Source organism: Panthera pardus, unplaced genomic scaffold (assembly GCF_024362965.1).
Source record: "Panthera pardus isolate Hobbes unplaced genomic scaffold, ASM2436296v1 HiC_scaffold_8, whole genome shotgun sequence".
Taxonomy (NCBI): domain Eukaryota; kingdom Metazoa; phylum Chordata; class Mammalia; order Carnivora; family Felidae; genus Panthera; species Panthera pardus.
In genome coordinates, this window is record NW_026527013.1 from 154,304,746 (window position 1) to 154,408,329 (window position 103,584).

Here is a 103,584-nt window from a genome sequence, read left to right on the forward strand (position 1 = left end):
AGCTGGGATTACAATTCTGCTTTGTTTATCTTGCCTCTGACCCTCCCCAGCCTAATTTCCCACTTTGCAAATTGTAGACAACTTTTCAGTTGATTTAGTTTGAACATAAGCAGAGTTGGACCGGAGGAACGCTGGGAAGGCGGGTAGGAGGGTTCTCCAGGGTCTGATGATGTTCTCTTCTTGACCTGAGTGATGGTTACACGGATGTGGTCATTTGCAAAGGTCTGTTATGCCGTATACTCACGATCGGAGAACTTTTCTGTTATGTATATTTTACTTCAAGCAAAAATGAAAATGAAAATAAGGCAAAGTACTGAGATACTTATACAATGATGCTTTTCTCAATGCTCTTTAGGATATTAAAAACTGGAAATATCCTGCATGCAGAAAGGTAGAGGATTGGTAAAATAACTTTTAGTACATCTATAAAATAGAGTGTTACACAATCATAAGAAATGTTGACAAAGATGTGTATTTATTCACCTGGAGGTGTTAAGTAAACAATATAATATGAAATAAGTTAGAAAAGAAGGTATATTCCAAAATATTAAAAGAGATCATCTCTGGGTAGAATATTGGTATTAATAAAATAAACTAATCTGAGGAGCTTGTTAGGTACAAATTCCTGAGCCCCCAAGACTCAAGAGACGCCTATTCAGTCTCCCCCGCCCCCCAACCCCAACACACATACCTACCCAGGTTAACTGTGATGTATAGACTGGTTCCTACCATTTTGGGGGGTCTTGGACCCCTTTGAGAATCCGATATAAACCATGGATCCTCTCTCCTAAAAAACAAATGGACATACCAAAGCTTGGATACAACCTGCAGGTGGGAGGGGGTCATTCATGACTCCAGTTAAGAACCTTTAATGGAGAATGACAGGTCAACCTCTTCTTCATTTTCCTTCTTGTTCTTTTTTTTTTTTCCCTTAGAAGACTCCTTGCTCCCAACTCCCTAAAGGTGAGAACCTCTGCCAAGTGGCACAGGTCCTTGGGCCATTACAGAGTTCAGACTGCTGGTGCCGTCCGGAGGGGATCCACCAGCGGGATATGCTGTGGTGGCGGGCCTGAGGCCTGCTTGAGAACTTGCCTGTGCTGCCCACCATTCTTTTCCTGCGTCCCCCCTGAAGCCCTTGCAGGATGGCACTTGGGGTGCAGCCTCTTCCACACCTCCCTGCTTCTGGTCCAGAGGAGTAAGCCTCCTCGCTGGAGCACAGGTCTGAGGAAGCTAACCCCAAAGTCTGGATGCCCCTCTTGTTAACATCAACACCACAAGCCCCTCCATTTTTCCTGCACATGTACTATTTCACTTATGCCGATTTGGGTCCCTACAACGAGATGGGAACGTTTCCTGCGATATAAATGGGAATAGGGTCAAAGCTGTGGCTTCCATGTTTTAAGGACCCCAAGAACATTTCCTTAACAGACCTTAGCAGGAGATTTCCTTCTTGTGCATGCCTCTAAAAGTCATGGACTGCTTGGGCAGTGAGTGATGCTACGGCTTTTTAGAGAGAAGAAGGCCATCCAGAGGAGTCAGGTCCTTTTGGGACGAGACGACTGGGTTGTACAACAAATGACCTTGGCCACCAGGTGGCATCACTGGCTGGCCTCAAGTGCAGCTCATCCCAGGAGGCAACTGTTCCTACAGCCCCGATATGACCTCATTCCACACACAGGCCAATCCTTTCGGGGAGAGGAAAGGTGTCCCCCACCCCCCTCCCCACTTGTGAGCAGGAGCGTGGTAGGCATCGCCACAGCCCTCCTCCCCTGACACCTGCATCTGTCCCCGCCTCTGCCAGAGGAGCACCTTGTTTCTAAGTCCCTGGTCACTTCTCCTGCCCTCCTCCTCCTCCCTCCTCTTGGCTTCAGAGCCCAGCTGCCAGGCAGGATGAACCAGGGCAAGATGGCACAGGGCAGAAGAGACTCTTCCTAGCCCTGGCATAATAAAAAGAAAACCCAAACACTTTTCTTTCTTTTAATACCTAAGGTTAAAAATATAAAAAGTCCCAAACCCAACAATCCAAACAATACATCTGAATGTCGGTGACATGCCTGGTCTCAGGTCCCCTTCACAGCGCTGTTCTGGAGAAGCAGCACCTGCTGCACGGCTCTTGGGCCCTGGGTCCTGGGGAGGCTGTGCGGCAGCCGGAAACCATCCTGGCCTTCACCCCGCATGTGGGACAACCAGGACCCAGCGTTTCAGAAAGGCCACTAGGACTGTTTTTTTTTTAAATGTGCTTGCACTAGGAGGAAGTTTCCCCTTGAGGACGAGCCGAAGGTTATTTCTTGTGGAGAAACTTCATTTTATTGCCTAAAAAAAAAAAAAAGAAAACGAGAACATTTCACCAGGCGGACAAAAGTGAAATCCTGCTCTTTTCATCCCAGACGCGGTGTGGACAAGTGTGGCCTCCGGTGTCACCCCTGAAGCCTCTCTGTGTGCCCTTCCGTGACGAAAAGGGATCTTCCCCAGAGATGGGAGTTTGGAAAGGAAGAGCTTCAGAGCCGGAAAGGAGGCTTTGCTCCTGCACTGGTGACACAGGAAGCACTGAATGTGCCGTGTCCTTGAGGAGCCAAGGATGGAGAAGACTCCCGGCGGCGGCCCGGTGGGTCGGGGCAGGCACAGTATGGCCACGTGTAGCTCCTCCTGTGCCTTGTCAGTGCAATTCAACCAAAGTCCTTACGATTCTTTTATTTTCCTTTTAATTTTTATTTATTTTTTTAAGTAATCTCTACACCCAACATAGGGCTCAAACTCATAACCCTGAGCTCAAGAGTTGCACGCTCCACTGACTGAGTCAGCCAGGCGCCCCAAGGTCCTTATAATTCTTATGTTTCCACTTTTCAGGGCCACCTGGAGGCTAGTCCAGGCCTTTCCTGCCACACACCCTTCTCTGGTTCCCTTCGCACTTCCTAAACTCAATTCCCCAGAAGATTTGAGAGTGTGGGAGTAAAAAAGGGGGAACAAAAAGGGGGCACCTGGGTGGCTCAGTTGGTTAAGCTTCCAACTCTTGATTTCAGCACAGGTCATGATCTCTTAGTTTGTGGGTTCGAGCCCCGCATTGGGCTCTGTACTAAGGGTGTGGAGCCTGCTTGGGATTCTCTCTCCCTCCCCCTGTGCTCCTCCCTTACACACAAGCCTGCTCTCTCTCTCTCTCTGTCTCTAACTATATAAGTTAAAAAAAAAAAAAAAAAAAAAAAAAAAAAGACCATGGGAGATAACAGCGAAGGAAGATAGCAAGACAGCCCAGGGGGCTGTAAAGCAGGAGGGGTCCTTAGCTTCCTCTGTTTATATTCTGGGGCCAGATTAGAACAGGAGGTTACAGTGCTGGTGCAGAAGCACAGCTCAGCATTATTTAGGACCCACCCCAGGGGAGGCAACTGGCTGAGACTCCAAGGACCAGAGGCTGGTGCTGGGGACTGACAGCTGGGCCTTACCAAGTCCCTTCAGGAACCTATTGACGCCACTGTGTTCTCCACTGGGGAGTGTTTCCAGGTACTCCTGGGCTCGGACCTCAAACAGACCTGTTGGCAAAAGAAATCCCAGCATTTTAGTCCCTTCTCTTTCCCTCTCTTCTAAACATACCCATTTCCTTACTGCCATAAAAAAACCTTGCTTCTGAGACGAGCGGCTCCTATAAACATGCTCTGAATCGTAAGGTTTCTAAGGGTTTTTACTGCCCTTATAATTGCCCAACCTTGTGCAGTAAGTGTCTTTGGGAGGCTAGAAAGCTAGCCCGTATGTGAAATCCTATTTTTATTCAGCAAACACCTTCCAAGTGTCTATACCGTGCCAGGCATGCGGTTTGGAGGATGAACCAGACGGCCCTGGCTTTCAGGACTCCTGCAGCCTCCCATACAAGGAACGCTGGCCAAGTGGTTGGCTTCCTGGGAATCCATCAGCCATCTATCAGCTCAGCAGGGCCAGACACAGCACCTCGTAGGTGTGAGGCCAGGGCGGGAGCCTCAGCCATTCTGTCTTCTTTTCTCATCGGTCTTCCCTGGATAGAGGCTGCCTTCCATGCTACTTTTAAGCTTTTGTGTCTCTCGACCTTTCTATCAAATAGTGATCTGTAGACAGATATGCTGGTAAAGCAGAGCTTCTCTTTAAAGGAATCCTATCATGGGCAGTGTGACTCATACTTTAATCAATTTCCTTTTGTCTCTTCAGTTACCACTCATCAGAATACCTGAAGTGTGGCCAGCCTCCATCACTACTTTGCAAAGAGCTCCAGGAACGTGGGGCTTTGGTTCCTTAGCCTAGTCTCTGCCATCACAGCACCAGAGGACAGCAAGGCCCAGGCCGAGGCTCTCCCAGGACCCCCCTGCCCTCCCTACTCACTGCACCTGGGTGGTAAGCGTCTCTCCACCGACCCCAGTCTAATCCCATCGGTGACCGTCTTTACCCACATTTCTAGCTTTTCGATTCCCGAAAGGGCTTAAGATGATATAAGAAAGAGAGGGGAGTGATCTGATCCTCCTTCACATACTTTGCCTCCTCCAGCCCTGGAAATACGATGGAACCCAGCCAAAGGGGACAGGAAGAGGGAGGAGAGAGAGTGCAGGAGGGGAATGGGTGGCCTCTGTGGCGAGATGACCCCCATGCTGGGAGAGCCACTGCTGTCCTCCCTCCTGTGTGGTCAATCTGGCTAAGCATCAGGAGGCCCTCACACAAAGTGGAGGCCTCGGCCTTCCTGTCTTCCCCCGTCCCGTCCCAGCTGGCTCCTGCCATGCCCAGTGGAGATGGAGGAAAGAAGGGCAGAAGGGAGGAGGAGAGGCCTGAGGAAAAGGAGACGAGGGGCCACAGAGAGACAGGAGAGAGTGTTCTCAAGGGTTTCGTCAAGTTGGAAAGATAGAACAGAAGGAGAACTTGCCACCAGAACCTGGACTGTGGTTCTGGGAGAGGCTGTGAGAGGGGACAGAGATGGCCCGAGAAGACAGGCAGGACACTGGGGCAGCTGGCTCAGCTCCGAGGTGGCAAGAAGGGGTGTTCTCCAGAGCAGGCAGCCGCACTGGTCCCACCAGGGCGCTGGCTCCATGACCTTCCTTTTTACTCATCTGCCCCCGGGGCCAGGGCGTCCCTAGCTGCCTGGGCCCCCACGTGGAAGGTGCCTCCTCACCTCTGGCATCCTGCCGGCGCAGTTCCCGCTCTTGGATGAAGCCCCGAAAGGTCTGGGTCTCCATGAAAACCTCCAGGAAACGGCGGAGGCTCTTGGAGGAGACGGCTTTGCGAAAGGCCTCTCGCTGCAGGGTCCTCTCCTCGCGCTCGCCCGCCGTCAGGAACAAGGAGTAGTGACCCACGATCTCCACGAAGAAGCGGACAAAGGCTTCTGACACCACCTCGTTCAAGGGGCTGGACTCCGGGCCTGAGCACAGTGCGGAGGGGCCGGTGAGGGCAGGGTTGACACAGAGCCCCCGAGACACAGGTTACCCAAGGTGATGAAGTCATTTCGTGTCCCCTTGTCATCAGGGATTTTAGGGCCCAAACGGAGGAGGCGGGAAAAATCGTCTCACGATTCAGTGTTAGAATGAGATCCAGATAAAGGGGTTACACACCCACTTTCTCTCCGGGCATGCCTCTCCGGCCGGCCACGTGGAAGGGACAGTCACTTGCCCATTTGCTCCCGGACTGTAATGACGGAAGAGCAAGGTGCAGTCTGGGAGGTGGCTGGGCACTTACCACGCTTGCAGTCCGGGGGCCCTTCGTCCTGGTCACTAGCCAGGTCATTCCTCTGCTCCAGAATGTGCTCCAGGGCTACCTGCAGCTTCCTGGGGAGAATGGAGTCCTCGTCATCCATCTGTAAAGCAGAAAAAGCAGGTGGGCCATTGCCCCAGGGCTTCTGGGGTGGATAGCTGCATCCTGGCCAGCAGGTCATGCTGGATACACCGCAGGGCCATCCTGGCACGGTTTTTGGTTTAGCGGAAGGAATATGACTTAGAGACAGAGATCTGAGGTTTGAATCTCTATTCCACTTTTTACAAGCGGTATGAGCCTCGGTTTCCCCACTTGTAAAATGGGCTAGCAATCCATATCTTCCCCACTGTGAAGATTAAATGCATATAGAAGACATTGATGAAAGAATTTGACAAAGATGTAAGTAAATGAAAAGATATTCTGTGTTTATGGATTAGGAAAATCAATGTTGGGGCGCCTGGGTGGCTCAGTCGGTTAAGTGTCCGACTTCAGCTCAGGTCACGATCTCACGGTCTGTGAGTTTGAGCCCGTGTCGGGCTCTGTGCTGACGGCTCAGAGCCTGGAGCCTGTTTCAGATTCTGTGTCTCCCTCTCTCTCCGCCCCTCCTCCCCCGTTCATGCTCTGTCTCTCTCTGTCTCAAAAATAAATAAACGTTAAAAAAAAAATTAAAAAAATTAAAAAAAAAAAGAAAAATCGATGTTGTTAAAATGTCCATATTACCCAAAGCCATCTATAGACTCAGTGCAATCCCTATCAAAATTGCAATGGCATTTTTTATAGAAATAAAAACAGCCATCCTAAATTTCACATGGAACCACAAAAGACAATGAATAGCCAAAGCAATCCTAAGAAAGAAGAATGAAGCTGGAGGCATCACAATTCCTGATTTCAAATTTTCTTACAAAGCTATAGTTATCAAAACAGTATGGTACTGGCATGAAAAGAGACACATAAACCAATGGATCAGATACGAGAGCCTAGAAATAAACCCACGCATTTATGCTCAACTAATATTTGGCAAGGGAGCTAAGAATTCAATGAGGAGGGGGATCTGGGTGGCTCAGTCAGTTAAGTATCTGACTGGCTCAGGTCATGATCTCGTGGTTTGTGGGTTTGAGACCCACATTGGGCTATGGCACTGACAGTGTGGAGCCTGCTTTGGGATTCTCTCTCTTTGCCTCTCTCTCTGCCCCTCCTCCACTCACGCTTCCTCTCAAAAATCAATTTAAAAAAAACTTAAAAAAACAAAAGAATTCAATTCAAAGAATGACGGTCTCTTCAACAAATGGTGCCGGGAAATTCACATGCAAAGGCAAAAAATTGGACCCTTATCTTACACCACTCACAAAAATCAACATGAGATGGATTAAAGATTTAAAGATAAGACCTGAAACTGTAAAACTATTGGAAATAAATGGAAAAAGCTCCTTGACATTGGTCTTGGCAATGATTTTTTCGGTTATGACACCTAAAAGCACAGTGACAAAAGCAAAAATAAAAAAGGGCCGCATTGCACTAAAGAGCTTCTGCACAGTGAAAGAAATGATGAACGACAGTCGTATACTTGCGCACCGTTGGTGCGAGCGTCAATTAGTGCAGCGGCTACAGGGAAACAGAACGGAGGTTCCTCAAAAAGTTAACGATAGGACTACCCTCTGATTCAGTAACCCCAGTAATTACTGAATTACTGATTCAGTAATCTGGGTATAGAGCTAAAGGAAATGCAATCACTATCTTGAAGAGGTATCTGCACCTCCATGCTCACTGCGGCATTATTCACAAAGGCCAAGACATGGGAACAACCTAAGTGTTCACTCATGGATGAGTGAATAAAGAAAATAATAGATAGGGGCGCGTGGGCGGCTCAGTCGGTTAAGCGTCTGACCTCGGCTCGGGCGGTGATATCACTGTCCGTGAGTTCGAGCCCCGCGTCGGGCTCTGTGCTGGTAGCTCAGAGCCTGGAGCCTGCTTCGGATTCTGTGCCTCCCTCTCTCTCTGCCCCTAACCCACTCGCATTCTGTCTCTGTCTGTCTCAAAAAATAAACATTAAAAAAAATTAAAAAAAAAATAGATAACAAAAAATATACACACACATATACACACACATACAACATGCATATACATACATACACACAATGGAACGTACACACACACACATACACATATAATGGAATATTAGTCAGTTATAAAAAAGCAGGAAATCTTGCCTTTGTGAAAACATGGATTGACCCTGAGGGCATTATGCTTAGTGAAAGGAGTCAGACAAAGACAAATCCTGTATGTTCTCCCTTCTATGTGAAATCTAAAAAAGCCGAACTCACAGATTTCGAGTAGAATGGTGGTTGCCAGCAGCCAGGGTATGGGGGAAATGGGTATAATCTTCAGGTTGTAAGATAAGTTCCGGGGAAATCCAATGCATGGCATGGTAACTACAGTTAACAACAGCACTCCACTGTATACTTGAGAGTTGTTACTAGGTCTTAAATGTCATCACACACACACAAAGGATAATTATGTGAGAGGATAGAAGTGTTAACTAATCTTATTGTGATAATCATTTCACAGTATGTACATGCATCAAATCATCATTGTAAACTGGTATATGTCAGTAATATCTCAATAAAGCTGGGGGGAAATTAAGTACAATACAAAGTCCTTGGCACCTAGTAGATACTCAACAAATGTTCCCCGCTGCCCCCACCCTGCAGGATGGCCAGTGCTAATAAGGGAGCTGTGGTCAGGACAGATGACCAGCGTGATCCGAAGTTGGCTTTATGATCTGACCTCAGAGCAGGAGGGCCTTGGGAAGGGCAAGCAGACAAAAGTAATGATTGAAAAAACCCAACAAACCACATTAACATGACAGAACTTGTCAGCAGTATGGCCACGTCCAAGTTTAAAAGCAATCCAACAGAATGCCTGGAAAACCTTACTACCGTGATTCTTTGCAAGATCTGATAGGAGTTAGCTCTCTTAGGCGAGTGGTAACAAGAAAATAAATGTGTATTATTTTCTCTGATAATGAGAGCAGTTTATGATCATTATAGAAAACAAATGAAAGTATTAAAACAATTTAAGATCTCTCACACTCTGCCTCCTTTTCAGTCTCCTACCCCAAACAGTTAGTATCCATGTTTTGGTGAGTTTTCCTTTCCATCTCTTTTAGAGGTGCGCGTGCACACACACACACACACACACACACACACGTATACACACACACAGTTGACCTTTGAACAACTCAGGTTTGAACTCTGTAGGTCCACTTACAGGCAACTTCTTTTTCAATAAATCCAGTACAGTCCTGTAAAGGTATTTTCTCTTCCTTATGATTTTCTTGGTAATACTTTCTCTTTTTTTCTCTAGCTTACTTTTTTTTTTACTTTTTTTTTTTTTAACGTTTATTTATTTTTGAGACAGAGAGAGACAGAGCATGAACAGGGGAGGGGCGGAGAGAGAGGGAGACACAGAATCTGAAACAGGCTCCAGGCTCTGAGCTGTCAGCACAGAGCCCGACGCGGGGCTCGAACTCTCGGACCGTGAGATCATGACCTGAGCCGAAGTCGGACGCTTAACCGACTGAGCCACCCAGGCGCCCCTCTCTAGCTTACTTTATTCCAAGTATCTGATGTATAAGACATATAACAAAGAAAATATGTATTAATCAACTGTTTATCCTATCAGTAAGGCTTTTGGCCATCAGTAGGCTATTGGTAATGAAGTCTTTGGTTAAGTCAAAAGTTATTATACACAGATTGTCAACTATGCAGGGACACTTCTAACCCTTGTGTTGTTTAAGGGTCAACTGTGTTTTTTTCTTTCTCTTTCCTTTTGTTTTTTAAGATATTCTTTTTTTTTTTTTTTTTTTTTTTAACGTTTATTTATTTTTGAGACAGAGAGAGACAGAGCATGAATGGGGGAGGGTCAGAGAGAGGGAGACACAGAATCTGAAACAGGCTCCAGGCTCTGAGCTGTCAGCACAGAGCCCGACGCGGGGCTCGAACTCGCAGACCGCGATATCATGACCTGAGCCAAAGTCGGCTGCTTAACCGACTGAGCCACCCAGGCGCCCCTCTTTTTTTTTTTTTAAGTTTATTTTATTTTGAGAGAGACAGAGATAGCATGAGCAGGGGAGAGGCAGAGACAGAAGGGGTGAGAGAGAATCCCAAGCAGCCTCTCTGTTGTCAGCGCAGAGCCTGATGTGGGGCTTGAACTCACGAACTTTGAGATCGTGGCCTGAGCCAAAATCAAGTGTCTGATGTTTGACCGACTGAGTCACCCAGGCGCCCCGTCTATAGTTATAACCTATACAAAGCTTCTAACTGTTAGAAAATAATTTTCTAACACAACAAATGGGACTCAATCCATTCCCAAACCCTTCCCCTTTGACCCCTGCCTTCTGTCCTGTTCTCAGTACAGCCCGGCTAGGGATCACTCAAGCCTGCCGGCCTATTGTGCAATCCCAGGCCCACCAAGGAGCCTTTCCAGACCTGGAAAATTGTGTCCCAAACAACAGAGAGGTGAAAACAGAGCAGCACGCTGAAGCCAGCCTTTTTACTCACCTGTCTGAGGAACCGATTGTTGACCAGGTCAACCACAAGGACCTGCAAGATGAAGAAAAGGGACGATTACTGTCACCAGGGCTTCTGGGATGTAGTGACAGACTCTTAGCCTTCTTCCTTCTTGGCATCCCGACAGGCAGCTGGGGTGGGGGATAGAGTGGCCCATTTGTGGTTTCCCGACGTTGCCACTGTAGCCACAAGTGATGAAGAGGGGAGGTAGGGGGTGGGGAAAGGCTTTCCAAAATCGCATGCTTTCAACACTGAAACCACAGCTGGGACATGTGTATGCCACAGATTGGACTCCCTGTCCCGTTCCCACGCTGGCTAAGGCAGAGACTTTGGGACAGATTTTTAGTGTGCAGGTTACTGGGGTGGGCAAAAGATGCTACAGGCCCCCCAGGCCCCACCCCCCCTTGCTTCCATTCCATTCGACGCTGCCACCCCCCACTCCCAGCTCGCTCTCTCCTCTCAGCTACCCAGGTGGCCTTTTCCTTTCTCTGAACGGGACAAGAAGAGAGAAATCCAGAGGAGTGGATCCAGCTGGAGAATAAATCAAGCTGCAGGTGCTGGGCTTTCATCAGTCAAAGCTTTTAGGGTAGGCACCTTCCCCTTGTCTCCGTAAACAGGGACTAGGGACTGGGACCCGGGCCAGGTGGGCCAGGTGTTGCGTGAGGCAAGTGAGGCGCCTAGAGCACAGGTCAGGAAAATGCTGGCCTCTGCTTACGTGACCCGGGGAGTGAGGCCCTCACTTGGGCCTCGGCATGGGCCACACTGGCTATGATGAAGAGCATGGGCCTGCATGGCCACCATGTTCTCACCAACAGCTGGAAACACAGGCTCTAATACATCCCAGAGACTGTGCCTAGGAGCTGAGGGAGCCCTTCCATTCCTCCTTCTGGGGTTGAACTGAGCCATTTCAGGGATCACACAGTACCCAGACAAGCTCCTTGCAGTTCAGAAACTTACACGCGAAGAGCTGCGTGTGCTGGTGAATACTTAATGGGGCTTCAGGCTACCTGGGCAATTAGAAGAGCCATGTCTGGGGCCCCGGGGTGAATGTCAGGGACAGGCGTTCCCCCGGGGGTTTGGAAGTGAGTAGTATCAGTTAGGCCCCTCTGGTTCCCTGAGTGCTGGGAGCTCAGGACACAGGACAGTGATTGATTATTTAGAGGAAGGAACTGGGGCTAAATACCCACAGAAATGCCAGGTAGGACGTTCCCTGCTTGGGTGCAAGCCTGAAAACCCAGAACTAGATGATTAAAAACATTTTGGTTGTCTCTTTAACTGATATGAAAAAGGACCTGTTCGCACAATCTGTCAACTTTGTTATTAGTCCAAATATAAATTCCAGTTAGCTCTTGTGTGCTCCCTGCCCACCTCCCAGTTTTGGGGAGTGCAAGGGAGGGGAGGTTAGGGTAGATGGCTACTTCTGGATGAAACGTTTTAACATCTGGTTAAGTTGTAGATGTCTGCCCTTCTCAGACCAGTAGGTTCATTTAGAGGAGAGAACTGAACTTGCGGCTACTGAGGGTCCACTGAGGCGGACTGGAGTGGGGGGCGTGGATCTAACAGACAAAGCCATGGGGTCCCCCATTCCCTGCGTGCCTACAGTGCCTTAGCCGACACCTCCCCTCTACCTCGGGCACCCTCGGGAGGGAACAGCGATGCCCCCAGAGCTCACCTCTTCCAGCGGCAGCTCCCTGAGCAGTGGCAGCGAGCTGGTGAGCAGCCCGATGAGGAAGGGGGTTGGCGAGCACACGATGTCGATCATGGTGGGGGGCAGCACGGGGATGTAGGTGTGCTGCCAGGTGAACGGGTAGATGGCGGCCACCATTGCGTGGCCGCACTTGGACAGCGTGCTGCAGTGGAGGGGAGAGAAGGGGAGAAGGTGCAGATTCAGGGAAAGCTCCAGACACGGCCTGCTCAGGCTCAGAGGGTGGGCGGCCGCCATGGAGGAGGCTGGAGACAAATGTGGGCACTCCTCCCCGAAGGCGTGTTGGTCAGAAAGGGTCACGTGCGTAAGCAGGTACATCACGTAACACAGTCCTAACGCAGAGTATATCAGGCACATGGAGCCTGTGTGAGGCTTGGACACACAGCCAGAAGGACAGATTGAATGCCTCAGCTAACTTTTGCTAGTGTCCCTTCACATGCAAGCTACATTCTTTTATATTTTATTATTTTTTAAATGTTTATTTTTGAGAGACAGAGCATGAGCAGGGAGGGACAGAGAGAGAGAGGGAGACAAAGAATCCGAAGCAGGCTCCAGGCTCTGAGCTGTCAGCACAGAGCCCAACGCGGAGCTCGAATCCATGAGCCCTGAGATCATGACCTGAGCTGAAGTTGGACGCTGAACCTACTGAGCCACCCAGGCACCCCATGAGCTACATTCTTGTAAGATCTTGACCACATCATTCACTTTCACCCCTCTTCCCCATATCCTTCCAAAACAACGAAAGCCTCTTTTCTCATGGATGCTCATTGATTTCTCTTACTGAAGACACTTTTATATTCTAACACTAGCTGCTTCTTCGTTCCCTTCCGCACATTCGCTCAGCCAAGCACGGATACCTAGGTGCCATCAGGGCAAACAGGGTGGCTCCTCTGGCATTTACATGGCAACCGTCAACTGTGAGGCTCTCCTTGTAAGCAAGAAACTCATATGCAGTCAGTTACCCCTTACCCAGAATTTAAAACTTAACAACAAAACACAACATTCTCTCTTAAAGAATAATGATCATGGTGTAGCCTTTATCGGCAAGCCCTGAGCTCCACTGATCACCGTCCCCAGTGCTCTGTGTGGAGCTTGAGTTCATGCCTGGTCTGCTGGATGAATGGGTGGATTACCCCGGGCTCTCATCTGGAATATCAGCCCCACTGTGCCACAGATGGTGATGCCTGGCAGCCTCCCAGGGTGGGCAAGAGCTGACTTTCCCTTCTTCTGGGCAGTTTCTTGTTGCTGGTGAGCCTGCTGGGGTCAGACCCTCTCTGTTCACATCCTAGTATGCCATGGGATTCAAAACATCAGAAGCTTGTTAGAAATATGTGTAATGTAAGAATAGAATAATAGCGAGGGCCCATGGGTTCTCCCTGGAGTATACAGCATCCTTCTCAGGCCACAAGCCCTATAACCAGCATTTGATTTGTTAGGCCACCTTTTTAATGTTTGCCCCAGTTTTCAGCTGAGTTCTGTTTAGGAAGCAGAGTCCTGGATAGATGAATGCCTCCTTACTGGGTTCCCAGGGATGTCAGGCACCTATAAAGGCATGCATACCTTGGAGATACTGTGGGTTCTGTTCCACACCCCCACAATCGAGCAAATATGTTTGGGACAGGGAGTCAAATGATTTTGTTTTCCGGTGCATATAAAAATTATGTTCATAGTATACAGTATGCAAATGTGCAATAGTATTATGTCTATAAAGTGTATAGATTTCAATTAAAAAACAGTTTGTTGCTAAAAAATGCTAACCATCATCTGAGCTTCCAGTGAGTCATAAATCACCAATCACAGATGACCATAACAAATATAATGATAATGAAAAATATTGTGAGATATTACCAAAGTGTCACACAGAGACACAAAGCAAGCAAATGCTGGTAGAAAAGTGGTGTTGATAAACTTGCTTGAAGCAGGTTGCCACAAACCTTCAACTTGTAAAAAAACACAGTATCTGCAAAGTGCAACAGAATGAGGTATGTAATGTCATGGTCATAAGACTTTCCCAAGCCCATTTGAGTGGAATCACTTAACTTTGGCTTCCTTAAGGAGAAAAGATAGTGGCTAGCAAGTGAAATACCCAGACAGAAAAAGACAAATACGGGATGATTCCACTTACATGAGGGACTCAGAATAGGCAAATTCACAGGGACAGAATAGAACAGAGGTTACCAGGGGCTGGGGGAGGGAGAACAGGCAGTTGCTGCCTCTGGAAATGGGCAGTGTTGATGGTTGCAAACACTGTGAATATACTTACTGCCACTGATCTGTGTACTTGAAAAGTAAACCTTCTGTTATCTATGGTTTACCACAATAAAAAAATAGCGAAAAAAAAATCACTTACTTTCTAAGGGAGTTCCTATGAATGTGGCACTCCCTGAACATCCTTAAAATACATACCAGCCCTCTTTTCCATCCCATCTGCACTCGGGGCCCCTTGAACCAGAGTAATGCTGAATCTTGTTCATTTATCAGCATGAGCCCTCTGACCTTCCTGTTCCCTGTCTTCGCAAACCATCACTCTCTGAACACTCCCTGGGGTCATGAAATGCTTCTTAGTAGCACCCCATGTTGCCCTGATATGTGGTCCTAGTCTCTTCTTCCAAATTATCACCCCCAAAATGAGAAAGATGCCACCCCAAGATTTCCTTATCACTATAATACCTTCTTTGTAAGAGTGAGGTACATACAAAGTATGTAATACCCTCTTGAGTAACAGTGACCCAGAATAATTAAGTCAGGACTTATACGAAGGAGAATAACAGCAATCAGTCAGCCAGTGGCTTGGGGTGACTTCTGTCTTCCAAAGAATCTTCTCTCAAAGCAGAGAAGCATTTTCCTAAGGCATCACTTTCTCTGAGATACCAGGAATGTTTATACTTTCAGTGAGTTGCACACAATTTGTGTTTAATTTTCTTGATCACAAATGTGTTGAATTTATTCTGTTCTAAATTTCTTTAGTTTTAGGACTACTCTGTGTGTGACCAGTCTACAAAGGTGATCTGCTCACGTACTATAGTTGTGAGAACACAGCCAAGAAAACGAGAAGAACGTTAAAAAATAAAGGAGGATAGTTAGGTGTAGAGTGGATTTTTTCAGACTATACTTTGCAGCCCATCATTGGGTCCTGAAATAATTTTAGTGGGTTGTGATCAGCATTAAAAACAACAAAAAAGGGGCACCTGGGTGGCTCAGTTGGTTGGGCGTCGGACTTCGGCTCAGGTCGTGATGTCATGGCTGGTGAGTTTGAGCCCCACATCGGGCTCTGTGCTCACAGCTGGGAGCCTGGAACCTGCTTCGGATTCTGTGTCTCCCTCTCTCTGCCCCTCCCCTGCTCACGCTCTGTCTCTCTCAAAAATGATAAACATTAAAAAAAAAAACAAACCACACAACAGAAAGAAGAGACAAGAGACAGTGTGTTGCAATGCGTTTCAGGTGTAATTATCTGTGTGTATGTATGTGGTATTGGCATTGGGTCTGGACGTGAAATGCATTTCTCATCATGGTCTGTAATAAAAAGGGTCTGAAGCCAATGACTTAGACTGAAGAACTGGAGGTTGGAGGCAGGTGGACAGAGATGGTTCAACTGGAATTCTGGTATGTTCCATTTTTTACCGGGAGGTTGGCTTTCACTCCCAAGGGACTAGAGGGACCTTAAAGGAGACTGTAGGAAAGAATTCCCTGAATGAAGCCTCATGTATGAAACCTGTCTCTTTTTACAGCACATTTGTTGTGAGTTCCTAAACAGAACTTGGAGGGAGAGTGGCGGGTCCCCACGGAGGGCGCTGTCTGGCGGGGTCCACCTCAGCCATCTCTGAGGCTCTCACTTTCCACTTGCTACCGGAAAATAAAAATGCAATGCTCACGCTGAAGAGTTCATTCACATTTTAGAGTTGTGGTTTAAGCACTTTTGACCCCAGGGAAGTTGTAAAATCACATAAGTTTAAACCTGGAGCCACCTTAGAGATAGAATTCATCTTTTGATTTTTTTTTTTTTAAGTAAGCTTTATGTCCAACGTGAGGCTTGAACTCACAACCCTGAGGTCAAGAGTCCCTTGCTCCACCGACAGAGCCAGCCAGGCGTCCCTCCTTTGGAATTCTATAGCTAAAGAAATCTAGGCTGAGGTTGACCTCTGAATTCAGGGTGGGGAGCAAGGCGGCGCCCGGGGCCCGGAGGAAGTGAAGAGATCCCGAGAGAGGAATGGAGGCCTGAAGAGGCACAGAGAGAAGCCTTTTGTGGTTTTCTCAATCACTGCAATAGAAAAACAAATCAGGGGGCGCCTGAGTGGCGTAGTTGGTTAAGCGTCCGACTTCAGCCAGGTCACGATCTCGCGGTCCGTGAGTTCGAGCCCCGCGTCAGGCTCTGGGCTGATGGCTCGGAGACTGGAGCCTGTTTCCGATTCTGTGTCTCCCTCTCTCTCTGCCCCTCCCCCGTTCATGCTCTGTCTCTCTCTGTCCCAAAAATAAATAAAAAACGTTGAAAAAAAAAAATTTAAAAAAGAAAAACAAATCAGTTTAACTTTTTTTTCCCAAGTCAAAGAAAAGGCCTTCTGCCCTTTTGCTTTCTTGTGGCCTCATGGTTGGAAGGAGAAAGCGCGATCGGTGGCTCGCTTCTCTCTGCTGCTAGAGCTCCCTGTGGCTCCTAGGGGAACCCTAAGTGGGCGAGGCCCCCGGAGGTCAGGCAGGCCCCCGTTCAGCTGCAGGGAGTGTGCACCGGCTGCACAAGGAAGGCAGTTGGAACCGGTTAGGAAACACGATAAGCAGTGCCAGTGCTAGCCTCACACATACAGTGGGGGGATACGTGTTACTGAGGAAGATCAAATTCACTCTTGCGGCTGGAATGCACTGACCTAAAGGTCACCAGAATTCAATTCTGAAGGGGACCCACGATGACAACTCAGCCGGGGACCCCGTTGGCCATGTAGGTAGGCGCTGCCACTGCCGTTTCTCCGAACAAGTGGTTTCTGTTTGTTTTCAAATCATCTGATGTGCTGTTGCAGCTGGAGCCCAATGTTTCTGCACCTGGTTATCATTAGCACCTCCGGGCAGGCGCAAAGGGGGCCCGGTGTGCTCAGGACAACAGGTGGGCAGGGCTGAGGAGTGTCTCATTCCTCTTGCTCGCTAGCCCACACCAACACGCTAAAAACAAAACAAAACAGAACAAAAAAAAAAAGCCCCAAAGGACAAAAATACACCTCCCCCTCTTGAAATACTGGAAGGAAAGGTCAAATTCTGCCAAGAGTACAGTGACAACTCTTCCCCCAAAATAAGTGGTAGAGGAGGAAAGAAGGGATTATTCTGAGTGTCGCTTGTGCTTTCCTCGGTCTCTGCTGCAAGCCATAATGACATTTTATTCTCAGACTCGTGAAGGTGAGTCTCCATGGGGGTGGGGGGTGGTCTCTTAGGAATATGGAAAGAACAGGTTTTGGTTTGGGGGACACAGAGGATGACTTTTCAAGCAAGCTCGTCACATGCCCTCCCTGAGCGGCCTGCTGGTTGGAGGAGAGGCAGGGTTTTTGGAGGAAGTCCTAGGAAGAGAGCCCTCCCAGCTGGCTTGTGTTACGTGGGGGTGGAGGAAAGGAACACCAGCCTGCATCTGGGATCAATTTGTACAAAAGCAGGGGAGGGAGATGATGCCCACGTGCGAGGCTGGCTGGGCCACAGGGTTTGAAGATGGGCACAGGGGAGAAGGGCCAGGTCCCAGAATGCTTTGCTACTTGGCAGTGCTTCACGAGGGTTGAAGCATTAGCCCAGAGCCACTGGGATGCGCCTGTGCGCGCTCAAGTTCTCCTGGACGGGGGTGCGACCAAGCCCCTGTGCCACAATGTGGGCTTACTATGTTCAGCAACCTTTCAGCTCATCTGCGAACCAGAAAGAACAGAGCACAGAGCCTCCTGTAAAATGGTGCCAGAAAAGTCAACAATGAGTTTCCTGAGTTAGACAGACTCCCCAGGAATTTCAGGAATGACCCATCAGCATCTGTTAGTATCCCAAGCAAGGCATCTCTCCTGGTGCATCATTCCCAGGAACTGGAGTGAAAGGCGAACTTCGGTCTGCTCTGGTGCCTGGGGAGACCTAGTGGGAGATGGATGGCACTGGCTGCTATATTTCCATTGCCGTACTTGTAAACCTGGAAGTGACGTGTAGCTGAATTAAACAACAACAACAACAACAACAACATAGGCTGGGCCTCAAGAAAACTGGGCCAACTGGGTCTGCTACTCCCCGTATGCTCTCAGGTAAAAGCCCTGAACTTCCTCATCTATCAAATAAGTAAATGGACTAGATAATTTCTAAACTCCTTCCAGCAAAATGTTTACAAACTACAAATCTACGAGAGAAAGCCAGGAACTGGGAAGAGCTGGAAATTGAAAAGAACTACACCTGGTCATCGGAACACAATTCTAGGGCTCGTTAACGGAGATAGGACAGAACAGCAACAGTGAACTAACAGACAAAAGCAGTGGAGAGGTTTTGAGTCCTGGCAGTAAGTTCCAAAAAAGGCGGTAACACAAAGCAAGCACGCCTGAGAGCATGTGACCCTGAGATGGGTTTGGAGTAGAAGACAATTTGTGGTTATGCTAGTCTCTTAATCCGGCTCCGCATGTCATCTTTGGTGTTCATATGCAAACATAGGTAGTTGACCCTTCATATTTAATCAGACTGATGTCATTATGTTACTAGCACTGTATTTTTCATAGAATTTTGCTGATTTAAATGTATGCACCTCTGTCAGCCACGCTGAGGACCTCTGAAATAGTATCTTGTTTTTGTTTTGTTCTACTTTTTTTTTTTTTTTAGTGTTTACTTTTGAGAGGGAGAGAGTGCAAGTAGGGCAGGGGCAGAGAGAGGGAGACAGAGGATCCAAAGGGGGCTCTGTGCTGACAGCAACGAGCCCGATGTGGGGCCTGAACCCACGAACTGCGAGATCATGACTCGAGCTTCAGCCATCCAAGGTGCCCCCTGAAGCAGTAGTTTGAATTTTTTTAAGCTTATTTATTTTTGAGAGAGACAGAGAGAGAGAACAGGAGACACAGAATCCGAAGCAGGCTCCAGGCTCCGAGCTGTCAGCACAGAGCCCGACACGGGGCCCAAACCCACAAACTGTGAGATCATGACCTGAGCCGAAGTCGATGCTCAACTGGCTGAGCCACCCAGGTGCCCCATGAAGTACTATTTTGGATGCCAGGCCACCAAGGGGGCAGCTACCAAAACTGCAGGTCGGCCTCAGGCAAGCTCATTGCCTAGAGAGGGCAGGCTCACAAAGCCAACCTTGTCCCAGACAGATGGTAAGCATTGCTGAGCACAACTGGTTCTAGGCAGGACAGAGGACTTAGGCTTACAGAAACCGATGAAACAATGAACCGACAGGAGCACACAAAAGGATGAAAATGCACAGCCACCTACGAACTTATCTGTGTAGTTACCCAGGTGTGGAAGGCAAGGCGCAAACTCCGGTATGTGTCAAGATTTGACCACCTGATCCTACTTATCATCAGCCAACAGTCCCTTGGCTTCTAGCCTTCATGGACTCCAGAAAGATAAAAGTGAATTTCTTAAATGTTAAAAATCTGTCCCATCTAAAACTTTTGTACAGATTTGTTTATGTGCAGCTCTGACTTCACTATTCAGCCTGGTCTGTAGATGTAGTCAAAACTTTGGGAATTGAAATTAATAAACTAAAAAACAAAATGTTTACCATCGGGGCAATGAAGAAAGGGGTATGAGCAAATATTTAGCTGGGTCGCTATGACAACAGAACAAGCCATCACAACAGCATTCTTTCCTTTCCATCTGTCAAAACTTCGGTTTGACAGGGCCTTAAGAAACACTCAGGGTCCACCCTGAAGATGAAACGGAGCAAAAATGTTATTCTAAGTTTGATAGATTTTTGGCTCGACTTAAAACTCTTCCATAACTCATTCAGCATTTGCCACAAGTCCCTGCTATTTCCGCCTGCAGTGCGCAGACTCCCCGGCAATGAAGACTGAGAACGCTGTGTGGCAGGGGAGGGAATGGCGGAATGACTACGGGCCTAATGCAGGCCCCCGTCCACCCTGGGAAGCCACGCGGCCACTCCCGGAGCTTGTGGCATGTCCTGCTCTCATGCGCTGTTCTGCGGTGTCACAAGGTTTGGGAGGAATCAGGAGAACGGGAGGCTTGCTTCAACGTCTGGCGGGACAGGGCTGGAAATGGGAGCATGTGCGGCGGTGGGGGGAGTACTTTGCCCAGTGAGGAGGAGGAAAGCCCCCCCACCCCACCTCCCGCCACAGGAGCTTATGCGGGAGGCTCTCTTCCTGCACCTTCCCAGGTCACACAACTTGCAGCCAGCCACTGTCCCCCAAGCTCTAGTTTGTCATGGCCTGGCCAGAGAACCCTTCAGTTCCTTATGGCTCTTTGCCCGTAAATCAGGCAGCTTTAGGTGCACACAGATTGGTCCTGGAGGGACAGCTGGGAAGCAGAGCAGGACGGAGAGGACAACATGGCTTCTGGCTTTTTCACGCAGCAGCGTCACACGTGTGATGTTCTTCGGTGGAGTTTCTGTGCTTTGATCACTAGCTATGTCACTTTTTTCTTTTTTAAAAAGAATTTATTATTTATTAAAACAAACTTTTGAGACAGAGCAGGAGCATGAGAGGGGCGGAGAGACAGGGAGACAGAGCAGGAGCATGAGAGGGGCGGGGAGAGAGGGAGACACAGAATCCGAAGCAGGGTCCAGGCTCTGAGCTGTCAGCAGAGCCCGATGCAGGGCTCAAACTCAGGATCCGTGAGATCATGACCTGAGCTGACGCTGGACGCTTAAATGCTGAGCCACTGGGGTGTCCCTATTTTATTTCTCATTTGAGAGAGAGAGAGAGAGAGAGAGAGGAAGAGAGGGAGAGGGAAAGAGACAGAGCTCAGCACAGAGCCTACCCGATGTGGGGCATGATCCCACAACCCTGGAATCAAGACCTGAGACAAATCAAGTCAGGATGCTCAATGGACTGAGCCACTGAAACGCCCCACGATTCTATTTTTAAGTTATTTCTACACCCAATGTGGGGGTCGAACTTACAACCCTAATGATCAAGAGTCACATGCTCCACTGACTGAGTCAGCCAGGCATCCCAGCGATGTCACTTTCTTACAGGTGAGCCAGGCTTCCCTGTACTGGCTTAGCTGGCCTGTTAGGGAAGGGGTCACAACCGAGAAACCCAAAACTGAGGCCTCCAGAAGTAGACTGTTTAAGCTGTAAAAGGAGGTGCAGAGGGCCCCAGCTTTGGGCACAGTCTAGGTCAGAGGCCTGGGAATCCTGGAGAGGACCCACAACATGGTGTGTATTTGTCTTTAACCGAAGTGATGTTAAGAGGGGCATTCAATGAGCACACGGTTATTTCGGCATCACACCAGCTCTGAAGTGTCTAGGATTAGAATCGCAGACGCCAAGTAGCTGGGACAGGCTTCCCAGGTGATTTCTACTGAACAGATCAACCTGGGAGAGGAGAGAGCCTACCGAGGGCAGGGAGATGTGGGCTGGCAGTGCTGACCTTCCCTCATCAGCGTGTTCACAGAGTCAGGCAGCACTTGAGCTGGAGAGGTCCTGCAGAAATTAGATGATCCCTCCCCCACGGCACAGCTGGACACACGAGGTGGTCATCCCCGGGGACACTTTGGAAAGCACAGGATGCCTGAGGAGGGGAGTCCTAGGTCAGGAATGGGGCCCTTAGCAGGTTCTGGGCCAGGGTCACTGGGAGGGCAAGGCACAAAGGAGCACAGTCCCAGGAGGCCCAGAGCACTCTGACCGTGCAGCCGGGAGTTTCAGAGCTAGGAGAGAGTGTGGGGGTCATCTGGACCCACCTGCCTTTCCAGGCCCCAGATGAAGGCCATAAGAGAGGGAGGGCCTGGGGAGAAAACCACAGAAGTCTCAGCTTCTTCCGTAGACAATTCTAGCCTAACTGCCAAGCACAAAGGGGGTCTTAATGGCATGTTTTTAAAGACTTTCCTTATGGGGGCGTCTGGGTGGCTCAGTCGGTTAAGTGTCTGACTTAGGCTCAGGTCATGATCTCACGGTTTGTGAGTTCGAGCCCCGCATCGGGCTCTGTGCTGACAGCTCGGAGCCTGGAGCCTGCTCCGGATTCTGTGTCTCCTTCTCTCTCTGCCGCTCCCCCACTTGTGCTCTCTCTCAAAAATAAATAAATGTAAAAAAATTAAAAAAAAAAAAAAGACTTTCCTTATAGATTTCTGTAGGTGGGGTCACAGGCATGGCCGCCCTGCACCCTACCCCCCCACCCCCCCGACCAAATGAGGCCAGCTCCTCCTCCTTCCTTCTCATTTTCTCTGGAGCCAGGCTGCCTGTGTCCCAGCTCTTCCACTAACCTCTGGGTTGCTTGAGCAAAGTGTCTTAACCTCTGTGTGCTTCTTAGTTTCCTAATAATAGAAGCTATGTGATTGAGTTGTCAGGAGTCTGAAAGAATACAGGTCAAACCCTTCCAAGAGCCTGGCCCAGAGGCAACATTCCAGGGCTCCTAACGGTTGCCTGTTGTTACTGTCCTCTGGCTCCCGCCTGCTGTGTTTCCTTCTTTTCCAGCCTCAGCTCTGTGGGCCTTTATTTATTTATTTTTCCACCTCTTCAGGTCTGCATGGAACTCGTGTTGGATAGAAACATAAGTTATTGGGTAAGAGAGAGAACACTGTGAGCCATTTGTAACAGGAAAAGTACGGGCTGCCTTTGGGGCCAACATGACATGGGAGCCCAAGCAGGTCAGAATGACAAGGGACCTGGGTGCAGACAAGCCCTTGTTTCATAAATGAGGAGACCCAAGGCCAACAGTGGAGGATGTTCAGGCTTCCTCTCTCCTGGGGGCGGGGGGTGGGGGGGACACCCCTAGGCCCCACGTCCTGTGTGATGAGAGATGGGCTGCGAGTCTGAAGGCCATGAAGGGTTTAAAAATGTAATTAAGATACTTTCCATACACACACACAGCAGTTAGCTGCACTGTGGCCCAGCCCTGGACCCAAGGACAGCACCAACGTTCTCCATGTCCCTGCAGCATCCACAGTTGCCATCTTACCCCTCTCCCCTCTCACGGGTGTTTGCTTGTCCAAGGGACTAAGTCTCTACCGGCAGAATACCAGGCATCATGGAAGCTGGGGACACTCCAAATGCCTCCAGTCTGACCACACTGGTGACCTGTCTTCCCCACAAAGCTGCCCAGAGCAGGAGGGGAGGGGATGGTAGAACTAACAAGATGCAGCCACTGGGCAGGGTCCATTTACAGCCATGGGGCTCCTTCTCTTTCCTTTGTCTCCTTAGAGCAGTTCTGTGGGAGGGGCTTTAACCCATCAACCCAGAAATGTGTCCAGGGAGGGGGTGGGAGGGCGAGGTGGTGGTCTCCTCCCAGAGATCTCTGTCCTGAGCCCTTCCAGCTGTCTTGGTCCCCTAAGCCTGACACATCCACTCTGTTGCCCTTCAGGGATGCATTTGTCTTTGACCCTCTCTGTTCTCACCTCTCTTGCATCGTACTTTGAGAAGAAACACAGATGATATTTTGTGTTCTCTGCCCGGGAGGAAGCCTGGGGAGGGCACACTCCTCTCCAGCCATGCCCATCTTCCTGGACATTTTCTCAGGCTGGACCTTCCTGAGCCTAACATCTTCAGCCCAGAAGCAAGCTCCTCAGGGGACTGTCTGGCTCCATCTCCAATCCTGGTGGGCAGCACGTTTACTTGGCTGGCAATCGCTTCTAGCCTAGGCCTTTCTGAGATTCCCCACTCTCCCCTCCCCCACGGCCGAGCCTGAGAATTCTACTTCTGGGGGACAGAGTGGGGCTTCCAGAGAATACAGACAGCTACTAGAATGTCCATGAAATCCGACCCTGGCCACTGAAGGGTTATTACTCCTCCTCAGCTCCCAGAGCCCCAACCTTGAGAACTCTCCCGTCTGAACTCCCCAGTGCCCAGCGAGCTTGGAGAGCTGCCCGCGCCCAGCGGAGTGCCGGCCCGCTTCCTGAGCGGACCCCAGTGCACAGGGAGTGCAATAACCACGACAGTAAAAGTGAATAGCTCGCTAAAGGCCAGGGTGGGATCGGGCTGGGAATAGCCAAGTGGCTGCTATCCAGAGAGGAGCATCACCAAGATGACCAGATGGGCTGGCGCGGGAGGAGAGGACTGGATTCCATTTCCTACCACATTCCTGATGAACTCCACGTTCATACCTTCTGTCCTTGCCATTCCTCTTTCCCTGTTCCTCTTCCTCCCTTTTGTTTTCCAGACTTGGGAGTCAGATTTCCTCTGCAAACCACGGTTCTTTAATTTTTGTGTTTTTGGCATCTCTTCTCTCCAGATGGACTCCTCGGTTGGCCTCATCTGCTTTCACTGGTTGGCTGGCCCATCTCTGACTGGGTCCCACATCTCAGCCCCTCGTGGAGTTTCACTCACTGCCCGTGCCGCTGTGCCCTCAGCTCCAAAGCAAAGAAGGCTCTGATTCGGTATTTTGAAAGGAGGAAAATGCCAGGAATTCTTTTTTTTTTCTTCCTAGTTTAGAATTAACTCGAATCCCTACCTGTATCTCCTTCTGGCTCTTCCTTGCTTTGTGACGTGGGCTTTGCAAATCACTGAGTGTGACCCATAGGACGTGGGGGGCATCCTACCAAGCAGCGAGCAGGTGTGTGTGACTCTGTGTAATTTATTTTAGCACTGAGAGGAGGGGGCGTCTTTGGGATACATCTGTGCTCTAGCACAACCCTGCAGCCGTCTGTGAACCTTGGCTCCCTGCCTCCTCCTGGGCCTTCCTCTCTGGGCTCAGCTGCAGCCAACGGCTTTGCAGTTCCTAAAGGTGTCACGCTCGGCCTCCGGCCTCCTTGCCTTGCTCCTTTCGCCTGGAATGTGCTTTCTACTTGCTGTTAGTCTTAGGACTCAGCCAGAACTGGCTTCCTCTGAGGAGGAGGGCCCTCCTCCTGTCTAGAACACACTGCTCTGGGAAGCCTTTACAACACAGTACTGGGTGGTCTGCTCAGTTCTAGAACCGTCGGTCCCCCAGCACACGGCAGAGCGCCCAGCACACAGTGGAACGGGTGGAAGGCAGGCTGCAAACCAGGTAAGTGTGTAGGGAGGCGTGGGCTTACCCGGTGTTTCAGAACCGCTGTGCCTTACAGATCTCCACTCCTCGCTGCCCACTGACCCGCACTCTTCCCTCAGGGTGCTTCCTTGGCAGTCCCCGACAATCACCTGCCCTACACGTGCCAGCCAGCCCGAGACCGACCGTCATTCAGACACTTTAGTAGGAGAGGCCACGGTTGGTACCTGAGCTTGTCTGCGATGAAGATGACCCTCCTTTCCAGAAGCAGGGAGGCAAAAACACAGAGCAGGTGGCGGACGCTGAGAGAGGAGAAGAGAGACTCAAAGTCTACGTGTTCGAGCCGGGAGTCCAGCGGGCGGCACAGTTCAATCACCTGCCGGGGAACAGGAGCAGCCGTGAGGAGGGGCCGCACCACAGGCCGGGGGCTCTGAGGTCCTCAGCAGGGGGCACCCACTGGCAGGGGAAAAGGCAAAGGAAACAAGGAAGACAAGGCGACTGGGGAAAAGAAAGATCCTAGGAGACTGGGGAGCAGGTACACTTGGAAGTGACTCTGTCACAGTTGAGTGTGAGGACAGTTCGGATGGAGGTGGGGACATAGGGTGGCAGAATCAATGGCCCTTGACCCAAAATGGCTGGTGGCTCTGGCTGGCGATGACATATTGGACCACGCCCCTCCCTGGAAGTGCCATGACTGTTGCTATCCCATCACTTAGAGTCCCACAGGGAAGTGTCTGCCTCACAAGGGAATTTTACCTGCTGGAATGGGTCATGGGCTCACGGAGAAGGACCAAAAGATCCAAGCAACACTTTCAAGACTCACTTCCTCTAGAAGGCATTTCTCAGTGAGCCCAACCCCATACCAGTCCCTTCCCTATGATGTGTCTTACAGCTTGTATGTTCAGTGGGCATAGTTTCTCATTCTGTACTTGTTGAAATGTTCCCAAATTCATCTCAAGTCACTACTCCTGTGTGTGCTTTTCTTCTTCTTTTTATTTCTTTTTTTAAAATGTTTATTTATTTTTTTTTTTCAACGTTTTTTTTTTTTTATTTTTGGGACAGAGAGAGACAGAGCATGAACGGGGGAGGGGCAGAGAGAGAGGGAGACACAGAATCGGAAACAGGCTCCAGGCTCCGAGCCATCAGCCCAGAGCCTGACGCGGGGCTCGAACTCACGGACCGCGAGATCGTGACCTGGCTGAAGTCGGACGCTTAACCGACTGCGCCACCCAGGCGCCCCTAAAATGTTTATTTATTTTTGAGAGAGAGAGAGAGAGACAGAAGGAGCGCACACGAGTGGGGTTCGGCAGAGAGAGAGGGAGATACAGATTCTGAAGCAGGCTCCAGGCTCCGAGCGGTCAGTGCAGAGCCCTACGCGAGGCTCAAACTCACAAACCATGAGATCGTGACCTGAGCCAAAGTCGGACGTGTAACTGACTGAGCCACCCAGGCGTTCCTGTTTTTCTCTTTTAATAGCTGACTCCTTCACAGTGAGCAGAGACCAGTGTTTTACTCTGAGCACCATGCCTGCCCGGTGTTGCCCACACAGTGGGGCACGTTAATGTTAATATCCCTATGGCCAAGTCGCCTATATCTGGTATAGGACAGTGCAAGACTCTCCAGCAACAGGGAGAATGCTTCTCTCTGCTCTGGGAAAATGAGTTGTGGCAGAATATCCCCTTCCCATCCTCCCCTCCCCATCCTCCCCTCCCCTGTCTCCAGAGGTGACTTCGCTTTTTCAAGGGCTTTTGGAAATAAATAGATACTCAGGCTGGATGGGATGTACCTTCTGATGTCCACAGAGCCATATAAAAGGAATGGGAAGGAGAAAAACAAAATCCTGCATTCAATCCCAACCCAGCCAAGGAGGGGAACATGCCTCAAAGTCCTAGACAGGTGAAAAAAAAGTAGTACCTGAACTTGTCTTCCCTGAAAATAATCTATCTTACAATATGAAGTTATAGAGGTGACGGAGACCAAAAACATAAATGGGTTCAAATGCTATCTATGAGTGTAATGGGCTATTAAGAGTAGCTAAGGATGTTCAATGCAGGTCCCTAATCTGTGGGGCCAAGGTCATGCAAAGAAACATCATATACTGCCATGACATAGTTCTGGGGATGCTGTCTGGGAATGAATCCTCGAATGGATAGACAGGACTTGGGGTGGATTTTACATGCACCTGAATGTGACATCAGGCAATGAGACAGACCACTGAAAGCCAGCCCCTTGCTTGGTTTACTGGGACTTGGCTGTCTGGGCCATTGTCTCCTCTAGGAGACAATAGGAATCTGATGGCTTACCTCAGTTCCTGATCCTGGCAAGAAGTTCTTGACGACGATGGTCTTGCCCAGTGCTGGGAAAGGGGCCTCCATGACACTCCTCATGAGGGGCTGTACCAGGGCAGGAGAGATGCCTCGTCGCTTTTCCACCTCATCCAAGATCTGCAAGGGTCACCAAAGCAGCTTAGCTATCCTGATGTCAGGGTGCCAAGGTATTGCTCTGTTCTCGATGAAGTGGGCCCACCACAGCGACTGAAGAATTATGGGGAAGCCCTGCTGTCCTCATCAGGCCAAACTTTAAGCGTCTTTCACCCCATACGGTTTTGTCCCAAATCTCCTTTCTGTGTACCCCTCCTCTGCCTTGTGCCTTTGCAGTTCTTTCCACCAAGGGGTGAAGTTCCTTGACCCGCTTGACTTTGGGTTTGGACATGTAACTTACTGGGCTAACATATGCATTTTTAATGGGAGTGATATTGTCCCTAAGGGGATAAAAATTGGTTCTTGGGGATGGTGATGAAAAAAACTTAGATACTATAATGGTTTGTAAGCCTTTTAAGGGGCGACAGTACATAAAAAGATATACAGCATATCTGGGGATTTAAAGTTTCTCTGGGGGTAGCCATTAGGGAAACGCAAACACAAGCCACAATAAGATTCCACTTAACACCCATTAGGAGGGCTATAACCAAAAGACGGACAATAGTAAGTGTTGGCAAGGAAGTGGAGACATTGGAACCCTCATGCACTGATGGTGGGAATGTAAAATAGCTAAACAGTCTGGCAGTACCTTAAAAGGTTAAACACAGTGTTACCATATGACTTAGCAATTACATTTCTAGACATTTACCCAACAGACATGAAAACATACGTCCACACAAAAACTGGCACATTAATGTTCACAGCAGGGGCACCTGGGTGGCTCAGTCAGTTGAGCCTCCGACTTCGGCTCAGGTCATGATCTCATGGTTCGTGAGTTCGAGCCCCACGTCGGGCTCTGTGCTGACAGCTCAGAGCCCGGAGACTGCTTCGGATTCTGTGTCTCCCTCTCTCTGCCCCTTCCCCACTCATGCTCTGTCTCTCTCTGTCTCTCAAAGATGAATAAACATTAAAAAAAACCCAAAAAAACCTATTATTCATTGTAGCCAAAAAGCGGAAATAACCTAAATGTCCATCAGCTGAAGAGTGGATAAACACAATGTGATGTTCCATTATATGCCATAATCAGCCACTACAGGGAATGAGATACTGATTCATACTCTAGCAGGGATGAACCTTGAAAATACTAGGCTAAGTCAAAGACCCGAGTCACAAAAGGCTACTTCTTGTATGATTCCATTTGGATAAAAACTCCAGAAGAGACAAATCCATAGAGACAGAAAACAGACTGCTTTCTGGAAGTAGAAAGTGACTGCTAATGGGTATAGGGGTTTCTATAAAAATGTTGATAAAAATGTCCTATAATTGTGGTGATAATTACACAACTGTGTGGATGTGCTAAAGGGTGAATTTTATGGTTTACAAACTTCATCTCAATAAAACTGTTATTCTAAAAGGTCTAAATGTAAGACCCTCCATAATCTAGTTGTGGATCAAAGAGTTTTAATAAAAATGCCATTTATAGGGGTACCTGGGTGGCTCAGTCAGTTGAGCATTTTTTTTGTTTATTTAGAGAGAGAGAGAGAGAGAGAGAGAGAGAACACAAATGGGGGAGGGGCAGAGAGAGGGAGACACAGAATCCAAAGCAGGCTTCAGGCTCTGAGCTATCAGCACAGAGCCCGACGCAAGTATTGAAGACAGGAGCTGTGAGATCATGACCTGATGCTTAACCGGCTGAGATACCCAGGTGCCCCATCTCTCTCTCTTTTTTTTCATGTTTATTTATTTTTGAGGAGGGGGACAGAGAGAGAGGGAGACAGAAAATCCGACGTGGGCTCTGTGCTGACAGCAGAGAGAGCAGAGAACTCGATGCAGGGCTCGAACTTACTAACCGTGAGATCATGACCCGAGCCTGATGCTTAACCGAATGAGCCACCCAGGTGCCCCAAGCATGGAACTCGTGATTTTGGCTCAGATCTTGATCTCACAGTTTGTGAGACTGAGCCCTGCATCGGGCTCTGTGCTGACAACACGGAGCCTGCTTGGGATTCTCTCTCCCCCTCTCTGTTCCTCCCCTACTCACGCTCTCCTTTTCTTTCTCTCAAAATAAACAAATTAACTTAAAAAACCCATTTATAATAATATCACGTGTAGGTATTGAACTCTTGAAATATGGCTAGTCTGAACTGAGATGTGTGTTATAAATGTAAAAACACTCAGTAGATTTCAAAATACAGAATTAAGAATGTAAAATATCAATGACTATATTGATGAAGTGCTGAAATACTAGTATTTTAGATATATGGGTTAAATAAAATTTCTTATTAAAATTAAAAAGATTGTACGTGTGGCAGTTCCTCAAAAAATTAAATATAGAATTACCCTACCATCCAGGAATTTCACACTTAAAAGGGTATGTATTCCCAAAATTTGAAAGCAGGGACTCAGACATCTGAATAGCCATTTTCAGGGTAGCATAATTCACAATATCTAAAAGGTGGGAACAACACAAATGTCCATCTATGGATAAACAGATAAAGAAAATGTGATATATACAAGCAATAGACTGTTATTCAGCCTTAAAAAGGAAGGAAATTCTGACATATGCTCCAATATGGATAAAGCTTGAGGACATATGCTAACGTGATAGAAGTCAGTCACAACAGGATAAATATATGACTTCATTTACATGAGATCCTGGAGTAGTCAGACTCACACAGACAGAAAGTGGAATGGTGGGTGCCAGGGGCTGGGGAGAGAAGGGAACGGGGAGGTTAGTGTTGAATGGGTGCAGAATTTTAATTCAGGATTGTAAAAAAATTCTGGAGACGGATGATGGTGATAGTTGCACACAATGTGAATGAACATAATGCTAATCAACTGCACACTTAAAATGGCTAAAATAGGGGCGCCTGGCTGGCTCAGTCGGTAGAGCAAGAGAGTCTTGATCTTGGGGTTGTAAGTTCAAACCCCACATTGGGTATAGAGATTACTTAAACACAAAATCTTAAGGGGCGTCTGGGTGGCTCAGTCAGTTAAGCATCCGACTTTGGCTCAGGTCATGATCTCCGGGTTTGTGAGTTCGAGCCTCACGTTGAGCTCTGTGCTGACAGCTCAGAGCCTGGAGCCTGCTTTGGATTCTGTGTGTGTGTCTCTCTCTCTGCCCTTCCCCTGCTCATGCTTGGTCTCTCTCTGTCTCTCTCAAAAATAAACATTAAAAAAAAAAAAAATTAAAAAAAATAAAATCTTAAAAAATGGCTAAAATAGTAACTTCTATGTTATGTATATTTTAGCACAATAAAAAAAATAATATGACAAAAAATTAAAAAGAATTTTATGAGGGGAGGCAATGAAGGAGGAAAAAATCTTTAATTTTTTTAATTTTTTAATGTTTATTTATTTTTGAGACAGAGAGAGTGCAAGAGAGGGAGGGGCAGAGAGAGGGAGACACAGGATGTGAAGCAGGCTCCAGGCTCTGAGCTGTCAGCACAGAGCCTGACACGGGGCTCAGACTCACAAACCACAAGATCACGACCTGAGCCCAAGTCGGACATTCAATCGAGTGAGTTGCCCGGGTGCCCCAAAGGAAAAAAAAAAATCTTAGAACTCTGGCTAGGCGGTAATAACAAAAGGATGAAGAATTCTGAGGCAGAAGTGACAGCGTGCCAGGTCTAAGCCTAGGCCTCAGGAAGGCTGCCTTACGTGTCTCCGCGGCCTTCTGGGGCTTCTGCCACAGCCACGGGAACTGCTGGAGAACTGCACAAGCCAGCTCGCTGTCCAAGGAGGATGACAGACATGTGAGCCAGCCCCAACCCCAGCCTTGCAGCCTACAGCAGAGACCATGCAGCCCAGGTCAGCCAACCCCCGGCCTACCCACAACACAAGAGTGAGCCCAGGGGTGGGGGGAAGGGGGAGATGAGCTGAGCTGAGCCCCGGCCGACCTGCAGGTCTGGAAGAATAAATGATTGCTGCTTTAAGCTACTCTGGTTTGTTACAAAGTGTGACTGTAGTCATATTTAATGATATATCTTTCTTCAGAGATTCTGAGAGGTGTTCCTTTTTTTTTAATGTTTATTTTTGAGATGGCGGGGGCGGGGGGGAGAGTGTGTGCAGGACAGCGGCAGAGAGAGAGGGAGACAGAAGATCTGAAGCTGACTCCAAGCTGACAGCAGACAGCCCGATGTGGGGCTCGAACCCATGAACCATGAGACCATGACCTGAGCTGAAGTTATACACTTAACCGAATGAACCACCCAGGCGCCCCTGAGAGCTGTTCTTCTTTTTCTTTTTATATTTTATTTATTTTTTGAGAGAGAGAGAGAGAGAGAGAGACAGAGCACAAGTGGGGGAAGGGCAGAGAGAGAGGGAGACACAGAATCCAAAGCAGGCTCCAGGCTCTGAGCCGTCAGCACAGAGCCGGATGCGGGGCTCGAACCCACAAACCGTGAGATCATGACCTGAGCCGAAGTCAGTTGCTTAACCGACTGAGCCACCCAGGCACCCCTGAGAGCTGTTCTTCTTAAAGACGATTCCTCTTTCTTTGTTTTTTTTGTTTTTGTTTCTTAAGTAGTCTCCAGGCCCAATGTAGGGCTTGACCTCACAACCCTGAGATCAAGAGCTGCATGCTCTACCAACTGGGCCAGCCAGGCGCCCCTGATTCCTTTTTCTGTACAAAAGGACAATTTGTCATTTTAGTCATCCTTGTCCCTCACCTGGAAATAGGCCGAGTTTATAGAGATCAGTTCGCTAAAGCTCTGTTTCTGGTTCTATCCAGCATATTTGCTGTGTGGTCTTTGGCAAGTTATCATACACACCCTTCAATATCCCCAGTAACAAAACTACCATGAAAACACAGAACTGCACACATACAGTATGTTAATACGTTTACTTGCTTGTCAGCCCCTGTCTACGACAAAACAATGGGGCTCATGTGAATTCCAAAGCTGCCACTGGACGCTAGACTAACTCATGGGAGCGGTTCCACTTCTCCCTTTCATAAGCATTCTCTGAACAGCAAAGGCTGTGACCTACAGCCTTATTTCCATGTTTAAACCCCCCCTGGGTGGGGGGGGGGGGCGCCTGGGTGGTTCAGTCTGACTTTGGCTCAAGTCATGATCTTGTGGTTTACAGGTTTGAGCCTCATGTCAGGCTCTGTGCTGACAGCTCAGAGCCTGGAGCCTGCTTTGTGGATTCTATGTCTCCCTCTCTCTCTGCCCCTCTCCTGCTCATACTCTCTCTCTCTCTCTCTCTCAAAAATAAATAAAACATTAAAAAACAAATTTAAACAACCCCTTCAGAAAGACCCGCATGAGCAGCAATGCATAGCTTTCCTAGAGTCTGCAAATGACCAACTTCAATGTGAAAGGCTTACCACCTCACTGAAGTGGAGGGAGGAACACAGACAAGTTGATATCATCCTTTATTTCTAACAGACTTGAATAGAAGTATAAGTTCTACCAAGGCAAGAGGTTACACCAGATCAGTAGAAGTCAGGCTTCCTCTGAGTATAAGTGTATGGTGGGCAGGAAGTAGACTTATTTCGGAATGATTTTAGGAAATGCTGCTTTCCATCCATGCACAGTAGACATAGGACTTAAGTTCTCAAAAGAAAGCTCAGACTAAAATATATGCTCAAGAGGAACTTAAAATCAATTTATGGATTAGATGGTCATGTCTGGTTAATGTAGGAAATGAATGTTGGATTATACCTAATATTTAAGATGATCATATATGATAGTAATTAGCTTCTCTCTACCCACTGAATAGTAGAATGGATGAGCCAATTCAATACAGCAGTTCCTAGGTCTTGCTACATTGGCTTACCTTCCCAAAAAGAGGACCAAATTACATTAAGGATTTTGATAGATTTAGAGCACAATTACAATAATAAATCTCTCACACACACAACACGCATATTATATACACAGATACTTAGACATCCATCCATTATAGTGGCCTTTCTGTCATGCAAAAGCTAATATGACAAAAGGCAGGGCTGAGAAGTACGAAGGTAAACCATAAGGAATATTCTGGGAAGATCCTCCACCCCCTTCCATCCTCCACCTGCAATTATTTTGACTCTCCCCCCACCCCCTTTTCCTGGGCGCCAATCCTCATCAGCTCTCATTTCCAATATCAGTGATAAGAGAAGTGGGAAGGAAAATGTCAGGATACGCTTATAAAAGTACCAGGGGGGTGTTTCCTGTGTCCTCCCTCCGCTAAGGCCCCAGTCCTCACCTTTGAAAAGAGGCTGAAGCACCCCAGGCGGCTCACGATGCAGTAAACTTCAGGGAGACGCTTCCCTTTGCCACCAGGCTTTTTGGGGTGAAACACAAGGAAATCATGAGTGTTAGCGCTTCAGAGAAGAGAACCCAAACATTTTTAAGTGCATATCATGTGCCAGATGTTTCCACACATGGAACCTTTTGAAAACGCACTGAGGTAAGTAGTTACCCATACCCCATTTTATAAGTGGGAAGCACTTCTGGCCATGTAGTATATATATCTTTCTTCTCTTGAAGGGACCAAATTGAGGGTGTTGTGCATACAGGAGGCACTCAAAATGGCCCATGGAGCAATAAAGGAAGGAGGCTAAACTTGTTCACCCAGATCCCTGTGGTTCCTCTTAAGGAGTTACCTTGAAACCACATGTTGCTTATTAGAATGATAATTCCAAGTCAGAAATCATTCCCAAAAAATCTTTTTGGAAACTGCCTTTCCAAAGCTAATTTGGAAACCAAATTCTTAAGCTAATTTCCAAACCAAAATGCAAATCAATCTCACTATGTCATAGTAATTTTATCAAGAAAACTTATCCCACTGAACTTATTTTTTTCCCACTTAACTTTTTAAATTGCTATCCATACTTTTTATTCACTATTAATTCAACAAATATTTACTGACTATACCTTCTGTATGCTGTGCATTATTCTTGACTCTAAATTATATCAGCTTATTTCAAAGACTCAAATATACTCAGAGGGAAACGATTTGCTTCTACTGAAGATTTTCAAAAGAATGAGTCTCAAAAAGACAAGCTCTGAAATGGGTTAGCATGGTCATTTCACTGGAATCCAATCCTGACTTAAAAATTTTTGTTAATGTTTTTATTTTAGAGAGAGAGACAGAGCGTGAGTGGGGGAGGTGCAGAGAGAGAGAGGGAGACACAGAATCCAAAGCAGGCTCCAGGCTCTGAGCTATCAGCACAGAGCCTGACATGGGGCTTGAACTCATGGATGGTGAGATCACGGCCTGAGCCGAAGTTGGATGCTTAACCGACTGAGCCACCCAGGAGCCCCTGAAGAACACACTCTTGAATGATCTGCATCATGAACAAGAGAACTACCTTTCTTTGGCCCTTAGCAGCCATTATGAATGTGCACTATAAGCTCTCTGGGTCTGTGTAGCATGTTTTATTAGAAAGGACATTTGGCTTAAAGAGAGAAAGGCCTTTCATTTGGCAAGGAAAATAACGGAGCAAGTATTTTCTTCTTAAAGGAGACAGAACTGTTGTTCCCTTCTACCCGTGAGACTTAGGTGATTCCCCCAAATCTTCCATGTTTTTAACTCCCCTGATTAACCTGTCACACTTCCTGCCTCTTCTCCTGCAGACTGAGAGCTGAATGTACTAACCAGCAGTCTTCGGCAGTAACCGAACCTTCTGCTCCCATCTTCTCCAGTTAAGACAAATGAGAAGGTTTCACTGTGGTTGGGGAAACAAAAGTGCATTACAAAGCAGAACACAACAAAAGACACCAGGCAGTGAGCAATCACAGGGACCTGCCTGCGTCTGTCCTGCCCGTCCATCTCTGTGCAGGGACTCTGTGCGCCTATAGTTTTGGGGTCTGTGTTAGGGAGAGGGAGACCCAAAATGCCAGTGCACCCTGAGAGGAATGAGGGATTTTTCTTCACCCTGAGCTCTCAGAGCATTCTATCACCTGAACCGTCCCATTGCCCGAAACACAGCAGTCACCGATGGAGAATCTACTGTGACTCCTGCCCCCAGTGAGGTCCAGGAGGAGATGGCCTTTGCTGTCCTAGGGATGTGACTCAGTAAAGGAGCAGCTGAAGACTGCGGCAGTTCTGTGCCCCCCTTGGAAGTGCCCCTCGGGTGACCCTCCCTGAGAACTGTCTCTTCAGAGCCAACCGGAAGCTCAGACTGCCCTTAGAGACTGCTGGGCCAACTTTCAGGAACATGGCGTCCCTCAAACACAGGGTATGCAGCCTACTGAGTTTGGTCAATTGCTGACACATCCGATAACAAAAATTTTGGTATGTGACAATGTGGGTTAAAGCAGAAATGTAAACCCAGTCCAAGTAACAGCTGGATGGGCTATTAAAGAAATGTTTCCAGGGACAAGGGACAAGGAAAGGGTGATGGGTAATGTTTCTCTAGCATCTCCTAGACCAAGAATTATGTTTGCCCTTCACAAAGGCTTATAAACCAAATGTATGCCCACGTTCAGTGGGCATGCTTAGCAAGGTGATTCGTATCTTCTAAAAGATACCCATTTTAAAACACGGTGGGGAAAACCTCTAGCCTGGGGCCCATCGGGATCGCTTAATGGTAGGATTGAATTATGACATCTGCCATCTCTGATGCCCTCCCTGGTTCTTGCCTTAGTTTTTCGGGGTAGGGAAGGGAGACACCAGCACATACCTGGTAAATTGCTGGACAGGAGTCCAATCCTTGGCATCAGGGAAACAGAATTGGGGGATGGCCTTCAGCTGGTCCTCAGCCTCTCTCATGAACTTGAAAGACCTTTCCAACTGCAGGGAAAAGGGTGAGAGAAGGTTGGGGAATAAACCCCAGCATGGTGGAGAGAGAGGCAGATGTTTGGCAAGACCACATCTTCCACCTTCCCACGGTGGAGACCACCACCTTAACCTTGGGAAGGGTTTGCAGCTCAGCCTGCTGGGGCCTTTTTTCCCCAGGGCACGGTCAACTCTAGTCTCATGGGGCAAGTCAGGAGAAAAAAACTGGTCTTTTTTAGAGAAATATCTTTGATGTTTAACATTCTGGAATATAACTATTTTAATCAACTAGGAAAAAGTGTCATAGCAATCCCCTTCAACTAGGAGACTCATGAATCTGCAGGACAGAGCCTCAAATCTGGTCTTCCAACTTCTGGGCCCAAGAAAGCCTCGATCCATGCAAAGACATTTTATGACACTTCTTAGTGAATACATCCAGTCAAATTATATTATACTGTACACTTCAATGAATTTCAATGAACTTGAATGTCAGAATCAAAAGGAAACTAGACATCATCAAGTGTGATATCCTTTTTTTTTTTAGTTTTTTTTTTTTACTGTTTATTTATTTTTGAGAGACAGAGAGAGAGAGAGCGCGCGAGCATGAGGGGGGAGGGGCAGAGAGAGAGAGGGAGACACAGAATCCAAAGCAGGCTCCAGCTCTGAGCTAACAGCACGAAGCTAACAGCTATATGGGGCTCGAACCCACGAACCATGGGATCATGATCTGAGCTGAAGTTGGACGCTTAACTGACTGAGCCACCCAGCACTCCATGACATTCTTATCTAAGAGATATGGAAATAAACCCTAACCTGTTAAGTGACTTGCCCATGATCACACAACTTGTGTGGAATCTAGCTAGGAATCTTTTTTTTTTTTTTTTTAATTTTTTTAAATGCTTATTTATTTCTGAAAGAGAGAGAAAGACAGTGTGAGGGGGCGGGGTGGGCAAAGAGAGAGAGGGAGAGACAGAATCTGAAGCAGGATCCAGGCTATGAGCTGTCAGCATAAAGCCTGACAGGAGGCTTGAACCCACGAACTGTGAGATCCATGACCTGAGCTTAAGTTGGACGCTTAACCGACTAAGCCACCCAGGTGCTCCAGGAATCTTAATCTCTAGTCTCTCAATCTCTGTCTCTCTCTGCTTTTTCTGACATCATAGACTGGATGAATATCCTCTTGTTAAAAAACAGAACAAATTAGGGGCGCCTGGGTGGCTAAGTCAGTTAAGCGTACGACTTTGGCTTCGTTGTTTGTCAGTTTGGGCCCCGTGTCAGGTTCTGTGCTGACAGCTCAGAGCCTGGGGCCTGCTTAAGATTCTGTATCTCCCTCTCTCTCTGCCTCTCCCCTGCTTGTGTTTTGTCTCTCAAAAATGAAAAAACATTAAAAAAATAAAAAAAAAAAAACAAACTAGAAAAATAAAACCTACTTCTAGTATGATTCTCCTTGGGCTAGAGCAAATATAATTAAAGTTGCTACTAATATTAATGGTTGAGACAACTATCAGTGAATGAAACACAGCCATCATTTATAGACCTAAAGCCAGTCATTAATTGTCCTTTGGTTTTTGTTCTTCAGAATCAATAGTCACTACTGAGAGAATAATGGTTCCCTCTTCCATCCATGATGAAACATAACAAATGAGATTCCAGCTTGTCCAGGAGCAGTTTTTGAGTTGATAATTCACTAGCTCAGACCGTTGCCAAAGCATTAATCTTGGCTACCCTTGGATAATCTCACAGAGAGGCAAATACCTGCTGGGTGTAGTTGCTGGAAGGGGTCATTAATCACCTCAGAGTGAAGGCCCATAAACTCCAAAGAACACAAAAGGAAAGAACAATGACATTTTTCCACAGTGGAAACCCTTAGAGAACTAAAGAGTAGGCCTTGTAGGGAGGTGAGTTCCAGCACTTTTTGACTTGGCCCATCCTTGTGGATGCGCCCACCCTCAGATCACATGCACGACACACATACGTGTGTACACACTTGTACCTTGTCATCAACATAGGCGTTATCAACCCATATGTGTCCATGGGTGCTCTTACATGCACACAAGCTCATTTATGGGAAGTGAGACATAAAGAGGTCTCTCACAAATACGAGCAATCATAAATGGCTGGAAAATTTCCCAGTCTGCATGAACTGTCATAAAGATAATTACATGATATCAAGCATTTTAATGGAACATGGCAGGCATGATCTCTAGTGTGCAAGTATGGAGGGGAAATCTTGGTCAAGGTGACCCTAGAAGTGGGGGATAAAAACCATAAGAAAAAGTTAGAAGGGAGGAGAAAGGAGGAAGCAAAGGCAAGAAGATATAAAATAGCCTGATCTGTAAAAATGCATGCACAGAATGATCACACAGCATTCAAAATAGAAATGGAAAGAAACACTGGCAACAAGATACATTTCCAACAGAAAGAGACTGGTTAAGTAGGGCATACCCACATAACAGAGCTTTATATAATTAAAAAAATGTTTTACAATTTATAGGAAATATGTTTATAAATAATGATACATTTAGAAAACACGATGCAAAGATTAGAAAACACGATGCAAAGATTATACAACGTACAATATCAATTTTGTTAGAAAATTACACTATGAGAGGGGTTCTGGGTGGCTCAGTAGGTTAAGTGTCTGACATCAGCTCAGGTTATGATCTCGTGGTTTGTGAGTTCGAGCCCCGCGTGGGGCTCTGTGCTGACAGCTCAGAGCCTGGAGCCTACTTCACATTCTGTGTCTACCTCTCTCTCTCTGCCCTTCCCCCGCTCATGCTCTGTCTCTCTGTCTCAAAAATAAACTTTAACAAAATTTAAAAAATGAAAAAAAAAAGAAAGAAAATTACACTATGAGAAAAGTCTGGGAGGAAATATAACGAAATGCTAACAGCAATGATCTCTGTGGAGTGGGATTATAGAGGAGTTTTTCTTGATACATTTCCAGATTGGTCCGCTTTCCAACAATGACTATACATGTTTCCGCTCAAAAGTTTTATGTGGATGTCTAGGAGCCTGGGGATTCCAGGTTGGAAACTATAAGCATTCAATAGTTATAGTGATTCAATCATTAATTCATGAATTAAGGCCTTTATTCCTGAAACACTGATTAAATATTGCCACGAGTACAACACCGTGCTAGGCCCCGAGGGAAGTAAACAGGGTAAAAGAACAGTCCTCTGTGCCTGGGTGCTTGCTCCGTGTGGGCCTCAACCAAATGTGGGCATACTCATAGCTTTGGGGTTTTCTGGACACCATCCCTGGAGGTCAGCTGGACGCAGGTGAACAGAGCCAGTCTGGAGGGCTGGTGCCCATGATTTCCTTCAGTGATACCTAGTTTCCATCCTAAACTCCAAGGACCTGATTACTGCACTGGACCACAGTGGACAGGACAGAAGGAAGCTGGCCCAGCATAGATGCTGGGATGATGCTTGGGCAGTGGCAGCAGAAGGAGGCCCTCAGGGGACCAGGACACATCCTCCCTCCCCTCTTCCTGTCTCTGAACACCTTCGTTGTCTGAAGGCCACGTACAGTGTCACATTCTGCCTCAAGAGTCTTTGTATGCTTATCTTATGACCTCCTGTCAGAGTGTAAGCTTCTTAAGGGCGGAAAACATATTCTGCTCATCTTTGTAACAGTAGGGCCAAGCAGAAAACAGCTTGAATGTAATAGGGTCTCAGTAAATTCTGGGTGGACTGAATTGAAATGTGGTGGAACCCATTTAATAGTGATGTCAAAGACTAAGAACAATATATATAGATATATATATATCGGTATATATATATATAACAATATATATATATAGATATATATATAGATATATATAGATATATATAACATATCTATATATATAGATACATATATAACATATCTATATATCTCTATATATAGATATATAGATATATATAACAATATATACATAGATATAACAATAATATATATATAGTAGATATAAGAAATATATATATATATATATATATATATATATATATATATATATATATTATTGGCCATGCTATTTTAGGCTTTATTGAGTGCCAGTGCATTTTGGGTACCTGATTTAATGTATGGTAAAGCCACATCCACACAGCCGCGAACCATGTTAGACTTAGAACGGGATCCTAGCACACCTGGTGCACACCCAGAGGTGCACAGCACACACACAGATGTTCAGCAAACACACACTCCCAGGGACGGTCGTGTGGCTGATGGGAAAGAGGCTTCTAGGATAGCCTGGGGAGAGACGTGGCTGCATAGGGAGATGGGGAGGACAAAGAAGCTGGTAGGGACAGCACAGTGACCACAGGAAGTGAGTCAGTGTTTTTGTCCATACTTGTGAGTCTCTGAATCTCCCACCTCTTGGGACCTCCCAAGTTCTCCAGCAGCAGCTTTTTGCATTTGATATACCCTAGTTACAACCCGCATTCAAGATTCCAGACACCAAGCGCCCCTCAGACTCCCACACCTCCCGGAAGCCACGAATACCAGCACGAAGTTGGCAAGAACGCCGCAGTCCCCTGGCAGGCCACAGAGGCCGGGCCCATACCTTGAGAGGGAACTGCTGGGTGAGTTCTGGCACATACGCAGCCCCGGCCTGCTTCTTATGCAGTGACACGACCACAAAGTACTCGAACAGCTGCCTCTGCTGGTACTCCATGAGCTCCCGGTCAAGGGATGGGTATCTCGGAGCCTGCTTCAGGCGTGACTTCACATTGACCAGGCGCTGACTGTGAGCTAGGGGGACAGGGACAGTGAGTGCCAGTGCGCCACTGTCTTCCCAACGAGGCATTGCACGGGGCGGTGACAGCCTGTGTGTTCCTTCCAATCCTAAAAAAGTGTTCCCGCATTTAACAAATTAGCTCAGAGCCCTTTGTTTGGGGTCCCTGCCAACTTCGGGGCGAGCCACACTGGATAGGCCGCCCGGCTCGTGGGGGGCGCGGAAGCCCGGGACGCGGGGGCTCTGCTCAGCCATGGGTCTGTTGTGTGGACTCGGTGCAGTGGTTTGAGTAATCTTTGCGTCCCTCTGTCAGATGGGGTGGGGGACGCTGACTCCTCCCCTCACTTATTCCCTTCATCTTCCAGTTTGTGGGATGTGACACAATCCAGACCACAAGGCTTTTGGAGCAGGGAACTTTGTGAACATCTGTGTGACAGAACGGGCAGAGACATGACTAACTCAGAGCTCCCACCCACCTTCCCTCCCGCCATCATTCTATGTGATGGAAACGGACTTGCTTCATTGTAGAGGTGGGCCAGGGAGCAGGTGGGCGTGAGAGGTGAATGAGGCAGGGATGCCAAGCAGACCCGTCCCCATCACCTCCCTCAGCAGCCCTGGGCTATGGCTTTTTTTGGCTTCCCCCCACCCCGGGTCTGAGAAATTGTGGAAAACTCACTAAAGCCTATACCGAAGTCAATGAATTTAGATCTACAGAGACCAATTACTTCAGTGACTTCATTTGACAGACGAGGAATAGAGGCCCTGAGATCTTAAGTGATTTCCTCCTGATCTTACAGCAATTTTCATGGGAGTGGGACAAGAGCCCAGGTGCCTGGAGTCCCAGGCCAGCAGTGAAAAACAGTGATAACGGAAAGGCATAGGAATGGGGGCCACTGCAGTGGTATCCACCCTGGATCTCTGGAGCCACAGGCTCAGTGACCGAACAGGTCCTACCTGGTCATGCTCAGGACTGACCGGCCCCTGAGCAACCCTGTGGGTCCCCTGTCCCCTCACATTCACGCCTTTCCCAACCGGCTCGTGCGAGGACACTCTGTCCTGTCTCTCACGTTAAGCAGGAAGCGCCACGGCCATCTGCATGCGCCCTGCACACCACCTGCTCTTCTCACCTTTCAGTTTCTCCTCGGTGTCGCTGTCAGACTCACTGTTCTCATCTGTCACTGGACAGAAAAACAACAAACAAACAAAAAACGGCAATAGAAGAAAATAGCGTGTGTGAGTTTTTCTAACACAGGAAACTTTTTGCATGCAGTCACGTAAATCCAAGATTTCTACTTCAGAGGGGCTATTTTCTTTTTGTCAATTTAAATGTCATGGACAAACTATGTCTTTGTCCAACTAAATGTACTTCCACGTGAATGCGGCTCTAGTTTGGATGGTACCTATATGAAAACAATACAGCCAAAGAGACTGGCTCCTTGTATGTGTGCTAAGCAAAGAGAACTGCTCCCATGGTGAGCTCAGAGCATGCGGCACTGGGCTGACTTGATGGGTGGACAGTCAAAGGACCACGGGACGGGCCACCAGGCTGAGGTCTTTCCCGGGTCCTCGTTGTCCCGTGGACAGCAGGAGATTCTTACAAAGGGCTGACTTGTTCTCATCTTTGGTGAGCCAGCTCTGAACCACAGGAAGCCTCTTTTAGGAAGAATCTGTTTTCAGATTGATGGGGGGCGAGTGATGGTGGCGGGGGGTCATACCTTTTCCTGAGTTGCTCTCTGTTGACTGGGACAGCCTCTTCACACGTTTCTTTCCTCTCCGGGCCTCGTAAATGGCATTGATTCGCAATACCAACTGCCAGACACCGGGAGAAGAAAAGCCAGTGTTAGTGGCTTCCTCTCCATGTGCAGCTGGGATTCCTTTGCTGCTCGTTCTCTTCCAGGACGGCGGAAGGCCAGGAAAGGAGGAGGGAGGGGCCGCTTTCCACGGGCCCACTGGCATCTCTCAATTACTCCTTTCTACCAGACAGGAACAGGACTGTCGAGGACAGTAAAGGAGGCCGCCAGCCTCCCTGATGTATGAACAGGGGAGGTCTGAATATACTAACACATCCAGCTGAGACACAGGGAGGCAATTTCATTGGCTAATTGTGCGACAGTCGCTCCCCCTTCGATGCTGCGATGTCACTGTGATTTGGGAGCAGTCTTTGTGCCCCCCGGGGTGGGGGGCGGTGGTGGGGGAAGAAACGGGAAGAGACAGCAAAAATAAAAAGCTTCCCGGGCAGGGCCCGTTTTGTAGGAAACACGCCAAAGACTGTGTGAGCAGCTGTGGGCAGCAAGCGGGCAGGGATTACAGCAGCTTTCGAGTTCTAGCTCAGGGCTGCATAGCCATGCCCTGCACCCCACATACCACCCTTCCTGCGGAGGAATGCTCATCCACACTTGTAAGGCCTTCCATGATCTCTCTTACCGCTCGGCAGGCACCACTACTGAGCAGCACATTTTCCAGGCTGACTCTAGCAGACCCATCGGGCGACTGAAGCCCTGGGTCGCTTCCCACCAGGCTTTACGGCACCTGCAAATTTCACCAGTGGAAGCCTCCTGGGCTCCACCTGGCTGCGAGGAAGGGAAGTCTACCTGTGTATAGTCAAGGCAAACCAACTGGTGAATTTATTATTTTTTTTAAGTTTATTTTCCCTAGTAATCTCTACACCCAACCTGGGGCTTGAACCCATGACCCTGAGATCAAGAGCCACATGTTCTTCTGACTGAGTCAGCTGGGTACTCCCCAACTGGTGATTTTATTTTATTTAAAAAAATTTTTTTTAATGTTTATTTATTTTTGTGAGAGAGAGAGAGAGAGAGCGAGCTTAAGAGGGGAAGGGCCAGAGAGAGAGGGAGACACAGAATCTGAAACAGATTCCAGGCTCTAAGCTGTCAGCACAGAGCCCCATGCGGGGCTCAAACTCACGAACCGTGAGATCATGACCTGAGCCGAAGTCGGACAGTGAACCGACTGAGCCACCCAGGCGCCCCCCCCCAACTGGTGATTTTAAAGGGGAGCTGTGTTTATAAGCTGCCTTGAAAACTTTTATATTCTTTTTTGCACTGGAAGAACTGGAGAGTGGATGTGCTATGATGAACTGGGTGATGGGCATGCAGGTGGGCACAGTGGGTTAGCTGTTGCCAATCCCCATCTCTGCCCTCCGTCCCTCTGTCCCAGTCCCTAAAGCAGCTCAGCAGCTCCTCTCCACAAGCCGGAGTGCTGGACCGCCAATGGAGGAAGGTGGCTCATTCTCCAGGTCTCCTCGCGGCGGGCCTGGGCCCCGGCCCCTCGGCTCTGCAGACTGTTAGGACACTGCCCTGCCACATCTTTGCACACCTGCACACTCTGGGTCCTGCGAGGTGGCCCAACACTGGCCTTGACAGCTCTCTTGGTGAATTCCTCATTCCTAACCCTGTCCTGGCTTTGCCTTGAACCTGAATGAGGTCTCTGCCTTCACCGCCTAATCCTTGCAGTGTGGCTTATTTATATTTGTTCTTATGAAGCAGCCATTTGCTTCAGACCCATGAAATGGCACTTGCTGGTTTTCACACATGTTCTAACCACTGGAATATTAATGCTAGCCCCATTTCCTATGGAATAAGACAACACATAAATGAGATGCTAGTATTATTCACAATAGCCAGGAAGTGAAAACACCCAAATGTCGATCAAGGGATGAATGGATAAGCCAAATGTGGTACGTACAAGGGAATATTATTCAGCCTTCAAAAGGAAGGGAGTTTGGGCACATGCTCGAACATAAATGAAACTTGAGGATGTTATGCTAAGCGAAATCAGTCAGTCACAAAAGGATAAAGATTGTAAGATTCTACTTACGTAAGGTACCTAGAATAGGCTAATTTGTACAGACAGGAAGCAGAAGAACAGTGGTTGCCAGAGGCTGGGGGGGAGGGCGGAATGGGGAGTCAGTGTTTCATGGGTACAGAGTTTCTATTTGGGGAGATGGAAAGTTCTGTAGATGGATGGTGGTGATGGTTGTATAACAGTGTGAATGTACTATTTTATTTTTTTAACGTTTATTTTTGAGGGAGAGGGAGACAGAGCATGGGCGGGGGAGGGGCAGGCCAAGTGCCTGTGCACTGTGTAAGTGCCGGTGACACTTCCATTACAGGCAGTAACTTAACATGGAACGAAATGCTGCATTTGCAAATTAAACACATACACAGCGGCAGCACTAGCCCTGCTTTCCTTCCACCTCTACTTTCGTAAGATGCGCACACGCATTCTCTTTCCCTCAGTCTCAAAAAACCCTTAAAAAATATTAGAAGTGCCTGGGTGGCTCAGTCGGTTGAGTGTCTGACTCTTGATTTCAGCTCAGGTCTTGGTCCCAGGGTTGTGGTACTGAGCCCCACAAAGGGCTCTGCACTGAGCATGGGGCCTGCTTAGGATTCTCTCCCTCCCTCTACTCCTCTCCCCGACTTGTGTTCTCTTTCTCAAATTAAAAAAAATGGGGCACCTGGGTGGCTCAGTCGGTTAAGCGTCCGACTTTGGCTCGGGTCATGATCTCGCAGTTAGTGGGTTGGGGCCTCACGTCGGGCTCTGTGCTAACAGCTCGGGGCCTGGAGCCTGCTTTGGATTCTGTGTCTCCCTCTCTCTCTACCTCTTGCCTGCTCACGCTCTCTCTCAAAAATAAACATTAAAAACAAAAAAAAATTAAAACCATTTTTTTCTAATAATTAAATAAAAGACATTAAAATAGTACATGGGGGAGTGATGGGTAAAAGGACAGGGGTAGAAGACAGAGGTTAAACGCTTGGTAAGAAAATCATGTACTCAAACTTAAGAGTTGTGTTAAAGCTCTTTTAACCCAACACGTAATTCATTTGATTATCTCTGTTTCATTTGTTAAAATAATGGTAAGGCTGTCAGTACAGATGTGAACGGTCACTTTTAATTATTCCGCAAATGTAGGATTTTGATATTTCAGAGACCTATGAACAGTCCCAGAAAAAGCGGAAGGGGAGTTAAGGGAGTGCCTAGAGATACCACACTTTGGGGGCCCCGGAGCAGCTATCATGAAAGCACAGGACAGTGACTGTGGAATGCAGTCGACGGGACGCCCGGGAGTGAGTCTGTGCTGAAAGAGACTGGGTCCATGTGTTAGTGGAGCTCATTCAGCAAACATCAAATAATCAGTATGCAACCTGCACCACACTCTGGGCAGGACAAGGCCCAACAAGGAGAGTAGAAGAAGGAGGAGGCCTGGCTCCACCCTGGTCCCTCCAGTTGCCCTCTGTCAGCAAGATGTCTTCTCCCCTGTTCCACCTACAACCCCCTCCTACCAGGCTGTGGGTTTTAGTCTTTTCTCAATCACCTGACCCTGGCTGCCCTTACTCTTCAGAACGCACTGATTGTCAAGGTGACTTCACTTCACTTGAATGAGAATGTTGGGAACGGGTGTGGTAGGGGTGAAATTATGGCTCAAAATACTGATTAACCAAACTGTCAGGAGGAACCAGCTTGTAAATGTCCCATGACTTTCAGGTCAATGCATCACTTTGAGAAATCTGATGAAACCTATAGACCATCTTCTCTCTCTTCCATCTATCCCCCCAAAACTCTCCACACAAAATTTTACATGATATTGTTGGTTTCATGACTTCTAAATCCCATCCATCCATCCATGTATTCTGAAATGAAGAGTTCCTGCTCTAAAAGTTCTCATAGGAAGATGGTACCCAAGTGGCCAGTGAAGAGGGACCAGCACAGCAGGGCTGGAGCTGAGGAAAAGGAAATATCCTTTGATGTTTTACCTTTCCGGTTGAAAAGAGGCAGCAAAGGGGCACCTGGGTGGCTCAGTCAGTGAAGCATGACTCTTGATTTTGGCTCAGGTCATGATCTCACGGTTGTGAGACCGAACCCAGCATTGGGCTTGTGCTGGGCGTGGAGCCTATTGGGGATTATCTCCCTCTGCTTCTCCCCTGCTCGGGTTCTCTCTCTCTCTCTCTCAAAGAAAAGAGCCAGGAAAGATATATTTTTGACAAGTGCTGGCCCAGAGCACAGGCTTCACACGATGCCACCTCTGTAGCTGGTGTTCACCAAAGTCTGAGTCACAGCACAAGGAACGGAGCTCTGCTTTTTGAGGCCCTTTGAGGAGGGGCATTGGAAATGTGGTGTGGGATCACAAGCAGAGCTAAGGCTGGGAGAGGAAGGGCTAAGAGGAGGGCTACAGGACCACAGTAACTATCATGACAAAGGCTCAGACACTCCAGCCTGCTGTCTGGCCTGTGATGAGGCAGGCAGAAGATGGCCCAGTGTTCAGTTCTCTGCCCAGATTCCTCTGCAGCCTTCCTTTGCAGGAAAGGGGACCTATCTGCACATGAAGTTTGCTGCAAGCCTTACCTTGGGTATCTTTCTCTTCTTCCTGCCATTCTGCGGATCTCCAAGGTTAAAGAAAGTGTCATCAGGGCTGCTGGGGGTGGAGGGGGGGCTGATTTTGGAAGGGGACCCATATCCATCCCGACTCAGCTTCCTAGCGTCCAGCAGTTTGAAGTTCCTTCTCTCTGAATTTTGCCGGAAAAAAGCAGGTTTGGACAATGACTGCTGGGAGGGGAAAGGAGAAAAGAAGAGCAAATAAATACAAAGGGACTAACTGGGAGATGGCTGGGGGTGCCAGTGATACAGACCATGAGATGGAGAGGGAAAGCTGGTCTCTGTTCCCAGGGTAGGCTGAGTCTGTCTGCATGAAGATGACAAAGGACGCACACCCAATCCAGTCTCCTTTTAGACAAGTGGGAGTACCCTGGCTCTCTTACCTGTACAAATCAGGAGCTCAGCCAACTAACACCCACTGGACTGGGAGTCAGAAGACCTAAGCCTGGTTTTGACCCCTGCCTGCTGGTAAGCTGAGGACCTCCTATGCAAGGAGCTTCACTTCCTAAGCCTCGGGGTCTTATCTCTAAAAATGAGCTGCTTTAAGGTCAAAGGTAAAAAAGCAAAAAACCCCAAAACCAAAAACCCTGCAACTTACAGATCTTCTTTTTCTTTTTTACATACCACAAATTTTTAAATATGTATTAGGAAGGTTGTGGAAGAGATGTGGTTAACCCTGGTGTTGGGTTGCTGGTCTGTGGGCTCCACAGGCCCTGGTCCATGCTGTCTGGTCCCCCTCTGCCATCTTGTATTGATTTAAAATTAACTCCCCTAGCGGTGGCTGGGTGACCCAGTCGGTTAAAATTAACTCCCTCTAGAACTCATTTTTGTAACACATAAATTAATGAAAAGGCAAACAGGCAAAAAGATAGGGATGGAAAATTTATAAAATAAAGAAAGACAATGATGCTTAGATATGGAAAACGATTCTTAGCTTTACTCATAAGAGAAAAGAAAATGAAAACCCCATCAAAGAGACATTTTCCCCTCTAAGATTAGTGAAGATAAATTTGGTAACTCACCGGAGTTATTGGTGAGTCCCTTTCACACTTTCGTCCACTGCTGGTGGGATTAGAAATTGGTACAATTCTATGGAGGGCGATGGAGCCCTGTCAACAGAATTCCAAATGCACATGCCGCTTCACCCAGTAATTCCATCTCCAGGACTGGGCCCTACCCATATGCCCAGACTTGGGCAAAGTTACACTGTACGAGGCAAGCTATACTGTGCAAACCGTATTATACACTGTGAGATGGCTTATAAAATACAAGTACACAAAATACTGGAAATGATGTCCATCAGCAGAAGCTGGTCAAATAAAATCTGGTACGTCTACAGAATGGAATACAATGCATGTGTAAGAAAAATCTTAATGTACTCATATGGAAAGTTCTCTCGGATGTATATTGTTTTTTTTTTTAATGTTTTACTTATTTTGGGGAGACAGAGAGAGAGAGAGAGAGACAGAGTACGAGCGGGGGAGGGGCAGAGAGAGAGGGAGACACAGAGTCCACGAAGCACGTTCCAGGCTTTGAGCTGTCAGCATAGAGCCTGACGTGGGGCTTGAGACCATGACCTGAGCCGAAGTCGGACGCTCAACTGACTGAGCCACCCAGACGCCCCGGATGTCTGTTGTTAAGCATGAAAAGCAAAGTGTAGAACAGTTGGCATAACATGCTGATGTGTGTGTGTTTTAAGGAGCTACCCTGCTGGTGTATGCAGAGGACAGTTCTGAAGGACACATAAGAAACTAACAGTGGTTCTTCCGGGGGACAGAGATGGAGGGCCAGGGGCCAGAGGAAGACTCTTCACTGTACACCTTTAATACTCCTTAAAGTTTAAGCCATACGAATATATTAACACTGAAATAAGAGATACTAATAAAATTTAAAAACTACTTGGAGTATCTTCTTTCTAAAGGTACTTCCAGGATGCACACTGTATTATAATTATAGCTGCAAAGTCTCTTTTTTAAAATGAATTAATGAGTTAATTAATAGCATTTGATGGGCTAAAGGTATATAAAGTACCTAGCAAAATACCTGATACACTACAGTTTTTCTCATTTTTTCATACTTTAATATGCTAACTACTTTTTTCTTTAGTATATTGTTTATGTTCTTTGCCTATTTATCTTTTGAGTTCCTAGTGTTTTTCTTATTAATTTGGAAGAACTCTTTATATAGAGCAGATATGAACTATTTTTCAGTTTTGTTGTGTGTTTTTTCCATGTTTTTTTTTAAGATCATGTGAAATCTTTGTATATGAAAACCTGTTCATCTTTTCCTTTGTGAATGATTTAATCTTGCCTCTCTTTGCCTAGAAAGTCTATATATTTTTAGAGGTTTAATACATATTTAATTCCATTTTCTTGTGGATTTTCTTAGCTTATTTTGAACATATTTTTTTAGTGTTTTATTTTTGAGAGAGAAAACGCGAGCGAGGGAGGGACAGAGAGAGGGGGACAGATGATCTCAAGTAGGCTATGCATTAAGACCAGCAAGCCTGATGTGGGGCTCGAACTCATAAACTGCAAGATTGTGACCTGGGCTGAAGTCAGACACTCAACCGACTGAGCCACCCAGGTGCCCCTTAACATATTTCACTTATTAATCCATCAGTCATTTATTTTATTGCATGTTAGTCTAAAGTGATTTTTTTCCCCCAAAGCTACCTTATCCCTATTCCATTTAATAAATAAGTCTTTCTTTTCCTATCAGATTACAAGGCCACATTTATTATATCTTAAACTCTTACAGAATCATCTTATTGTGTTCCATCGATTTCTCTATTCTTGTTTAGTTCCACATAGTGTGTAACAATAACTCCAGAACCTTTTCTTTTTGAAGATTTCTAGGAATAAAGACTCCTAGTCTTCCCAAGTGGGCTGCTGCAATATTTGTATCACGAGTCTATAGGCAGCAATCAATCGCTTAGCACCACAAGCCCTGAGCAGAAAAAGCCGGTGTGGTTTGCTCACTATGCGCATCTTCATAATTAAACCAGCACATAAAGAAGGAATAGCTGGAAGCTTTCTTAGAGACCAAATTCCATCTGCAATGAAATCCAAGGAAATGGCCCCGATTCTTTCACTGTATTAGAATCACGTATCACATTGTTGGCAAAAAGCAGGCATCTGTTTTTATTAGACTTTTAGGTGTGAGAGTGTTTGTTCAAAGATTTGACCGATAAAGAAGTCTGAGAAGAAAGAAAACAGAACGGAATCAGAACATGGTACACAACTCTCTAAAGGGTGTCAAGAGACCTGGGGGGAGGCTGCGTGGGCTGCATCTCCCCGTGGTGACAGCATCTCCCCGTGGTGACACTGCCAGGGAAAGGGGCCCCAGTGTGCCCTCCGGAGCACCCAGAATCAGCCCCCAAATGTCCAGGGAGCATTCATGAGGGGGTGGAGTTTCAGCTGCTATTTAACTGAGAAGAGGACCTAATGGGCTCTGGGGTAGAGCGTTTTCAAGCAGATAGCACAATCTGAGAAGAGGCATAGCGGTGAGGAAGAGCAAATTAGACCAGAGAGAGTCTTCATGGCTTAGAGCGAGTACAGCCAAAGAGATGGGAGAGATCACACACCAATGAGGACATCAAATCATCTGTGGAAGGCCTTTGAAGGTAAGGGTATGACTCTTGGACTTAGCAGGGGGTGGCAAGCCTTTTCTTAAAGGCCAGACGGTAAATATTTTAGGCTTTGTCAGGACGACTAGACTCTGCCACCGCAGTGCAAAAGCAGCAATACCAAATATGTGCGTGAATGAGCGTGGCTGTTACAGAAAAACTTTATTTACAAAATCAGTCAACCAGCAGAATTTGGTCAAACCTGAACGACAGTATAAAAGAATAGATACTATAGGACCCCAGGGGTGATTATATCAGGCTGTGGCCCAGATAAGATTCCCGCTTTTGATCAGAAAGCCTCGCTCGGGGCGTGTGGATGGTTCAGTCAGTTGGGCGTTTCACTCTCGATTTCGGCTTGGCGTGGGTCATGGTCTTGTGGTTTGTGAGTTTGAGACCCTGCCCTGTGTTTGGCTCTGGGCTGACAGTGTGGAGCCTGCTTGGGATTCTCGCTCTCTCTTCTCTCTGTCTCCCCCTGCTTGCTCTCTCTCTCAAAATAAAATAAACTTAGAAAGAAAGAAAGAAAGAAAGAAAGAAAGCCTCACACCAATGTGCTCTGATGGTAATATGCCTAATTCCATTGTGTCTATGGAATAACCTCTAGGGAGGGGCCCAGCTGTTGCAGAGGCACATAGAATGGACCTAGCAAAAGATCTGTGGTGTCCAAAAAAGAAAAGCAGGCAAGAACTCTCTGTGGAAACCTCATGAGTTATTTTGGGGGACCGAGTGTGATGGGCCCTGGCCAGGGGACTTCTTGGTGGGGAAGAGGGGCGGCAAGGAAACTGCATGCCTCCCTAAAGGGAGCTGACCTGGACTCAAGCCAGGGTTCATTCACCCTTCTTGTCTGCGAATGGTGGCTGGTGGCTTAACTCCTTCCTGTCCTCTCTTGTCCCTGTCTTACTGCCTCAGAAGACAGTGATGTAAGAAGACTGAAAGGGCCCTTGATACCAAATATCCCATCTCTTCCTAACCTAACTTAACCTCATTCCTGGTCTCTTTTATAGAGGCCTCCTCTAAGGACTTAGATGTCATTCTCACAAACATGTCCGTTAGCTCATATATACCCACAGGTACATATCTTTCCATGAATGCATAAACACTTCCTTAAATATACACACACAGAAGTACATAGGAAAGCAAACACGCATATTTTAACAATTGGGACATTATACAAAGTGATGACATTACATTTAAACAATGGAATGCCAGGCAGACAACAAACAATGTTTTTAAAAGGAAATTAATGACGTGGGGAAATACTCAGGATAAAGGCCAGCAACAGTATATAGACATCATCCCAAATCTTTTTTATGTACACACACACACACACACACACACACACACACACACGCTAACAATCTACTAAAGAAAAATAAAAATCCCCGATTATGGATGAGTTTTATATTCTTCATTACACTTTTCAGTATTTAAGAAAATTTTGGATGGCTCAGTCATTAATCTGACTTCGGCTCAGGTCATGATCTCAGGTTCATGAGCTCAAGCTCAGCTTAGGGTAAAACGTGAGCCCAGCTTCAGGTGAGCCCTGCTTCTCACTCTCTCCCTCACCCACACCCACACCCATCTCCTCCTCTGCCCCTCCTGGGATATTCTCTCTCTCTCTCTCTCTCTCTCTCTCTCTCTCCCCCTTGCTCACTTGCACCCTCTCTCTCTTTCTCTCAAAAAAAATTAAAAAAAAAATTTTAATGCTTATTTATTTTTGAGAAAGAGAGATAGACAGAGCACGATGGGCGGAGGGCAGAGAGAGAGGGAGACACAAAATCCAAAGCAGGCTCCAGGCTGAGCTGTCAGCACAGAGCCCAGCGTGAGGCCTGAACTCATGAACTATGAGATCATGACCTGAGCCGAAGTCGGGTGAGCAACTGATTGAGCCACCCAGGTGCACCCCCCCCCCCCCGCCAAAAATTTTTTTTGGGATGAGAATGTTCTGTTTTTAGGAAATAAAGTTTTTTTTTTAAAAAAAGAACACATACTGAAAAGCACAATTCTATGTATTTACCAAACGCACATAAATAGTAGCTACTTAGCCTAAGTATTTACAAGGATTAATTTGATTACTCTTCATAAAATCCCTACGAGGAGAGTACTATTATCATTCCTATTTTATCAGTGACAAACTGATCCATGTAGATGAGATCATTTGCCCAAAGTCACTCAGCTAACAAGTTCTGGATGGAGACAGACTCTAGAACTTGCGCACTCGACCAGATACTGCCTCTCTGTAGCTACAGCTAAGTGATACAGGATTTTCTGCTGTGGGGGATGGTGTGGGCGGGCTCTCCAGGCAACCAGAGAATGCTACTTAGGTCTTACGAGTCAGTACATAACAAAGAATGTCTCACGTTAGCCTAGATTTCCTTTGTTATCAAAATTAGATCCTACTCCATTTACTGTGCTATTCCAGGCGTGGGGATGGAGGTAACGCGTAGCAAGAAAAGAAAATAGCCCCGGCTCAAGAGCTTGCATTGTGTGTCTATAAGCATTAGCATCTGCACATCTGCTCCTTTCTGTCTGTCCAGCTGACCCTTACCCCTGTGCTGGGTCCAGGCACGGTCTCACTAAATGAGAATCCCGGAAGCTGTCACAGGATCTTTCTGAGGCTGACAGAGGAGGTCGCCACAAAGGGACTGCTTCCGCCAGTTCTAAGGTCCCAGGTGCAGCCCAGATGCGGCAGATGCTCCATGAATATTTGATGAGTTAAAACGGAGGAAGTGGTGAAGTCTGCAGCTGTCCCCAGAATGGGCACAAACCGGATACCCAGATGTGGGAGAGCGGAGGAATGAGCGTGGACACAGAGTCCTGCGGACGACGTGCAAAGGCTGAAAGCAGCTGGCGGGAATCGGCGGCAATCAGACACATACCCTGGGCAACTGGAGACAGGGATAGGCTTGTGGAGGTGGTTACCTACTGTGTTTAGCTGCTCTGGTGACACAGGACCTAGGTTTTCTCTGGCTGGCAGGAAGGGGAAGAAGAGGGCCGTTAAGTCCTTATTTCCTGGCATCAGGGAGGAGCCCCCAGCTCTAACTGCAGAGTTGCTTGGGGCAGATGTTGTTCATTGCTCCTAAGGGGCAGGCGGTGCATTCCCCGCGTGAAGAGGAGAGCAGGGGAGAGCCGGGTGGGACACGAAAGGGCACCCTGGGTTGTGAGAGAGCCTTCCTTCTTTTAAGCCAGACTTATCCACTATGGGAAATGAAGGATTTCCTAAATGTCGAAGGCATCTATATCCACTGAAAACACATTTCAAAGGCAAGTAGGAAAACTCTGCTAATTATCTCTTGTGCTGGATTATTCATGACAACACTCTTCCATAGGAGGAGAAAAAGAGCAGTTAACTGGCTTCGGCAAGAATTACAGTAATCGGCTTGGTTAGATAAGATCCACCCCTCATGGTGGAGTCTACCTTCAACTCTCTTCAGGAAGACTGGTGGCAGAAAGATTCCCTGTGTGACCATTGAGCACAAAAGGCATGCCTCCTTTGCGGACCCCCCACCTGCCAGCAAATGCATGGAGACCAGAGAGGAAGATGGCTTCTTTTCTTAGGCTGGAAATAGATCCTGCAATGGGACTGAAACTGACACCCGGGGCCTGGATTTGGCCTTCCTTTACTTAATTTCTTCATCAATTACACACTGTAGAACCACTAATGGTGGACACAAAGAAAGAGAATATTGAGGAACTTCAGGAATTCATAATTTAGCCGGGGAGGTTTTTAAGATACATTACATGACTTACATCAGATTTGAAATCATCAACGTCAGAGATATAATGCAGTATACACAATTTGGTGTAAAATGAACACTTTAGCCCAATGAGTAAGAGGGGAAGAAGTTCCAGTGGCTGAAATGGCCTAGAAACTTCTTGAAGGAGGCAGGATTGATCTGGGTTGTAAAGGATGGGGAGAGAAAGACAAGAGCCAAGAGCAGATGTAAAAATGACCTAACACAGGGGTGGGCAAATGTGGCCTCTGGGCCACATCTGGCCCACCACCTGTTTCTATACAGCCCACGAGCTAAGAACGGTTTTTACATTTTTTAAATGGTTGGAAAATAAGTAATATTTCATGACATGTGAAAAGTATGTAAAATTAAAATTTCGTGTCTGTAATAAAGTTTTATCGACATACAGCACATCCATCTGTTTGCATACTGTCTACAGCTGCTTTTCACTATAATGCAGCACCCAGTAGTCACAACAGAGTTCATATATTTACCCTCTGGTCCTTTAGAGAAAAGGTCTGTCAATCTGGGCCTAGAGTATCAGAGGGGCAATTTGTATGCTTTTGCTAGACGGGAGCTTTTGTATGTAGGAAGTGTAGGAAATTAGGTAATAATGGATGCCCAGGGATCAATTATGAAGGATTATTTAATGCCAAGCTAAGGAATATAAATTCAATCCTCTTGGCAATGAGTTGAAGTTATCATTCACATGAGTATAGTTATATTATCTATATGTACCTAGTACAAAATTTCAAAAGGTTCAAAAGGATATTCGGTAAAAAAAAAAAAAAAAAAAAAAAAAAAAAAAGTCAGTTTTCCACCTTGCCCTCCAGGTACTCACATTCAGACAACTCCACAGATATACCCACTTACTCTTAGGTTCCCTACAGGGATATTCCTCTACATACACAAACATATTTGGGTTTCCATGTATGTATATTTTTCTATTTAAAACCTCACAGATGGTGGCATGCTATAAAGGTACTGTTTCTGTACCAGAACTTTCAGTCTTATATTTTAGACTTTGTTTTAGGTCAGGCTACTCTTCCTTACAGTTGTATAATACGGATGTGCTATCTTACTTACCCAGTTTGGGGAGGTTTCTGACCCAGAAACTAAAATGTTATTTTAGGATGTTTGGTTGAGCAGAGGGTTTCCAGGAGAACTAGAGGCAGAACTAGAGCAGGCAGGCAGCTGATAGGCAAATCCAGGAACCCAGAGGTGAGGGAGGCCTGGCACTCCGGTGTAACCCACAGCTCGAGGCTGCTCGAGGCCACCATGCTGGGGGTGCTGGGGACCCCTCTCCCTGCACCACTCCCCGGGGGGCTCATACCTTGGAGGGTGTGTCAGGAATGGAAGAAGTGGGAGAACCAGGGAAGTTCAAGACACACTTCTTCCCCAGGCAGCGACCGTGCAACTCCACGTCCTCATAAGGGTTTTCCTTCATTGGTGGATCTGTGGTCAAAGGCAACAAGTCAGGAACTGGGAACGTTACGGAAGTTTTCTTTATCAGAGAGCCACCCAACGTCTCGGCTTCTCCTGGTGGGGATGTCTGATGTCTTGCTATCCATTCACCCCCTTCCTCTTGGACCCTGGTTTTCGCTGGAGTGACTCCCTGTGTCCCCCTTCTTAGATATATGGAGTTAACTCCATTCCAAGTTCAGAGCATCAGTCAATGTGAGCATCCCCAGTCTCCGCCTCAGTGTCCAGTTCAGGGAAGGGCTCACATCCCAAGCTTATGCCAACCAGTGCATGGCATTCCTGGGCTACGAAGGTGAACAAGGGACCTAAACCGGTCTCTTCAGCGTGAACCTCGGCATTTTTGTTGGGTGCAGAACATGGGCTCTCCTTCCCAACGGGAAGTTACAGATTCCAGGGAGCTGACGGCAGCCATCATGAAGACCACAGGAAACCCGCCGAGAATGGAGCTAGCCCGAGTGATAACAAGGGAGAAGAGGGGCGCCTGGCTGGCTCAGTCAGTGGAGTGGGCAGTTCTCGATCTCAGGATTGTGAGTTCAAGCCCCACACTGGGTGCAGAGCCTACTTTATAAAAGGTGGGGTCGGGGAGGAAACAAGAGAGAATAGGCCAGTTCTGGTCACATGAACCAACAAACTCCCTTGTTATTTCAGCTGGGTCTTCCGTTCTCTGTAACTGAAAACTTCCCTGTTAGGTACACACTGTTAAGAGAAGTCCAGATCTCATACCCGCTTCGGACCTGGGAAGCCTACTGCTTTGGCAGCAACCCATCTCCCAAACTTGGACACTATAATTCAAACAGTCTATGGTGAAATTCATAGCTCAGCTAAATATCTATTCTGCCTCAAGTCTCGTGTTTCCTCCTACTGTGGAGTTTGTTCTGGTATTGATGATTCTATTCACATATGTATATGTGTATCTGCCCTACCGATCCCTTGCATGTGGCCACGTACGGATTTCTCCCTCTTACCAGCTCCTTTCTTCCCCCACTCCCACCCTTGACCCCAGCATGCAGACTGTGGGCTGAGCTCACACTTCCCTGAAAACTGTGATATTCCCTGAAGACTATTGAACTCACTAATTTATTGATTTTATTTTCCTTTTTAACTTAACTCACTAATTTAAATGCAAACAGGGGCGCCTGGGTGGCTCGGTTGGTTACATGTCTGACTTTGGCTCAGGTCATGATCTCATGGCTCAGGAGTTCGAGCCCCATATCTGGCTCGCTGCTGTCAGCAGAGGGTCCACTTCGGATCCTCTGTCTCCCTTTCTCTCTGCCCCTCCCCTGCTATTTTCTCAAAAATAAATAAACATTGTTGGGATGAGCACTGGGTGTTAAATGTAGAGGATGAACCACTGGATTCTACTCCTGAAATCATTATCGCACCATACGCTAACTAACATGGATGTAAATTTAAAAAAAAATTCTTAAATAAAATATTAGCAAATGAAATCCAAAATAAAAAATAAACATTAAAACATAAAGAAATGCAAACAAACTTGGTGAATCTGAGTTCCATTTTAGAATTTAAAAGAACTTAGGCCAAAGCTACTTTTAAAAATAGTAGACATTCATTTTAGTCTGAGTTTTGATGCCCTGTTACTGTCACACTCCTACAGATTCAGGAAGAGCGTGGTGGCCTTAGTTTTCCTTCATTCCATAATCCCTAAATTTACTGAGCATCTGTTACAAACCAGGTACTTTCCATTCCATTTTCTCCAATCCTCAGCCCTACAATGTAACTGTCATCGTCTTTATTATACAGATGAGAGAACGATGTTCAGAAAAGTGAAGTCCCCCACTCACTGTTATACAGCTAATCAGGAGCAGAGCAGAGATTCAATCACAGCTATTCAGACCCCAGGTCTCCAGTGTTTCCCACTGCAACATGCTGCCTCCATGGCCATTCAGCACCAGTCCTTCCTCTTTCCTCTCCGGTCCCACTTTCTCTCATATGTCCCTCCGTGGGCCACTCTCCCACGCCCCTACCTGCTCTCTTGTTCATCTGAGTACATGTATTTCTTCGAGACTCTGTGTGTGTGTGTGTGTGTGTGTGTGTGTGTGTGTGTGTGTGTGTGTGAGTGTGTGTGTGTCTGTGTTTCAAGGGGTCAGCCCCATTTCCTCTCCCCCTTGCCAGAGACAGACCCGGACTCATACACAGGTATGTGGGCCTCTTACCTAGAATGTCCTCGTAGACGTTCTCCTCTGATAAAGTGCGTGTGAGCCCCAACTTAGTCTGTGCGTACCAGTCCACTCTGCTGTTCTCAGAGGAAGATTGCAATAAGTCTTCAAACTCATAGGACTTTCTGGTTTGTACAAGATGGGAGAAAAAAACCAAAAAACAAGAACTCAAATCAATTAGGCTGGTCCAGAGATTATATGCCCCCAAATTTTCTTCCTGCAAAGATTTCTATTAATGAAATCAACTCTGTTTCTTATAAGAAGGTATGAAAATCCTTACATAAGAGGTGTGGCTTTTATCTGAAAGAATGTTTATGCTGTTACGCTGAGTAAAGGGAGTCAAGTACATATAAAATACAACCCCAACTTTGTAAGCGCACATATACATAGAAAAGAAGTGAAGGAAGTGAAATATACAGCTATATCTTAGGGCTAAGGAATGGCTCATGGCTTCTTTTCACTTTTACTTTCTGGACTTTTTAAATATCTGCAATGTTTACAGAGCATACATTAATAATCGGAAAGGAGCAGTGATGGCCCGTTCAGAGTGGACCAGAGGCCTGGGCCCCCTTCGCACTTCTCTCACTCAAGTGGTTATTATCAGAATGAAACCCGGAGGCCAGCTGAGACACCCCAACTCCCTCCCGCACTCCCCCTGCAGAGATTTGTGCAAATGTGGTAAGGGTGATCAGTAAGGATGATAAATAAATGGCTATCACCCTCACCACACCCCCTACATCCACAGGAGCTGTCCCTGTCCTGCTGGTGTTGACCTAATGCAAAGTCCAGCCCCCACCCCCAACATACACAGTGGCTCACCTTGAGTTTCTATGATTTCTTTAGCTTTACTGAACATTAGGAAGGTCAGGAGGTAGACCATACTGTGGAACATACAAAATATCAGCCACCTCACCGGTTCATTCCACCTTTCCCTTTTTTCTCCTCTCTCCTTCTCCTTCTCCAGAGTAACACACAACTTCCCCCGAGTTGGACCAGAACAGCCCTGTCCACTCAGGCTCTCGAGGCTCATCTTGTCCGTCCAGGGGACTTGTCAGGAACTCACGCTGAACACACTCGGGCCTTCCTTGAATGGAATTTAGTCCACCCACACTCCTGAGGGCACACTCCCCAGCTGGCCTTGACTTGGTCCTAGCCCTTCACTCCTCCTGGTATAGGATGGTCACAAGCCTCCCATGGCCCAGGAGTCACGGCTCCTTACTCTGGGCACCCGTGTCTAGCACAGCGTCCTGCACATGCTTGACGTAAACTGTGGCTGACTACGTAGAAGTGTATGTCTTTGCTTCTTACCCATGCTTCCAATCTCTCTCTGCCCCTGGGGAAGGTGCCCTCTGGTGGCTCTGAGATTAAACAGATCAGTACACAGATCCCAGATGCATTGTTCACAAGCCTTTTCACCTGGGATGAACTACTTAACTGGGCTGAAACTCTTCCTCCTGACTTGAAAAACGGGAATTATCTCATAGGATTGCCCCAAGAATAGAAAAGAGAAAGTCTGTAAAGTCCTTAGCACCTAGCAAACATGCAACAAGTGTGAGCTGTTACTATTACCGTGCAGTGCTATAATTACTTACGTAGCAAATGCTTTATGTTGAACATGAACTATGTGAGAGGCACTGTGGTCAGGGTTCCATAAATAAGGAGTGACTAAAAGAATCAGAGTCCCTGCCTCAGAGAGCTTACATTCCAGGGAGGAAGACAGGCGTTCAAGCAGAGCACGCACAAATACATCGAATAATAATAACCTGTGTTATGGTCAGTGATGGAAAAGAACAGGGTGTCACAAGTGAGACTATCAAGGAGGACTTGACGTAGATTGGGGACGCATCAGGGGAGGCTGACAAAGTCACTCATTAAAGCTGAGACCTAAGGATACAAAGAAAGACCTCAGTTGGGGCGGGGGGCGGGGGGGAAGGGGGGAAGAGTGGTCCAAGAAGAGGAAAGGGCACCTGTGAAGGTCCTGCGGCAGCGGAGAACTTGGTGCATTTGTGAGAAAGGCACACAGACGCTGGGCAAGGCTGGATTGTAGGGAACAGGGTGGTGAGTGCAGAGGGAGGAGACAGCAGAGCCAGGCGGATGCCATGTGCCTGCTTTCCAAGTTTTGGGGATTTGCTACATTTTAAATCTTTCCCTCTCCACTAGCTCCTTTCCCTCTTTAAACACATACGGGTTTCCTCTAGAAAAACTTTCATTGGAAGCAAGGACCCTTGCAGCTCTGCGGATTTCTCACCTTCCTTGCCAAGGGTTTTAAGCTGGTGGGGGTTGGGGGCAGGTGGAGGAGGGAGGAGCTGAGGCTGTCTATCAGTTTACCTGAACTCACCGGTTTTCCTTCTTTATCTTCTCAACCTGGCCTCTGTAAGCATCCCTTTTCTGAAGCTGCCCCCTGAGGGTCACTACTGAGTTTCTGGTAAAACTTAATCACTTTCTGGGGCATTTCTTTACGTGACACCTGTTAGTTTCTATAGCATAAGGCTGTGGTGCTCAAAGTGCAATCCTTGGGCCAGGGCTGGTGTGCCAATGACATAGGTACGATAATTGAGAATAGGCATTTAAAAACTCTTTTTTAAAAGTTATTTTTCTCTTTGCTTTAAATGTAATTTCTACACCCAACGTGGGGCCCGAACTCAGGACCCCAAGATCAAAAATCTCATACTCTACAGACTGAACCAGCCAGGTGCCCCTGTGCTTAGAAAATTTTAAAGCAATTTGACAGAACAAATTTTTAAAAGACAACTGAGGCTTGTATATTGTTGTCTTTTTCATTTCATTTCTCTGGCAATTCCTTCTTGTTGTATTTTACAGAAGTATCATTCAGCAAAGGATTGCAAACACAGGCACACAGGCACCCTCTGGGGTTTGGCGAGCTGGGTGCAAGGCTGGCCCCCGGCCACTTCCCCTTCTCAGACAACTGCCTGTGTCTTTGCTTGTAGCTCTCTCTTCCTCTTTCTCTCCCTCTTTCTGGGCTTTGGGTGTTTCCCCAGGTTTTTCCTCTCTAGGCTTCTAAACTTGAGTATCTCCACAGCTGAATTCATCATCCCTAATCTCCACCTCACCCTTCTCCCTTCTGAACCTGAACTCAGCACTCAGGACAGGAACATAAAGAAAGACCACGCTTCCAGCTTCCAGCTTCCAGCTTCCAGCCTAGGTCCTCAGGGCCTTAAGTCAGGCCATGAGGCTGAAACTGTCACCCGTGCCCTGAGGTGCCTGATGCACTCACGGAAGCTCCTGCTGCGAAGGAAGGGCTACCTCTCCATAAACCCCTTCTTCCTCCCCTTGAGGTGTCCAGCCAGGAGAGGAAGGACTGTGCCTCAGAGCTCCCACAGATGTGGTCTATGGGGTGGAAGGGGGTCTGAGCTGTTTTCTCTACGACGGGATCGCACTGTGCTTTGTGCCCGCCCTGAACACTCCCTAGTCGGGGATGCCATTAGCCCAGGCTGGTATTAGCCAGGCAAATGCTTGGGGATGGACGCGTGGTCCAGAGCAGAGTGAAGTTACCGGCCTGGAGTGGGCCATACAGCTCCTGGGTTTCCCCCACTGAGCTAACCGGATTCTGGTAGCTCAAGTCCCCAGCATGCATACTACCTAGATCTGGTAGGGGAAGATGCAAACTGTTCAAAGAGGCCGCAGAATCATTCAACATTTACTGAGTATCAACTAAGTCTGTACTCGGATTACTACATTCAAACTTTGCAACAACCTTGTAAAGAATTACTATCCTTAAACATATTATATGTACCAGGAAACAGAGACAGGGGTGCCTGGGTGGCTCAGTCTGTTAAGCGTGGGACTTTGGCTCAGGTCATGATCTTGGGGTTCGTGAGTTCCAGCCCCACATTGGGCTCTGCACTGGCAGTACAGAGCCTGCTTTGGATTCTCTCTCTCTGCCCCTCCCCCACTGGTGTGTGCACACTTTCAAAATAAATGAATAAACTCAAAAAAAAAAAAAAAAAAGGAAACAGACAGAGCTCAGATAAATTGCTCAAGGTCACACTGGGAGAAAGAGGTGGAGCCAGGGTCAGAAGCCAGGAAGTCTGGTCGGTGTCTGGTGCTCTCCACAGCACAGGCACTAAGCAGAGCATGGAAGTTAAGTCAACGCAGGAGGAAAGCTGTGGTCACAAAAAGTTTTAAAACCTTTATTTACATATTAACTTTGAGAAAAAGGAAATTTCAAAAGGCTAATGATAACCACATCCAAACTGGCTTCTTTCTTAAACACTTCCACATTCGTCCCTCCCACATCCAGCCCATATGTTTAATGTGCACCTTCTGGGGGTCGAGCTGAGCTCACAGCTAGCTGGTGAAGCAAAAGCAAGAAGTCCCTGCCTTTGGGGATCCCACAGCCTGGTGAAGGGGTACACCTCCTCCCAGCCTGAGTTTGCTTCCTGGGCCTTCAAATTATCATGTGATTGAGGTACTTCTTAGTTTTAGAGATGCTGGGATGATTTAACTGGTCTGCTGACGTTTCCTGAAGTGGGTCACAACATATGTAATATCCCAGTTTTGACAACCAATGCCAAATACTGTGATTTCAAGTAGTATTTTGAAGGTTACCTGTGACTTTTCTATATTTTTGTAAATGAAATACTAAGTTAAGAGCTCATCCCACATCTCCATTTGATTGACCCGTGGGAATCTCAATCCAAGGGGCACCTGGGTGGCTCAGTCAGTTAAGCATCTGACTTCGGCTCAGGTCATGATCTCAGGGTTTGTGGGTTCGAGCCCCATGTCGGGCTCTGTGCTGACAGCTCAGAGCCTGGAGCCTGCTTCAGATTCTGTGTCTGTCTCTCTCTGCCCCTCCCCTGCTCATGCTCTGTCTCTCTCTGTCTCTCAAAAATAAATAAACGTTTTAAAAAATTAATAAATCCAAAATTGAACTCACCCTCCTATTCCCCCCACACCCCAATGAAGACCAGTCCCTCCTCCAGTGCTCCTCAGCATAGGCCATCGCCCTTTGTCCAAATGTTTATGCCTTAAACCTGGGAGTCCCGTCCAAACCCCCTTCTCCTTTAGCACCTATATCTGACCAATTAACAAGAGTTCCACTGGCCAAGCATTCCTAGTATTCACTGCTTTTCTCAGTCCCCCAGCAGCTGTACCCTGGGCTTACCCCATCCCGCCACATACCTCCTCCCACCCCACAGTTATCCACCCTGTCTGCTGTCCAGGTGAGCTTTTCACAAATGCAAATCCGGTCGGGTCTCTCCCTTCTTAAAAAATGTGAGTTTTTAAGGAAGGTTTCCCATTCCTAGTAAGTGATAGGCCAGAACACTTCCCTGGTCTCCGGGACTCTTCTGGACCAGGCTCCAGAGGACCTGGAGGCCTCGGCTCACACCCTTCCTGATCTCTCTGGCCACACCACTGCCTTTCAGGGCCTCCAACACACTAGTCTTTCTTCCTCTGGGACATTCACCTGTTTCTCAAACTGAACACCCCTTTTCCACCTGGGAATCTCAGGTCTCAGTCCGAGTGCCACTTCCTCCCCAATCTGGCCCTGTTTCCATGACAGGCTAGATAACCCTGCTGAACATTCCCGTAGCGCCATGGGCTTCCTCGCGGCACTGAGTGTGGTTATAGTTACATAACTGCAGAGTTGTGTGCTTCTCTTACTAGTACGTAAGGTCCACGAGGCCAGGGTCTCAGTTCATTTTGTTCACTGTTATGTTCTAATACTGCACGCAGGATAAATGTTTGCTGGTTGAATACATGAGTGAGTATTTAAATTTTTTTAAACATGTATTTATTTTTGAGAGACAGAGGGAGAGCACAAGCAGGGGAGGGGCAGAGAGAGAGGGAGACACAGAATCTGAAGCAGGCTCCTTGAGCTGCCACAGATTCTTCTTGTCTCCATGTCCAGTGACCACACACAGGTCTTTCCCAGGTCCCACCAGCTCTTGGGAAGGGCGTGTGTGCCATCAGGAGATGAGAGGGGGGCTAAGTGGGGGAATGCTTATGTTAGCTGGGCTCACACCTCCCCCATCAAGTGCTAGTGCTACTCATGGTGGGTTTATGCTTATCTCTATCCTAAATCCAAAACAGAAATGCCAGTAGAAAACCCATCTTTATCCACCATTATGTCTAACGTCCAATCATTTCCACCTCCAGTGGGAAATAAGACACGACATGGGGCACCTGGGTGGCTCAGCTGGTTGAGCATCTGACTCTTCATTATAGCTCAGGTCATGATCTCATGGTCCTGGGATCGAGCCCTATGTTGGGCTCTGTGCTGGTTCATGGAGCCTGCTTGGGACTCCCTCTTCCTCTGTCCTTCCGCCTGCTCAAACACTCATGCTTTCTCTTTTTTAAAAAAAAAAAAACTATAGGGGCGCCTGCATGGCTCCATCAGTTAAGCATCCGACTTTGGCTCAGGTCATGATCTCATGGTTTAAGAGTTCGAGCCCTACATTGGGTTCACTGTTGATCCTCTGTCCCCCCGCTCTCTCTCTGCCCCTACCCTGCTCTCTCTCTCTCTCAAAAATAAACATTTAAAAAATTATTTTAGAAAAAGACTTGACAGTCACTGCTCTAATGTAGAATAACAACTTTCCTCTCTATTCTTTAAAAAAAAATTTTTTTTTAATGTTTATTTTTGAGAGAGAGAGGCAGAGACAGAGTGTGAGCAGGCAAGAGGTAAAGACAGAGGGAGACACACAACCCGAAGCAGGCTCCAGGCTCTGAGCTGTCAGCACAGAACCTGACAGGGGGCTTGAACTCACAAACTGCGAGATCATGACCTGAGCCAAAGTTGGATGCTAAATGGACTGAGCCACCCAGGCACCCCTGTCCTCTCTATTTTTATTTCTGTTTTCTAATGCAATTGCCATTAAATAAAGAATTTACAAAATCAAGCTTCTCTCATGTTTTCAAAGCAACTTTGGCTTTGTCAAATTAATCAAACAATTTGCCCCTTTGAAGATTTTAAGCACTCAGTTTTTAGACATGGCAGTTACAACTGCCTCTTGGATGGCATGTTGACTGGAACAGCCATAATGACAGGAACAGACCACAATATGGCTGGTAAGTGAAATTAAGCACTCACTGGGTAATAGCTGAGGGTTGCTGTCCAACCAGACCACTCTGGGGATCCCTATCAGTCCTACCGAAGATGGAAATTATGGAATCAATAACAGCAGGCGTATGATTTGGTAGCCATATAATGACCCAGGCTTCCTGTCCTCAAAAAGTTCCGCAAATTGTATGCTAAAGCCTCAAGAAAAGGCTGAATCTATCTATACAATGCCAAATAATGTTGAAATGTTGAAATTTTGGTCAACATAGTTATTTGGCTTCATAAGGATCTAAAAACTCCATCATAGGATTAAATTAAACTAAAATTAAAAACCTGCATGCCAGGGGCACCTGGGTGGCTCAGTCAGTTAGGTGTCTGACTTTTAATTTCTGCTCAGGTCATGATCTCTGCTCAGGTCATGATCTCATGGTTTGTGAGTTTGAGGCCAGCATCGGGCTCTGCGCTGACAGCGTGGAGCCTGCTTGGGATTCTCTCTCTCTCCCTCTCTCTCTCTGTCCTTCCCCACTCACCTGTGAATGCTCTCTTTCTCTCTCTCTCTCAAAAAAAAAAAAAAAAAAAAAAACCCTAAAAAAAACCCAAAAACCAAAAAACTGCATTCCAGTTAAAACATTTTGGGTATACAGATACATGTAAATTCAGGATGCTGCTTACACTTAAAAAATAGTAACTTTCCTTGTTAAATGTAGGCCTTCAGGCATTCCTGCCAGAGTTATTCAATGCACGCCATAGAACATACACAACCAAGTTAATGCTGCTGTAGGAACCTTATCTTTGGAATTTCCTGACATTTAAGGGTTTCTCATTTCCCATTTTAGGATTGAAGGCATAAGTCCTTGCATTTAATTTCCTGGGGCTTTAGCGAAATGAAGAAAGGAGGAAGGGGAGAGAACACAGAACAGAGGAGAAAGGGAAGAGGAAAAAAAAAGAAGAGAATGTCCAGAAAAAAGGCATTTTCTCAAACTGAGAATCTCAGTCCACTGGTTTGGCTCCTGCAAGAGTGGACCCGTCGGCCTATGAAAATAAGCTGAATACGTTCTCTGAAGTGCACAGCCTGGCCATGTAATTCTAAACCCTCCTAACCTCAAAATCCTTAATCATTTCTTTCTTCAGCCTTGGCTTGGCTCTCCTGCCTCAGAGAGGACAGTAAGTCAGCCAAATCCTGAGTTGAGCCTCTTCTTTTTTTTTAAGAGATAGGACCACAATAAAGAGCACACTTTATTATTTTTTTTTAAGTAGAAAGTGAACATCTTGCCCTAATCACCCCCGTTGTACTATTTTAAACAAAAGGAAAAATCCAAAGCCAAAATTCTTAAACACAGCTGATGCAACCATAATCAAACTGGCCAAGAAAAATTTCATCTTTGGACTGAAACTAAGTAACTTTAGCTGGTTTTAAAGAGAATGCTGGAACACTGAAAAGAGCAGATGGTAGCTACGAGAGAAAAGATAATGGGAATAACTGCTCACCAGGTTGATCTGTCTGCACAATGAGGACACAGCAGAAAGACTCTGGTTTCCCAGCACCAACCAACCTGCCCCTGGGAGAGGGGGGCTTTTTTTTTTTTTTTTAAACGTTAATTCATTTTTTGAGAGATAGAGCGCAAGCGAGGGAGGAGCAGAGAGAAAGGGAGACACAGAATCCGAAGCAGTCTCCAGGCTCCGAGCTGTCAGCACAGAGCCCGACACGGGGCTCGAACCCACAAACTGTCAGATCATGACCTGAGCCGAAGTCCGACGCCCAACCAACTGAGCCACCCAGGTGCCCCGAGAGAAGGAGCCTTTTTGGAGGAACAGCCCAGGAAGGGCACAAAGAGCTGCTGTCACAACACACTGGGGGCATGAGCAGCGAGGTCACCAGAGCACTCACGCACCTGGGCTTTGGCACTGGTTTGGGAAAGGATTTAGAACCAGAGATGGGTACAAGCTTTCTCAGAACATCAACACGGAAGCTCCAAATTCTTCTATGGATTCTACATACCGATGACGCTAAAGCCTGGTGAAGACCAGTCCCATTTATGGAATACTGATACAAAAATCTTAAATAGAGTAATAAACCAGGACCAAATGGGAGTTCATCCCAAAAATGTAAGAATGGGTCAATATTAGGATATAAAGTCATTGCTCGTAGGTCAGAGGATAGGAACCATATGATCATACAAAGCTACTGAAAGTAACTTGACAAAATCTGACGTCCAATTCTAATCTTTAAAACTCTTAGTAAAAAAGGAAGTATAAATGAAAATACCTTGATTCCATAAACACATACCTCAAACAAGAGTACCCGTGAGCAGAACACCAGCAGCATTACCATGAAAGTCAGGGAGGACACAGGGCTGTCCACTGCTATCAGCACTATTACTTAACCCTGTTCTGAAAGCATTAGCCAGTATGACTCAGAGAAAAAGTTCAGAGATTTAAAAGAAAAGGCAAAATGATCATTCTTCGCAGACGATATTGTATACATAGAAGATCCAAGAGAATCAACTGACAATTAGCAACAGTAAAAAATTTCTTGAAGGGGTCTCTCAAGAGAATAACATACAGGGGTGCCTGGGTGGCTTAATTGGTTAAGTGTCCAACTTCGGCTCAGGTTAGGATCTCACATTCGTGAGTTCGAGCCCCGCATCGGGCTCTGTGCTCAAAAATGAATAAACATTAAAAAATAAAAAAAGAAACTAGGGGCGCCTGGGCGGCTCAGTTGGTTAAGTGGTGGGCTTTGGATCGGGTCGTGATCTCGCTGTCCGTGAGTTTGAGCCCCGTGTTGGGCTTTGTGCTGACAGCTCAGAGCTGGGAGCCTGTCTTGGATTCTGTGTCTCCTTCTCTGTCTCTGCCCCTCCCCCACTCACGTGCTGTCTCTCTCTCTCTCTCTCTCTCTCTCTCTCTCTCAAAAATAAATAAACATTAAAAAAATAACAAACTAACATATGTTGTGTGTGTGAAATTTGATAGTGACATCTAGAACATTTGGAACAATACATGCAAGAATAGTCAAGATATTTTTGAAAAAAGGAGGATAATAAGGAAACAAAAAAGGGGGTTATAATTATTACAAAGGTGAACAATTGGCCACTTTTTTTTGGTGTATGACAGGAGAGTGTACATAGTATGTCAAAGAGAATCAACTGATGACTAGGAACGAGAAGAAATTTCTGTAAGCTCTACTAGATATTCAACATACTATGAGGTTAAAATAATTAAAATAGATTGGTACTAAAACAGAAATAGCTACTCTAAATATTAAACAGAATAGAACCAGAAAAAAATAATAGCAGCTTACATGTATTAAGCATTCACCATATTCCAGGTTCTATTTTCACTTATGTTTACACATATTTATTCATCCAATCTTCACAACAAAGCTGTGAAGTGGTTTCTAGCGTTATCGCTATGTTACAAAATAAGTAAAATGAGGCCAAGACAAATTTAGTAGCTTGTACAATGTCACACAGCTAGTAAATAGCAGATCTAGTAAGTTCTCTGGCTCTAGAGTCTTCTCTAACGCTATATGCTATTCACCCCAGCATTATATGTAAATTGGAAACAACTGAAGCACCTGTCAGTAGAGGAACGGTTAAATATGGTTTATCCACATGAGGTAAAGAATGTAGCAGTTCAAAAAGGAAGGTGAAAAAAAAAAGTGGCAGCACTGAAAGATCTCCGTGATATCCTATGTAAAAAGCAGTATATATAGCAGGATTTCTTTTTTAAAAGGACGTAATTTATATCTATTCCCCCCCCCTCGAATATGCAAACTTTTTCCACCGGAAGAGAACATAAGAAATTATGTTTCTTACAGCAAAACAATCCTACCTGACAGACCATGCTGAGTAGGAGAGTGACATGACTGAATATATTTCTAGAAAACTCCTCTGGCTGTTAAGGAGGAATATATTAAGGTGGAAGGTAGACAACAGATAAGTAGTAAGAGAGCAGATGGAATCAGATTCAAGATAATGTTTAAAACTAGAACCGAAGAGCTTGCTGATGAATTAGATGAGGGGTGTGTGGAAAAGAGAGGAATCACAAATCACGCCTAGGTTTTTGGCCTAAGTGCAATGAAGGATGATGCCTTTAACAAGATGGCAATTATCTGGCCTGGACTGGGATTTAGGCTTAGACACATTCAGTCCAAACTGTCAGATAACCAAACGGAGAACTGTGCAGGACATGACGGTGCAAACCTTCACGAGAGGCGGGAGTCAGGGCTGGAGAGATACATCTGGGGATCGCAAGCAGGTAACTGACATTTAAAGCCATGGGACTGAATGAAATCATTTAGGGAGTGATGTAGATGGAGAACTAGCTGCTCTGATCCCGGGATGGTGTGTCGGGCGTGTTATTCCAACACTCGGGGAGAGAGGAGAACAGAACTGAGCAAGAGACGGTGAAGTAGGGCCACCAGGGAGGTAGTGACCTAGAAGCCCAGGGAGCACAGTGCTTCAGGTGGAGGGAGTGAAGTCGTTCCTCAAATGCCAAGAGATGTCATGTAAGAAAAGAACAGGGAACGGGCTGTTGGATTTAGTGAGATGGGGGTCACAGGTGGCCTTGGGTCAAGGGAAGTTTCAGGATAAGTGGCAAAAGCCCAACTGCAGTGAGTCAAGGGAAACACAGAGATGAAGAAGTGGTGACCACAGCAGGCACAACGGGTTTGAGTTTTGTACTGTAGCTGGTTTCCAGATTAGTGGGTATCAAACCAGTTAGCACATAATAAAAATGGACTAGACATTAGTTCTCAAAGCAGAAAGGAAATGGTTTTCAAAGCACAGATTTTAACTTCAAGCATTCACGTTTTATTATCTAATGTATTATTTTAACATTATAAAATACAGTAAAACCTTGGTTTGCGAGCATAATTCGTTCCGGAAACATGCTTGTAATCCAAAGTATTTGTATGTCAAAGTGAATTTCCCCTTAAGAAATAATGGAAACTCAGAGGATTCGTTCCACAACCCAAAAATATTCAGATAAAAATGGTTACGATACTGTACTATAATACAAAATATAAAGAAAAGTAAACTAACCTGCGCTTGCCTTTGAAAACCTTCGAGGCTGGTGTGAGGGAGACAAGAGAGAGGAGGGTTATTGTGTAGGACGACTATCACTAACGGATGTTGACTACACTACATATTAATAAACTCTCGTCACAGACTGTATTTAAAGTAACTGGCAATTAAGGCAGCAGAGAAAAGGGTCTATATCTGCAGGCAGCCTGACCTAGAATGAAGCAAAGCATTCCTAGGCTTACTCTTGTATGGAAAAACAAAGGACTTTGTGCTTTGAAGTGACAAAATACACTCATGCCAGTTGTGGGCACCTTCCAGCTTTCAGAAAAATCACTGATTTCTGCCAAACGCTGTGGCATGAGACGGAGCATCCAAGCATGGGAGAGGATCACCCATAATTCTGCAGCGAGCAAGCGAGAGAGACACAGAGAGACAGAGAGAGAGGGAACCTTGGCTCAGTTGTGATCATGTGACATTCAGCATCACGTACAACTAGTACTACAAGATATCACTCGTTTATCAAGTTACAATTTATTACAAATGTTTGCTTGTCTTGCGGAACAGTCGCGGAACAAGTTACTTGCAACCCAAGGTTTTACCGTATTTAGTGTGTGCATCTTTTAGCATGTATAAATGAGGAAACTGAGGTTTCAGGTTCAATAACTTGTTCAAGGTCACATAGACAGACTGTGACAGGGCCAAGGTAGACCCAGGCTGTGTGTTTCTAGAGCTCATACCAGGAAAAAAACATGAAAAAATGAGCCAGTGGAGATTCAAAACACCATGCACGAGTTGGGGATGGTGGTGGCAGAATGAGTTGTTGGCACCAATTAGTTAATTGCCAGGGTTAACACGAGTTTTCGTTGAACCCTTGGTTAGTGTCAGAATGACAAGGACTTATCACATCCAAAGGTAATTTTTCAAAGCAAATACTCTTTTTTGACGACAGAGGACACAAAACACATGCATCAGCTATCACATCTCCAGGTTTAATCAATAAACTATCTCAAGCCACGAACGGTCTCGACCAACTACAAGATCCATCAGCACAATAAAACAAACAATGAGGGGTGTCTGGGTGGCTCAGTCGGTTGAGCATCCGACTTTGGCTCAGGTCATGATCTCACAGCTCGTGAGTTCGAGCCCCGCATCGGGCTCTGTGCTGATGGCTCAGAGCCTGGAGCCTGCTTCTGGTTCTGTGTCTCCCTCTCTCTCTGCCCCTAACCCACTCACATTCTGTCTCTGTCTCTCTCAAAAATAAACATTAAAAAAAAATTTAAAACAAAAACAAACAATGAGGCTCACAGCAGTTGGGATGCAGCATAAACTACCGGAGCAGACAGCCACCTGTCACCTACCTGTGGTCAGCACTGGGTTTCGGTCTTCCGGTCCACAGTCTTCTGTTCACAGAGGAGGGCGGGGGAGAGGAGGGCAGGGGAGGGGGAGGTAGAGAAGGCAGAGGAGGCAGGTGCCTCTTGTCCTTCCTGAAGCCTGGGTTCCCGTCCTTGTCCCCTTCTCCGTCGTGTTTGAACGTTCTCCGGGGTTTGGGCAGGGGGTTGATGAAGGGTTTGGCGGGGGGGCCCTCCGAGCCCCTGTCCGCACTCTCCAGGCTCCGGTCGCAGGGCCTCCTGCACGAGCCTTTCCTTTCCTCTGCAGCCTCAGGGGCGAGCTCCCTGGCTTCTAGGTCCCAGTGGTGGGACCTGAATTCAGAGCCACGCCAGCCCCCTCGGTTCTCAGGAAGGGCGGGCCCCTCCTCGGCCTTGTCCGGCAGGCAATGTGGGGAATAACAAGTCCCTGGTAACTGGGGATCCAACCCTGCCGACCCATCCTTCAGAGCCTGCTCGAGTTTCTCCACCTGCCTCAGCACGGAGAGGCTGTCATTCGGCAAGCGCTGTTTGCCCGGCCGCGGCTCGCGGCCTCTGCCCAAGCTGGGAGCCAGCTGCTCGGTGGGCTGGCTGAGGTCTTGCCTCGGCTCTGCATCCTGTCCCCTGACTTTCACAAGCCCTTTATTCCTCTCATCCTCCTTGCTCTCTGCTTCTGGCCTGGTTCCATCCTGAGCCTCCGTGCCGCACGCTCTCACACCGTCACTGCTTCTCCCCATCACACAGGACGTCAGGTAATCCTCTTGCCCGTCTGCTTTCCTGCCGGGGGCAGGAGCAGGCAGCTCTTTTCTCCCTTCCCATTCGGATATCTTGTCCTTTATGCTGAGGGGCTTGGGCCGGGCCCCGCCTCGGGCAGAAAGGCAGGGGTTCTCGACACCCCCGAGCTGCCTCTTGCCTCTTGCCTTGCTGGCTTCTTTAGCATTGAGATCTGAAGCTGAGTCGCTGATGATCATATTTGAGCTGAACATGTTCTGCTGAAAACAGTCCACTCTTGACTCTAGCATCAGGTTATTGAGACTTTCCAGTGAGCTCCTTGTGGGGGGTGAATCCTGATCAGTCTCTGGGGAAGGAATGGGGGACCTAAATGGCCTTCGAGGGTCTTCCCCAGCCTCTGGACCTTCCACCTTGACCCTGGACAAGAAAGACAAACACTGGGTGAGGCATTCTTGGTTATTGTTCTTGGCTGCTCATAAAGATTTGCTAAAACTTCGATATAAATGTTATATGCTAGTTGTAAGTCACAAACATTGAAACCACCACTTTAAAAAGATCACTTTGTTGGGGCACCTGGGTGGCTCAGTCGGTTAGGCGTCCGACTCTTGATTTTGGCTCAAGTCATGATCTCACTGTTCACGGGACTGAGCCCCCCATCAGTGGGCTCTGTGCTCACAGTGCGGAGCCTGCTTGGGATTCTCTCTCTCTGCCCCTCCCCTGCTCACTCTCTCTCTTTCAAAAATAAATAAACATTAAAAATAAATAAATAAACATTAAAAAATTATCTTGAAAGAAAAGCAGAAAAACATTTTTAAGCTAGTCTAATGAGAACAGGAGTCTCTATGTTTTTGAATACAAAACATTCTTCCACCAGCAAAGGTTATAACTAAGCAGAGTGACCTTGGACATGGCATCATTAGCAAGCACACATGGACCAACTTCATGGTGCACATTTTTTGAATGGGTGATTCTGACAATATAGGAATTCTGAAACTCCAGTTAAGGTTCACAGTGAGAGATGGATAATTTCATGCATTGTTAGTATTTAGCTTCCCGTTCGAAGACTAAGAGTTCTTTACATGCAGACTTCTCCCTCCACCGGGACATTAGCACGTAAATTGTGTTGCTGTTCACGGTTACACAGCATAAATTAGAAACTTGTGCAAACGCAAACACATTTTCATATTTTAAATATGGCTATCAAAGCAGAATTCCTGATTTAAATAAAGGATCAGAATGCACGAGAGAGTGCTTACAAAAGAGAAACATATTTTTTAATTGCCCTGTCACCACTGAAGACATTAGCATGAATTCAGATATCAGTCAGAAGCAAAAGCAGAATCAGTTTGTTGACATTTTACTGAGAGTTCAAAAGGCAGAAGTGAAAGTCCTTACTCTCACAGTGCTAGAAGCAAGATGAAGAGACAGGACAGACACGCATTCAGAGAGAACAATTCAGGCTAGTTCATGCTTAAAGACAGTGGATGAGAGGGACGCCTGGATGGCTCACGTCACGACCTCACGGTTTTGTGAGTTCAAGCTCTGCACTGGCTCTGTGCTGGTGGCATGGAACCTCCTTGGGATTCTTTCTCCCTCTCTCTCTGCCCCTCCCCAACTCACGCTGTCTCTGTCTCTCTCAAAAATAAATAAACTTTAAAAAAAAGACAGTGCATGATAGAATAATAATCGTTAATATCATATGTACTATTAAACATCATTGACAGCAAATAAATATGGCTTTCGAGTCAGAGGGACCTCAGTTTCAATCTTGGCTCCATTTTTTTTCATTTTAAAATAAGAAACGTCCCTCCCTTCTCTAGACTGCACCTTGAATGGTGCAGAGGCCAAATTTATCTTGTTTTCTGTGCCTAGTACACAGTTGGTAGTCAATTATTTACAAAATGAATGAATGGATGAGTTAATATTTCTAATGTTCCCACATTATAGCACACAGTGTAGGTTGTGATATTACTAAGTGGCAAGCAGTGTTTTTAATTTTTTTTTTAAGTTTATTTATTTTTGAGAGCGACAGGGAGAGGGAGAGAGACAGAATGCGAGCGGGGGAAGGGCGGAGAGAGAGGGAGACCCAGAATCCAAATCAGGCTCCAGGCTCTGAGCTGTCAGCACAGAGCTTGCCGTGGGGCTTTAACTCACAAACCGCAAGATCATGACCTGAGCCGAAGTCAGCACTTAAACGAGCCACCCAGAAGCCCCGGGCAAGCAGTGTTATTGTAGTGATTACTGTTCTTGTCTAAGATCCCAAACATCTGGAGTGACTTCACAATCACTGAGGCCCTATGTAAAAACTTCTGAAAAGGAGAAAGGATGGCTTGCTGGAAGACTGCACTGGATTTACGAAGCTCAAGCAAGAGAGGCAGGGATGGTGAAACCAGATGCAGAGTGCCTTCTCCACACAGTTGCCGCACCCAAGAGTTTCTCAAGGTCCTGTTTCCAGGACTCTATGGCTCCAGAAGGGACTAGGGCCTGGGGTGCAGAGCTGTGAACAGCCCAGCGGTCATCAACCCCTCTGAAGAATGAGACAGACAATCAGAGGAAAGGGCTCCATCTGGACAGAAAACAGCATCGCGGAGATAAAATGGGCAAAGCTGGCTTTGCGGACAGATGCAGCTGTAAAGCTTTACGGTGCAAGTATAATTCAAATACCCGTGCATCCTAGTAGTTAGAAAAATAAATCCTGGGCTGGGAAGCGTATCGGGGAGAGGCCTGAAGCTGCCATGCATCTGTCCTCTCGACAACTGGACATCAGTCAGACCTTCCCTTGACCACTTTGGCCTCAGGTCCTGCAGCGCCTTGGAGAGGATGTACAGGAGGCGCATCACAATGACCGGGAAAAGAACTCCTCCTTGGTCCAAGGAAGTGAGGTCAGAGAGGAGGGAAAGGAGACAGAGAAAGGAAGGAAACTGAGAATCCAGGCCAATTCCTACACTCTCGGGGGAGAAAAACTCTTACTTGTCAGCCAATTTGTAGCTCAGGTTTTCAGTCTGGCTGTGGCTGCCCTTGGCCGGCCTGCACACTGTCATCATGTCAGCACCAAGAGGAGCTCCAAGTCGCCTGGGGGAACAGGGATGCACACTGGGTGAGTCACCACGGCAGATCTAGGGCCCACACCCTGAACTATTTATCCCTGATAGAGTCCAGCCCGGAGTGGGGCGGGGGTATGTGTGACTGGAACACACCCTTCAGAATCCCGGACCCAGGGGAGGGCACAGAATCCCGAGGTCCACCTGGACTGAGACCCCATACCAACCTCTTCACCTCCAGACCCCATGCCAATCTTGTGTGTGTGTGTGTGTGCGCGTGTGTGTGTGTAAGCAAAACAGATACCAGCTCAACCTGACACTTTCAGCCTAAGAACCCGTAATGAGCTAAAAGTCCCCAAAGAAGAAACGAGTTGTTACTTTACTTGAAACAAGAAATAAACTAGATGCCAAAGCAGAAACATCTGCACAGAGGTACTTTTGCGCTGGCCCTCACGGGAAGCACGCACCCACAGCGTCCTTGGCTTTGGAACCATGCGGGAAGGACCTCTCCCAGCGGCCGCAAACCCAGGGGAGGAAACATGTAACCCCTAGGGTCATCTGTCTAAGGGAAACTAGGTGGTTCTGGCAAACCCAGGAATCCCACGGAGCACCTTAGACCTGAAAAATAATCAGGACCATGTGGATACCAAAGCAGCTGCCTCAGTGCCGTGGTGGTTGCACGATATGCCAGAGCCTGACATTCAAGTGAAGTGAAGTGGCTGATTAAAATGTATGATTTCGGGGCACCTGGGTGGCTCAGTCTGTTAAGCGTCCGACTTTGGTTCAGGTCATGATCTCACAGCTTCTGAGTTCGAGCCCCACGTCAGGCTCTGTGCTGACAGCTCTGAGCCTGGAGCCTGCTTCAGATTCTGTGTCTCCCCGCTACCCCCCACCCCTCTCCTACTCATGTTCTGTCTTTCAAAAAATAAATAAATGTTAAGAAATTTAAAAATAAATAAAATAAAATAAAATGTATGATTTCAACAGCAAGTCCCTATAGAACTCTGGGTCTCTCAACACGAGGACAAATGGACATTGCTCAGGTGGACGTGGTTTGGAAGATGAGGCCCATCAGAGAATGCCAACAGGATGGGCTATGCAATTCATTTACCTCGTCCCCGTCCCTCCCAAGGGGGACGAGGTAACTCTTTGACTAGAGTTTCAAAGAGTATTGAGATATTGGAGATTCACATTTTTTTCCCACTGACCCTCCAGGGACTTCCTCTTCTGAATTCCTCTAAGGTTCCGAAATTCCCATCCCCTCTCCCAGGAGAGTTTATCTGCCAGGTGACAGGGTGGGCTGCCCAAACTCCTGGCCTGGGCATCCCCTTCCTGCAAGAAATCAAAGGGCTAGGCTTCAAGACATCCAAATAACTCCCGGGAACAAGGAGAGGGAGGCCAGCAGGAGGAAGAGAAAAAGGAGAGTGAGTTTGGGTAACAAATTAAAAAGAAGCAGGGTAGGACTGGTGAGCTGAAAATACAGGAAGGGAACAGACTGGTCCAAGAAGGTGTGCGTTTGGGGAGGAGGAAAGAGGCTCAGGCCTGCGCACAGACCTCAACTGCCCCTTACCAGTCATGTGGCACCCTTCAGCTTGGGGGATGGCCATGCTGGAAGCAAGCCCCGCTCTTTTTTTTTTTTTTTTTTTACGATTCTTAGAGAATGAGTGAGAGAGCAAGCACAAGTGGGGGACAGGTGGCACAGGGAGAGAGAGAGTGAGAGAGAGAGAGAGAGAGTGAGAGAAAGAATCTTAAGCAGACTCAATGCTCAGCACAGAGCCCAATGTGGGACTCGATTCCACGACTGTCGGATCATGATCTGAGCTGAAATCAAGAGTCGGACACTCAACCAACTGAGCCACCGAGGCGCCCCAAGCCCAGCTCTTTAAGAAAGCCAGGCCCAGGGTTCTCCTCTCCTGTTATGGAAAGAGCACTGAAGAGCCTTTCAGAGACAGGAAGGAACTCATTGCCCCTCTCATAAGTTCCACAAAGCTTCTGGTCCACTATATTACAATTTGAAAAATTCAAAAAAAAAAAAAAATTCTGGAGCCTCTCCATTTGGCCGGACTGAAAGACACTGCCCTTCTGTCCTAAATCTGGTGCAAGGCCTGTCAGATGGCAAGGACAGTGGCCGCCCCCGCCACCCCCTTCATGCCTGCATTCTGCCTCCACACAGACCGACTGCAGGGATGCAGCCTTGTTCCCCGTGAGCAGCTGCTCTGTCCACCTACCCTCTTCTTTCAAGCTGGCACCCCCTTTCCCTGGCACTACAACGAGATGCCAGGCTTTGTGCAGGATGCTCTGGGCCTCAAGGATGAGGAAGACAGGGAGTGGGCCCTCAGGGAGAACACCCGGGACTATGCTTGGGTCACTATCGGCCCTGGCATCCAGCTCTCCCCAAAGAGAACAATTTCCCTATACTTCCCAGAAAGCCAGAGCTTTTCCAAAAGGGACAAAAGCCACTGTGTCTCCTACATGGAGAACCACATATGGACTCTGAGGTTGAAGTCACAAGAAGCACTTAATACGGTACTGAAGTGAAGACGATTCCCATGGGGCAGTAACAGCTTCAAGTGTTAAACGCATGATCTTTGGAGAAATAGCTGATGTCATATTCCAAGAAGCTTCAGGGGCTGGAACTCAGAAGGCAAAGAACGTCCCCCACTCAGCAATCAGCGTGCTGGCATTTCTGAATTCACAGAGGAATGGAAAATGCGGCCCCCCAAAACCTATGACCCTTCCCTTTTCACCTGTGTTGTTTAAAAGTCATTAGTTAGGTGACAAGCCCAGCCTAATTTGCTGATGGGAAGTTCTCTGACTTAAAATTACCATAACTTCACTATCACTTTATAGGTCTGGGATTGCAAGATGGAGCGATTTCAAGTGTGGTCCACTGGGAATCTGGGAACCGGGGAACCTCGTCAGACAGGTAGGTTCCTGGGCACCAGTCCAATGTACCAAAACCAACTGTCCGGGCAATGGCCTGGAAGCTGCATTTCAATACAGTAAAGCAAAGGCCTCAGGTGATTTCTTACGCAACCCAACGTTCTTTATTTCTTCCTGGGCAATCTGGCCTTGTGATCCAGACTGGTTTCCAGGAGGTATAATGAATGTATGACTAATAAAAACACATTTTCTCACTCAATTGCTTTCCATAAAAATACAATGGAGACATTCATCAGACGGGCTTAATTAGTACTAATAATTAGTACTGATCATTTTAATTCAATTTAAAATGTTAGACAAAATTCTGAAGCTAGATAACGGGTGGTACGTGAATATATTTTTTAGTGAGATGCTTCTGGTCAGTCTCAAAGGCCCACAGAAAATGTAACTGCTCCAGACTGACATTACCGGATCAAAAACCTGTATTATTTTAAAATTCTTTTACGTTGGGGCGCCTTGGTTAAATCGGTTAAGCAGTTAAGTGTCCGACCTCAGTTCAGGTCATGATCTCACAGTTTGTGAGTTCGAGCCCCGCATCGGGTTCTGTGCTGACAGCTCAGAGCCTGGAGCCTGCTTCAGATTCTGTGTCTCCCTCTTTCTCTGCCCCTCCTCCACTCACACTCTGTCTCTCCCTGTCTCTCAAAAATAAATAAACGTTAAAAAAATTTTTTTTTAATTCCCTTACGTTAATCCACTAAGCTTGAAGTTCCAGCTTGATCTCTGAAAACACTTTCCTTAAGGACCTTGGAGTACTAAAAGGTGAAATCATTAATTAAAAACTAAGTATCTCTGGAGTGCCTGGGTGGCTCAGCTATGAGTGTCCGACTCTTGGTTTCAGATCAGGTCATGATTGTGGGATCGAACCCTGCATCAGACTCTGCACCGATAGCCTGGAGACGGCTTGGCACCTCCCCTCTGCCCCTCCCCTGCTCGTGCTTGGGCACTTGCATGCTCTCATTCTCTCTCTCTCTCTCTCTCTCTCTCTCTCTCTCTCTCTCTCAAAAACCCAAACAAACAAAAAACCAAGTATCTCCCCACAAGAGTGTCAAGATTTTAAAACAGAAATAAAATGTTTTCCTGTGGTAGGAAGGAGGGAAGTGACCATATCAGATCTCTTCCTGAGCGCAGCGCTTACAAGAGAGCCTGAGGGTACCCGGAGGAGGGAGGGGTGCAGCCGGCAGTGCCTAGAGAGGAGCCACCAGGGAAAGGAAGGGGGAGAGCAGCTCCTCCAGGATCCTGCCCACGCCTGCCTGCCTGCTCTTTCCTCCACTGCCACTTGGGGAACCGGTCTGGTGAAGCCAGGTAGTCTTCACTACAGGTTGTATGATTCCATTCATACGAAATGTCTAGGGTAGGCAAGTCCATAGAGGGAAGGGGAGTTGGGACTGACTGCCGATATGTAAGTAAGGGTTTCTTTTGGGGATGACAGAAATATTCGGTGACAGTTGTACAACACAGTGAATATACTACAAGTCACTAAACTGTACACTTTTTTTAAAGTTTATTTATTTCTTTTGAGAGAAAGAGAGAGCAAGAGTAAGGGAGGGGCAGAGAGAGAATGAGAGAGAGAGAGAATCTCAAGTAGGTTCTGCACTGTTAGTGCAGAGCCCGATGCAGGGCTCGAACTCACAAACCGTGAGATCATGACCTGAGTCGAAACCAAGAGTCGGATGCTTAATGGACTGAGCCACCCAGATGCCCAAAACTGTACACTTCTAAGTGGTAAATTTTATGTGAGTTATTATCTCCATCAAAAAATACATTATAAGGGGTCCATGGGTGGCTCAGTCGGTTGAGCATCCAACTCTTGATTTCAGCTCAGTTCAGGATCCCAAGGTCATGGGATCAAGCCCCACTTTGGGCTCTGAACTGTGTGTGGTGCCTGCTTAGGATTCTCCCTCTCTATTTCTCTCTCTCTCTCTCCCTCTCCCTCTGCCTCTCTCTCCTAGCACTCTCTCTTAAAAAAAAGGGGGGGGGGGGGATGCAAGCTGGTGCAGCCACTCTGGAAAACAGTATGGAGGTTCGTCAAAAAACTAAAAATAGAACTCCCCTACGACCCAGCAATTGCACTACTAGGCATTTATCCATGGGATACAGGTGTGGTGTTTTGAAGGGACACATGCAACCCCCATGTTTATAACAGCACTATCAACAATACCCAAAGTATAGAAAGAGCCCAAATGTCCATCGATGGATGAATGGATAAAGAAGATGTGGTGTATATATACAATGGAGTATTACTCGGCAATCAAAAAGAATGAAATCTTGCCATGTGCAACTACGCGGATGGAACTGGAGGGTATTATGCTAAGCAAAATCAGTCGGAGAAGGAAAAATATGACTTCACTCATATGAGGACTTTAAGAGACAAAACAGATGAACATAAGGGAAGGGAAACAAAGATAATATAAAAACAGGGAGGGGGCAAAACATAAGAGACTCATAAATATGGAGAACATCAGAGGGTTACTAGAGGGGGCATGGGAGGGGAGATGGGCTAAATGGGTAAGGGCACTGAGGAATCTACTCCTGAAATCATTGTTGCACTATATGCTAACTAATTTGGATGTAAATTAAAAGAAAAGAAAAGAAAAAAAACCCATGAGGTTTCACATTAAAAAAAAAAAAGTTAAAAACAAAAAGCAGGAACAACTGCAGATCATGAGGAGATCTGGCCCCCACCCCGGACAGAGTGAATCATACTGCCAGGAGGGCCTAGGAATATGCATCTCTAAGCTCCCCAGGGAAGTCATGGGACAGTGTCAGAGCTGCTAAACCATATTTATCTTTCTGCCTCTTGCACCGTCAGTCGGCAACAGAAATACTCTCCTATGGCCTCTCCTTTGTAAGGCAGCCTTTCACTCCAGTGTGTTCGTTTGCTCCTATTTCAGAGCAGCTCCAAAATCTGGTGGAGGAGTTATCAGCCCACAGTTAGTTGCCTCTGTCCCTTGAACCCAGGGGTAAATGCTCCAATGAGCATTTGAAAATGAAAAGCTCATTTTCACGCTAAAGGAGGCCTCAAGCCCAAAAGCATAATCTGAGTCATTTTAAGACTTTCTGTCCGTATGACTCCTCAGTTACCGACAATATTTTCTTTTAACAATTTGGTCAGTATTTGCCTGACCTGCACCTGTCAGTTTGTCTGACAAATGAAGCCACTGGGAATTTGTGGCCAGAACAGCCTGACATTGCAGGAAGGAACACACTTTGTGATGCTCCTGTGGCCAGAGGCAGCTAAAGATTTTTATTCTTCTTCCTTTCATAAACCCGAGTTTCACACCTGCAGAACATTCTTATGTACAGAGAGATGTATTTGGCCACCTTAGTAGAATGGAAACACATTTTCACTTGACAGTATTTGCAAACCCATGCTTTTTCCGTCACTCGCAATGTAGAAATACTTCCATATGTTGCCTTTAGGTTGTGTATTTTGTCGAGGTAAAAAGAGATAAAGTACAATTAGGTGGCCATCTTGCATATGAGCACTAAGCTACAGTGTATAAGGTTTTAGTGCTGCCAGCCCTCCCGAGGGAATGCTTGAGAACTACCCGTGTCACCGCTGTGGAAAAAGTTCCTATGGGTTTGCCACAAATCATCAAAGTATGAGTTATAAAAGCTATGAAATATGCTCACACTGCCAAAATCTGATTTAAGAATCTGAATTCTGGTAAATATATTTTCTTGTAAGAAAAAAAGTACTGGCTCAGTTGGTAGAGCACGTGACTCTTAATCTGGGGGTTGTTGAGTTCGAACCTCACGTTGGGCGGAGAGCCTACTAAAAAAATAATAAACCTGCAGTGCAGTGGTGTTATCCTCATTAAAACAAAAATTAAGCTTTTTTTGTTCCTTTTGTGTATTGGAGGTCACCAAACTGGGAGGAGTCAGGTTCCAACTTCTTTCAACTCTCAAATATTTTTTTAATGTTTATTTTTATTTTTGAGACAGAGAGAGAGAGAGAGAGAGAGAGAGAGAGATCGTGAGTGGGGGAGGGGCAGAGAGAAATGGAGACAGAATCTGAAGCAGGCTCCAGGCTCAGAGCTGTCAGTACAGAGCCTGATGTGGGGCTCGAACTCATGAACACGGGATCATGTAAGACCTGAGCCAAAGTCGGACATTTAACTGACTGAGCACCCAGGCGCCCCTCAACTCCCAAATATTTAAACTTGCTCTTCTTTCTCTCTATTCTGGGCTACACCAGAAGCCGCTTCTTACTTCTAACCTCTACAGAAGTCAATGCCGAAGTGCCTACCATGTTTCTGATAGGAAATAGAGGCTCAATTAGGTTAGGTCATTTGTTCAAGTTCATACAACAACTCATGAGTGAGCCAGGAACGGGTCTAGGTTTTGAACCCAAATCTGGTGCTTCTTATGCAACAACTGTGGCTTCATACTATCTCATTCAGTCTAGAAACAGACTCTAGCTCATTGTTTTCAGTGTCTGTCTCCTTCAGCTCTTCAAAATCAACAACTGTTTTACACTGCTTTGCAGCCATGCCGAATTTCGTCACTCAGCTTGCTGAGTGAGCTGGGAGGGAGACTGAACGTTTTTGTGGGTCTTTTTTTTTTTTTTTTTTAATGGTCTGTGATGATATACTTCTGTATTTGGAGAATCTATCCTAAGAAATAATCCTAAATGGGGTGCCCGGGTGTATAAATAACTCAAATGTCAGACCATATAATGGTAACATAAGCTATAATATAGCTATTTGATGGGCTATCATAGAGCACATGAAATTATGTTTAAGTGGACTACCATTCTGTAAGGGCAGAGAGGAGAGTAGTGGTTGCCTAGGTCAAGGGTGCATATGGCAAGAAAAAGAGGAGTGACTGCTAATGGGTATGGGGTTTCTTTCTTTCTTTTAATTTTTTTAAATGTTATTTATTTTTGAGAGACAGAGAAAGACAGAGAATGAGCAAGGGAGGGGCAGAGAGAGAGGGAGACAGAATTTGAAGCAGGCTCCAGGCTCTGAGCTGCCAGCACAGAGCCCGATGCAGGACTTGAACCCATGAACAGTGAGATCATGACCTGAGCCAAAATCGATGATTATCCGAATGAGCCACCCAGGCGCTGGGGGTTTCTTTCTAAAGTGATAAAAATGTCCTAAAATTGATTGTGATGATGGTTGCACAACTCTATAAATATGCCAAAACCCATTAAACTGTACCCTTTAAATGGGTGAACTGTACTGTATGTGAAATATCTCAATAAAGCTCTTATTTAAAAAAATAAATTAAAAATATTGTGTCCAATATGAATAAGATATTAAAAAAAAAAGAGGAGGAAGAATCTATTCCTATTCCAAATTGTGTAAAAGGGGCACCTGGGTGGCTCAGGGGGTTAAGCGACCACTCTTGATTTCAGCTCAGGTCATGATCTCCACATTTGTGGGTTCAAGCCCCGTGATGGTTTCTGCACCGACAGCACAGGGCCTGCTTGGGATTGTCTCCCTCCTTCCCCCCCCACCCCAAATAAATAAACTTTAAAAGGAATTTCCAAAACTGTGTAAGAAAATGACTGTAAGTAAATGTAACAAATGATTAACAGTTGTCACTGGGTAAGAAACTTGGGATGATTTTTTCTCCATTCTCTATACTTACCTATAATTCAACAACAACAAAAAACAGATTTCCAAACTTTCTATAATAAGCACACATTACTATTAATGTTACAAATAATGGGGAACATGCAAACCCTGTTGTCTGTGGGTGTCTGAGTCTGCCCTGTGGCGCCCCTTAAAAGGCTCTGGTTGCCTTATGGCCACAAGTGTGGCTGGGCGCTGGGCTGGCCCGAACCCATCAGTCCAGCACTTGTTTTGTTATGGCACAGCTACCTCCTAAATGAAAGGGTAAGTGACACTGTTCTCACTACCGCCTTTCCCTTAGCGACCACCAAGACTTGTATTCTGGCCTGCCACTTCCCAGTGCAGATGTTGCCCTGGGTCCAAAGAGAGATTATATGGAAACATATGGTTAACAGGAAAATAATCCTATAACTCATTCTTCCAACTAATAGTTGTGTCTGCTTTGCAAGGGAAACCGAGAGTGAAGCCTGAGAGAAATATAAAATAAAGAGATTGATTTGCCCTCTGAGAGTTTTCATTCTTGTACAGGAAAGAAGATGCACATAAGAAGACTGTACTATGCACTTGAAAGTTGCTAAAGGAGTAGATCTTATATGTTCTCACTGCAAACACACACAAGTTAACTGCGAGGTGACAGATGTGTTAACTAACCTTCACAATGTATACGTATATCACATCATCATGTTGCATACTTTAAACTTACAGAATGTTGCAGGTCAATTATATCGCAATAGAGCTGGAGGGAAAGACGCACAAGAGTGTCTCTGATACAAAAGAGTGAAGGCAAGATCCTTTGTGGGCCTGGGCTTGAAGGATGGGCTGAATTTCCTTTGTATAGATGTTTGCATAATCTCAGGATGACTAAACACTTAAAGAGGCACAAACCACTGAATGAAAAGCAGCACCGATTCCATAAGGAGGTTACACTGAACTGAGTGGCTGGATTCCACTGCAGGGGTCAATCAACATGTGAACCAAGGCAGAATCTGTGAATACAATTTGTGCAGATTTTCTGAAAGCTTTTACTAAGATATTACCCTAAGCCTAATGACCTTACAGATTTTTTTTATTCAGAAATGATTTCAAGTTTGAAGAACAATTGCCAGAATACTTTTTTATTTATTTGAGAAAGAGAGAGAGAGAGAGAGAGGGAGGGAGACAGAGAATCCCAAGCAGACTCTGCATTGTCTGTGCAGCCCAATGCGGGGCTCAAACCCATAAACCCTGAGATCATGACCTGAGCTGAAATCAAGAGCTGGACCTTAACCAACTGAGCCACTCAGGTGCCCCCAGTTGCCAGAATATTACAGAAAAGTCTTATAAACGCTTCATGCAAGTTTACCAAGTTCTAACACTCTATTAAAGACTGCTTTAAAATGCTGTTTGGAAGGTTTAGGGAAAGTAAGTTCTATCCAGGCACTAGAAGTCTTAAATGCTCATGAATTTGAAAGAAAACAGAATCTTACAAAACCAGTTTAGTAAAGTAAGCACAGCCAGGTGCAAAAGACAACTCAACCCCCAACCCACTCTGATCCTCCACCAGGACCTCCCAGGAGGACAATGAAAACTTTAAAACCTAAATACTCGACATGCAAGAAGAGCTAAGAAAAATGAAAGAAGAAAAATACTATGAAAAATGAAAGAAGAACAATAAAAAAGAATGTGTGTGGGGAGGTGGGGTTTGGGGCCCACGATCATATATTAAAACATACTCTAAAGCTTCTGTGACTAAAACAGTGTGGTAGCACTATAAAAATAGATAAATACACTGGGGGGACAAAACAGAAAGCCTAGACCCAACCACACATAGAACTTTATATATGGCAAGGGTGATGGGGTGGCTCAGTGGGTTAAGCCTCCGACTTCGGCTCAGGTCATGATCTCAGAGTTTGTGGGTTCGAGCCCCGCGTCGGGCTCTGTGCTGACAGCTCAGAGCCTGGAGCCTGCTTTGGATTCTGTGTCTCCCTCTCTCTGCCCCTCTCCTGCTTGCACTCTGTCTCTCTCTCTCTCTCAAAAATAAATAAAAATTAAAAAAAAAAAACTTTATATATGATAAAGGTGGCATCTTAAATCACTAGGGCAAAGATGGACTTTTTAAATAAATGATGCTGGAATAACCAAACAGCCCAAAGGTGTTCGTGTAAGATCACCCCGCAAATCTGATGTGCCTGGGGCGCCTGGCTGGCTCAGTTAATAGAGCATATAATTCTTGGTCTCAGGGTCGTGAGTTCAAGCCCCACGCTGGGCATGGAGCCTACTTAAAAAAAGAAAATCCGATGTGCTTGCAGAAGTAGTGAACTGCAGGAGGATAACCCGCATCTTTCTCTGAGCCAGAGAACCAGCTGCAGGCAAGAACGGGTTTCACATGATGGGTTGCAGCCTTGAACGGTTAACACCAGCCCCTGAAGGATCTGACCCGTGCCTGCCATAACCCCAGAGGGGCTCCAACTGCCTTCAGAACCCACTGTGATTTCAGCGGATTTTCAAAAATCTGACTTTTTCTAGGACAGCCCTAGAGCTTACAATACATTGTGCAGCACCCATAGTATACACACATGATAACATACAGAAGCCCACTCCCTCCCACCAATTTCCAGACGCATTACTGTTATCCTCATTTTGAAGGTGAGAAAATCAAGGTTCAGAGACTTGCCCAGAATCATGATTGTTTAAGAGACAGGATAGGGAATTCGTAACTCTCCACTCCAAATTCTGTAGTTTCGTCCTCAAACCTCCTTATCTGCTCCCTCAGTATCTTTAACTAGAACCACCCAGGATTGAGACCTCTCACAACCTGATGCAAGAGTCTGCTAATTGGTGATGCCAGGACCCCTTGGGGACAGTAACCTCAGAGTCTGACCCACAGGGGTCAGGCCTTTTAGGGAGCCCGACTTTCTTCTAAGGGCAGCAAGCAGGAAATAGCTTTCATTCATAACCTTTGAGAAAGTCAGGGTAAAGAAATGAGCACTGCTACATCCGGTGATCTGTCAGGCATTGATTTAAGCTCTTCGCAAACATAATTACAGAAATAATGCATCTCTCAAGACAAATGAAAACATATGTCCACATATGTTCTTCTACGCTTACATTCATCGCAGCATTATTCAGAATGGCCATAAAGTGGAAATAATCCAAACGCCATCAACTGATGAAGAGAGAACCCAAATGTGGTATATCCATACCATGAAATATTGCCCAGCCCTAAAAGTAACAAAGTCCTGATACCTGCTACAACGTGAACCTTGAAAATATTATGCTAAATGAAAACAAGCCAGTCACAAAAGCCCATATATCGTATGAGTCCATTTATATGAAATGTCTATAACAGGGAAAGCTATAGAGACAGAAAGGAGATAAGTGGTTGCTAAGGAGTATGGGTTTCTTCTTCCCTGTGATGAAAATATTCTAAACCACTGTGGTGGTGGTTGCACAACTTTGTGAATACACTAAAAACCATGAAATTGTAGGCTTTAAATGGATGAATTTTTATGGTAAGTGAATTATACTTCAATAAAGCTATTACCAAAAAAAAGAAAGGAAGGAAGGTGGGATGGGGGAGGAAGGATGAATCTAAGTATCTAGCATCATGTACCAACAGGCACATGATTTTTTTTTAACTTTTTTTTTTTTTTTTTACATTTATTTATTTTTTGAGAGACATAGAGAGACAGAGTATAAGTTAGGGAGGGGCAGAGAGAGAAGGAGACACAGAATCCGAAGCAGGCTCCAGGCTCTGAGCTGTCAGCACAGAGCCCGATGTAGGCTCAAACTCACGAACCACCAGATCATGACGTGAGCGAGACCCGACGCTTAACCGACTGAGCCACCCAGGCACGCCTAGATTTTAAAAGAGACCTGTCTAGCCCCAGAGCCCTTGCTCTAGAATGTCATTGCTTCCTTCACAAGCAGTATCTCTGGCAAAGTACTTAGCGAAACTAGGATACTTATGAATACAATGGTAAAACAAATGAACACGAAATGGTTAAAGAAACATGACCCAAGTAGTAGATACGGCAGGCGCTATGCGAGCTTGCCTACCTCACAAGCAGTTCCCTTTTTCTACAAACTGCCCCATCCTTCATTCGAAGGGTCCCAAGGTCACTGGCAGCCATGTTTGAGTGAGGAGCCCACCTCCACCCACAGCTGATTGGCTCCAGAGGAGGCCTGACTCAAGTCGGACCAATCAGATTTCACTCCTAGGGAGTGGCGTCAACCTGTGTCCTGGAAGACAGAAACGAGTGCTGCGAGGTGGCCATCTTCCACTCTGCGGAGTAAGGAGCGGAGGGCTGGGCTGTTGGAGAGAATGATGCCAGTGCAAAGATGGCCTGGCACCCCCTGGATCCAGTCGCCTGCTGAGGCTAGGCTGCACTTCTGCCCATGGGTGCCACCAGACATCTTCATGCAGTGTCCTGTTCAATCTGTGTTCAGCTGCTACATTCAACTACTTTCCCAAAGCGAAAAAGTAAAGCTACTGTATGTGTGAGTTTTAAACATGAATCTGCAACCGTATGGCTGAAGCTGAGCAAGCCCCACTGGGTTTGCCTCCAGCCTGGCGCAGGAGGTTGGGTGCTCTCTGATCTTTCCCGTTACACGACTGAGGGTCAGAAGAGCAGCTCTCAAGAAGTCCCTTTCTCTCCCTGCGGAGACTCTTCATGGCACTGGAGGTGCCGGAAACTTCTTAGTAAAGTTATCCTGAGACCTAACCTTTCCAAGAAGCTGAAGAGCATATTATAAGCCTTATTACAGGAGAGCTGCTGAACCCTTGAATGAACCCTGAAATAGGACATGGAATCAGAAGATGAACACTCTCCTTCCTTTCTTGCCAATAAAACGCCACTGACAAAAACTCCAGCTTTTTATTGGAATGGACTAATGAGAGGTTACTGTGGGTAAATGAACAAATAAAAGGCACGCACGCCTTCCTCAGTTCTTATTTTAGATCTGCGATATATATACAAGAAAGCAGATATCACATCTCCCCCCCCCCCCCCCCCCCACACACACACTGGCAGGGACACATTTGAATGAAAAACGTTCGCAAGAGTTGCAAGAGTTTGCATAGTCTGGACAACAGAAGGAAGAGCCGAGTTGACAGGAGGGAAGGGATGGACGAATCCTTTTCCCATCCCTCTGTCTATTTATGGGAGTCACTTCCTTTCAGGAAATGCTGAGCCCCTTCTCCCAGGACCCTGTTGGGAATGACGCCTGCACGGGCTGACCCAGCCTTCCACATCCTCCTCGCCTCAGCAATTCTACCCTTGTGACCCAGTCAGTACTGGGAATCCGGCCTGTAAATGACAGTGCTTTTAGGAGGCCCCAGCCTAGTGAGGAAATTCAAAGAAAAAAAGGGGAGGGGACACATAATGAAGTCAGAAAGGCCCCTGGCTTGGAGAAGCTACTAAATATGAGCACAGAAAGGGGACGGATCGGCGGGGGTTGGGGGGAGTTGGGGCTAGAAACGATGACACTGTGGCCCAAGAGTTTTGTGGCTCACCTTATTGGACACCCTGCTGGGTGATGGCTAAGGCAGAAGCAGGACCCAGGGTTCGTGGCCCCGTCCAGGGCTCACTCACCAGCTCCACACTCCTTTCCTTTCCCCAGATGACTCCTGTTTCTATGGAAAGAAGAACCTGGGTCTACTAGTTCCGTGTTCTTGATGAAGGTGGTTCTCCTCTCTTCTTGGTCAGCCCACCTCTTCAGAAACCCAGAGAGATTTCTGAGGTTAGTGGGTTTTTGGTGGTTGGTGTTTGTTTTGTTTTGTTTTTGTTTTGTTCTTTAAGTGAGAAATGTTTTTGGTCTTAGGATGTTGAGAGATTTTTAAACAGCGACAAAAAACAAAAGCATTTGCCCTACAGACGCGAGGTAACTTTAGCCACTGGCTCCCATGGAATGCTTTTTCTTCTTTTTTATTTAAAAAAAATTTTTTTTTTTAATGTTTATTTATTTTTGAGACAGGGAGAGACAGAACATGAACGGGGGAGGGTCAGAGAGAGAGGGAGACACAGAATCTGAAACAGGTTCCAGGCTCTGAGCTGTCAGCACAGAGCCCAACGCGGGGCTAGAACTCCCGGAGGGCGAGATCATGACCAGAGCCGAAGTCGGATGCTTAACTGACTGAGCCACCCAGGCGCCCCTCTTCTTTTTTAAAGTTATTTGTGTATTCTGAGAGAGAGAGAGAGAGAGAGAGGACGCGCGCATGCACACAGGGGAGGGAGGGAGGGAGGAAGAGAGAGAGAGAGGGAGAGAGAATCCTAAGCAGCGACGTGGGGCTCTATCTCAGGAACCATGGGATCATGACCTGAGTCGAAATCAAGAGTCGGATGCTTAAACCAACTGAGCCACTTAGGCGCCCCTGCTTTTTCTTTTTATAAAAAGACAAATGAACAGATACAGTGTTCAGAGCTTCCCTGCCCTATTCCAGGGAGGAAAAGAGACTTAGTGTTAGCAGGTTAAAAGAAATGAACTGGAGACTGAGGGTAAGATAGAAGTTGAAACAGAGAATCAGAAAGAAAGACAAAGACTGAGAAGTAAACAAACAGGGAAGAACGGCACTGAAACACGGAGAGGAGGGACCCAGCAAGAAACCACCCAGACGCAGAGAGGGTGGCTCTGTTAGGGGACACCCAGATGCCCTTCCATTGGATGCAGCATCCTGGCGATCAGCTGTTTTTGCAGCTGAAGTGGATGTAAATGAAATACGTTGCCCAAGTTTACACCGTGGGCAAGAGGAGCTAGAATAGTCCAGTGGCAAATACTCCTGCACTTCAGCGATTTGGAACGTTCCCATCCCCGCACTTCTGTTCATGTTCTTTCCCTCGGCTGTCACCCTCCCTTTTCTTTGCTATTATATTCCCACCAAGCCCTCAAAATCTAGTTTGAAATTTCCACAGAACCTACTGTGACCACCCCACAAACTAAAGTTCTTCCCCGCTCTTCTGAATTTCTAGAGCAGTTATTAACTTATCTACATTTGATCATCTAATAAGCGTGCTTCGACTATTATTTAAATACTTTTTACCCAAGGTCCACATGTTTGCCACTTCCAACTGCAATAATGAACGCATGGCTAACGTTTATTGAGCATCTACTATTCTCTAGGCAAGATTCTACATGGATTGTTTTGTTGAATCCTCACACCAACCCTACTATTGCCTCCCCTTTACAGATGTGGAAACTGAGGCCTGGAGGGAGTAAGTTTTTCCCAAGGTCACATGCATGCTGAATAAATCCAGGTTGTCAGATTCAAAGGTCCAGTGCCTAACACCCAAATAAATGCCCGGCGGGGTGGGGGGGGGGTGGGGGAGGGGGCAGGGTACAGACCTTCCCCTCCTGGATACAGAGTAGCTACTCAGTAAAACTGTTACTTGGATTTTATTCCAAGTACCCAGCACCCATCCCCTCTCCTACCTCCCCTCCATCTCCTTCCTGCCCACCATGAACACCCTGGCACCAAGGCACTGCCTGGCCCTCTCTTCCACTTCCAGAAGCAGCCCTCAGGCTGCCATTTTGTGACTTATTTTTCCTCTGAATGCTCTCCTGATGTTCACTGTAACCTGACCTCACCGAACATTAATACTAAGAGGGGAGGCAGGGCCCCCTGCCCCATCTGTCCTGACCCTTGGGCACCTGGAGAGCCCCCAGGCCTGTGCCTCCCAGGGGCCTGTGCCTCCCAGGGGCCTGTGCCTCCCAGGGGCCTGTGCCTCCCAGGGGCCTGTGCCTCCCAGGGCTGGCTGCCACACCACACCACGAGGTAGCCACTTGAAGGGATGCACCTGAAAGGCATATTTTATTTGCTTCCTGACACCCATCTCTGACTCCAGCTGTGCTGCCCCAAACTCCTCACTTTCCCACCTCCTCTCTCCCTAATTCCTGCCCTCCTCTTCCTTTCCTCCCCCTCAGACCCTTTCCCACCCTCTTTTGCTGGCTTCTGTTCTCTTTCTTTCCATGAGCAGAGAGTTTCCAGCTTGGCTCCTGGCCAGCACATTTGGACAAAAGGCAGCAATCTTAGAGGAAGACGTCATCTCGCACCCCCTTTCCCGGGGCCAGCACCGTGGCTCCCGAGCCCAGAGAGGGAGAAGGGGGCCCAGGCCTCTCTGCCACAGCTCCCCGTTCTGGGAAAGGCCTTGAGAGATGGGGTTAAAAGCAAAGAGTTTGCAAATAGACCCAGGCTCAAATTCCCATTCTGTCACTTGAGGCTGTGGGATCTTGGACAAGTTACTTTGCAAAGAGTCCTCTCCTCTGTAAAACTGTGATCATTGTAGCACCTATTTTGAAAGACTGCAAGTGAGGATTCAATGAGAATGCACCTGTAAAGCATTCAGCACAGCACATGTCCTGTAAAAAGTGCTCCACACGTCCCTTCTGTAATAAAGCGAGCTTAACTCTGCCAAATAATACAAACAGGAGTAATAACACAGGAGCTTGTGTCGATGATAATAATACCTCCTCAACTCATCTGCAGGGCTACTGACCCAGCCTCAATTGTCTGCAAGTGTGGTAAAGCTGCAAAACCCTCCCAAGCACGAGTTGCTGTTACAATGTAATCTGTGTGAGTTGGTTTTGACATTGGAAGGGGAGCTGACCCCTCTTCCTTTTCAGTAGGATCCAGGACGTGCTCAGGCTCAGCTTCAGAGCTGGATGTGAAAGTAGGAGGAGCCCACTGAGATCGGCACAGCCGGCTCATCCTGACTCCCCTCCCCCTCCGTCTTCTGGCTCCCTGAACTCCGAGGCCCTGGCTCTGTTTGTTTACTATCTGTCTCTGGTGTTTGGTACTTGCAAGTTGTGCAATGCCTGGGAACACGTTCATTTTTACTTAGCTAGGTTTTGAGAAAGGGAAATGGTCTTTCCCCTATGACTTTATTTAGCTCATCTGGGCCAGCATGGAGAGATTTGAATTTAATCAGTAAGACGAATCAAAGAGCGTGAGGTGCTGGGTGGTGGGGGGATGCTGGGAAATACACAAGTATATGGGATGGTCCCTGCCTCCTAGAGGGAGGAATAACAGCTATAAACCCAAACAACCGAATGGCAGTAAAAGACTGCAGTTGTTCACGATCAAACGACAAGATTAGTCCAGGGAATGACTGACACACGGTTCACGAGTTTAAGGACTAAATTTGAACCACAGTGGTGGATGTTACCAAACGAATACAAACTGGAGGAACGCAGAGGTGGGCAACGGAAGTCGGAATAGCCACAGACTGCCTCAAAGAAGAGGTCGGACCTGGTGGCCCTTAAGATGAGACTGGGTTCCAATAGCTGGGAAAGGAGAAGGTTGCAGGTGAGGCAAGGGCAAGAAGGTACTCTCCCACCCGGGACACAGGGACCGATGGGATGTGAGCCAGGAGAAGGTGGAATGGCTTGGTGGCTTACACTGGGGGATGTCCTGAAAGGAAGGAGGAGGAGCTAAGACTTGCTCACCTGGGAAAATAAAGAGAATACAGAATGGAGAAACACACTCTTTTGGACATGATAGGGTTAAAATGGCACATTCAAGAGGAGCCATGTGGAGTAGGCAGTCAGAGGGAAAGATTTAGGGGTCTGGTGAAAGAACACCCCTGGGGGTGCAAATCTGGGAGGGAGCCCGCGAACCTGTGAGCATGAAGGAGATCCCTGAGAGAAAAGTGCAGAGAGTGAAGAAATAGGCACGGGGCACTCTTACGTTGCCCTTGTTACTCAGCTTCACTCAGTTTCTTTCTTTTTTTTTTTTTCAAATTTTTTCAGTGTTTATTTATTTTTGAGAGAGAGAGAAAGAGCAAGTGAGCAGGGGGAGGGGCAGAGAGAGGGAGACAGAATCCAAAGCAGGTTCCCGGCTCTGAGCTGTCAGCACAGAGCCCGACGCGGGACTTGAACCCACGAACCGAACCGTGAGATCATGACCTGAGCCAGAGTCAGATGCCCAAGCCACTGAGCCACCCAGGTGCCCCACTGACTCAGTTTCTTTTTATGTGTCCTCATCTGGGCCTTCCAACTAGACAGTGGTAGGACATGAGGGTTGGGCTTCTTTTTATTCCTCTGCAGTGCCTAACCCACGCTAGGCTACTATGGGTGAGGTACAAATGCTTGTTGAGTAAGAAAAAGAAAATGAATCAGTGAAGATCCCCTTTTCTACAGATAATTAGAATAACCAAAATCTTGTGGTGTCTCAGGTGGGGAGGCAATACGCAGAGTACTTAACAAAGGTGTGGCTGGGACACCAGCCAATGAGAATTGGCCTTATGATGAACCCTGTGATGGCTGGATCTGGGGCGGTTGGGGTTCCCAGGAATATGGGACACTGGGAGCTTGGGCAGTGACTGCTTACTAAGTGGTTCAGAAGCATTAGGCATTCTGACAAGTGGACAGTGTATCAGTGCACATCAGTTCTCCATCAACCTTGACCTGGGTCAGGGGTGTCGCGTACACTAGGGAGCTAAAGAACAGTGAACTGGCTTCATTAGAAACTTAGGATAAGGTCTCAGCAGAGGGTTAGGGAAGGAAGCCAGATTTCAGGGACTTGGTGGGGGGGGGGGGTTGCTGGTGGACCTGCCCCCGCGGGCTCTTCCTGCTGTTCCAGGTCCCCATCGTGAAACCCCCTCCTTCTCTTTTCCTCCAGGAGGTTGGCAGCTTGAACCTGGAGCCTGAACCAAAGAAGCTGTCTCTTTGACCCCCTCCCCATCTCCCTCCTGTCTGCCCCAGGCCCGGGATCCGGGCTATCCAGGGTTCTGGGGAAAGGAGAGCCTCTGGGACCCTCCCTCGGCACTGCTGAGACCTCTAAGTCTCCATGTTCTGGGAGGCATTAGGGGGTTAATTTTCTCTGACATTTTTTCACCCTATTAGATGCACCAGTTCAGCTGGAGGGTAAACAGAGAGCACTGGTCTCTTTTTGATGTCCTGGGAGCTTGTGTGTGTTTGTTGTGTTTGTTGCCTGTCACCGACACAGATGGTGAAATGGGCCAGATGTAAAGGATGACAGCGGCCACAAGATGCCGGGGAGCTTTGCTGGGGGTTGGATGACCACACACTTCATTCCACATCTGAACCACTCTCACCCGCAAGTCAGAGTATTAAGCAGAGAACCCCCCTGCGCCCCCACAGAGAGCTGGAGACGTTTTCTGGCAGAGAAGCCCAGAGCACCGGCAAGCTGCTTCGAGAAGTTCCTCTGTGTCTTCCCAGTCTCCACCCTGGGCGAGTCTGTGGCTGAGAAGCTGGCCTGCTCCAGCTGTAGGGGAGGCAAGTTCTAAACCTCAGGTGCCCCCGTCACCCCTGCCCAGTGATCAGATCAGTGCTCTGTGGCTTCTCCCCCAACTAACATCTCCCCTGACCACACAAGGTGAGTTTTAATCCCGATTTGCTGATCCCATACAAGTGGGACATCCAGGGAGGTTGAGCCTGTAATTCACAGGGACATGAAAAGCACAGACAAAATGATAGAAGTGTCCTGCTTCAATGGTTCCAATTTGCTGAGAAAAGGCAGTCAGTGATTTTTTTTTTTCCATGGTGAGCTGGGGGTGGGCAGGGACAGGAGTGTCCAACTCCTCTGACTCCTTTAGTGGGAATGAGAAGTTCACATGCAGCACTGGGTTATCCAGCTGACCCCTCCTCCTTCCCTGCACTTCGGGCTCTACTCTAGGGGGGCTAAGAAAGGCTGGGGGGCAGAGGGATGGTGCAAACTCATTTCTGCTTGTGTCAGTGCCCCTGGACCAGCAGGGAGAACGGACAGATAATGGCCAACTCTCACCCTTTCCCGGGGCGCCCACAAGTTGCAGTTTCCAGGGATAGTCCCAGGGCAGGCCTGTTGTAGATCAATTAACAACTTACTTTTTTTTTTTTTTTAATTTTGTTTATTTATTTATTTTGAGAGAGAGACAGAGAGAGGCAGAGAAAGAGGGAAAGAGGGAGAATCTCAAGCATGATTCACGCTGTCAGCACAGAGCCCAACGCGGGTTTGAACTCATGAAACTGTGAGATCATGACCTGAGCCAAAATCAAGAGTCGGCTGCTTAACTGACTGAGCCACCCAGGGGCCCCAACAACTTATCTTAAGCGCTCCCTTTTTACTTTCAAAGTGGCCCGGTTTGTATCTTATGGTTCCCCTGTCCATTCCCCATAGTGAATTTGCAGAGAACTTGCTGCTAAGTCAAACACAACCCTGACTACATTTTTTTCTGAGAAGCAAGAACGAGGGAGAAAGAGGGAGGCACGTTAGATTACTGCACTGGGTTGACTCTTGTGTGGAACCCACCCCACCCATCCCAGGTTCCCGCCTACACAATATGTGGAATCGTGATTATGTGGGATCGAGGTTGTGGGAACATGAAACCAGCAGCAAGAGACAAAAATTAAGATGGTTTGTTGGATCACAAACTACAAAACATAAAAAATCTCCTAGAGATCATAATGTTAATATATTGCCTTTTTAAATTTAATATAACTCAAAATAGTAGATTGCCTCTATGAATGTGCCACACTATGGATTTTAATATTTGTATTAACTTACATAGAAATTCAGAGTAAATTCGGTGGGGAGCTGGGGTGGTAATGCTTGGGTTAAGGGAGAGAGAGGTAATAATACATTTTGCAGTTGTCTTTTGTTTTTGTTTTTGTTTTTAAGGCTGAGCATCAGGATCTCATTTTTAAATTATACGTCACTGGGCACAAATATATTCAATATCCATTTGGCTTTGAAATCTATTTTAATCTAGCGACTGCACTTCTGGGAATTTATCTTACAGAACTATTGGAACAAGTGACCCAGAGAGTTTGTAGTGGCTAAACTCAGAAGCAACCAATGGCTCAAAAACAGGTAATTTGTTAAACAAATGAAGGCAATCCATACAAAGAAACAGTAGGGCTATGTAGGTCCCCCACAGAATTATTCTCACAAACGAGTGTTCAATTATGATAGCATGTTTCCACTTCTGTAAACAAACAAGCAAACATATTACAGGCAAAGAAGAAAGTCTGAGGCTATTTGGAATATGTACCAAATAGGGATTGCCTTTAAGGAGGGAGACAGTATGCAGTAAATTTTCATTTTTCATCTTATTCTTTTTTCTTATTGCTTAAATGTTTTATAGCAAATATAACTTTCACAGTTTACGTAGAAAAATATATGTATATATACAAGTACGTGTACAAGAGTAATCTTAAAACTTTATAGTAAGTATGCTTTTTAGGAAAACAAAACTACGAAAGGAAATGCATTTGATACTGTGTTTGAACTGGTCTGACAAGCCCTCCTGATAAGACGCACAGCCCAAGGAAGGCCTGGATACCATGGAAAAAATGGTCACTGTCAGGACTTCCTGTCCTGATCCCACTCCAGCTCGATCCTACTCTCATTTCCTTCTGAAGGGGAGCCACGGGACCTCTTTGTTCCCCACTGTTGAGGGAAGCTAACCTCTTCCCTGAGCTTGCCATGAAGGTGATTCACCCCATCCTTCACTCAGGCCAGGGAGAAGAAAAAGATAACAGTTTTTGGCAATTCAGCCTGTTAGAAAAGGGGTCTAGGGCTCACCCCTCTTCCAGTCAACTGCAGGCCAAGGATGGATGCATCGAAGAGAAGCCAAAGACAAAGCAATTCTGGACTGCAGCTGGCAAAGGGCTTAACTCTGGGCAAGCTGGGAGTCGACAAGATACATTTTTGCCCAGATCAGACAGTGATCTTGACACAAGGGTAAAAGATGGTCTGACTCTGGCTTCCCAACATATTCTGTCTTTGGACATCAAATGTAGAAAACTGAGCTACTCACTCACCTCAGTTCCAGACACTGACTTTTCTCCTATAATTAAAGGGGTACATGTGTCTGTCAGTCTTTCTGTTGGGTAGCCTGTGTGTGTGCGTGTGTGTGTGGGGGAGGGGGGCGTTTAAAGATCACCTGGGATACCTATGGAGGCCATCTGGCTCTGTGGAGGAAGAAGGGTCCATGCCTAGACACAGGAGACTGGGCATGACACAACCTGGGTCACTCATGAGTGCCTGTGAGACATTCCATGGGCCCTCAGGAAGCAAAAAAGAAGGGGCTGGGGTTCCAGAGATCATAAAGGAAGCTGAGTCAACTTTGCCTACAGCCAAAGAAGCAACTGCCTGCAAGGTGTATTTGAGTGTTATAAGGAAAGTCATTGAGCCTCAAAATATTTCCCCTATTATCCTGTCAGAGTTGCTGAATTCAACCCGTAGAGATTCATTCCTTTTGATTAAGACTCTATGGATGTTCCATTGCAAACTGATTTTCCCAGCTTCTTTCCAATCCAGAAGACATTGGTTAGAAAACAAACACACTTGAAGTGTCTACTTGAGGCAAGTAGAAAGTACCCAGAACTCAGAAGCTCAGCACTGAAGAAAAGTAGACTTATGTGAGTTCCAAGCAAAGAGAGAAAGTTACCAAATGTTTTCAGTTTGGGCTAAGGTGAAGCATGCATACAGCTGGATTAGACAAATCTAACTACAGAAGCCTTGTGATTATGCTTTTAGAGTTTCTCTTTTTCATTTTTATTTATTTTTTAATATTTTAAATGTAGCTCAGAGCCTGGAGCCTGTTTCGGATTCTGTGTCTCCCTCTCTCTGACCCTCCCCGGTTCATGCTGTGTCTCTCTCTGTCTCAAAAATAAATAAACGTTAAAAAAAAAAAATTAAAAAAAAAAAACGAATTGGATGCTTAACCGACTGAGCCACCCAGGTGCCCCAAGAATTTCTATTTTTGTAAAAAAATACTTCATATACACACAAATGTGTCTGCCACCAGCCTTTGTATCTAGCTCTGTTCAAGCTGGCTTTAAATTCTGATGTTGAATGCACATTAGCTATTTGATTTTTATTATGAGTAACGGGCTTCCTAACTAAATTTTATGGGGTCCTTGTTTTTGGAATCTGAGGTTTCTGTCCCCTGCTGTAAGGAATCCTTTATGTGATTGTTAAAGCAGCCACTCTCACCCTTGGCTGTACCTTAAAACCATCTGTGACTTTCAAAAATACCGATGCCCAGGGCCCATTCTCAGAGATTTTTATTTACTCTCTCTAGCGTGGGGCCCAGGCATCTGTTCTTTAAAAAAAAAAATGCTCCCCTAAGACATTTATTTTATTTTATTTTTTTTTAATTTTTTTTTTCAATGTTTTTTATTTATTTTTGGGACAGAGAGAGACAGAGCATGAAAGGGGGAGGGGCAGAGAGAGAGGGAGACACAGAATCGGAAACAGGCTCCAGGCTCTGAGCCATCAGCCCAGAGCCCGACGCGGGGCTCGAACTCACGGACCGCGAGATCGTGACCTGGCTGAAGTCGGAGGCTTAACCGACTGCGCCACCCAGGCGCCCCTCCCCTAAGACATTTAAATGTGTGTGTGTATTTTTATTTTTTTTTAATGTTTGTTTATTTTTGAGACAGAGACAGAGAGAGTGCAAGCAGGGGAGGGGCAGAGAGAGAGTGAGACACAGAATCTGAAGCAGGGTCCAGGCTCTAAGCTGTCAGCACAGAACCCAACCCAGGGCTTGAACTCAAAAATCCTGAGATCATGACCTGAGACGCTTGACTGACTGAGCCACCCAGGCTCCCCACCCCACCCCCCTTTTAATGTTTGTTTATTTTTGAGAGAGAGAGATAGAGACAGAGACAGAGAGAGCACAAGCAGGGGAGAGGCAGAGAGAGAGAGGGAGACACAGAATCTGAAGCAGGCTCCAGGTTCTGAGCTGTCAGCACAGAGCCCAACACAGGGCTGGAACCCATGAACTGTGAGATCATGACCTGAGCTGAAGTCAGACACTTAACTGGCTGAGCCACCCAGGCGCCCCTAAATGTGTGTTTTAACAGCCACTCCCAGTTACAAATATTAAGAAAGTGATGGGGGAGGGGGGCTGGAGGAGTAGAGTCTCACACCTATTCAGTGCTGATTTAAGACATCTAAAATTAGCAAGAAATGGTTTCAACAGCAGCAATGCATGGACATAGATTCCTCAGGTTCCGTCCCTTGTTCAGAAAGCAAAGGGAAGGACCCAGCCAAGGGATCTGTGGCGGAGTCCGCAGAACCTCTCAACTCTGGGTCTGCGTTCCCTGTCCTGTGACATTCCTGGTGTTGCAGCAAACAAGATTCCCACCCCCTCCGGCCTCACTCAGGGTGAATCTCTGGTCTCCCGAGTCCCACCCTTTCCCTGCTGTGGAGAAGCAGGCTTAACATCAGGTCTGAGGGCATCTGGTGGGGATGGGGCGTGGGGGGTGAGAAGTGGACTTGCCCATCTGACCACAATCCTCGAATGCTGCCCCCACTGCCTGCTTCCCTTTCGGTCAGGGTTTCTGGATGCACACTGCGTACCAGACCCTTCAGCAGACCAGAGTCTCAGCCTACCAGCCGGGGGACCGTTCTACGACTTGCCTGCTTCCCCTTCACGGTGGGCACCCGGGGTGCTTCGCTCTCTACATTCATCAAAGCCGGTGTCACCTCCTCCACTTGAGACCATGGGCTCCTCCGCCTAGATTTCCCCTGGCCCCAACTGCCCGCAAGTCTGAGCTGACGCTCAGCAGCCCGCAGAAATGCAGTGTGCTCCCAAGTCAAAACAGGAAGATGGTATAAGGAGCCAGTCACGTGGAATTGTATCTTCCCATCTCTTGTAACACCCACAACGAACATTTTTTTTTCCCTCTGTCACTCTTTGGTCTTTACACAAGGTTCCTCATGAGAAATTCCCTATTGAGTTCATTCCAGGAAAAATTGCGTTCTGAAAATTAATTTGTAAGCTTTCTGTTGTCCAAACTCCAAAACTGTGCAATCCAGTGTATTTTTGTTTGTCTCTAAGCTGCCAGGAAATTTAGAGCCAAAGTCGTTGTCCAAGTGTCGTAATCTGCTAAACTCAGGCCATTCAAAATATCCATTCCTTTTGCTTTGCTTTGTTTTCTCCCGAGCTTTTCGGCACTTGGTTTTGGTCTAAGTTACCTCACCTGTGCCCGTCGCCAGGGTCCTACCTCTTAATCTCTTGGATCCGTCCATCCTGCCTCAGCATTGCCATCATCTGCGCGTCAGTAATTCTGGCCCGGGCACTGCAAAGCCGCGGTCACATTCTCCTCCAGACCTCCACCCAACAACCACAGCGAGCTTTCTAGGACATCATCTGAACCCAGCTTCGGTGAGATCCTCCTTCCCTCTGGGGGCACACTGGGAATTCTCCCCACACTTACCCTCCCGCCCTCTCCCTCCCCCTGTCTTGGTGACTTTGTGCTTTCCGTTCCCTCAGCTGGAAACCGCCTTCCCTGCTTTGTTTTCTCGGTGAAGAGGTTTTCCGCGCTCAGTCCCAGCATTACCTACACTGTGGGCCTCCCCTGAGCTGAGTGGCCCAGCTCTGGGTTCCCCTAGCACGTAGCACCCACAGCCAGGCCAGCCCAGGACTGGTTTTAATTTTTTTTTTTTTTTTGGTAAGATTTTGTTCTTAAGTAATCTCTACATCCAACGTGGGGCTGGAAATCACAACCCTCACATCAAGAGTCCCGTGCTCTACAGACTGAGCCAGCCAGGCACCCCTGGTTTTAATTCTTCTGACTATCCAGCTGGGATGGTGAGTTCTGGAAGGAAGAGAGAGCTCTTATTCATCACTGGGTTTGTTCCTAACGCCTAGCACAGTGCTGTTAAGTGAACGATTACACAACACAGGGAGGCTTCAAATCTTCCCAATAAAAGCACTGAAAGCCATCCTCTTCCACCAGCCTTTCCACTCACTACCCTTCCTCAAAAACAGTCACTGTTTGCTCTTAACTTCTCACAGACTTTTGCTCCATCTAAGCAGCCCAGCCAAAGGCTTCCTACTCCACCACGCTGGTGTGTTCAATTCTTGACAGTGCAAGCAGACAGGATTTAGTTCTTTTATGCCGTAACCACCAAGGGCGTAGGGCTTGATAACAAAATTTCGGTGGAGTGCGGACTGTAAGACGACCAATCTGGGGCCACTGCTATCTGAGTGGCTGGAGGCGTTAGAGAAGTCGGTCCCTGAAGCCCATCTCCACACCAGCTAGAATTCCCCCTGCTCCTTCTCCAGTACCGGCCGCTTAGAGCCCGAGTCACTGCACTTCTCCTTGCCCAGCCCGGCCGGAGTGCACTGCCCAGCTTCCCCACCGGGTCCCCTGGAAAGGACCCCGCCGCTGAGGTCTGGCCGTCCTCAAGGGTTTGAATCCAGCTCTCTGGGACTCTCCTAAATATCGCTGTACCCCGTGTTGTTAAGAGACACCCAACTCCCCGGGCTCCATCTGCTCCCAAATCCCTCCTTAGGGGAAAAGTGGGAGAAATAAGAGCATTTAATCATCTTGACCATCCTGCTTTACCAAGACTGCAAATTCTGACCCAGTTGGGGGGGGGGGGGGGGTTGTCTCTGGCTGCTCAGCCCCACTGGATTCTTTCTCTACACACACTCTCTCTCTCTTTCTCACTCACGCCCCCTGGGACACAGCCCGGCGGACCCAGGCTCTGCCCAGTTTCTGCAGGTTTCCGACGCGCGGGACGACGGCTTCCCCACTCGGCCCTGAAAGTCACGCCGAGCCCCCAAAGGCCGTCCGGCCAGCACTTTGCTCAAGTCCCTCAGGTCGGGCTGAAGAGCCTCAGTCCCCACGTCCGCACTCGGGAAACCCGGTTTTCAGTCTGCAAAGAGCCGCTTCCGAGCCCCGGGCTGGGGCGGCTCCCGCCGTCCCCTCCCTTCCCCCCAGGACCCCCTCACCCCCCCGCCCCCCGCCGGCGCGTCCCCTCCGCGGCGCCCCCCGCCCCGCGCGTCCCCTCCTCGGTCCCCCGGCCCGGCCCTACCTCCTGGCGGGCCGCGGCTCCGCGGGCTCCGGGGCGCAGCTCGGGGGCGCCCGGGCGGGCGGGGGCGGCGGGCGGCGGGGGCCCGGGGCGCCATGGCCCCGCAGCCCTCCGCCCTGGTGTCGGCCGGGCCTCTCCCGGCGCCCGGCGAGCCGCGCGCCCTCCGCTCGCGTGCCCGCCGCCCGGCCGCCGCTGTGGGCGAGTGCAGGGCGGGCTCGGCCGGCTGCCGCGTCCTCTCCGCCGGGCCGCGCGCCCCGCCGCCGCCGCCGCCGCCGCCGCCGACCCCCGCCCGCCGCCGCCGCTCCAGTGAGCTCATCCGCAGCTGGCGGGCGCCCGGCCCGTTGCCACGGCAACGCCTCTCCCAGGGCCGCGCGGACTCGAGCGGCTCCCGTAAACAGGACCTTCTGCCGGACTCTTCCCCTCGCCTTTTTTTGGGGGGTGGGGGGTGGGTAGGGCGACGGCGGCTTAACCCTTTCTTCGCTGGAGACCGGGCGGCGCGGTGTTCTCCGCCTCCGCCAGGCCCGGGGTCCATTGGCGCGAGGCGCCCGGCGGCGGCCGAGACCCTGAGACACAGGCACGGAAGCGGCGGCGACATTCCCTGCCCCCCTGCCCGTTTCGCTCCGTCGCCAAACGCGTTTGTGGGGCACCTACTACGGGTCGGGCGCGGCGCTGGGGTCTGGGACGTCCCGGGCAGCGAGTCAGCCGCCTCTGTTGCCCCTTGCAGCTTGCAGTCTGGCTGGGGCACCGACAACCAGAACATAGGCAACGAAAGCCCGGGGGCGGGGGAGAGGGGGCGAGCGCGGGGCACAAGGGTTCCCAAGCCGGGGGGGGGGGGGGGGAG

General features: G+C 47.2%; 1 protein-coding gene and 1 long non-coding RNA gene across 6 annotated transcripts; one reads left to right on the forward strand and one right to left on the reverse strand.

Annotated features, from left to right (window-relative positions):
- Positions 1-255: 255 nt before the first annotated feature.
- DENND2A (DENN domain containing 2A) lies at positions 256-103,330 on the reverse strand. 4 transcript variants are annotated; one of them, XM_053898274.1, is made up of 20 exons: positions 100,928-101,106; positions 75,400-75,501; positions 71,692-72,846; positions 58,283-58,410; positions 55,960-56,081; positions 47,238-47,435; positions 42,590-42,683; positions 42,002-42,052; positions 40,704-40,891; positions 36,063-36,172; positions 35,036-35,105; positions 33,641-33,718; positions 27,329-27,469; positions 25,253-25,401; positions 11,935-12,112; positions 10,254-10,295; positions 5,680-5,797; positions 5,120-5,365; positions 3,438-3,524; positions 256-2,313 (listed from the first exon to the last, which is right to left on the reverse strand). In XM_053898274.1, exons 1-20 carry the CDS (start codon positions 100,972-100,974, stop codon positions 2,282-2,284), a joined length of 3,336 nt encoding a protein of 1,111 aa, XP_053754249.1. In that variant the 5' UTR covers positions 100,975-101,106; the 3' UTR covers positions 256-2,281. The 4 variants fall into 4 exon arrangements, with proteins under 4 accessions (XP_053754249.1, XP_053754248.1, XP_053754250.1 ...); XM_053898273.1 differs by having other exon boundaries at positions 47,238-47,438; XM_053898275.1 differs by lacking the exons at positions 75,400-75,501; positions 100,928-101,106 and adding an exon at positions 102,747-103,330 and having other exon boundaries at positions 47,238-47,438.
- Positions 89,471-97,788, forward strand: LOC109269109 (uncharacterized). Of its 2 annotated transcripts, none has more exons than XR_002080952.2 (4): positions 89,471-89,716; positions 94,590-95,306; positions 96,588-96,779; positions 97,141-97,788. It is a non-coding gene; the product is annotated as an uncharacterized LOC109269109 (long non-coding RNA). The 2 variants fall into 2 exon arrangements; XR_002080954.2 differs by having other exon boundaries at positions 96,709-96,779.
- Positions 103,331-103,584: the final 254 nt, after the last annotated feature.

Coding starts and splice junctions, on each gene's coding strand:
- DENND2A (XM_053898273.1), bottom strand. CDS start 100,974: ATGATGGCAATGCTGAGGCAGGATGGACGGATCCAAGAGATTAAGAG. Junction 58,411..71,691: donor AAACCCAGTGCTGACCACAG/GTAGGTGACAGG, acceptor TGTACAAACCAG/AAAGTCCTATGAGTTTGAAG. Junction 5,366..5,679: donor GCCCCCGGACTGCAAGCGTG/GTAAGTGCCCAG, acceptor CACTGTGCTCAG/GCCCGGAGTCCAGCCCCTTG.